At 42.5% G+C, this 143,666-nt stretch overlaps 2 protein-coding genes, 1 long non-coding RNA gene and 1 other non-coding gene across 18 annotated transcripts; 3 read left to right on the top strand and 1 right to left on the bottom strand.

The window, feature by feature from the left end:
• Window positions 1-16,651: 16,651 nt before the first annotated feature.
• LOC141421120 (small Cajal body-specific RNA 16) lies at window positions 16,652-16,800 on the bottom strand. Its single transcript, XR_012445794.1, has one exon.
• A 22,561-nt stretch (window positions 16,801-39,361) lies between these two features.
• Window positions 39,362-52,891, top strand: LOC141420719 (uncharacterized). The gene is made up of 2 exons (XR_012445264.1): window positions 39,362-49,622; window positions 52,523-52,891. It is a non-coding gene; the product is annotated as an uncharacterized lncRNA (long non-coding RNA).
• Window positions 52,892-82,521: 29,630 nt separating this feature from the next.
• Window positions 82,522-91,325, top strand: Ggct (gamma-glutamylcyclotransferase). Of its 2 annotated transcripts, XM_074065236.1 has the most exons (6): window positions 82,522-82,674; window positions 84,128-84,372; window positions 87,708-87,768; window positions 87,846-87,991; window positions 89,320-89,455; window positions 90,734-91,325. In XM_074065236.1, the coding sequence occupies exons 1-6, from the start codon at window positions 82,645-82,647 to the stop codon at window positions 90,881-90,883; spliced, it is 768 nt and encodes a 255-aa protein (XP_073921337.1). In that variant the 5' UTR covers window positions 82,522-82,644; the 3' UTR covers window positions 90,884-91,325. The 2 variants fall into 2 exon arrangements, with proteins under 2 accessions (XP_073921337.1, XP_020042120.2); XM_020186531.2 differs by lacking the exon at window positions 87,708-87,768 and having other exon boundaries at window positions 82,523-82,669.
• A 6,297-nt stretch (window positions 91,326-97,622) lies between these two features.
• On the top strand, window positions 97,623-142,955 carry Nod1 (nucleotide binding oligomerization domain containing 1). 14 transcript variants are annotated; one of them, XM_074065231.1, is made up of 15 exons: window positions 97,623-97,939; window positions 100,787-100,831; window positions 101,333-101,420; window positions 106,872-107,083; window positions 120,087-120,402; window positions 121,373-121,547; window positions 122,936-124,760; window positions 127,512-127,595; window positions 128,735-128,818; window positions 129,546-129,629; window positions 131,868-131,951; window positions 132,742-132,825; window positions 134,523-134,606; window positions 137,924-138,007; window positions 141,934-142,955. In XM_074065231.1, exons 5-15 carry the CDS (start codon window positions 120,202-120,204, stop codon window positions 142,004-142,006), a joined length of 2,862 nt encoding a protein of 953 aa, XP_073921332.1. In that variant the 5' UTR covers window positions 97,623-97,939; window positions 100,787-100,831; window positions 101,333-101,420; window positions 106,872-107,083; window positions 120,087-120,201; the 3' UTR covers window positions 142,007-142,955. The 14 variants fall into 14 exon arrangements, 12 of the variants coding, with proteins under 12 accessions (XP_073921332.1, XP_073921330.1, XP_073921327.1 ...); XR_012445262.1 differs by lacking the exons at window positions 100,787-100,831; window positions 106,872-107,083 and adding an exon at window positions 140,500-140,575; XR_012445263.1 differs by lacking the exons at window positions 100,787-100,831; window positions 106,872-107,083 and adding an exon at window positions 140,500-140,657.
• Window positions 142,956-143,666: the final 711 nt, after the last annotated feature.

Here is a 143,666-nt window from a genome sequence, read left to right as displayed (position 1 = left end):
TACTATACTGATTGCCATACCCCTGTAATGCAAACTCCCAACTTCCAAAACCAAACTTACCTTTCAAGGTAAGCAAACAGACTGAGAGAGGTTACTGATTTGCCCAGTGTCACACAGCCATCGCTTGCCATTGTCAAGACAAAAGCTGAGCAGAGGGAGGAATGAGGGGACTACAGACCCTTCACTCAGGCCTGCACAAGTGTCTAGTGGGTAACTCTTTGACATGAGGGTTGAAAACACCCTCAGAATAGGCCAACACTGCCATTTCTTAACATGTGTCCTATGAAGAGCTGCGAAGTTTTAATGTGACTGCAAAGACCACTGATTACTTCCTAATCTCTACTTTGATCACGTTCACCCACAACTCAGACCACCTGGCTACTTTATCCCATAAATAGCCACAATCTCCTCTGGGAAACAAATTTGTGACATTCCGTCTTATCTCTACACACTTAACCACCTCATAAATAAACTTTCCTTTTACAAAATTTATTTCAGTGGTTGGCATTCTGCACAGCAGGCAAAATGGGCCTCCTTCAATAATGGCAAGCCAGCCAGGTGGCAAGTCCAGACAGACCTTTTGCCCATGGCTCACTAGCCCTTTGCTCTGGTATGGAAAAGTCCAAGCAACTAACTGGACCACTTGTCCCAGAGACCGTACCTGGGACCAGCTCAGTGTAGTTCTTCTTCCTCCCAATAAAATCCCTTTATGTCCCTGAACCCCTAAGGCAAGCTTTTGAGGCAGTAGCCCCTGTACTTATGGAAAGTATAGTTCCATTGCCACACAAAACAGGGACTCAAGAGACAGTTGGGGTCTCACACATTTTGCGTAGGCCAGCCTTGGACTGTGGTCCTCTTACCTATGGCCTCCAATGCATCTGGGACCACAGACATATGCTACCACTTCTAGTTTATTGATTGAGATGGAGTCTCACTAACTTTTTCCCTGAGCTGGCCTTGAACCATGGTCCTCTCAGTCTCTACCTCCTTACTAGCTGGAATTACAAACGTAAACCACCACACCCTGCTGAATAGCTTCATTTAAAGCACACAGGCACTTCTTTCTTTTAACCTTCACACTCCATCAATAAGCTGCAACATATATATATATATATCAGCTCTTACCTTCTGACCTTGCCCACTTACCCAAATGAGTACTACACTCTGAGAATTGAGCAAGAATATCTTTAAAAAGATGCTTATTGTGGGGGGGGGGAGGCATTTGGTAAAATGACTCCTTAGATCACAAAAGTGTTTGCAAAGACAAAAACTTACCTTAAGGAAGGACATCTGGATTGAAGGAGCATCTGATGAAACCCATTCTTTGTTCAAAGCAAAGCTCAAGGAAAACAGACTGTTACAGTGACCCATATTTAGTAAACTAACCAGACTTGCTATCTCTGGGCAACTGATAATATCAAAACAGGGTAGCAGCAAAAATGGTTGAATATCACCAGGTTGCATCTATGACACCTGCACACCAAGCTCTTGGCCAGTGTTTCCCCACTATCTCTTGCTTGCTCTGTATTAGTTAACTCATGAACTCTTTGCTCCTTCATTCTTTTTATATCACCTCAAAATTCTTTTTGTTGAGTGAATTCAAGGACCTGCCCTCATACCTGGGTACAGGGTAATGAGTTGAGGATCTTACTCTCAGCTCTTCTTTGGCCTTCCCCCATGACAAGATGAAATGACCACATTAAAATGGCCCAATAACTAGGTGTGATGGTGCACACCTTTAATCCCAGCATTTGGGAGGCAAAGGTGGAAAGATTTTGAGCCTGAGGTCAGCGAGGGCTACCTAGCAAGAACTTGTCTCAAAAAAACTGCCTCAATATTACAAGATCAACAACAAGATGCCCCAGAGTTTCATAGAAATAATGTAACTTTAAGAGCACCTGCCTAGCAAGCATAAGGCCCTGCATCCAAAGCTCAGTACCACCAAAAAAAAAAAAAAGTACCATTATGTAAGTCCCAGTAGGAAATGAAGTTCAAAGACTGAATTAACTTCCCATTTCAAGATAAAAAGAAACTTCTAGTCCAAAGTCTTTTCCTGTCTCAATACCTTATTCTAGGCCCAAGGATGTCTCAGTATTTCGACTAAGTGGAGATTCATTTGGCACCTGCAGTCTAGGCTGCCCTGCCTGGCAGGTGTAAATCTCAGGGTAGAGAAACTGAACTCAGCTCTGCTATGTGCTCTGTCTAAAGATTTCTGAATTCATAGGGTACCAAAGATAATAACTTTTACCAAATTTAGAAACAAGTTAGTCCCCAGCCCTAGAGCTATTGTATGGCTGCAGTATGACTCAATAACTTACCAGGGAGTGTTGTTACAACATTTGGCAGAGATCTAGTAGTAGCAAAGACAGGAAGGGCCACTGGAGGCTGTCTTGTTTCAGCCTCCCCAGATGCCTCTCAGGCCAGGCCTGGATAGGCAACTCTATTGGCACTCTTGGGTGCTATCTATTTGCCTCATCTGAAGGTGACCTACACACTGTCTGTTCCCTCAAAAAGCTGCGTCTGACACTCTCCTGTCTCCTCACTGCAAGTGAGGCCACTGCAATGGGTGCACCATCCCAGTTGAGCATGGCAAACAGGAAACAGAGAAAGAGTGTGACCAAGAGAAATGAGCAGGAGACAAGATACATCCTTCAAAGCCACACTCCCAGTGACCTATTTCACCTGTTAACATTTTCATCACCTCCCAATAATGCCATCAAATTATCATTTTATCAATGGATTGATCCATTCATGGTGTCAGAGTCTTCATGCTTCAGTCACTTCCAGAAGCCCATCCCTGAACACTGCTTGACTCAGGGACTGAGCCTTTACTACATGAGCCTTTTGGTGGGAAGGACACTTCATATCCAAACCACAAGAAAATGTCTATTTTTCCCTTCTTGCTTATTTTAAATAAATCTCTTCATTCCCGTTTCCTCTTTGGGCCCTAGATTTTTTGCTGCCTTGAAGATGGGCTCTGCCTGTCCCGGGAGCCTCTTGGTTGGAAATGCTCTGGACCTTAAAACCTGCTTATAGGGAAGAGCTTCTCCTTCAGACACTCATTTGTTGTATGTAGGGAATCCCTCAGCAGATCCTGGAACCAAAACTGCTTTCTCACTGCTGAAGATCATGACTCAACTTAGAAGGTCTCATACCTCCCTCTTCCATTTGGTCTTCCAGGTGCTGACTTTTCTCAGCCCTGGGATGCTAGAGGTCTCTCTTTCCTACACATTCTGCAGGTGGCCTGGACTTCTGGGGCTCTAATTCTTTCTGTTATTCACTTTCTCCTTTCTAGAAGTTTCTGACAGTGTAATCTACTCTTTAATTTGGTCATTTTCCTTCTCTGGTAAGTATTTGCTCACTCTGAGTATACCTTTGTTTTTATTTTTCCCTTTGCTTTTTGCTCCATACATTAATTTTTCTGTGTCTTCCTCTTGATTTATTCTTTGGTGTCCCCTATAAGGAGAGATAAGAAATTGGGGAGTTCTGGGTTTGCTTAGCACATCTTGCTTTAACAAGTCTTTTCCAACATCACCCCCTACCGTAAAAGACCCCAACCAGAGTCGAGGCAGCCAAAATGCTAGAAAGTAGTCTCCTGTGTGAGACTGGCTCTTCAAAGTACAGATACCAAGACAGAAGCAAATGGGCAAGGGTCTTGTCAGGGAGGCTCCTGTGTGAAAGAAATAAGTAGGAAGCCAGAAAAAGCAGAAGAACTACCAAACCATGGCACATACCCTAAGGCAAAGCCACTGGGGAGTTTTTAAACTATAGTTTCCAAAACAAGGGTGCTTGGGATCCCAGTGTCTCTGTACACACCCATCAGCAGGGAGCAACTGGAGGGAGGTATGCTGAGGTAAAAGCTCTGTCATGGATTTCATGGAGCTGCAATGGTGGCCTTGGTCAGTGACATTCCCTGTAATAAGAATTCTGTGAGGTGTGTTCCTGTGATGTCACATCTTGCATCAACTCAACATGTAACCCAGGGTGGGTCTTAGGTTTTTCTTTGAGTTCTAGTCAGTGGAACAGACATGACTGTATTTGATTCCACCACTTCCCAGGCGGGCCTATGAGAACTCCTAGGCCTTCTCCTCCATGCTCTCTCCTTCTTTGCTGGCTGGTTGTCTATGCCCATTGCAACGTGATTCTTTGTGTTACAGATGGCAGGGTCTGGGTCCCTGGATGACCACGTGGGCCAGAACACATTGCCCTCCCATTTCTGAGAAGCTCTTTGAACTGCTGACCAGAGCAGAAAGTAAACATCTATTGCATCTAACATTGTTATTAGACCTCAGGGGTCTGTCAGAGCAGTCAGCTTGCCCTAACTACTATACTATCCTGGGCCATGAATGATGAAGATGTGATGAACACAGAAGAAGGGAAGAGAAGGTTTAAAGATAATTGAAATTACAAAGTTCTGTTATACAACACTTTCTAGAAGTTTGGAGTTAGGCAAAACTGATATCTCTCACACAATCTGTTGGGGAGTCATTCTCAGTTAGTGGACTGATCTGTTGGTTCTGATTACACATCTCTGGTCAGAATCTCCCTGGGTTTTTGGTGTTTCTATTAGGAGTTAGGTGTCCAGCCCTTCTGTGCCTTCTCTTTTTCTAGTCATTCCTATAGCTAAAGCCTTCTTGGGCACCCAGCCCTGGTTTTCTTCCACGCCATAGCTCCAGGATCTTGAGTGATCCTTCCCAGATCCTGGTATAGGAGGTAGGAGGGTCTATTTCTAGTCCCAGACCATCCTCTAACTCTCTGTTAAACTAGGTGCTTCCACTCTATCGCCTCAGTCTCCCCATCTGAACAATGAGGGGAGCTGGGCCTGCTGACCTTCTGGCTCCATCCTGCCCTAATTGTGGATTTCTGAATTTGAAACTTAGAGACAAAATTCTTAAGAAATGAAAGGAGAGCAGCTTTCACTCTGTCCAGCAGAGGGGAGCCTCTACCCACAAACCAGCACCTTCTCAAGCTCAGGCTGTGACAGAGCTGGGCACACACCTTCTAAGGCATCAGTGCAGAAAACTTAACTTCTGAGCCAGAGTTCCAAGCAGAAGAGAGCCCACCCAGTAAAGTTCTCCAAGCCCCTTCTCTGCTCTTACCTAAGGCAGTCCAGTCTCCCTGTTCCTCTTCTTCAGGAACAAGGCAAGCTAGTCACTAAATAGTAGTGGTGTAGTGCTTGCCAATTTGGTGGAGAAAAGGAGCTTATTCAAGAAGGAAATCCTTAATTGAAGATAGACAAGAACATATAAATAAGCAAAAATCCTCCCAAAGCGAAGCATTGGATGACAAGTCTCCAGTTGGATGGACCTCAGACTCCCAGTTACAATTTCAATTGTGTCCCCCACTCCCCCAACCCCCACCCCCGCCCAAAATATAAGCTCACTTTAGAGTGTGTTGGGAATGTCCATTGCAGGTGTAATTAATTAAATTAAGAGGCGCTCATACTGGAGTACGTTGGATGAGCAGGAGGAATGTCCTTATAAGAAGAAATTTGGACACCAACAGAAAGAAGATGAGAGCGGAGAGCAGAGTGATGCTGCTGTAAACCAGGTGACTCCCTGATTCCCACAGGAGTGGAAGCCTCCTCCCTGGAGGCTTCTGGAGGATCATGGCCCTGCAACACTTTGATCTTGGACGTGTAGCCTCTAGAAATACCAGACAGTAGGTTTCTGTGGTTAAGCCTCCCATATGTGGCACCTTGTCACAGCAGCCCTGGGATGTAAACACACTTCCCCATCCCTTTCACCTTCTGCGGCAGGGGTTGTTCTTGCTGAATCCCACCTCTGTGGCAGCTTTTGCTTGGATTTCACAGTGTTTACTATTGCTGCTGTTGGTTTTCATTTTTAATTTGTGTGCTTTTGAGACAGGACCATCAGAAGGGGGCAAAAAGGCAAATTCTGGGCCCTTAACCTGTTACCCACTAGAAGAATGCCATCAACAGCTTTGTCAAAAAACACCGAATTAGGCTGTAAGGCCAGAATGTTCCCAAAATTCTCTTGAGCTTTGATTTTCTTTTCCTATGTAGCCCAGGCTGGCCTCAAACTCATTATCCTCTTGCCTCTGCCTCCTGAGTGCTGGGATTGTAGTCATGTGTCAAAACCAGTGAGTTTGGATTTCTTGTTCCCTATTCCCAAGAATAAATTCTGCTAGGAATTTGGAAACACTGTCTCAGAGGTCAGAGAGGACCATGGGTTACCTCATTGTCCATTCAACTATTATTTATTTTATTCATTTATTCACATGTGCATACATTGTTTGGTTCATTTCTCCCCTTTGCCCCTCCCTGCCTCCTCCCTCTCCCCGCACCCTCATTCCCACTTCCAGGCAGAACCTGTTCTGCCCTTATCTCTAGTTTTGTTGAAGAGAAGACATAAGCATATTAAGAAAGACAAAGCGTTTTTGCTAGTTGAGATAAGGGTAGCTATACAGAGAGATTCCTAGCATTGCTTTCATGTACAAATGTGTTATGACCCAAGTTCATTCATCTCTAACTGATCTTTACACTGGTTCCTGATCTCCTTCTCGTGTTGACCTCTGTTGCTTTAAGGTTTCTGTATTAGTTCCTCTGGAGTGGGGACATCAAATGCTTTCATGTTTTGGGTTTCCTACCTATCACCATACCTCCAGTATGTGCTCTCCCCTTGTCATGTGACCTCAGTCCAACCAAATTGCTGTATTTGCCCTAGATCTAAAGTCCGCATATGAGGGAGAACATATGATTTTTGATCTTCTGAGCCTGGCTAACCTCGCTCAGATTGATGTTCTCTAGTTCCATCCATTTACTTACAAATGATAAGATTTCATTCTTCTTCATGGCTTTGTGAAATTCCATTATGTATAAATACAACATTTTCTTAATCCATTGGTCAGTAGTGGGGCATCTTGGCTGTTTCCATAACTTGGCTATTGTGAATAGTGCTGCAATAAACATGGCTGTGCAGGTGCCTCTGGAGTAAGCTGTGTCACATTCATTTGGGTATATCCCCAGGAGTAGGATTGCTGGATCATATGGCAGATCTATGTTTAGATTTTTAAGAAGCCTCCAAATTTTTTTCCAGAGTGGTTGTACTAGCTTGCATTCCCACCAGCAGTGTAAGAGGGTTTCTTTTCCCCCCGAATCCTTGCCAACACCTGTTGATGTTGTTGTTTTTGATGATGGCTATTCTAATGGGTGAGGTGGAATCTTAGTGTGGTTTTGATTTGCATTTCCTTTATGGCTAGAAATGGTGAGCATTTTTTCATGTGTTTTTTGGTCATTTGAATTTCTTCTTTTGAGAAAGTTCTGTTTAGTTCAGTTGCCCATTTCTTTACTGGTTCATTGATTTTGGGAGAGCTTCTTAAGTTCCCTATATATTCTGGTTATCAGTCCTTTGTCTGATGTGTAGCTGGCAAATATTTTCTCCCACTCTGTGGGTGTTCTCTTCAGTTTAGAGACCATTTCTTTTGTTGTGCAGAAGCTTTTTAATTTTATGAAGTCCCATTTGCCCATTCTTTCTCTTAGTTGCTGAGCTGCTGGGGTTCTACTGAGGAAGTCCTTGCTTATACCTATTACTTCCAGAGTATTCCCTGCTCTTTCCTGTACTAATTTCAGAGTTTCAGGTCTAATATTAAGGTCTTTGATCCATTTTGAGTTGATACTAGTACAGGGTACTAGTATCCTGATAAACATGGATCTAGTTCAAGTTTCTTCAGACAGATAACCACTTTTCCTAGCAACATTTGTTGAAGAGGCTGTCTTTTCTCCATCGTATGTTTGTGGCACCTTTGTCAAAAATAAGGTGGGTATAGTTGTGTAGATTCATATCCGGGTCCTCTATTCTGTTCCACTGGTCTTCATATCTGTTTTTGTGCCAGTACCATGCTGTTTTTATTGCTATTGCTTTGTAATATACTTTGAAGTTGGGTATTGTGATACCTCCAGCATTGCTCTTTTTGCTGAGTATTGCCTTGGCTATTCTCAGTCTCTTGTGTTTCCAAATGAACTTTAGGGTAGATTTTTCAATCTCTGTGATGAAAGTCATTGGGATTTTGATGGGAATTGCATTGAACATGTAGATTGCTTTTGGTAGTATAGCCATTTTTACTATGTGGATTCTATCATTCCATGAGCACTGGAAATCTTTCCACCTTCTCTAGTCTTCCTCAATCTCTTTCTTCAGGGGTTTGTAGTTCTCCTTGTAGAGGTCATTCACATCCTTTGTTAAGTTTACTCCTAGTTATTTGATTTTTTTTGAGGCTATTATAAATGGAATTGTTTCCAGATATTCCTTCTCAGTTTGTTTGTTATTGGTGTATAGAAAAGCTAATGATATTTTGTAAGCTGATTTTGTATTCTGTCACCTTGCTATAGCTGTTTATGGTGTCTAGGAGTTTTGGGGTAGAGTTTTTTGGGTCTTTAAAGTATAGGATCATGTCATCTGCAAATAGAGATATTTTGACAGCTTCTTTACCTATTTGTGTTCCTTTTATTTCTTCTTCTTGCCTAATTGCTCTGGCTAGAAATTCCATTACTATGTTGAATAGGAGTGGGGATAGTGGTCACCCTTGTCTTGTTCCTGATTTTAGGGGAAATGGTTTCAGTTTTTCACTGTTAAGTTTGATGTTGGCTGTTGATTTGTCATATATAGCCTTTGCAATGTCAACTATTATTTATTGAGTACTTGTTGTTTTTCAGGCACTAAGCCACACTCTGAGAGTATAATGGTCAGTAAACAGACAATGGCACTACCTTTAGGGGGTTTATATTTCAAAGGAGAGAAGGAAAAATAAAAATGTTTAGTACAACATACTGTCACGTGGTGATAGATACTATGAAGAAAGTGAGTTGAGGTAGGGGAGAGTGAGCAAAAGGACTGCTGTTTGGGTTGCCATGAAACCTCCTCTGAAGAGAAGAGCAGCATGCAGTGAGCCCAGGAGCCTGGTGGATACCCAAGGGAAGCCTCTTCCAGGTAGCAAGATGCCCTGAGGCAAGACAGTGCTTGGCAGGTCCTGAACACAGAAGACCTTAGCCTCTAGGATGTGGTGGATTAGAGGGAAAGTCACAAGAAATGAGGTTGGAGAAAGAAACAGGGGCCAGAACATGTAGGACTTTATAAGTCACAATAAGATCTTTGGGTTTTCCTAAAAGTGTGGCCGGGAATTAGATTGTTTTGAACAGGGATGGTGTGACCTGATTTCCATGTTAGAATGATTGCACTAGCCTATGTGTGAAGGGTGAAAGTGGCCCCAGTGAGTAGCAGTTAGGACGCCAGTGGAGGAGCCCAGTCTCAGCACATAGTGATTTCAATGGAACAGATGGAAAGTAGGCAAGTTAGAGCCAATAGGAACCACTGAGAAACTCTGTGAGAACTACTGGAATCAAGAATGACTACCCCATATAAGACCCAAGCAACAAGGTGAATGGTGGGGCCACTTCTGGAGAAAGGGCGAACCACAGAGAAAGTGCACCAAGAAAGACAAGCTAGTAGCTTGGCTTTGAACCCGTTCAGTTGGCAACCTCTGTTATATATCCAAGTGAAGGTATTGTACAGGCTGATGGGGGTTTGAGTCCGTGGAACACCTCAGGGTCTGAGATACAAATTTGGGATTCATTAGAGCTAAGGGTGTGATTGAAAGTTACTGTGAGAAAAAACTGGGTGTGGTGGTTCCACCAGCAATCCTAGCTACTTGGGAGGCAGAGATCTGGAGGATTGCAGCTGGAGGCCAGCCTAGGCAAAAAGTTTTGAGACTCCATTTCAACAAATATCTGGGTGTGGTGGTGCACACCTGTCATCCCAGCTATGGGGAGGGGGAATACAAATAGGAAGATTGCAGTCCAGACAGCCCAGGCCACAAAGCAAGAACCTATCTTAAAAATAACCAAGGCAAAAAGGGCTGGCTGAGTGTCTCAAGTGGTAGAAAGCCTGCCTGGCAAGCATGAGGCCCTGAGTTCAAATCCCAGTTCCAACAAAGGAAGGGAGGGAGGGAGGGAGGGAGGAAGGAATTATGTGAAAAAAAGTGAAGATGAAAAGAGAAGAGGTCCAAAGAAGGAGACCTGAGACAGCACATTTGACCAGATCAGGGAAAAGAGAAGAATCCAGCACAAGAGGCTGAGGAGTGTCTAGGGGAGGAGAAAACCCAGCAGAGGTGCTTCTCCAGATGCCCAGTGAAGAAAGTGGTTCAGGCGGAAGGGGTGATGATCGCCTTTGCCAATGGTGCTAAGAGACTATGAAAGGTAAGGGCTGGAAATGAGGCAATGGAGTTGGTGACTGTGAAGGCTGTTGATTATATATATTTGAGACAGGGTCTTGCTGTGCAGCCCAAGCTGCCTTGAACTCACTATGTGCCCAAGCTGGCCCTGAATTTGTGATGCTCCTTCATCAGCCTCCTGAGCCTCGTGAGCGTTGAGATTACAGGTGTGCACCACTACGTGAATGCCATTTCTTATCTTGACGATAGTAGTTCCATTGGCATGGTGAGAATTAGAGCCTGATTGGATGCAGTTAAGAGAATGGGGCCTCTTGTCAAGAAGGTTGATTAGTGTGAGTTAAATCAAAAACCTGCTCTTTTATGAGCTCTTTCATGTTTATTGATACAATGGATAGCTCTGCTCTGTTATAGTATTTTATAATTTATTGCTTGTATTATATCAGTTGTGATTTTTTTCCCATGCATTATGTTCTTTTACTTTAAAAAAAAAAAAACCTGTATTTAGGGCAAAGGGTATGTCACAGTGGTACAGCACTTACCTAGCATGCATGAGCCCTATGTTTGATTCCTAACACTGCAAAAAAATAAAAAGAATTTAGGAAGTTTTCTAAATTTTTCTGGCAGTTATTATGTATGTATGTGTGTATTTAATGTTCTTACTACTATTTTCTTTTTTTTTTTTTTTTTTGATGGACCTGGGGCTTGAACTCAGGGTTTCACACTCACTAAGCAAGTGCTCTACTGTTTGAGCTATGCCTTCAGGATTTTACTCAGTAATCCATGAGCTTATTCTGCTTTTCTCTTTTCTGTTCTCTTCTCCGCCCATCTTTTTTTTTTTTTTTTTTGTAAGTTTTTTTTTTTCATTTTTCTTTTATTATTCATATGTGCATACAAGGCTTGGTTCATTTCTCCCCCCTGCCCCCACCCCCTCCCTTACCACCCACTCTGCTCCCTCCCTCTCCCCACCACCCCCTCAGTACCCAGCAGAAACTATTTTGCCCTTATTTTTAATTTTGTTGTAGAGAGAGTATAAGCAATAATAGGAAGGAACAAGGGTTTTTGCTGGTTGAGATAAGGATAGCTATACAGGGCATTGACTCACATTGATTTCCTGTGCGTGGGTGTTACCTTCTAGGTTAATTCTTTTTGATTTAACCTTTTCTCTAGTTCCTGTTCCCCTTTTCCTATTGGCCTCAGTTGCTTTAAGGTATCTGCTTTAGTTTCTCTGCGTTAAGGGCAACAAATGCTAGCTAGTTTTTTAGGTGTCTTACCTATCCTCACCCCTTCCTTGTGTGCTCTTGCTTTTATCATGTTCCGCCCATCTTTAATTGCATCTTTTTAGTCTTCGCTTACTGGACAAAGCTCATTCTCTAATACAGAGACCAGAAAACTTTTCTTCTTTTGCAGAGTTAGATAGTAAATAATTCCAGCTTTGCAGTAATACATCTCTAACACAAATCTACCATTATAGAGCTTAAGGAACTATACACAATATATAAAGAGTGGGTATATGCTATAGTTTGAATCTTAAATGCCCCCCCGAAAGCTATGTGCTAAAGGTTTGGTCTCCAGCCTGTGGTGCTATTGGGAGGTGGTGGAACCTTTAGGAAGTAGAGCCTAGTGGGAAGAAGTTAGGATGCTTGGGATATGTCCTTAAAGGGACCCTGGCCCATCCTCTCTCTCTGTTTGCTTCCTGGCTGTCATGAGGTAAACAGGACTCCTCTGCTAGCTGTTCCTGCCAAGATGTACTGTGCTGCCAAAGGCTCAGAGACAACAGAGTCAACAAACCATGGACTGAAACGTCTGAGACAGCCAAAATAAACTTTTATTCTTTAAAGTTGATCATCTCAAGTATTTTGTGACAGTAATGGAAAGCTAACTAACACTGTATATCTCTGTTCTGATAGACCTTATTTACAAGGTGCACCAGATTTGGCCCACAGTCTGTGGCTTATGACCTCAGTATTAGGGTAGCAGCAGATAAGGAGATAGAAAGGACCAAGCAGGAGGGGTGAATAAAGCCTGAAGGAGAGCTAAATGGCTGCTGACAAAAGAATAGCCTTTAAGTTTTCCAGGGATGGAAAATGGAAATTCCTTGATGATACTCCACAGTTTACCTGCTCAAGAAAAATCTGTGGAAGGGTCTATAGCTGGAAAAGTATATTTGCTATCTCAGGGTGGCCTGGCATTTATCCTGCTAGATTCCAGTGTGTGACTGGCTGAATGTGTCACCCTGAAAACAGGTGTAACAAGTGCTCTCAGCACCACGGTAACCAGATCTTGTCTTTCTGTAAGAGGAAGATCAGGGACTGGGCGTGGTGGTACATGATATAATCTCAGCTGTGTGGGAGGCAGTGATGGGAGGATTGTGGTTAAGGCCAGCCTGGGCAACAAGTTTCCACAACTCCATCACAATCAATAAGCTGGGTGTGGTGGTACACACCTGTCACCATCCCAGCTGCACGGGAAGTTGGCCTCAGGCAAAAAGCAAGATCCTACCTGAAAAGCAGAATAAAGCACAAAAGCAGGCAAGTGGTAGAATACCTGCTCAGCAAGCACAAGGCACTGAATTCAAACCCCAGTGACTGAAAAAACAAAAAAGGAGGATCAGATTAGCCAGAGCATCCCTGCAGGCATTGAGCCATCAATGCACACTGGATCCTGAGAGGAGTGCTTAGAATACAGAGAAACTCAGTGCCTGTTTTTAAGGAGCTCACAGGCTGGAGGAGGAGATGGACATGAACAGCAAACAGTGTGATCCGTGATCAAATGAAAGAGTGCAGAGTGCTGGATGGGAACTGACCCCTGGGCCTCTGAAGAACTGAGCATGGGCTTAATTTTGGAGACTCAGCCAGAGTTGGTCAAGTGGATGAAGTAGGGTGGGCGTTAGAAAGCAGAGGAATTTCAGAGCTATGGCATCTGTGGGAAATAGCAAGTGGTATCAGAGCCTCCCTCCCATGGGCAGGAGACAGATATAAGGAGGCTCTGGGGGACATCTGCTGAGTCACCTGGGGCCATCTTCCACTTCATGGCAATGCCAGTGGCCTTTCCAGCATTCTGCTACTCCGTTCTTTAAAAATCCCCTCTCAACAGCCTGTGATCCTGATGGCCCAATGCTACTATCTGCTGAGTAGCATTTCTGACTACTCCTTCTCGTTGTACCCATTTTCAATGTTCTGCCCTTCTGCTCATGTTGCAACCTCTCTTTTGGTATCTTAAGAACCTTCTGCTTCTCATTCTCATCTCTGTTGCTCTTCACATAGTGGTCTCAACTTTTACAACAAGATAAGTACTCTGCATGTATCTGGGAATGTGGCCTCAAAATCCCAGTGTGTCAGTTCTCCAGGCTGAGGCAGGAGGATTATGAGTTTGAAGCCAGCCTCTGATACATGGTGAGACCCTGTCTCAAAAAAGAAAAAAAAATCCTAGTGTGACAATTCCAGTAGAAAGACCTTTTCCCCATATTCATGTAGCAATCCTATGGGTTGCTAGGCAGGACAGGTCAAGTGTCAGTTGTCTGCTTCTGTGTTGCTTTTTTACCTTAAAGCTTCTCTTCTTTGTGTACTGGAAACCACTGCTGGCTGCAGTGAGCTTTGTAGTCTGTGCACCGGGAATTCTGGCACTTGCTACACCTCCCTCCCCATTTGTGCCCCAGAGGCAGCAAGCTTCCAAGCCTAGGGTGTCTCCCAAATGCATTGGGTAGTAGTGGGAGCAAGACATGCACTGAGCTTTGTACAAGGAGGAAAAGAACTGAGGGTTCAGACCTCTGTCTGCAGATCTCAGCAATCTCAGACCCCAGTTAACCCATGGGAGGGAGGGCACTGGAGGAATTGTGAGATCTGTGGGACATGAGTTCAGAGCCTGGAGTCCTATCTGGTAACAACCCCCATGCAGGCGGGAGGCAGAGGCTGAGCACTCCCTAAACATAGATTTGGAGCTCTGTTCCCAGAGATCCTTAGGCACTCGAGCTGGCTTCTCATCAGAGAGGATAATCAATGGGCCACAATGCCCATCACTGCCTGAGTTTCCCACAGCTTAAAGTTCTCAGTGGGTCCATATCAAGCCTTTCCCCTCTCAATGATCCCTCTTGTGTCTGTCTCCCACCCAGACACTGGCAGGGTATCCCCAGGTTCCCTGAGCTGTGATTGTTCCTTGTTTTCAGGTCCCCAGAGTAGCTCAGTCTCAAACAATAGGCCCCCTCTTGAGATGGCACCTGACTATAATACTCTTCCTTCTCCAATGTTCACCTGTCATGCCAGAATAGTCACTGTCACACCAAATCCCTGCACTGGGTTTAAGACTTTTGGGAATGTGTGTTTATGCTGTGGCTAGGACTGTCAGTTTGTTGCATGGGCCACCTGGATTACCTTACTTGCTTGTCATGTGGCTTCTACTTCCACGCCCAGTGGGGAGACAGGGTTGGAGTGGCAGACTGTTTCGTGCTTTTCTCTGTCACCTTTCTTATTCTCCATGTTTTTCAGGTATCCTGTCACCTCATTCATGACTCCCAATGTCTTCCTCTCTCTCTTCAGAATATTATCTCTCCTTTGTTACTCTGATTCTTCTAGTTCACAGACTCAAATGGAGAAAGCTTCTAATCTACCACCTTGCCCCACCTATCCACAATATCTTGATTACTGTAGCTTTAGAGGATAGTCTTGCCATCTGGTAGTGTCAGTCTCCCACCTTTCTTCTTCTCCTTGTGCTCCTCCTCCTCCTCCTCTTTCTCCTTCTTCTTCAGTTTATGTTGACTATTCTGGATTTTGGCTTTTCATATAAACTTTAGAATTAGTTTATCAATGGCTACAAAATAGTTTCCTGAGATTCTTGCACCTAGTTAGGAAGAATTGACATCTTAATAATATTGAGTCTTCCATGAATATCTACTTATTTATATAAATCCAAACTTAAACATATCAAACAATGAAGGGAATTTATTGCTCACATAATAGATGTTCAAGATAACAGTCTTGAGACATAATTTCATAAGAAGCTCAGGATTTTATGCTATGGACTGGTGATAGTTCTTACAGACAGTGTTAAATGGCATTATTTGCATGTTAGAGTCTTTGTTCTGTGCCTGCCTCAAGGTAGATTCGTGAGGAAGCTGTGATAGAGTCATGTAAAGACATCTTGAGGGCTTTGAGCTTGACCGTGGCTGTGCCAGTGGCAGGCAGGATAGGAAGGGGAGGGCAGACTTAAGACATGTTTAGGAATTAGAAAATGATAACAAAAGAAATTTAGGATGATTTTCTTGTTTTTCCACCTGATAATCTCATAATCATGGAATAAAGAATGCTAGTAATACTGGACTGCTGGTCCTGAGTTCATGCCTGAGCAAAGTCGATGACTGAAGACACCAGACCAGTAGTTAAGAGTAAAGCAAGCACAAAGTTTATTGAAAGGACAGCAAAGCTCCCACATGCTCGGGAGGAGTGTAGAGAAAGATAAGCCATGGAATGGCTGAAGTCTAGGAGATGATATAGGGCTTTGACTGACTTAGGTCCACCTATTCAACCTTGAAATTCAGTTTGTGATTAGATGTCGTCTAGTTGACTTCCTGCTGAACCCAACCACCTAGTCATCCCTATCCTTATCGAACAGGACATTCCAGGAGGGTCCTATCTGCTAGTTCTGGCCATAAGGCCCACCACTTAAACTTTATAGCCACCTTTTGTTACTTATCTTGGTGAGAGGTTTGCTGTTTCACTTTTCTGAGGAGCCTGCTTCTCATGTCTCTTTAGATGTTTGTTTTCAAAGATGCTTGCCCACCTTCCTTATCTAAGATAAAGGCAACCGCATTGACATGAGTCTGCTTCTAGTGTCTCCTGAGATGTTTACTTTTTAAAGATGCCTTCTTGTCTCCCTTATTTAAGATAAAGTCACTTCTGTTTGCTCCCCTCACACTAGAAAATGTGATTGGAGGCACAGTGGGGCACAGTTATCGGAATATTTTAGATGTATTGGATTTGGGATGTTTTGAAGTCAACCTAGAATAAATGTCAAGTAGGAAAATGTATTTAAGGGTGTCTTATCATTAGGTTGAGGGCAGAAAGAAAGACATATCATGCTACAGGGAAAAATTAAAACCAAAACCAGAATTACAGCAGACTAAGCTTTCAATAAAAAATTGAACACTAACTTTTGCAAAGCATATCTATTATTTATTTGTTAAGTCAATCATTAAGTAAACTAGTTATAGTTCTGATTCCTTTGTATGGTTCAATCTCAATTAATTCTTGTTGTGATTTTAATGCTTCAATTTGATTAACCATTCTATGTATGAATTTACATAGATCTCTGGTTACATTATGCTGAAAATTCACAATACCAATCAATATTCACACAGAAAAATCCAAGATGAATAGCATCTTTCTCCAATGATCTTTTAATAAGACTTCCTCCTCTGTTAATAAAGGAGTAAATTTTGCTAGTAAGCAAAGCCAGAAGGCTATTCTTTTTGTCCTGTTTGCAGTATCATGTAGGATCATCAAACTACTGAAAGAACCTCACACCTGTTACTGCAAATTCAAATCCCAGGAAAGACTTCCCTGGAAATTTACTTTAGGTCAAGGTCAGGCTGCCTGGATGAAGGCTAAATTTAAAGACTTCATGAGAATAATTCATTCAACATGGACATTATGCATTAGTTTTCCAATGCTGCTAGCAAATTACAAATTACTACAAGTTAGTTAGAGGGAGCTTTCTCTCACTCTATTACTACTGAATCTAACTGGGGGCAACTGGAGATGCAGAAAGGACAAAAGATAGAAGACAGACATGCAGAAAGTTGGGACCAGGTGTGCTGGGTGCTCGGATGAAGACACACAACAGCCTCATTACTTCTTTTCTTTAATAACTCTTCCTTTACTTTACTTCCTTTCTATTCTTTAAACCCTTACTTTTAAAGTCTTTCTTTAAAACCTTGCTTCTTTTCTGTTCTTTAAAGTCTCTTTCCTTAGACTCTCTCTGTCCATGTTTTCTTTAATCTCTCTTAAAGTCTTGGCCCTCAGATGTGCACTGTCCCATGTTTCCTCTAATCCCTAGCATAACTCAGCAGCAGTAGCAGCTTCACAAGCAGGCCATAGCCACCCAATCAAAATCCCCCATCAAAAACCTCACATCCTCCTTCAGTCTTCAGTGAGTCTTTTATATCCAGTGGTAAACAAAGAGGTGGAACAACAGTTCTCAGGGAGGGGCATGACCTTGTAACAAGAGAAACCTGCATTCTACTTCTCTGAACTTAAACAACTTAGGAAAAGCAGCTGTGCTGCATTTTGCACTCTTCTGTGGCTGGGGCTGTGCCAAACTCAGTCTATAGATCATTGAGCACAACTGGGCTTATATCAAGTTCTCCTAGGCATCTCATAATCTGCTCGCCTTGGTTATCTAGAACAGTTAGTGACTTAGAATAATGAAAACTTACTATCTTATAGGTCTAGAAGTCAAAAGTCTGAAAACCAGTGTCATCTGGACTATGTGCCTTCTGGGGGCTCTAAGGGAGAATCTATTTTCTTAGCTTTTCCAACTTCTAAAGGCTGCTTACATTCCTTGGTTATGGCCCCTGTCTCATAACTCTGACTATTGCTTCTGTCTTCACATATCTTATTCTGACTCTTCTTTCTTCTTTCACTTATAGTAACAGATTACATTGGGCCCCCCAGGATAATCCAGAATACTCTTCCTGTCTCAAGGTCAGTTGGTTAGCAAACTTCATTCTGTCTGTTCCCTCAATTTCCCAGTGCCACATAACACAATTCTTAATGGGTTCTGGGATTAGGATATGAACATCCTTGGAGGTCATGATTCTTCCTATGGTTGTGGACCTACATTAACCATGACAGATTTAATGACACTTCTATCCTTGTCTCAGTGGTTTTTGTCAGGCTGGGCACTTGAAATTGGTGAAATGATCCACATCTGGGATGAAGTAAAGGTTGCTGGATGGTGGAGCTGTAAAGGTATGTAGAACCTGACCTTGCTCAGCCATTTTAGGACATGTACATACTATTTTATAACCAGAGAAAACAGGAGATTGTAGATAAAGAAATGGAAACCAGAGATACAGAAACAAGCTGTGCAATGACTTTAAACCATTGGATATGGCCAGGGGCCCTTTGTTTCCTATTTTCAAAAGTCCATGCAAATGCCTATCACATCCTTAGAAGAAGGACCTTGAGGGAATTGCAATTCTTTGAAATTATGTGTTCCTTAGCTCAGAGATACCCATGAGAAGCAATTAATCATTCAGTACTGAGCTGGATATAAGAGAATAGTTAAAACTTGGGTTTAAATTTAGTCTCATATTTTCTGTCTAGGATATCTTTCCTATCAATAAATTAAAGAGAAATATAACCAAGGAAGAAAACTTTCTTGGTGCTGCATGAATTTCCCTGGAGACAAAAGAAATATCTGCCTCCAAGTTGGTGTGGTGCTGACAGCCCAGAAAATGACTAGGTTAAGTCAAGCTTAACTAAGTGAATGAGTTTTTTTTTTATTCATATGTGCATACAATGCTTGGGTCATTTCTCCCCCTCTGCCCCCACCCCCTCCCTTACCACCTACCCTGCCCCCTCCCTCTCCCCCCAACCCCCTTGATACCCGGCAGAAACTATTTTGCCCTTATCTCTAATTTTGTTGTAGAGAGAGAATAAGCAATAATAGGAAGGAACAAGGGTTTTTGCTGGTTGAGATAAGGATAGCTATACAGGGCATTGACTCACATTGATTTCCTGTGTGTGGGTGTTACCTTCTAGGTTAATTCTTTTTGATCTAACCTTTTCTCTAGTTCCTGGTCCCCTTCTCCTATTGGCCTCAGTTGCTTTTAAGGTATCTGCTTTAGTTTCTCTGCATTGAGGGCAACAAATGCTAGCTAATTTTTAGGTGTCTTACCTATCCTCATATCTCCCTTGTGTGCACTTGCTTTTATCTTGTGATCAAAGTTCAATCCCTTTGTTGTGTTTGCCCTTGATCTAATGTCCGCATATGAGGGAGAACATACGATTTTTGGTCTTTTGGGCCAGGCTGACCTCACTCAGAATGATGTTCTCCAATTCCATCCAATTCCATCCATTTACCAGTGAATGATAACATTTCATTCTTCTTCATGGCTGCATAAAATTCCTTTGTGTATAGATACCACATTTTCTTGATCCATTTGTCAGTAGTGGGGCATCTTGGCTGTTTCCATAACTTGGCTATTGTGAATAGTGCTGCAATAAACATGGGTGTGCAGATGCCTCTGGAGTAACCTGTGTCACAGTCTTTTGGGTATATCCCCAAGAGTGGTATTGCTGGATCAAATGGTAGATCAATGTCTAGCTTTTTAAGTAGCCTCCAAATTTTTTTCCAGAGTGGTTGTACTAGTTTACATTCCCACCAACAGTGTAGGAAGGTTCCTTTTTCCCTGCATCCTCACCAACACCTGTTGTTGGCGGTGTTGCTAATGATGGCTATTCTAACAGGGGCGAGGTGGAATCTTAGTGTGGTTTTAATTTGCATTTCCTTTATTTCTAGAGATGGTGAGCATTTTTTCATGTGTTTTCTGGCCATTTGAATTTCTTCTTTTGAGAAAGTTCTGTTTAGTTCACTTGCCCATTTCTTTATTGGCTTAAGTGAATGAGTTTTATTTGAAGTTGTTTACACAGTGACAGACAACTCTTGGGCACTGCTTCACCAAAGTCCCATCACCCAGAATATGTCAGCATTTCCTTTTTTATTGATAAATAGTATTCAATAGTATATATAATTACATTTTGTTTGTTCATTTATTAAAATAATTGAGGCAGGCTAGGAAATAGGGAAAGAAGCTGTGGGACTTGCAGGCACCATAAGGCTTTTCCCAGTGCATTTCATGTTAGGCCCCTCCTCTCTCAACCCAATGCTATCCTTCACATTTGTAAATTTCTTTTTAATTATAAAATATTAGCAGTTGCAGAGCCCTTTTCAATTGTAAATCCTCTGCCATTGCAAGACAGGAAGCCTTGAGGAAATTCTACCCAGCCCTCTATTACCTCTCATGTAGATGCTTAATTTTCTTTAAAGGAGTCATGGGTACACTGACTCAAGGCTCAATCTCTGCTGGCTCACACCGCTGAGACTGATGAATGAAATTCAGCATTTAAGAGCAGGAAAATGCTGGCTTATCTTTTGACTCTTCTCTGAGGGTTGCATAAGTAGAAGGTCTTTGTTGAGAAGATAACAATTCAGTACACCTAGCAACAAAGCTTGACAATATTCAGCTTCTTATGCCTGGAATGTTCCCTCAGCCTGTGTAAAATAACAATTATGCCTCTTTATGTGTTTCTAGGGTATGCAAAAGTCCTAAAGTATTTGGGCCAACTCTTATTTTCTTTGCTTCCTTATTGAATATCTAATATATACCTAGGTCATTTGTTTACATTGTCTAATACAATACTTGCACTGCCCTTATAAAAGTTACTGTTGTTCTTTTTTTACAGATGAGGGGATAAACCTCAAAGAGATTAATTTATTTGTCCATAAGCAACTTGGGTAATAAATTTGTAGTCTCAAGTATTGCTGTTATGTGAACCCTGACGAACTGAATTTTTGCATTAATTATTATTAGTCAAGAATTACTACCTGTATTTGATACCCACACTTGTGATTTGCAAACAAGCCTTTCTATGTAACAAAGCTTTGTCACCTGTGACTTCCTGCACTACTGTCATCTATTGTTTCTCATTCAAAGGATGTGGAAAAAATCAGCTATCCTCTCTCTGTCTTCCACTTTCCCCATTTCCCTCCTTTTTGTCTTCTGAACTTCCAGAATATATCACAGAAGAAAATAGTAAGGAAACAAATAGTTCCAAATAAAAATTGTTCTCTTAAAGAGCAAAAACCACTATTCAAAATTACTTCAGCATTCAAAGAAGCAGAAAATCTGAATAGCCACTTGTAAATTGTGTCCTCCGGAGAAAATGAATTCTAGAAGAGAAAGGAAGGCACTGTTGTGAAACAAAGGCACTGCAAGCTTCCAGAGTCAACTGGGATCTTACCCTAGCAAAGTTATTAAAGTCAATTTCATCAAATCATTTACACCAGCTCTGAAGGTTTTTCTTGTGTGTGTGCTTGGTTTTTTTGTTTGTTTGTTCATTTTTGTTTTTAGAGAGGCTTGCTATGTACCCTAGGCTTCCTGGAACTCTCTATATAGGCCAGACTTGTTTCAAACTCATAATCTTCCTGCCTCAGCCTCTGTAGTGCTATAATTACAAATGTGTACCATCAGGCCTGGCATATTATTAGGAGTATATTTTTATTAGCACATACTGTTGGCAATAATGGTGCTGATAGGTTTCAGTTCTTACTGCACCCTTAAGCGTCTGTTTTCCAGGGTCACGGTCCTGCCTCTCAGGGTCACAGTCCTGCCTCAAGTCTAGCTTGAATCCTCCTTCTGCCCCAACCTCCAATCAGCATGAACCATAAGATCCTAACCAATCAGATCATGCTGAGTCCCACTGAGGGGTATTTAAGCCCCTGCCCCTCTCTCCCTCTTTCTCTTGGCTCTCTGCTCTTTCCCTCTCCCACCCAGCAATAAAGAATCTCTTGGCCAGATCACTCCTCTCCACGTGGTCATTTTGGGGCCCACATTTCCTTACATTTGGAGGTAGCCATGTCTGTATTTATGGCTATGTCTGTATGTCCGGGATCTTACTAACAGGAGAGAAAAAGATAAGAGACACCATGGCCTCATTGCTGCTCTCAGAGAGGGCCCCACCTGACTGGGGCCTGAATCCTGAACTTGCTACCATGGTGGGCAGGAGGGGCACTTCTGCAGAGAATGCTTAAGGGGGGACAGCCTGGGAGACAGCCCCGCCCCCAACCGGGACCCTGCCCTCTGCAAGGGTACCCACTGGAGGTCTAAGTCGTGTCCCCCCCCCCACCGTCACCAGATGGAAGGTGAAGTGCCACCTCCTATAGATTGAAGATTGATAGGTCCAAGCCTCCTGTTCACACTCCACTTCTTGGCATCAATGTTGAGGAGCCATAATGGCAGGGGGAAAAAAAGGCCATTTTCTTCCTAGACAGTGGAGCCCGTTTCTCTGTTTTACCTTTTTCTCCAGGTCCCCGGTCCAATGACAAAAGTTATCGTTCGGGCAAATCTGGCTAGCCCCTAGAGCGCTAGTTTACCTGGCCTCTGGCCTGCTCTTGGGGAGACCTCCTCTTCTGTCACTCTTTCCCCATTGTACCTGAAACTCCAGTGTCCCTGCTGGGACGGGATTTAATATCTCAATTAAAGTTCAAATTCTCCTCCCCCAGGCAGCTATCTCTGCTGCCCCCTCCTTCAGGAACAAAGAAGATTCCACAGTGTGGACTGATGAGATGAGTGTAGGGTGAGCCAGGACGGCCCTCCCTATTCAAATAAAACTCAAAAACCCCTCACAGTTTCTACACCTAAAACAATATCCCCTCAAGCCTGAGGGATGATGAGGCCTTTTGCCTATCATAAATTCCTTAAAACAACAAGGGCTACTAGTTAGTTGTTCCAGCCCCTATAATAAATTTAAAATTCTTATAAAGTTAATTTTAAAACACGATTTACAAAGTAAACAACTGGAAAGGATATAGATAGGTAATAAGTGCATTTTTGAGAAGTTAAAGGAAAAAGGAATGGGTTTTTTGGATGAGAAAGGATTTTGTAAAGAAGGGTTTGTCCTAAAGATTGTTTCAAATTGGAAAGCTGAAGACAAACCATCAAAGGGTTTAGTATGTTGTATGAAGGTCTGAGTAAGTTTAAAAGTGTATAATAAAAAACTTCGATGTGTGATAAAGTTAAAGTTGAATATAATCTAAGAGTTGCCTAAAAGATTTTGAGTCATGTCAAACTAAATCAAATCCTCTGTCTATGAAATAACAAGGTTATCTTAATATTGTTCTGCTCTGAGTAACATCTGCAAAAAAAGTTACAGAGAAGGATTTTATCAAAGAAATTATTTGTGTTTTCTGCTGATCTTGTCAAGCTTTAAGTACTACTAACTCAGAGTTCATTTACATATTTGCTTATGTGTCTTAAATGACCACCTTGTAACAGTGTTATGTTATACTTTATCTAAATATGGTACGAACATTTAAAAGGTTAAAAGTGTCAATTTATATAAAATAATGAGCTAAAGCTCTCTTTTATCCAAGAGTGTTACATTTAAATCCTGACAGTCCCTGCCTCCCACAGGTCACCTACCTAGGTGTGGCCTTAAAGGGACAGACTCACTCACTGAGTCATAAATGCATCAACCCAATCTTCTGTTTCCCAACCCCCATACCATAAGACAACTTACAGATTTCCTGGCAGTTATAGGATTTTGCAGAATTTAGATCCCTAGGTATGTAGTCCCTGAACAGACACCTTTTTATGCTCCTCCTAATATTCCTATTTGGGTATTAGATAATGTATGGCCACCCATTTCTCTTAGAAAACTTGCCTCCAACAGACTCTGCTCCTCTGGCTGACTACCTGCCTTCTCAGGGAACTTCTCAGAGAGCATGCAAACCAGATCCTGCTCCACCCTATAACAATTTCTGTTAAACCAGGGCATCTTGTTCTCCTAAAGGATCTTCTACCCTCTCCATTGGGACTTCGGTGGACCAGCCCTCATCTGGTCATTCTCATGACACCCACTGCTGTCAAGCTCAATGGGTTCCCCCAATGGCGGCACCTCTCAAGAAACAATTAGAAAATGGAGAAGGGAATTGGAGGAGTCTTGAAATTCTCTACGGAACAACATTTCACAGTGGTTCTCCTGGCCAATGCCCATCCTAATTCCTATGTCCTTGCTCTCCTATTCTAAAGCTTCCTCCCTTGTGTCACACTGCATGTCTGCTCTTGCTAATCAGAAATTTAACCAGTTGTACCTCCAGGGATACCAACCTCTCCAAAACGCGAGGATAGCCGGCTGATACCCACCATGCGGAGGTTGGAGGATTGGCTTGAGACTCTTTACGATCTATGGCTACAAGGGACCTTCATCAACTTCAGGGAAGAGGAAATCTTCATTTTTGGAGCCTGGGTGTACGCCATTATGAGGCTCAGCACCCCAACATTGTTTGCCAACTAACCTTGCCTTCCCCTACGCCGCCCCTTTCCAGCTCGAAGAAGCCAGAGCGAACACAACGCCCCCCTTCCTTAACAAACAAAAAAGGGAGGAATGTTGGCAATAATGGTGCGATAGGTTTCAGTTTTTACTGTACCCTTAAGCTTTTGTTTTCCAGGGTCACGGTCCTGCCTCAAGTCTAGCTTGAATTCTCCTTCTGCCCCAACCTCCAATCAGCATGAACCATAAGATCCTAACCAACCAGATCATGCTAAATCCCACTGAGGGGTATTTAAGCCCCTGCCCCCCTCTCTCCCTCTTTCTCTTGGCTCTCTGCTCTTTCCCTCTCCCACCCGGCAATAAAGAATCTCTTGGCCAGATCACTCCTCTCCACGTGGTCATTTTGGGGCCCACATTATCACCTTCTCCTTTCCCTCTTCCATCCCTAATAATCTCCAATTCACTTTCATGTCCTTTTCCCATAGATTCTACATATGAGAGAAAACATGCAATACTTGTCTTTGTGAGACTGACTTTTTTTCATTTAACATGAAGATCTATAATTCCATCCATTTTTCTGCAGATGACAAATTTATTCTTCTTTATGTCTAAATAAAACTCCATTGCGTGTATATATACAACATTTCCTTTATCTGTTCATCTGTTGATGGGCACCTAAGCTTTCTTCCATAGTTTGGCAATTGTGAATAGGGCTGTGATAAACATGGGCATGCAGATATCTCTATAGTAAGGTGACTTTGAGTCTTCTGGGCATATACCCAGAAATGGTATGGCTAGATCACATGGGAATTCTAATTTTAATTTTTTGAGGAACCTCCATAACAATTTCCCTAGTGGTTGAACTAATTTACATTCCCACCTGCAGTGCATAAGGGTTCCTTTTTCCCACCTCACACCAGCCATTTCATCATCACCAACATTTGTTGTTTTTTTTATTTTCTTGATCATCCATTCTGACTGGGGTGAGATGGAATCTCATTGTAATTTTGAGTTGTATTTCTCTGATGACTGAAGATATTGAACGTTTTCCCCATTTTCCATGTATTTACTGGCCATTTGAATTTTTTCATTGGAAAATTGTTCACTTCATTTGCCCATTTATTGTTTGGATTTTGCTCTCTCATTAGTTAATTTTTTGAGTTCTTTATACATTCTAATTATTCCCTGTTAGATGAATATATGGCATAGATCTTTCCCATTCTATATGCTTTCTTTATTCTGTTGATTTTGTTGTTGTTGTTGCTCAGAAGCTTTTTAATTTGATGCTATTCCATTTGTCAATTCTTGCTCTTATTTCTCGAACTATAAGAGTCCTTTCCAGAAAAGCATTGCCTATGACTACATCTTCAAATATTTTCCCTATGTTTTCCATAGTATTTTAAAAATTTCAGGTCTTACATTCTATTTTGGACTTATTTTTGTACATTGTGAGAGATAGAGATCTAATTTCAGTCTTCCACATGTGGACATCCAGAAGTTTACCCAGCACCATTTCTTAAATAGGTTGTCTTTTTTCCAATGTATGTTTTTGACACCTTTGTCAAAAATCACATGGCTGTATTTCTGCGAAGAATGTAATTGAAATTTTGATGGGTATTGCTTTGCCATGAACATGGGAGGTCTTTCAATCTTCCAATGTCATCTACAATTTCTTTCTTCTATGTTAAATTTATTGTTTTATTATAGAATTCTTTGATATCTTTGATTAAGTTTGTGCCTAGGTATTTTTTTTAAGGCTATTGTGAATGAGATTGTTTTCCATACTTCTTTTTCAGAGAGTTTGGTATTTGTGTATGGAAAAGCCACTGAGTTTTATAAGTTGATTTTGTATCCTGTTACTTTGCTGAGAGTGTTTATTGGATCTAAGAGTCTTCTGGTGGTGTGTTTAGTGTCTTTTAAATATAGCATCATATCATCTGTAAACAGGGATAATGTGATTTCTTCATTTTCTATTCATATCAACCCTTGTGTTTCTTTCTCTTGCCTTATTGCTCTGGCTAAGATTTCAAGGCCCTCCAGAATCTCAGTTCTGCAAGACTGTTCTCAGGAGTCTGAGAGAGCTTTTGACACCCTGGCCTCATTTGGACCATGCATGATTTTTATTTCAATTTAAAATTTTCATAATCTCCATAGACATGACATGACTATAGCCTTTAGTGATGACAAACTGTCACTTCAAGAGCAGGCATCCATCTGTGGTGTCTAAATTAAAATGGGACAATATAGAAGCACAGAATGGGAGGAGATGGCAGCATAGCTGGCCTAAGGCAGGAAAAAGGAGACAAAGAGATCGACAGAGGCAGAGTTTCCCAAGCATGGGTCAACCAGGAGGAGTGGATCCCAAGGTTTCCACCATGCAATGCAGTTTCTAGACTTACCTCCTGCCACACCCTACTACTCCTGCCTAGCACATTAGCACATTCCCCAGACTGCATCCCATCTGGGCCTTTGTACTAGCTGGGCCTTCCCTCTACTCACCAGCTGGCCATTTTCCTCACTCTTCCAGACTCAGCTCTTCTGGGGAATGTACTCCTGCTCCTGCTTGTCCACTGACCCTGTCCCACCCCAATACACTCATCCCTCTCTACTTACCTCAGCTCATTGGAATTTCTTCAGTCAGCCAATCTCCTTGGGACATGCCCTGCTCTTCAGGGACATCATCAGAGGTGGGCTGACCTAGCCCATCTAAGCCTCGGCATGACCTTGGTCAAGACCCTTATCTCTTTGGAGCCTCAGTTTCTCCTTACAAATGAATACAGTATGTTCCTTCTCCCCTCCACAACAGATGATTTAGGTTGGGCATTGACCCTGGCTTATGGCCCTCAGTTACTCTATGACATGCTGTGGCTGTTGGTGGTGATCATGGAATCTGGGTCCCTACTGTGACAGGGGTTGGTAGACCACCTCAATGGGAAGGAAGAAAGGTAGGCAGTTAGAGGAAAACGTTGGAGGAAATGAGGACTAGTGAGTCTATCCCACTAGTTCTCCTTGGTGACACTGCCCAGCTGTGGTTTTCCTCAGTTCTGCCTAGTACTGCACACCAGACCTCACCCACCCACAGCCTTCTGAAATGTTGACTTTGGGGCCTCTGAAAAGGATGGCAAGAGACTGCCCTACAGAGGAACCTCACTAGGCTGATTGGGGCTGCATACTCCACCTGGCTAATTGCCTTGGGACAAGTGGGCCAGTCTGACTAGTCCTCGTGTCCAAGATGACAGAAGTGACATCACATGCCTGCCTCATACCATAAGGTGGACCATTTCCCCCCCCAAAAAAAGGACAGACAAGGGATCGGGGGACTTGTCCCAGGAAAAACAGTCTGACATTTCCTCCAGGTGGGATGGAAGAGCTTCTCATCTCCAGGCAGCTTTGGGCATCCTTTCAGCTCACCTTGTCTCTGCATAGGATGTTTTGGAAGGCCAGCAGGGAGCCAGATGCCCTCTTAGCTACATGCCATCTCATGTGGAGCACTTTGCATCCCCTTCCTGTTGCCCTGAATGGATGACCCGGGGCCAGGCATGCTGGATGTTCCCAGCAGTGTGAATTCCTGTGTGGCTATTTCTGCAGATGTTTGAGTCCATACTTGGCCAATCCCCCACACCATGACATCAGGATCCACAGAGCCCAAGGTTCTCTTGCTCTCTACTTAAAATGTAGGGAGACATATGAAATGTACTCTCTTAGTGACTTTGAAATATACAAATATTATTCTTGACTATGGTAACCTTGCCATACAACAGATCTCCAAGTTGATCCCTCCTGTCTGAAACTTTGTTTCATTTGTTGAACTCCCCTTTCTCTCCCTCTCTTCATCTCCCACCCTCCCCAGGCTATGGAAATCATCAGTCTACTGTCTACTTCAATTTTTTTAGTTTTCATATAAGTGGAATTCAGCAGGATTTGTCTTTCTGAGGTGACAGATATGTTAAGTAAAATGATTTAATCATCCTGCATACATATTTTTAAACTTTGCATTACACACCATAAATGTATACAAATCTGATTTGTCAATTGAAATGACATTAATAAAGGCATAGATAAAATAAAATGCAGGAGCACAGCTGGCCTGTACCACCTACTTGGTGTTGTGTCTGTCTCTGCTGGCCACCTCTTTCATTGGGCCACTTTGTTCCTGAATCTTGGGTGTGTATTTTGGGCTGGCAGGCAGCAACATAGTCTTAGAATACCAGTGTCAATACTCCTAGTCACTTTCTTCCAGCCATGGATCTTGCCACAGGTAACACCACTGAGTTGCCCCTTGGGGAGGGAATTTTTTTTCTGACGATGTACCATGGCAGGAGACTTGCTGCTCTCTGTGTTGTGGGCAGAGGCTGTGGTCACATCATGGAGTTGCCCTGTGGGGAAGGAGTTTTCTTCTGATGATGTATCCTGGGAGGACTCACTGCTGTCTGTCTCCCAATCAGTGCTGATCATGCAGGAGGAGCAGGGGCAGCCAAAGGACCACAATGGGGAATGAATGGGAGCCCTCACCTGCAGACTGCTGAGGGAAATGGCAGGCATAATGACTCCTCTGCCACCCTTCCTCCCTTACTGCTTATGATCTTCAGGCAGCAGATGTTTAGAGGGTAAGAGAGTAAATGGGTGAAGGACAAGCTCACTGGATTTCCTCTTTGGGGGGTGAGTGGGCTTAACTTGGGTGGTGGAGCTGTTCCTGGGTTGCAGCTGGGTTGTCTGGTATGAGATGCATGACCATTCCCACAAGGAATTTTTTATTTGTCAAAGATTCCTAGATCTCTTATAGGTTAAAACTCCAGGCAGACATGATTATTATAATTCTGAGGTTTGCATGGTTTGTGGAGTGTCTTGCTAGAGTGACTCACCAAACATTTCTCACCTTGACTGAGCCACAGATGTCCCATGATGTGCTCTAACAAGGGCCTCTTCCTGGGCTAGATGGCTAGTAATTACCTGATGATGCTCTGCAGTTATGTTATACCTTGCATGCAGGACCTGCTGCTCCATCTGTGAAGAGGTGGATCCATGAAATAGGAGGGAGCCTGTGACGGGCATGCAAAAAGACACCCAGACTCTAGACACCAACCACAGAGCCATCATATACTTCACCCTGGAGGAGTTCTAGGGGCACAAAACAGAAGTATGCCCCAGAAAATGTCTGCCTGGATATAAACTTGGTACTCTACCCCCAAATCGCTGACCTTGATATTGTCTCCCCCATCTACCATGACGTTTTCTGGCTTGAGATCTCTGTGTGTAATGCCCTTCTCATGACAGTAGCACAGGGCACATGTAATCTGTAGGAACAACTTCTGAGCCCCCTCTTCTTACAGGTGGCCCTCCTCCTCCTCCAAGACAGTCCAACAGTCTCCTCCACTAACATACTCTAGGATGAGGGAGATGTTTTCAGTGGTTTCAATGATATGAAACAGTTTGATCACATTTGGGTGGCCCAAACTCCTCACAATGTCTACTTCAGATGTAATTAGGGGGTTTTTCTGTTCTCTCTTTGGCAGAACTTTCTTGGCCACCTGGTCTTCATGAGTATGTGACAGGCCAGCTTTATTTTAGTATAGCTGCCTTGCTTGACCAATGGTCTTGAGGACTTTATAATAATCAGTGAGGTTCTCCTCATCAGAGGAGGTGTCCTTGAGGTCCTGCCACAAAGTTGCCTCCTCACATCTTTCACTAGACATCTTCAGCAGCAACACCAACTAACAATGCTAGATAAACAAAAGAATTAAAAGTGGTTTTAAGAGGGAAGTCAATAACTTAAAAACTTACATTAAAAGCCATAGAGATTTCAAATAACCTAATTTTTATGTACCTTAAAGTCTTAGGGGAAAAAAAAACTAAACTCAAAAGCAGAAGGAAAGAAATAATAAAGATCAGAACTGAAATAAATGAAATGGAAACCTAAAAAATATAAAAGATCAATGAAACAAAGAGTTGGATGTTTGAAAGGATAAACAAAATTGACAAACACTTAACCAAACCAACCAGAGGAAAGAGAAGAAACAATTAATACAATTACAGTCAAAGAGGATATTACAACTGCAATCAAGAGCATTATTAGGGAATATTTTGAAAATTTACACTCCAATAAGTTGGAAAATTTAGAAATAGATACATCTCTGGACACATATGACCTATCAAAATTGAACCAAGAAGATATAAAAAACCTAGACAGGTCAATAATAAGCAGCAAGATTGAAAGAGTAATGAAGTCTTCCAACAAAGAAAAGCCCAAGACTAGATTGAATCCAAGTGACCATGGCTCATTCCTATAATGCTAGTTTCTTAGGAGGCTGAGATCAGGAGGATTATGGTTCCAGGCCATTCTGGGCAAATAGTTCATGAGAACCCCATCTCCAAAATAACCACAGCAAAATGGACTGGAGGTGTGACTCCAGCAGTAGAGCACCTGCTTTGCAAGAGTGAAGCCCTGAGTTCAAACTGAAGTCCCAACCTCCTCACCCCAAGAATCCACTGCTGCATTCCACCAGTCCTTTAAAGAAGAACTAACACCAATACTCCTCAAATCGTTCCATAAAGTAAAAAGGGAAGGAACACTTCCAGACTCATTCTATGAAGTCAGTATTATCCTGATATCAAAACCAGATAAGGATGACAAAATGAAACTGATAGGCTAATTTTCTTGATGAATAGAAATGCATAAATCCTCAATAAAATTGAGAGAAATAAAAGGGATACAAATAGAAAAGGAAGTTATATTATCCCCATTTGCAGATGATATGACCCTATATTTGAAAGACTTTAAAGAGTTCACCAAACAACTCTTAGATCTGATAAACTCTTTTAGTAAAGTAGTAGGATACAAATGAACATACAAAAATCAGTGACCTTTCTATACACCAACAACAAACTCACAAAGGAATCAGGACAATCTCACTCACAATAGCCTCAAAGATTGTCTACCAATAAGCTTAACTAAGGAGGTGAAAGACCTCTACAATGAAAACTTTAAAGCATGGAAGAAAATAATTTTAGAATATACTAGAAGATAGAAAGACCTGTATTTATGGATCAACAGAATTAATATTGTTAAAATACTGACATTAGAAAAGTAACATATGGATTCAATACAATCCCTATAAAAATTTCAATGTCATTCTTCACAGAAATATAAAAATAAATCTTAAAATTCATAAAGAATAATAAAAGCTCTTGAATAGCCAATCAATTCCTGACCAAAAAGATCAAACCTGAAAATATCACAATACCTGACTTCAAGCTATACCATAGAGCCATAGTAACAATAACAGTATGGTATCAGCACAAAAAAACAGATAGGTAAACAAATGGAATAGAAGAGAAGACCCAGAAATAAGCTTACACAGATATAGCCACATGATTGTTGACAAGGGTAGTAAAAATATACATTGGAAAAAAAGTCTCGTTAACAAGTGCTGGGAAAACTAAATATCCATACTTGAGACTGGAGCTAGAGCTCTATCTTCACCCTGTAAGAAAAAATCAATTCAAAATGTTTGAACCTTGCTGGTGGAGTCGTTTATATGGTAGAGCACCTTCCTAGCAAGTGTGTGGCCATGAGTTCAAACCCCAGAACCATCAAAAAAAAAGGACTCTCCAAAAAGAGAGAGGACTCTCTCTCTCTCTCTCTCTTACCTTAAGGTAAGACCTGAAACTTCAAAAGTACTATGGGAAAACACTTGGAGATGTAGTCACAGACAGCACTTTTCTGGATAGGACTCTAATAGCTCAGAGAATAAAAGCACAAATTAACAAATAGAATTGCATCAAATTAAAAAACTTCTGCACAGTGACAGAAACAGTCAAGAGAACAAAGAGAATGGGAGAAAATCTTTGCCCTGTATTCATCCCACAGAGGATTAATAGCTAGAATATATAAATACCTCAAAAAATTAAACAACAAAAGAACAAATAATTCAATCAATGTATGAGCAAGTGGATTAAACAGACACTTGTCAAATGAAGAAGTATAAACAACCAATAAATACATGAAAGATGTTCAACATCTTTAGCAATCAGGGCAATGCAACTCAAAACTACATTGATATTCCATCTCACCCCAGTCAGAATGACTACCATTAAGAAAACAAAAAACAACAAAGGTGAGTGAGGAGGCACAGGATCAAAAAGATGGTAGCATTTCACTAAACTTGTGATGTTTTAACAAAATGTTCTGTTCCCAAGAAACCATGGGGATTGTTACGAAAGTTTATGGGGCTGAGAGGAAGAGAGATCTCATCATAATTTTGCCATAAGATCCTCATCAGAGATCCTGGATCCCAGAAAGCAGTGTGTTGATATATTCAAAGTGATTAAAAAAAAAAACCTGTTAGCCAAAAATCATATAGACTGCAAAAGTGTCCTTCCAATAAAAGTAAGAAATTAAGGCATTTCCAGGGGGTTTCAGACCCTTCATGATGCAATAACAAAATACCTTACACTGGGTAACTTATAAATAACATAAGTTGAGTTCTCAAACTTCTGGATGTTGGCAAGTCAAAAACAAGGTGCCAGGAGATTCAGTGAGTGAAGAAACAAAGGAGTTTGCTCTCTCCCTCTAACATTATATCTTGTGCGTGTCCTCACATGGTGGAAGGGGCAGAGGATTGAACTCAATTCCCTCAAGTTCTTTTCTTCCAGGAGGGCAGAACCTTGTGGCCTAATCACTTCTTAAAATATCCACTTCTTAATACTGTCACATTGGGGTTGAAGTATTAACAGGGGTTTAGAAAGAACACATTTAAACCATGGCACCATATAAATAAGAGTTAGTTATCACTAGACATGCCCTTCATGAGGGGAGTCCTTCAGGTTGAACTGAAGGACATTAGACAGAAGCTCAAAGGTGAATGGAGGCAGAAAGTTTTCTCCTAAAAGTGAATATATGACAATTACAAAAGCCAGTATTAGCTTCGTGTGGTTGTGTATGCCTATAATCCTGGCACTCAGGAGGCTGAAGCAGGGGGAATGGGAGTCTGAGACCACTATAGGCTACATAGAAAAACCTTGTTTCAAAAATAAATAAATAAATACTAGTATTATTTTTGTTTTCTATATGATTTACACTAATATATCAAAAAATTATTAATCTGTGCTACTGGATACTCAATGCACATGTGTGTAACTATGGCATCATGGTACTGAGGTGGTAGGTTGAAATAGGATTTTTACATGTTATTTATTGAAGTTAACACTGCTATAGATTCACATTATAGTGGTATCACTTTTTCATGTTAAATGGAACCCTCTTGGAAACCTTTATAGAACATATACAAAATGGGTGGAAATTAAAATGTTTCAAAGTTTCACTACAAAAATCAAAGAAACGATAAAAGAAGACATATAGGAAATGAAAGAATAAAAATGGCTCTAAGGCATATAAAAACAACCAAATCACAGAAGTCCTTACTTATCAGGGACTGCTTTAAATGAAAATAGATTACACATTTCAATCAAAGAATAGGGAGTGGCAAAATGACTAGAAAACATGTGTCAACTTGCTGTCTACAAGAAATACTCTTCTCTCTCTCTCTCTCTCTCTTTTTGCAGAACTGGGAATTGAACCCAGGGTCTTGACACTTGTTAAGCAGGCATTCTACCACTTGAGCTACTCCTCCAATCCCAAAAGACTCATTTTAGATCAAAGATACAAAAAAGTCCAACATGAAAAGACAGAGACTCCATGCAAGTGTTAGAAGTGTCATTCCCAAACGAGGATCAAAGAAACACTTGGGAGTGACTCAGCAAGACAAAAAGAAAAGTTTTACTTCTGCAGAAGGGTGCAGCCACAGACTATAGTCTGATAGGCAGAACACACTGAGCAGGAAGTCTGCTCAGTTTTTATCCCTCATGTAAGTCTTCCCTTCGCCCTGATGGAAGGGTTTGGGTTCACAATCTTTGCAACTAGCTAATGTTTAAGGGCAAGGTTTTCTGATACAGTGAAATTTTACAATTCAATGAGAGAGAGATTACTCATGGTTTATAGCTCAGTGAGAAAGTGATTTCTCAAGGTCCCCATTCCCCTAATGTAGTTATAGTAGGAGTTGACATACTCAAAGGAATGAAACTTTAAGATGGTAAGCAAGCAGTTTGAGATTAGGACATCTGGTGATAAACAGCTCTTTGTTTGACTACAAGAACCTTGCAGGGTCAGCAACATTTCACAAAGCATGTAGGCAGCAATTCGGGGAGGTTAACTAGCATCTACACAATGATAGCTATACATTAACTCCTTTGACAGAAAAGACCTGACTTTAATTGATTCTCACACAAGTATGAACAAAAGAGGACAGACTGGTTATACTCATTTCAGACAAAACAGACTGAATCAAAAAAGTTTATAAGAGATCAAGAAAGATACTATTAACAAAATGTACAATGTAGGAAGAAGATAAAACATTTTGAAACATTACCTATAGAACTGTCCAAATCAATGAAGCAAAAGAAGGATATAATCAAAGGGAGAATATTTACATTATGGTTGGTGATATCAGTGCCTCACTCTCCACGATGGATAGAATAACCAAATAAAAGATAAAAGAAGGAAAAGAATGGAGTACTTGAACAATATCAGAAACCAAGGAGATTTACCCAAAGACAACAGAATAACTATTCTTCTCAGATGGATGTGAGACTTCTCCAGAGTAGACCATCCTGCAAGTCTTTTTTTTTTTTTTTTTTTTTTGGTGATACTGGTGATATCAGGGCCTTGTGCTCTACCACACCACCGGCCTAATTTAAGTCTTAACAAGTTTTGAAAGGTAGCTACAAAGCACACTATCTGACCACAGTGGGACCATGTGAGAAATCAACAATAGAAGGAAAACTGAAAAATCTATGAAGTGGTAGAAACTAAACAATATACTCTTAAAGTACCAGTGCTTCATGAAAGAAATCCCAAGGGTAATTAGAAAATACTGATAGGAGAAGGAAAAAAGAAAATATAACATAATAATCCTTTTGAGATGCAACTAAGCAGTGCCAAGGAGCAAATTTATAGCTGTATGACCTTACATGAAAATAGAAGACCTCGAATCAACAACCTGACTGAAACTTAAGGAACTAGAAAAACAGAGCAAAGTAAAACTAAACCTAGCAGAAGGAAGAAAAGAATAAAGATTAGAGCAGAGAGAAACAAAAGAGAGAAAACTCAACAAGCCTGAAAGTTGGTTATTTGAAAAGATTACCAGAATTGTCAATTTATTACCTAGATTGACTAAGAAAAGTGAGAAGACTCAATAAAATCAGAAATAAAAACTAGAGTGCATGACTACTAACTTTACAGAAATCAAAAGATGGTAAGAGCGTTCCATGAATTGCTGTACACCAACAAGCTGAAACAGGAGTTTGAAACTTCAGGCCCGAGCTTATGGGTTTCCACATGTCAGGTCTGGCCACTTGCCCCTATGTGCCAAATAAAGAGACATTGGTGAAATACAGGGAAAGGTTTATTACATGGCAAGTGCATGTCATGGGAAGACAGCATTTCAGTTCATCTTTAGGGTACAGACATGCGCTATAGGTTTAAATAGACAAAGAATTGGGGGCAGGGGGAGAAAGGTATGCATAATTATTAAACAGTCCTGGTCACAGGTGTGTTCCAGAGAAGTTGTTATCTCTTTCACCACTGGTTAGAAATAAGAAATAAGTCATTCTTGCCAATGGGTAGTCTGTCCAGCAGTCTCGCTGTTTCTTAGGGGTAGTTTCAGTCCCTTGTCATAAAGATGCTATCAATCTGTCTTATCCTTCCTGGAACCCAAGATGATTACAAAATGGCTACAGAGAGAATGGCTTAAAGCAAAGACACAGATACATAATGAAGGCTGGGGAGCCTCGCATTTATCCTGCCTTCAGTTAATTTGTGGGCCCAAGTAATTAGTTCATGGTTCTCAGCAAAAGCAGTTTTTAAGCACCTGTTACAAAAGTCAGAAAATATGGATGATGTGGACAAAGTCTTAGAAACACCAAACCTCCCAATACGGTCACAAAAAATTGCAAAGTTTGAGTAGATTCAAACCAGTAAGGGTAATTCTGCCTTCAGGACAAAACTCAAATTCTATAACAGCCCATGGGGGCTGAGGGATCTGGCTCTGCCCCCTCTCTATCTTCTTCGAGTTTCAATTTCCCCCTGACTTCCCATTTCAGCCACTCACCTTCCATTCCCTCCCTCAAATAGCCCAGTACCCTAACTCCAGTATCTTGAAACTGTCCTCTCTGCCTGAGAGATCTGTCCTTGGCTGTTGAATTCACTCCTTTCCTCTAATGATTCATATTCCACTTCAAATGCCACCTCCTAGGACAGGCCCTCCTTGTAGTCCCTTCTGTATAGACAACTTGAGGCAGGTTAAAAAGTAGGGAAAGAAAATCATTGGGACTCAGGTGTCATGTGGCCTTTCTTGGTGGTAGTGGCAGAGCTCTTTTCAATTGCAAATCCTTTGCTTAAAACATAAATATTGATCACATGCATAAATAAATAAATATTGATTCCATGCATGCAATTAAAATGCCTAAGAGCTAGCTTAAGTGATTGTGCCGAGCAAATTAAATCTGTCCATCACCCTAGCCCATCCCACAGGGACTGCCCAGATCCTTCTGGGTCTTTCCCAGAAGGTTTAACTGTTTAAGGTCCCATCACCCGAGAGACTACTGATGTTACACCACAACAGGAGCCCTGGGTAAATGTCTTAAGACATTATCCCCATCCTGTGGCATTATGAAATCCCATTTATTTCTGAGATCACCATATGGCAAGAATCATAGTATCCTGTGTGTGTGCATGTGGGTGGCCTGTCCAAACACCAGACCAGGTGGCTTAAACAACAATTTATTGTCTTAGAGTTCTGGAGGCTAGAAGTTTGAGATCAAGATGTCACAGGATTGGTCCCTTTTGACAGATGTGAGAGAGGATCTGTTCCAAGTCTCTCTCCTATCTTCTCATGGTATGCTGGCAATTTTTGGCATCCTTTGGCTAATGAAGCATCACTGTAGTCTCTGCCTCTGCTTTAATCCTGAGGGATATAGGAGCAGTTTTCTACTTAGACAATGTGCCTGAGACCTGCCATCAAGCACTCTGGCACACTAACACTACAGCCAAGTAAGAGCATGACTTTCTTATTGCTAAATTATGGAGGGGAGTCGGCTGTGTGGATGTGACCATGGAGGAAGGACATTCAGAAATACTCAGTGAGGAGATTCCAAATACTGTCTATGGCAAACTACATTTAGAATAAATCATTTAAAACAGCTTCTTATTTTTCAGATGCTGATACTCGAGTCTGAGATGGAAATCTCAGAGTGACCATTTTTGAGTTTTATACTATTACAGGAGAACACTGATCGTTTACTGGGCTGGGTGCTTTGATGTGAATTATTTAATTAGTCCTCAGAGAAGTCCTGTGAGATATATGATATACTCATTTTTACATATAAGAAAACTGAACTCAGAAACTGGCAAAGTAGTGGAATATTCTAGTAGTATACTTAGACATTCTGCCTTGAAATGTTTCCAATTTTTTGTATTGGAAATATGAGCTGCTGAACTTCTCAGGTGCTTGATTTGGGAAGATCCATGTATGGTAAATAGGATCTGCCACATTTGCAGATTACTTTACTCATCTGATCACAATTAGCGTTTGCAAAAACATACAGCAGCTCAAATTTGACAGACCTTTTGCCCTATACTTTTTTCTGTTTTGCCACTAGAGTTAGTTCACAAAGGTACTTGTTCCCAGCCTCTTTCTTGTGAAGCTGAATGCTGAAAAGGCAAATAGTGACTATTGATAAGGAAACAGCAAAGTCAACATAAAACAATAGAGGAACTGCAGAAGACGCCTGCAATTATTTTGCAACCAAGAAAGTTTGGGAGCCATTTTTCCTATGGGCCAGCAATCAACCTTCCACTTGGCTGAGCTGAGCATACGGAAATGAGTGGACTTCCTGCTTTCAAGGTCTTCCAAGGAAGGAGCAGGAGCCATGTTTCTAATGCCGCGACTAAGGTCATAGTCAGGTACACGCACAGTGAGAGGGCTGGGAAAGAGAGCCGTTTCTTCTTTGAGGAGGCCAGCTGAGCATCCTTAGACAGCTGCATCTGTCTGGTCCAGGGTAAGGCTGGGCAGTGCCATGATGGGTGCTAGGCCTCCTACCTGGGCTGGTACTTCTGCCCGGTCCTGTCCCACCCAATAGCCCCAACCCTTCTCGGGTTTGTTTGTAGCTTTTCTTCCTCCCCTCCCTTTCAAGGCGTTTCCCAGGACTAGTAGGGACTCAGGAGTTTCTGCGCAAACAGGTAGGCGCCTGTAATTCCAGCATTCAAGAGGCTCAGGCAGGAGGATCGCGAATTTCAGGCCAGCCTGGGCTACACACGAGACAATCTCAATAAATAAATAAAAATAGAGTCTCGGGGGAGGATATAAGGAAAGGGTGTAGGAGGGTGAATATGGTGGAAATATTAGGTACATGGAAAAGTTAGGTAAGTGGAAAAATGAGACATACTGAAACTATTCCAGGAATGGGGGGAGGGGGGGATAAAGGAGAATGACAGAGGGAGTAAATTCAAGTATAATGTATTGTAAGAACTTTTGTAAATGTCACAATGTACCCCAAGTACAACAATAAAAATTAAAAAAAAAATAAGCACACTAACACACAAAAAGTCTCACGCACACCTCTCTTTGGCAGAACATCCCTGCTCCTCTTATTCCCCCCAACCCAAAAGGGATATGTAATGTACATGGAAGCTAGAAGCAAAACAAAATCATTCCCACGATTCCACTATTCACTTAAAGACCGACGTTCGCGTCTGAGCCTCCTCCAGACCCTGCCTTGCAGCGAAATCCCCGTTCCCTTGTTTTTCTTTCCTTTCACCACGACCTCGGCCTGGAAGTGGCTGGAGGGAGGCAGGTGTAGGCAGCTGGGTCTCTCAGTTCCGTGGCACCTAGACAGCATATGGGGCAGAAATTTACGCAAACTGCTGGTATTTGGGAAGGACCAACCTTGCGGCTACCAGCGAAACACTACAACTCCGAAAGACCGGGAAGACCACGCCCCCTCCCCATCCCAGGTGAGTGGTCGCGCGCATGCGCAGGGACGGCGGCTCAGTCCCGTGGCGTCATCAGGAGGCGCGGGCCTTGTTCTGATGACAGTGCCGCTGAACTGTAGGTGAGGTGCGGATGGCGCGACGCCGGCTGCGTGAGCAGCTGCGTGCGCATCCTGTGCAGGGCGGCTGCTGCAGGGGCGTGAGTCTTCCCGGCGCGGTGGCACTCAAGGCGAGCCGGCGTCCGCTTCGAACCAGTCTGCCAGAGCGCGTTTTCGCCAAGGGGCTCTTCCTGGGCAAAATCGAGCAAGTACGGCGAGCCCGGCGACCCTTCTCACTGGCTCCCGTCTCTCGTCCTTAACAGGCAAGAGGTCCAGTTTTTCGGAGTCCCCAAACCTGTCCGAAAAACACCCATGCTGGGCGGAGTGTCCTAAAACTCCAGATTCCCGAGTCCCACGGGGCCTGCTCTGGGAAAGCGTGGGCCTTTTCGAGCAAGGGGCTCAGGAAAATGCGGTGTGACAGTATCGCAGTTATTTCATTTGTTTTTGCGACAGGGTCTCGCCACGTAGCCCAGGCTGGCCTTGAACTCTCCATCCTCCTGCCTCAGCTCCCTAGTGGAGTGGTGGGATTACAGGAGTGCATCTCCATACCTAGTTCGCAGCTATTTCTTGTTAGGGCAGTTTGGGGAATCCAAATCAAGGCGATTCGAGGTTAGCCTGGGCAAATAGTTTCCGAGACCTCATCTCCAAAATAACGAGAGCTTGAGGTGTGGCCCAAGTGGTACGGTACCTGCTTTGCAAGCATGAAACCCTGAGTTTAAACCTCAGTCCTAGATAAATACATAAATAATTTTAAAATTTAAAAGTAACAACTTAAGGCAACCTGCTATACTGATCTCACACGTTCCCCAGGTTCCAGGCTCAGTGAACGGTGAGTAAGTCCCAGGGAGAGCAGCGACTCTTATTGCAGATACCCACTCAAGGGAGCTTAGATGGATTGATAATAGGTATCTATGTTTAAAATTACAGCAATGGGAACACCCTAAACCCTCATCAATGGAAAGACATTCTGTGGTTCCTTCTTTCTCACACATAAAGATACAGTTCAAAAGAGCATAGGTCACTCTAGTTTGGGACTTGTTAAATTTGATTTAGATCAATATTACATTAGCTTGACTAAGTATAATGGATTTTTTATGTATCCGTTTGCGTTGTGGTGTCAACATATTTGGCCAATCATTTTCTGGATTGTTCTTGAGTGAGATTTACATTTAAGTTGGTGAAGGTTGAATAAAATACATTGCAATCCATAACATGGGCAGAATTTACCCAGTCCATTGAATGCTTGAGTAGAACAAAAGACTGACCTGCAGATTTTGGACTTGCTAGGGGGCCAGTTCCTTAATATAAATCTCTGTCTCTCTGTGTCTCCCTATCTCTCTCTCTCTCTCTCTTTCTCTCTCTTTCCTACGTATATACACACATTTATGTATGTATCTTACTAGTTCTGTTTCTCTAGAGAACCCCAACGAATGCATCAGGTTACATGGACAGAATCACTGAGTTCTTGTGGCCTTGACTGCTGTATATCCTTATGTATGACATAGCCCAAGACCATGTGGGCAGCAAGAGGGGCATGTGAAATTGTTTGAAACACAGTTGTTCCTGCCTGTGTGTTTGAGGGGGGGGAGTTGGGGTGTCAGGAGCTACTGATGGTGTTATATACAGACTAGTTCTGGATTGGCCACACTCACATGACTTTTCCTATTTTTATAGCATGTGGACAGGGATGATAGGCCCCATGGAAGATCAGACTTTAGCAGCTGTTGCCCGACTCAGGTCTGATTTGTGCTGGGCCTCGTGAACCAGGAAGACAATCATTACATTCTCCATTTTTTCAGTCCAAGGTGCCCTCCCCAGAACTGGGGCTGTTCTCACTACCCCCTCCCCCCACAAAAAACCTGATATGTCCCATTGTAGTACCTATAACTTCATCTTTCCTGCAATCTACAACATACCCCAATTTTTTTCCAGAAGGGTCAAATGTGAGAGTAACAAGTCTACTTTTACAACATTTAGAGACCCAGGACACTGGCTATGTGGGCCAATGCAGGAAGATTCAGAAGCATTGCACCCAGTCAAGTGGTTGATGTCTTCGTATCTAGGGCCATCTGAATCCAACAAGAACACCAGAATTAAGTTGGGATGCCCCAGATCCCTTCCTGGTTGGCCTACCACTTGGTAGGTGTACATACCAACCTGGCCTGGTGTTGGTTTCAGGGGAGAGAAGGAAGCATCAGGAATGGCCAAGGGTAGAGTACCAAACTTTCAAGACATTTTTATATAGCTCTCCCCCTTGATCAGTAAATGTCTTGGTTATTACTCATAAGGTGACCCAAGAGGAAATGATCCCTTTCTGAATGGCTGTGACTACTTTTGTCTGCTCAGGCTGGATAGCAAAGTACCAAAGACAGGGTGGCTCAGAAAAAAGACCTTCATTTTTCTCACAGTTCAGGAGGCTGGAAAACTCTCTGGCGACTTTTCCTCTTATGAGGACATCAGTCTTATCAGTTCAGGGCTCACCTTATGCCTCATTTAACCTTAATTACCTACCTGGAGGCCTATCTCAAAATGCTGTCCTTGCAACATATGAATTTGGGAGGACACAATTCAGTCCATAACAGTGACACCATAGGGTATGTGGCCTGGGAGGAGATGAAGGGAACAAAGTTGGAAGTTTTTCTGAGTTGTGTTTTGAGAGGCTGTTCCAATGCTCCATAATACCAAGTGCCTCTATGTTGTGAAAGGTCTGTCAAATACCTTGATGGAGGGCCCTTTGTTGGGTGGCTGCTGCAAAAGGCACACTATATACTATAGTCAGTTTGGAAAGCTGAAAATAAGACATAGTTAAAAGTATGGCCAGAGTTGGTTGGCTGCAATATTCCCAGTGCCCAGGATAGAGCTTTGCCCATCATGGTCATTTAATAAGTGAATGGGTATTGGGTTTCTTTGCCTCTCCTATACATAGCACTTTTTTCTTGAATTCTCGCTAGTTCTTTTGTTTCCATTTCACTTTGCTGGGTTTGTGCCATTCACACTCTCTTTTTCCTTACAATATTTTCAGCAGAGTTATTTCTGCCTTGGGCTAATTTCCATCTTCTGTTTCTTTTTCTGCTTTTTTTTTTCCCCCTGAGCTCATGTCGTACCTCCTGATATCTTACCATTCTTTCCCCTGCTCACTTTATGCTCTTCTTAGAGGTAGTCATTTCATGAGGCTTTTTAAATGCTTGGCAGTTGCTTGGTTACAACTTTTATCTGCTCTGTGGCAGCATTTTCCTGGTGAGTATTCTGTACCTGCCATTTGTTTTTCCTATGCCTTTTTTGTGTTTGTGGAGATCTTGGTGGCTTCCTTTTTGATGACTCATCTTTGAATGACTGAAGTTTTCCTTGGACCGCTAGCTCTTTGCTGGAGCATCCTGTGGAGAGAGTCAGGATAGTGTTCCCAGGTAGTTGGAATTTTCCTTATTGACCCAGGGTTTTAGATGTGAGCCTTGTCAGCCCTTACTCCTCAACTGAAGCACAGCTGGGTACAGTTAGCACCTCAGAAATGTTGGCAAGATTAGTCCATTTTCTGCTGCTATAACAGATGCCCAAGACCAGGTACTTTATAAAGAACAGATACAATTCTGGAACCTGGAAAGCCCAAGATTAAGGGACCAGCTTATGGTTAGTGTTGTATTATCCCATTGCAGAGGCATCATGTGATGAGAAAGTGTGCATGTGTGAGACAAAGTTTGTTCTTATAAAAAACCCACTCCTAGCACAACAGACCCACTCCCACAATAACTGCATTGATCCATCCACAAGGGTGGAGTTCACGTCCTACTCACGTTTCAAAGTCCCCACTTATGGAGAGGCATCAGTCACTGGTCTGACTAACTCCATTTTGTCCCTCTCTGGCTCTGTTTTTGCTTCTGTAACTTTCTACTGCTGAGTCACTCTGTTCTGCAGTTACCTTAGAATCTAGGTATGACAGGACTGATTGATAAACATCTTTATCATAAAGGACTGAAACAAGTGAGAGCAGGAGCAATCATCTCATGGGAACAAGGTTGCTCCCCCAAGTGATGACAGTGATAACTTCACCAGAACCCCTTGAAGAATCTGAACTGAGAGAATAATGATGGATCAAGCTTTCCTTTTTGCTTGTACTTTTCACTTATTCTTAAAGTAACTGGCAATCACAGAGCCACCCCTGGCCATTCTCTGCCAGCTGCACCTGGGCTCTGTACCTAAGTTTGGCCTGGAAACTTTGAAGACCCAGGTAAGAGTCCAAATGGTTGAACATCTTAAGCAATGAAGAATTTAGTGCAGAGGGCCAAAGGAGGAAGTGAGTATCTAGATTCTGTATAGATTTCTATAGCTCAAGGTGGCTCTGTTGTAATCATCTTTGGGCTCCCATTCAGATTCAAATTCAGGACTGGGGTGTAGCTCAGTGGTAAAGTGCTTGTCTGGCATGTGTGATACCTTGGGTTTAATCCACAACACTATAAAATAATAATCTGAGGAAAGAACTAAGTTATATCAGCTGCTAAGTGCTAATATCAACTATTTCATTTTGCTTTTGTAGAACTAGGTATTATAGTGCTGGGCCTGACCTCCCTTAAGAACATTTGGGCAGTTTCACTGACTCAGAGTGAAGATCAAAGGAATCTAATGATAGCAACAGCCAAGTGTGACTCAGTAACCCTGGGTCCTTTACCATGGGGAATAAACATTCAACCTCTTCACCAAACATTTCAATTTAAAATATGATATATCTCTAGAAATGCCTACTTCCTGATATCCCTTTGTATTATATATTGTCCTGCCCTTGAGTTTTCATTTAGCCACTGAAAAGGTTTGATTTCAATTCAAGGAACCCATCCCTATTGCTCCTTGCTTGAGTTCTGGACGATGCTCCAGTAAAATGCTTTCTGAAGCCTGCCTAAAACTAGCTCGGCTGTCTAAGAGGAATTAAGCTGGGGAGAATTTGGAGAGGATTCAATAATTTTGTAAGAGGATTAGGAACTAGACCTAAATGAAGAAAGAGAATACTTGGAGGAAAAAAAGGTGTTTAGCTACACAGAGAAACTAAAACCTGAAGCGATTACCTTTGAGATTTTGTTCAGGAAATGAATATTAACTACCTGCCATGTGTCAAAGATGTGTTTATTGTTAAAGATTTCCAAAAGAGATAAGACACAGGCCTCACCTTAGGAGATCATTGAGCAATGGTGAAAGAGTTTGAATGCTTCAGGGGAATTGTCAAGAACTAAGATCAACAATATATTTAATTGCATTTTTAAATGATTTTTTAAATGAATATTTATTTGGTTGGTGGTGTAGTTTCATGATAAAGCACTTGCTGGGTTCAGTACCCAGTATTAGAAAAATAAAAATTATGCTTATTGAAGACAATTTGGAAAATCAAGAAGAAATTAAAAATCATCTCTCATCCTGCCACTAAAATTAACTCTTTTATTTTTTTCCTAAGTCTCTAAGGTTATAATCATAAACACTGTTTTTGAAGGTTTGTTCTTAGCTAAAGAATAGGAGAAGCTGGGAGGCAGACAGAGGTCACATATTAGCTGCTTTCATAAAAACTAACAATGATTTAATGTGTCCATGTGCCAGGGACTAAAGTAGACTCATTTAATGTTTGCATCCTATGGAGTAGATACCATGATCATTCCCATTTTACAGATGTAGAAACAAGAGACTTTGAGAAGTTAATCTGCTAAGTCTCATAGCTAGAGAGTGGCAGAGGTTGTACCCACTCAGGATGTATCTTATTCCCAAACTGTCAGCCAGCCTAGGGATGAGAACCACCAGCAAACTTTGTCATTGCAGGCAATTCTGAATACTGCCCAGTACCATCACTCAGATTTGGCGTTCAGGAGCCTGTCTGATACCTATGGAGACACAAGAGCTGAGTGAGCTGAATCCTAAACAAACAACAAAGCCCCACCACACTTTGGTCTCTTTGGTAATTCTAATAGAATCAAAGGTGAGAAAGCAATGGAGGGACCACATATGTGCCTCTAATGTAGTGTTGCCACCTAGTGGAAATGATGGTATAGGAACACTGTCCGTCATGACCTGCCAGAGACACTTGTGATGGGCAAGAATATTTGGAGAGAAATTTGCAAGAGTTGGAAGTTTTGCATTAGCAGGTGAGAACGTGAGTTATTGCTTCTTCTGTGACCCCCTACTTCTCTTATTCTCCGATACTATTTTCAGTGGGGGAGGGGATGCTAAGGATTGAATCCAGGGCCTTGCCCATGATAGACACTCTACTTACTTAACCATACCTGTAGTCTTCCTGTGCTTTTTTATTTATTTTTGAAGAGGGGCTTTAATTATGTAGCCCAGGTTTCCTCAGCCTCCTGAGTGTTGGAATTGCAGGTGTATGCCACCTTGCTCTTGTCCTCCTATATTCTTAAATACATGTTATCTTCTATGCTTTATTATAATGAAATTATCTCACATGTTCACATACCTTAAATATGTAGTAGATGACAACTAAATGATACATTTGGTCATTTGGGGGAGTTATTTGCCATCTAAAAATCTACAACACAATACAGAGTAAATGATCAAAAAGTGCTGTCTGTTAGATTTGTGCATTTCACCCTTTACCTGGGATGAGAGGACCTGAATTCTCTCAGGACAAATGACAGAAAAAGTATTTTCCTACCCATATTGACAACTTGACTCAACCCTCTTACTATCCTCTTTCATAGCACAAAAGGAGTGTCATTGTTTTACAGCTGCAGTAATGTGATTTTAAAACATTTAAAATAAAAAGATGTGTGTCAGACAAATGGAAATTCTAACAATAAATATTTCACAAGTTAGCTGGGCATGGTGGTGGTGCACAACTATAATCCTAGCATTGGAGAGGCTGAGGCAGGAAGATGGCAAGTTTGAAGCCAGCCTTGGTTACATAGCAAGTTCTAGGCAAGCCTGGGCTACATAATGAGATCCTGCTGGGGAAAAAAATGATATCGCAGTCTGGATCTTCTGTGAAAGCTAGATAAAAATCCTGTTCAGGGTGTTGGTGGTTTTTGATGAATGCAGTAGGACACAAAGATCAGGTATAGACTTTGAAGAATCTATATCTCTACTGAAGTATTAAGCAAGATTGAGTGTGTCTGAAAATATATCTATTCTTCTGGGGACAGGGCCAGAGATTTCATCAGCTTCTGAAAATGTCTTCTTACCCAAAGAGATGGTTCAAAGCCATTGACAGAAGCCCTTCAGAAGATCCTTCAAATTAGGAAGTTTTTTCTTTGGTAGGTGTTGGTTTTTTAGATAGGTGTGGTTATGCAACCCAAGCTGGCCTGGAACTTGTGATTTTCCTGCCTCAGCCTCCTGAGAGCTGGAATTACAGCTATGTACCACCACACCCAGCTGTAATCGTGGGGTTGTCTAATGTTAATCAATATCACATGCATCATTAATATCTATTACTATTAAAATAATTAGCTTATAACCTGATTTGAAAGGACTAATTTTTTATAATCCTATAAGTAATAATATGGATAAATCACAGGTAAAAGTTGAGCAAAAGAAGTCAGACAAAAGGATTCAGAGTGTGATTCCATTTACATGGAGCTCAAGGGCAAGCACTAATCTATGGTGATAGAAGACAAAATAGTGGTTGCCCTTTGAAGGTGGAGGGGGTTGAAGAGAATTGACTGGAAGGAGCATAAGGGAGCCTCAAATTGGAAATTTCTATGTCTTCCTCAGAATGGTGGTTAACACAGGTGTATACATAAAAATATATTCACCTGAATACTGAAGTTTTTGCACTTTATAATGTATTAATCATGAGGAAACCTCAAAATAACATCTGGAATCCATCAGTGGGTATTAACTTCCACACCCTGGAAGTGTCAAGTGTAGTTTGCTTAGTGTTTGTTTCCTTTTAGCTGGCACTGCCCTGCCCAAAGTCCTCTGCCCAGGGAAGCTACCAGATAATGTTCTGGTTGGAGATGGGTGTCAGGTCCACTGTCCCAGGACTGCCAGGACCTGAGATGAAGCCAGCCACATACCCTCTACTGACAGTCTGGCTGCAAATTTGGGAGTAAGGAGAAAGGGCAAAAAGTAGCACAAGTACTAACTAGGAGCTTGTGACCATTCAGGCCACAAAGACACCCAGGAAAGGAGCATGGGGGTGCGGCTTGCTGCTCTTGACAGCTTTCTGCTCCAGGTCTTGTCCAGATGTAGTCTTATAGCATCTGCTCATACCTACCCTCTGATTTATTTATTTATTTTTTGCAACCAAGTACCTAGCTCAGCCACCTTTTCTAGGTGAAGATAAACTACATATCAGTCAGGAGCTGACGGGAAACAGGTGAACACAAACAAGGTAACTCAGACTGTAATGAAATGATTTAAAGTTTGGAACAGGTTTAGGGCATTGTTCTCCTCCACCTGGACCTCACTCAGGTGTCCCCCTTTCTACAAGTCTGTGTTCCACCCTTTCGGACTCCATCCCAGTCCAGGGCCTCCCTTCTTTTGTTCCTCTGGGGGTGGGCATGTGGGCCATGCCAGAGTTTCTCAGTCCTGGCTGCAATAAACTCACCTGGGGACTTTAAAATGCTTAGTTAACTGGGCTCTGCTCCATAATGTCTGATTTAATATATCTCGGTTGGGGCTGGGAAGTGGTGCTGTTGAAAAGCTCTCAGGTGAGAGCTCAGTGGACTCAGGACAATTCATTCAGACCCTCTGGGGTGTAGGAGGTAGCCTTGGTACTTTTTCAAATCCTCCCCAGGGCAGCTGTAGCAGACAAACTATTTTTCTCAGAACTTATTGTTTTGGTATAAACTTGGGACCCTATTGTCCTCACATATTCCTTTTGCTTTTCAACATGAATTTCAGAAGTAAAATAATTACATTAAAAAAAAAACTGAATATCTTCACCCTAACAACTACTTGAGGTACTGTCAGTATCTCCCACCAGAAGAGAGTTAACAACAGGAAATAAGAGAAGCAACACCTATGTTTTATAATAGCACTATTCACAAGTGCCAGTGTGCCTTCATAGATGAAGAGATAAGAAAACACAGTATAGTGTACAATGAAATGTTATTCATCCTTTAAAAATAAAGAAATCCTGTGCTACCCCTGATGAGTCTTGAGGACATTATGCCAAATGAAATAAGCCAGTCACAAAAAGACAGTTTTTGAATGTTTCCACCTATAGGAGGAACCTATAAAATAGTCAAGTTCATAGAAAAAGAGTAGAAAGATTGGCTGCCAAGGGCTAAGGAAAGGGGGAATGGGGAGCTGCTGTTTAATGGTCATAGAATTTCCATTTTGTAAGATGAAAGAGCTCTGGAGATGTAGGATGATAATGGTTGCATAACAACACAAATGCACTTAGCACTGTTGAACTGACTACATTTTAAAAAATGGTTAAGATGGTAATTTTGTTGAAAATTTAAAAAGGGTTAAGAGCTGGAGGAGAGGCTTAAGTGGTAGAGCACTTGCCTAGCACGTGTGAGGCCCTGGATTCAATCCCCAGTACTACCAAAAATACTTAGCTAGATAAAAAAGGTTAAGAGGCTGGGGGCAGCTCAGTGGTAGAACACATATGCACAGACCCTGGATTCTAGCCCTAGCACCAAAAATTAAAACATTAAAATTTTAAAAGGCAAATTTTATGTGTATTTTGCCAGGACCAAAAAATATTTTAGCAACAATATTTCAAAAGTTCAAATTGTATCTTCCTACACAATTTTGAGTAGGAAACCTCCCACCCCTCTTACTGCATGTCTTTCTTCTGCTGATCTCCTGGAGTTTGCTCTAGATAAGAAGCCAGTTTTCCCTTTCTTTTTAACCAAGACTGGTGAGAAAGTGCAGCTGGGCCTCAGAAAATGCAAAACAACTTTCCAAGTTTCTGTTAATTCTTCGTGTGTTAGTGAGAGTCCATGTTTGAAGGGTGACAAGAGCATCATTGCTCATGGACAGGAAGATCTGGAGTAGGGGCAGGCAGCAGAGGAAGAGCAAAGCACATCGAAAACTCTGAATGCCAAGTTGGAGGGAAGAGGATTTTTTTCCAATTATGTGGGAAGAAGAACATTTTCTTTTTTATGGGTAAGAATTTTTTTCCCCAATGATGCTGCTTTAGGAAAATATTCCTCTTCTCTGACACGGATTCTACTGGACTGTCTCTCGCCTTGTCTATCCATGTGAGCTGTATGTGCAGGCTTCTGCCCAAGAATGACTCTCAGGGAGCTGGAAGATTGCAGGGAAGAGGAGGGGCCGTGACTTCACTTTTTCCTGTGTGAGACAGCTGTAAGTACCCAGTTTTGGGGTGCTGAGGCCCACCTTGGACTCCTTTGTTGGGGTTCCTTTGTGACATGATTCTAGACTAAACTTGCACGTGGGAAGGGATTGCCATGCTTCACTATGCTGTTCAAGGTAGAGGGACAGATATCAGGATAAGACCAGCCTATTAGAGAAGACTTGGCACTTCCCTAACGACTTGTGGAATTGAAGAGAAGGGTTACATTTGAGAAACCCAAAACAAGGCTAAAAGCTGGTTATGCTCATTAGAGAACCCTTATCAAATGTTTGACATTTTTAGTTCCTTTGATTCTAGAAATCATATTTAGCATTCAATTTATTTTTTAATTTTATTTTTGAACTATCATACATTTATAATAACAGCATTTAATTTAAAAGTAACTTTCTCTACTGGAGAAATAAACGAAGACCAAGCAAATAAGATGAAGCCAAAAGCTATTTATTGAGAGTCTGGTGTACCAAGGAAGTCAGACATCATCACTTGCCTTCTGGCAGAGACTCAAAAGCAGGCAGAGTGGGAAAACTATAATGGAAAAAAGGGTGCTGACTGGAAGGTGTCAGAAATTTTAGGTGCGCTAACTAACTAGAAGAAGGGCGTCCTATGCAATTTTTGTTTACCTGGGAATGTATTCATTTAGCTTAACTTTTGAAAGATACTTTTTTTTTTTGAGACAGCATCTCTTTAAATATCCCAGACTGGCCTTGAACTAAACTCTTTTGCCCAGGCTGGCTTCAAACTCAGAATCGTCCTGCCTCAGCCTCCCAAGCACTGGAATTTGAAAGATAGTTTTGCATAACATAAGTTTTTTGGTTGACAATATTTTCCTTAAACACCCTGACAGTATCGTCTCACCACCTCCTGGCCTCCATGGCTCCTGGTGAGGTTTCACCTGTAAACCTGATTTGATTTCTCTTGTGAGTTACACTTGTCTGGCTAGTTTCTAGATTTTGTCTTTCAACATTATTATGTTGATGTGTGTGGTATATGCATCTGTTTGTGTTTGTCTTGGAGTTCATTTAATTTCTTGCATTTACTAAATCCAAAATATTAATGAATAAATTAATGTCTGTCACCAGTTTCAGAAAGCTTTCTGCCATTACTTTTAAGTAATTTTTCCATTCCTTTCCCTCTGCTTCTTATCATATTACATGTATGTTGGTGTGTTCAATGGTGCCACATTTCTCTGAGACTCTGTTGATTTTTCTTCCATCTTTTTTCTCCCTGTTCTTCAACTTGTACAATATTTATCAATTTGCTGACTCTTCCTACTGTGAGTTCAAATCTACTGTTGAGCTTCTCAGTGAAGTTTTCATTTCAGTTCTTGTACTTCTCAGTGTTAAAAGATATTTAGTATTAGTTAGTCCACCTCCACAATCTATGTAAATTCCATAATATCACCTCTTGTACATCTTTTTTCATTTCTTTTTGTTTTTCAATGCTGAATACCAAACTCAGGGCCTTATGCAAGCTAAGCAGGGGTTCTACCATAGAGCAATGTCTCCAGCCCCTCTGATGTCTTGTGAGCTCCATAATGGTTATGATGTTCTAGAGTGTCAGTTTAAATCACAATAATAAAATTCTAAATTGACTTCAAGACCTTTGGCTAATTGAATTATCTAATAAATTACTAGCCATTATTAATATCAGTGATTGACAACAATTAAAGTTATATTGATTTATAGTTAAATATATTTATATATTAATTTATACCTATAACACAATATAGTTATAATCTATTATATAATAATTAAAAGATATATCAGATATTAATTATACAGTTATAATTACTAATTCTAATTAGTATTACTAATATAAATTATTATTGGGTTATTAATAAATAAACTTTGGGTGCCCAGGTGATTTCTTAGTAAATCAAAATTCCAAAAGGTAGAGAATACAAAAATAAATAAGCATGCTTTTAATAGTTATAGTTAGCTTTCTCATATCTGTGACAGAATGCTAGATATAAGCATATCTACTGGGATATCATACTGTGTAAATACCATAACCAAACTGTAGGCCCCCAATCATTAGCTACTGTTGCTGAAATTTACAAAAGCCTCAAAAGAATTATAGGCATGTCAGGGATAAGAGGTATTAAGCTATTCCCCTGGTTAGGTCTGGGCCAACTAGGAAACTGGATACAAAGTGGGTCTCAAATATCTTTTCAAAATTATATTTATAATCATTCTTACTTTTTTTTTCATGTGATGCTGGGAATCCAACCCACACCCTTGCACATGGCAGGCAAGCATGCTATCACTGAGCTGCATTCTAGCCCATGTCCTCTCCCTTCTTGATGTCCTCCATCATCTACTTAAATGTAACTGAGCTGTTATCTCAAACTAGTACCCACATCAACAGACAGCAAAAGTTTCCATGGGCCACCTGAATCTTCTTGGATGTGAGTTTGACCACAAGAAGGGAGTGAGGAATTATGATGAAAGAAATAAGAAGTATCTTAACTAAGATATAAATAGTAAAGAAAGACATCAGCAGCCAATAATAAAGATGAACATATGACCTACCTACCCCACAGCTAAAATCACACAGTTTCCTGGAAGTACACAACTGAAATGGCCTTCCCTGATAATAACACAGTCTTTGTAGGTTCAAACTACTACACTGGTTTTCAGTCTATTGACACACCCAAAGGCAAAACATCTCATTCCACTGAATGAGGTTTTTCCTTTTGTAAATCACTTTGCTTATTTTGCAGACTATATATGACTGATTCCCTCCATATATGAGTAAATGTCAACTATACTTAAGTCTCTGAGGTATTCTTCAACAAAGGTGACACCAACATTAAAAGATGAGAAAGGCAGGGAGGTTAATCTAGAATGGGGTAAATATTTGGATCATGCACAGTTTGTGTTACCTGTAGGATGCACAAGAGATGGAGGCTGGAGCAGAAATGAGGATTACAGAAGTTTTAAAAGTATATTACCTGGGGACACACAATATAAAAAGATGAATCACCAAGAAGCCGTCTGTCTACCACACAATCTGAGAGTTGTCTGAAGAAGAGGAGCCATTGAAGAACACTGATAAGAGCTATCAGAGAAATGGAAGAAAGCCTCCTCATAGGGATGTCACAGCACACGAGAGGAGAGTTTCCAGAAGGAACTGAGCCATAGTATGAAATGCAATGAGGAATGAAAGACTTAACTTTTTCAAATCAAATCTAAAGTGCCATTGATTGATTTGAAGGCATCCCAATTTCAGAAATGAATAAAACATATGTCTTGGGGTTGATCAGCTACATTGGAACATGGCTGGGGATGGAAATTATGAAGTCATTGGTAACCTTGAACTAGCAGGCTGTGGTTAGCACAGGGAGGTATGGAAGTAGGGATGATGTGAAGTCCACTGCAGCAAGAAACTTTTGGTGATAGGAAGATGTAATGAAGTTTCAGATGAGGCAGAACTTAGGGAGATTTTTGTGTGAAGATGACTTCACTATTTGAAGGCTAAGGAGAAGAAACTGATGGAAAGGTAGAGATTAAAGGTATGCATGAGGCAGTGTAAGATAAATTAGTGGAGAAGGCCATAGCAGTGGAGTCATGGCTGAGTTTGAATAGTAACTTTTCTCCTTATTAATTTTGTGACATTGACCATCTCAATTATCCTTTGAAGCCTTGGTCTCATTTCCCCCACCTTGTATTATAGTATTGAGTAAGATTACTCATATAAAATGCTTGGCATAGTAACAAGGATGTAGTAAATGTTCAGTGAATAGGGTCTACTATTACGAGACTAATAGAGCATAATAGATTAGCTGAGTCTAGGTGGGAAAGAATAGGCTCAAACTTGTAAGTGGAGGAATTAGCCTGAAAAAGGAAGAGGAAACCCTCTGTGATAGTTTTAAATAATGTCCACAAATTCTTTGACACCACTTTGTCCCAAAGATACAGCCTAATTACCCTCATCCTGAGTTCAGATGATACTGACTCACTTTCAACTAATAGAATGTGGAAGAAGTGATGTGGCACGTTAAAGAGTAAGTTACAAAAGACATTGCAGCTTATTGCATACTGTTCTCTTTGATCACTCAGTTTGGGGAAAGCCACGTGACATGAGAACATGCAACCAATCTGGTAGGACCCAGATGATGAGGGACTGAGACCTCCTGCTACAGCTATATGAGTGAGCCATCTTGGAAATTAATCCTCAAGCTGTCAAATCACAGTAGGCCCAGCTGATACCTTGTGTGTGACCTCATGAAAGATTCTGAGCCAGAACCACCTAGCTAAATGTCTTCCAAATTCCAGACACATGGGATTGTGATGTAGTAAATGTTTGCTCTTTTTATTTGGGACTAATTTGTTACATAGCAATAGTTCTCTGAGGTGGAAGGAAATCAGAGAAGGACAAGTAAAGATGTGTGATATGAAAAGACAAGGGAGCATGCATAATGGCATTTTCTCTATAAATTTAAATGTGAAGTTTATTACCTGCTCACAGTAAGGTGACTTGGTAAGACTGCAAGGGTTTGGAAAATAGGAAAGGAATTGACAAAGAACACAGATAAGGATTGATGGTCTTCTTTTAAGCCTACCCTTTATGCCACACCCAACCACAGAAATCCAGTCCCTAATAGAACTGGCTCAGATTCCATGTAATGAGCCTTGGTCCCAAGTGTGAAATTCAGAGACAAAACAGCCTGTCCTGAGCCAATCTGGAGGTGGCTGAGGGAATGAAGTTGAAATAAGGACTCTCATGGAGACAAGAGATGATAGGTTCTTATGCCTTCAATTCATAAAATCTATTACCCACTAAGAGTTCTCTCCTTCCTTGTCGACCATTTATGAAATGTGCCTGTCCTTTATCCCCTGATCAAAAGGAAAACCCCCACTACATGCAAGGTAATGCCAAATGTGTCTAAGGATAAACCGACCATTGATTTATATTGTACATGGGAAAATCTTTTTTTGGAGGGAGGGAATCTTAAACTACAAAAAAGAAATTTCCTAAAAATAACATCCTCAGGACTAACAAAAATCATGGAACTCAGATCACTCCAACAAACCCCAAAATACCTTCTTTTCTCTGTTGGCAGCAGACTGAATTTTCTGCGATCAGTGTTGTCGCACTTTCCTTAAACGCCCTTTCCTTACAATTAAAGTTTTTGACTGAGGGCTCCTGGTCTCATTTTTTATTTCTATATAAACTGGAACCAACTTTCCTTCCATGCAATGTCATTCTGGCAACTTGTGAGATGAACACAATAGGCAAGATCCATTGAGCCCAGGACCTCCAGACATGACCTGTGCCAGTGGCTGGGCATCTGCCTGGGTCTTCCCTTCTCTAGAGTGATGGAGACCTGTGTGTTATTTCCTGTGCACCCCACCACCCCCACCATTGTTTCTTCCCACTCTGTAGGTGAAAGTTCCCCTTCTTCCCCTATCTTCTTGCTCCTACATTTTCCTCTTTACTTCCCCACCACATTGCCTCTCCTTCTGACTCTTCCATTTTCCCAAACCAAAGGTCATGAAGTTGGTCCACCTGAATTTCCATGACTCCCCTTCTAATGTGACTAGGGAACTCTTCACATGGTGTAGATACAAGTGACAGTCAGTAGGAAGGTAATGCTGTCTCTGAGAGCCTGGTGAATTTCTGGGTTGTAATGCATAGGAACTTGAAGGTTCTTCTTAAGATACTATCCTTCTGTCTCCTAGCCCCTCCTACCATTCAAGTCATGGCACAGGACTTTGTGTCCATTCCATTTTGGGTATCAAATATCCTGTGCAGTGATGTCTTGATAGCCACACCTCATAAGTTAGGGGCACAAGAGGATTTCTATAGGACCTGCTATCCTGGGTTGAAAATCACAGGCAAGAGGTGATTAATGAGTGATGTGAAAGGGTTTGAGTTCTCTGCATTTGAAAAGGATTGTTTTAGTCCGCTAGCTGAGTGTGGTATGGTTTGTTTTTCTTCTTTCTCCTTCCCCTTTCTTTTTTTCCACTTTGGCTCTTACCTGTTTTACAACCCTTTTAGACAAACCTATTTTTGCATGCTCTATACTTTAAAGAAAGAAATCCCTTGATCTCTTTCTGTGACAATCCAGCCAACTCTTTCTGAAGCTGGGTCATTCTCTTATATGTGGCATTGCCTCTGCACTGGCATTGCCTCTGGAACACCATCTCTATGTCACATTTCTCTACCTTCAGTCTTTTCCTAAAACACCTCCTTTGTTGTTCTAACTTTGTTTATAAGTTGGATTGTGGCTTGAGTCTTGATTGGAACTAGCATAAAAATTGTTATCTGTTAGATTTATTTCAAGCTAGAGAACCTAAGAAGCCAGCCCTGAACTCTTTTATAGGACCTGGCTCTGGGCCAAAACTGGGAACCAACTAATGGAGTTTTCCCTTTAAGGGAGGTACCTAATGTAGAGGGAGGTCTTGCTAAGGCATATTTCCCCTTCTCTGTGTCAGATTTAGGAATATGTAAGGAGAAAACTGGCCAGCTGTTAGAAAATTTTGATAAATTCCAGGATGAATTTTTCCTCCTCCCTAACCTGGCAGGATGTTAACAACAGTTTTGGCTCATTGTTGTACAACAGATGAAAACACTAGAACAATTGCTAAAGCTAAAGAGGTGGCAGAAGGGTTTGTCTTCAGTCATACAGTTCACAATGCATATAAAGTAGAAATGGAGGCTATCCCAGACAAAGACCCTAGATAGAACCACAGGGTCTATGGGTCCATAGCAAACAGATAAAACATTTTCTTACCTATATATAACCAAGTGTACAAAGAAGTGTAATTAAACCAGTAAATTATGACAGTGTTCAAAAGCTGACTCAGAAAAGAGATTAAACATCTGCTGTATTTTTTGTGGTTATTTTTTCTTTTATTATTAGTGTACATTAATTGAACAGAGGGGTTTCATTGTGCTATTTCCATAGGACATATAATATACTTTGATCAAATTCACCCCACTATCACTTTTTCTTATCCCTGCTCTGCCTGTTTTCAAACAACTTTAAAAGGTTTCACTATTCTATTTTCATACATGCATATAAAAGGCTTGGACCATATTCACTCCCTCTTTACCCTCTCCTTTTGGCCTTCCCCCTCCTATAAGTTCTCACTCCCAAACAGTCCCCAATTTACACTCATGACATTGGGGTTTTTTTAAGGTCTAGATTCTGCATATGAGAGAGATCATGTGATATTGTGATATTTATCTGTTTCAGTGTGACCAGCTGTGATCTTAAGCGGACTCACAGAAACTTTTAGAAAAACAGACAAATGTAGATCCTAACTCAGTAGAGGGGAGGGCCCTTCTGGGTGACTAATTCACTTTGTCATCCCCAGACATTAGAAGAAAATTACAAAAATTAGAACCATCAAATTCCTATAGTTAAACTGGTTAATGAGGCCTTTAAGGTATTTAATAGTAGAGACAGGACAGAAGAGGCAAACCATCCAACTAAACTTAAAAGATGTGCAGCTCAATAACCCCCAGATTGAATGGTTTACAGATGCCTTTATGGGAAAAAGGCAAGACATACAGCAGTTATTTGCCATGATACCATAGAATTAAATGCCTTCCCAACTCATACCTCTGCCCCTAAAGTGGAGCTTCTTGCCCTTATTTGTTCCCTGCAATTAAAATTTTAACCTCTATGTAGAGGTTTAATTTTCTAGTATTGTGTAATTTCTAGTAGTGCATTTCCAGTTCTGTTATCTTGAGGGAGAGAAGACTGTTAGTGGCTAAAGGTTAGGTTCTCCAATAAAATATAAAGATACAATCTTAATACTCCTGGAGGCAGTATAACTCCCTCAACAGGCAGCAGTAATTCACTACAAGGGACATCAGCAGGCTGGATCCTTAGTAAGCAAGACATAAGATTACGAAGTTTGTAGCTGACACCCAATTTCCATGGAGGATCCCACACAACTGCATAAACTTACAGCCCTACCCTCAGATCCTACTGATTTCAATGCCCAAATATTGAGGCAAGCTAACATTAGGGAAAGTTCAGAACTTACAGAAAAATACTATGTTTTGTATTAACCATGCTGTGGCTCAGGGACCACCCTCACCTGGCCTGGAAACCACCCATGGCTTTCCCCACTCGTTGATTATTGGATGGGAATCACCTGGTTCCTCTCTTCCTCTAGATTAGTAAGTTTTAAAAGTACCTGGAGGAGAGAAGCACTCTCTTCCTCTGCTTCCAGATTCCCACCATGCTCCCTTTTGTATTTCCCTTCCCTAACTTTTAATAAACTCCACTTATACCCATGTGTTCTGTCATGGATTCTTCCCTGTGGAACACAGAATTTGGAAGTCTTCTGATCACAGATTCCACCCTGGCAACACCAACACTTCTCAGAAGTACTTCCCAGTTTCTCCCAACCCAGAGCATTTCTAATAACACCCTCTTTATCCTTTGGGTTCCCTATCACCTAATTTTCTTCACAACCCAGCTTTTAAGGAGCTTTAACCCCACCCAGGCTCAATTAGCATGTCTTCCCTAGGGCTAGAGATGGACATGTGGGTGAGCTGTGGGTTTCTTCCCAGATGCGAAGACAAAACTTCAGACTGTCTCTCAACTTTTGGGTGCATTGATAACCAACATTTTTGTAGGAGACTGCTTTTTAGGACGTGTTGTCCTTAAATAATCTATAATAAAACCAGGCATCCTGGTACACAGTGGTACAAATGATCTATAGAGATAATTTTTGCAGGGGCTATAGGGACAGTCAAATCTCTTGTTCCCTGGGGCACCTGTACTTACCATAAAGTCAAAAGACTAAAATCCTTAAAAATGATTAAAAAAAAAAAAAAAAAAACAGATGCCCTGAAAGCCCAGTTACTAGGGAGGCAGAGACAAGAGGATCATGGTTCAAGACCAGCCTAGGCAAAAAGTTATCAAAATCAAACCAGGTGTGATCCCAGCTTCTTGGGAGGCAGAGGTATGAGAATTACAGGGGCAAAGTTAGCACAAGACCCTGTCTTTAAAATAAACTAAAAGCAAAAGAACTAGAATGTGGCTTAGTACTTGCCTAGTGAGAGTGAACCCCTAAATTCAATCCCCAATACCACTAAGAAAAAAACAAAAACAACAACAAAAATAGGTGTGCTAGCTTAAAACTCTCATTAAATTCGTTGTCCAATATTGTAATAAAAAATAGGAGAATATTGGGTTTCTTATTGGAAAAATAGGGAGGAGTCTGTCTGCTCTTAAATTCAACCTGTTGTACTTGGATGAACACTTCAGGACAAGTACAGACTATTATTAAAGAGCTATATGATGAAGCCAAAGGGTTATACAAATATAATCAAAAGGCCCTGTGAAAGGCTTACCCCAAATGCTGCCTAATTTTGTCTGGCTTCTACCACTTTTGGGACCATTCATCACCATTACTTTTGATGTTTGGCCCATGCTTGTTTAATATGCTTGTAAAGTTTGTGTTTTGACCTCAGAGAGCTGTGGCAATGTGCCATCTTGAGAGACAGCCTCCTGATTGAGACTGAGGTATGCAGGAGGTCTTGAAAACAAGGAACAATTGCAACTCAGGGTGTCTTGAGAAACTTGTCTATAGTGTATGAAAGGGGATGGCCACAAGAGGCTTGTGAAGAGGGAAAGACTTTGACTTGGGGCAAGCTGAGAAGTTAATGGGAGCTCAGGAAAGGTGTAGTGTTAGTGGCCCTGCCCTACCTGCCTGTGGAAAATATAAAAAACAAAGCAGGCAGCCTTCTCTGACTGAGAGATCAAGTTAATTACAGGCAGCCTGCAAGCAGGTGAGCTTTGAAACTGAGCAACCTTGGGATTTGAAAAATCACAGCCAGGGAGTTTCGGGACTTGTAGTCATACTGTCCCCATGGGTGACTGCCACCAGAGGTGGACATAGGGAGAGGTTTTGATTGAGGCAATCTGAAAAGCAGCAAAAGACCCAGCATTCATGTCCTATCCAGCAACAGCAGCTTCATTGACTTGAGGTCAATTTCGAAAAACAAAGCACAGCCAGGCACTGGTTGTTCATACCTGTAATCCTAGCTACTTGGGAGGCAGAGATCAGGAGGATAACTGTTTGAGGCCATCCCAGGGGAGATAGTATGCGAAAAAAATATTGAAGATACCCAACACAAAAAAGGGCTGGCAGAGTGGCTTAAGTGGTAAAGCACCCACCTAGCAAGCAAAAGGCCCTGAGTTCAAACCCCAGTAGTGCCCAAAGAAACAAAAAACACAAACAACAAGAAACAAAGCACATAGCCTCCACAGGCAGAGAGTTCGGGTTATAGAAGCTGCCTGCAAACTACCTTCAGGCAGGCAAATTTTGAGACTAAGAAGCCCTAGGGACTTAAAGGGTCACAGCTTGGGGTTGCAGGAGTTCCCCCAACTTGCTGGTTACCAGGTAGGCTTTGAGCCTGAGCCAGCCCGAGCACTCAGAAAATTAATGAACATTTGCAGCTCATGATCACAGTGTTGGGAGAGACAGCATGAGAAGTGGTCAAGGAGAGGGAGGTGCTTTGACAAGGATGTGCTGAGAAATTAATGCAGCACCAGCTCAGGCAGTGAAGGGCCTGATGGTTGGTAGCCCCACCTTTTCTGGCTAGAGCAAGGCCCAGTGCCAAGTATCACTGCAGAAATAGCACCAAGCTCATGGCCAGCACAGTGCTCCACATCCAGGAGCTATCTGGTGGCTTTGAGAGCTTGCTGTCAAGAGTAGGTGAGAGCACTGAGCACTGGACCCAGGGATTATACAATATCTCCTAGCCCCATCCTTTCTACAGGGCAATGAACTCCTGGGTAGGGCTTGAAAGAACTAAGACCTGAAGGTTTGAAAGAATGGAGTCCCTCAGATGCAGAGCTCAGTGTACTATTTGTTTCTCCCACCATGAGGCACATTTGGGAGGCATCCTGAGGGTTGCACATTTACTGCCACAGGTGGCACAAATAGGGGGACCTGTGTAGCAAGTGGGAACTTACCTACCATATACACTAAAAAAGCACCATGCATCTAGCAGTAGCTTCCAGTATGCTAAGAAGGTGGAAACAGCAGCAAAGAAGTGGATTACTGACCCTTGACCTTCCCCCTTCAACTGCATACAACATCAACCCATACACAAAGAAACACAAGAGACTCTAGCTACTTTGTCTCTATATCAGTGGTGCCTTGTACACATGGGCAAGTGTTGAGAAACTATACAGCAACCCTCCCAATACACAATCCTGCCTGAACTCTGAGAATACTTTGACTACAGACTACTGGTGATTAAAACTTCCAACCAAGGAATTTGGACTCAGAAGCATAAATCTCAAGGCAGAACACAGGATATGTGGAAAAAAAATGACACCCCAAAGTTTAACAACCACACAGTAACAGATAATAAGGATAGTGAAGAGAAAGACATCCAAGTGAAGAACTCAAAAACATGATTGTAAGTATGATTAAAAAAAGAAGAGGATATGTATTAAAAGATGAGTGAGTTCAAAGAGGATACAAACAAAGAGCTGAGCAAAATTAGGAGACCAGTGCAGGATATGAAAGAGGAATTCAAAAAATGATACAGAATACTGAAAAAGAATCAGACTAAAAGTCAGAAATAAAGCTCAATAAATTTTAAAACTGTAAAATCACTCGAGTAAAGTGGATCAAGTTGAAGACAGAATATCAGGGCTTGAAGGCTGGGATGTGGTTCAAGTGGTAGAGTGCCTGCCTGGCAAGTGCAAGGTCCTGAGTTCAAACTCTAGTACTGAAAACAATTTCAGGGCTTGAAGACAGGGTAGATGTGTTAGCATAGTCAGGTGAAGAAAAGGGGGGGAAGGTAAAGAAGTACAAATGGAAGATGCAAGAACTCTGCAACTCCATGAAAAGACTAGACCTACAAAATCATGGGCTTGAAAAAAGAAAAGGTGTATGCTAAAGGCATACGGACATAGTAAAAAAATAAATAAAATAAAATAGCAGGAAACCCCAAATCTTGATAAAGAGATGCCCATCCAGGTACAGGAGACCCTAAGGACTCCAAACAGATAAGACCAAAATAGAACCTCTCCATGGCATATAATAGTTAAAGCATTAACTACAGAGAACAAGGAAAAATACTGAAAGCTGCAAGAGAGAAGTGTCAAATCATCGATAAAGGCAAATCCATCAGAAAACAGCAAATTACTCAACAGAAATCTTAAAGGAGAGAATAGGATGAGGTATTTCAAATGCTGAAAGTAGCTGCAAACCTAATTGCTCTACCCCTCGAAGTTATTCATAATTGAAGGAGAAATGGAAACCTTCCATGATAAGCAAAAACTAAAGCAATTCATGACAACTAAACCAGTACTGTAGAAAAAACTCAAGGGAATCCTATACATAGAAGAGCAAGATAATGTAGCCATGAAAATATGGAAAGAATTAATCCTACCTGATGAATATATAAGCAAATGAAGAACAGAAAAGAATCAAACACTACAAAAACAACAAAATAGCAGGAATTGCCACATACCTTTCAATATTAACACTGAATGTTATAGTCTCAATTCTCCAATCAAAAGACATAGAATAGTGGGTTGGATCAAAAAGCAAGGCCCAACCATTTGTTGCCTATGAGAAACATATCTCACTGACAAAAATAAACATTGGCTTAGGGTGAAAGGGCAGAAAACAATCTTCCAAGCTAATGGACCCCAAAATCTGTCAGAAGTAGTTATACTCATATATGATAAAATAGACTTCAAGGGCTGGTGGAGTGGCTCAAGTGGTAGAGCATCTGTCTAGCAAGCACTGAAGCCCTGTGTTCAAACCCCAGTACCACCAAAAAAAAAAAAAATAGACTTCAAGCTAAAATTAGAGGTGACTATATTATTAAAGGGAACAATCAATCAAGAGGCAATAACAATTGTTAACACATATGTTCCAAATGTCAGTGCACCCAACTTCATTAAACAAACAGTGCTGGATTTAAAAGCACAGATAAGCACCAACACTATAATAATGGGAGACTTCAATACCACACTCTCACCACTAGATAGTTTATCAAGACAAAAGTCAACAAAGAAACTTCAGAATTAAAAGATACTATAGACCAAATGAACTTAACAGACATCTACAGAGTATTTATTTTATCCAGAAACTGCACAATACACATTTTTCTCAGCAGCCCATGGAACTTTCTCCAAAACAGATCATATCTTAGGACACAAAGCAAGTCTTAGAAAATATAAGAAAAGTGAAATAACTTCCTGTATCTTATCAGACCAAAATGGAATTAAGCTAGAACTTAGTAGCAAAAGAAACTACAGAAAATATTCAAACACATGGAGACTGAACAACACATTGTTGAATGGCAGTGGATCATTGAAGAAATAAGGAAGTACAAATTTCCTAGAATGCAATGAAAATGAAAAATAGCCTATCAGAATCTTTGGGATACAGCAGACAATGCTAAGAGGAAGGTTTATAGCTATGAGCACCTATATGAAAGACAAAGCAAGGACTGGTAGAGTGGCTCAAGTGGTAGAGTGCCTGTCTACCAAGCATGAAGCCCTGAGTACAAACTGCTGCTAAAAAGCAAGAAAGAAGCAAAACAAACAAACAAAAAAGATCTCAAACAAATAGCCTAATGATGCACCTCAGACTCTTAGAAAAACAAGAGCAAGCCAAACCCAAAATTAGCAGACAGAAATAAATAATAAAGATTAGGGCTGAAATTAATGAAATAGAGAACAAAAAACAATAACAAAAAAACTCTACAATGAATCAGTGAAACAAAAAGTTGGTTCTTTGAAAAGATAAATAATATTGATAAACCGTTAGCCAACCTGACTAAAAGGAGGAGGGGAATACCCAAATTAATAAAGGGGATGTTACAACAAATATCAATGAAATCCTGAGGATCATGAAGGAATACTTTGAAAATCTATAGTCAAAGAAACTGGAAAATCTACAAGAATTGGATAAATTTCTAGATGCATTTGACCCCAAAAATTTATAGGCTATAAAACACTTAAATAAAACTATAATAAGTAATGAAATTAAAGCAGTAATAGAGTCTCCCAACAACAACAACAATAAAAAGCCCAGGATCTGATGGATTTGCTGCTGAATTCTGTCAGACATTAAAGAACTAACACCAATACTGCCCAAACTATTGTAGGAAATAGAAAGGGAAGGACCACTACAAAACACATTCTATGATGCCTGTATTACATTCATTCCAAAACTGGACAAGGCATACCCAAAACAAGAATTACAGACCAGTCTCTTTAATGAACATAGGTGTGAATATTCTCAATAAAATACTTGCAAACCAAATTCAAACAACACAGTAAAAGGATCATGCATCATGATCAAGCTGGTTTTATTCCAGGGAGGCAAAAATGACATGATCATCTCGATGCAGAAAATGCCTTTGACAATATTCAACATCTTTTCATGATTAAAAGTTTGAAGAAACTAAGATTAGAAGGAATATACCTCAAATACTAAAGGCTGTATGCAACAAACCTAGCCAACCTTGTCCTAAATGAAGAAAAGACTGAAAACATTTCCTCTGAAAGTCAGGAATGAGATAAGGATGTCCACTCTCCCCACCCTTATTCAATATAGTACTGGAATTCTTAGCCAGAGCAATAAGGAAAGAGAAAGAAATAAAAAGGATTCTAATAGAGAAGGAAGAAGTCAAATTATTCTTATTTGCTAATGATATGATTCTATACTTAAAAGACCCCACCAGAAAAATCCTAGATCTGATAAAACTTTTGGGACAGCAGGATATAAAATCAACATACAAAAATCAGAAACTTTTCTGTATACCAACAATGAACAGGCTGAGAAAGAAATCAGAAAAACAATCTTATTCATGATAACCTCAAAAAATACCTAAATATAAATTTAACCAAGGAGATTAAATTCCTCTACAATGAAAACTGTAAAACCTTGAAAAAAGAAATAGAAGAAGATACCTGAGGATGGAAAGACCTCCCATTTTCATGGACTGATAGAATTAATATTGTGAAAATTGCTATACCACTGAAAGCAAACTACAGATTCAATGCAATTTTCATCAAAATCCCAGTCATTCTTCACAGAAATAGAAAAATCAATCCTAAAATTCATATGGAAAAAGACCCTGAATATCAAAAGCAATACTGAGGAAGAAGAGCGGTAGATATCACAATACCAGACTTCAAATTAAACTACAGAACCATAGTACCAAAAATAGCATAGTACTAGCACAAAAACAGTCATGAAAACCAATGGTACAGAATAGAAGACCCAGACATAAAACCACACAACTATAGCCATCTGATCTTTGACAAAGGAGCCAAAGATACACACTGGAGAAGAGACGGCCTCTTCAACAAATGGTACTGGAAAACTGGCCATCTATAAGCAGAAGACTGAAACTAGATCCCTATCTCTCACCCTGAACAAAAATCAACCCTAATTGCATTAAAAAAAAAAACTTAATGTAAGACCAGAAACATTGAAACTACTATAGGAAGAAATAGGGAAAACTCTGGAAGACGTAGGCATAGGTAATTATTTTCTGAGTAGGACTCCAATTGCCCAGAAAATAAAAGCAAGAATTGACAAACAGGACTGCATCAAATTAAAAAGTTTCTGCACATCAAAAGAAATAATTACCAGAATCAAGAGACAACCCACAGAATGGAAGAAAATGTTCTCCAGCTATTCAACAGATAAAGGATTAGAATCCAGACTATACAAAGAACTCAAAAAACTAAACAGCAGAAAAACAAATAACTCAATCAATAAATGGGCTAATGAACTGAAGAGACAATTCTCAGAAGAAGAAATACAAATGGCTAATAAAACATGAAACAACATTCAACATCTTTAGTCATAAAGGAAATACAAATCAAAACTACACTAAGATTCTGTCTTACCTCCCTCCCTACCCCATCAGATTGGCCATCAACAAGAAAGGAAACAACAATAAATGGTGAGGATGTGGGGAAAAAGAGCCCTTATACACTGTTGGTAGGAATGTAAACTAGTGTAATCACTGTGGAAATCAGTATGGAGGTTCCTCAAAAAAACTAAAAATAGACCCACCTTATAACCCTGTCATACCACTCTTGGGCATATATCAGAAGAAATGTAAATCAATATATACAAGAGAGATGCCTGTATATTTGTGTTTATTGTAGCTCTGTTCACAATAGCCAAACTGTGGAATCAGCTGAGGTTTCCAACAACTGATGAGTGGATAAAGAAAATATGTGTATATAGACACACACACACACACACACACACACACACACACACACACACACACACACACAATCATCATGTTAAGCGAGATAAGCCAAGCTCAAAAGGCCACATGTTGTATGTGCTTACTCATGTCGAACCAAGACCTAAAGTGGTTGTGGTGGTGGTTGTGGTGGTGATGATGATGATGATGGTGATAATGGGACGTGAATGTGTATGGAGGACTATCTGGGGAGAATGAGCAGGAAGGGAGAGGGAGAAAGAAAGGATATCGGGGGTAAAGAGAATGGAAATATGCTGCATAGGGAGACAGCATGATGAAACCCACTAAACTCTGAAAGCAGGAGGAAGAGGGAGAAGGAAATGGGAATACAATGGGGGTGTGTGTGAACTTGTTTGAGTTATACTGTAAGAATGTATGGAATTATCACAATGAAATCCTCTCAGATTGTTAATATATGATAAAATAAAAATGAAAATTTCCCATGTAAAACAAAACAAAAGACCCAAACAAGCAAATAAAATTTTGTCTTCCAGACTCTGCCAGTTTCAGGTTAAGCAGATGTTTGCCCATAATTTTCAACCCATCCAGAGAAGAACCTACACCACTAATTTTGTTCCCATTAGGTCAAGTGTCTAAGGATTTCTATTCCTCTGATAGGTAGTGTGCTAACAGTCCTAAACCAGTCCTAACACAGTTTGAGAAGCTGGACTTCTACCCTTCCCCATAAGAATATGGAGGAATAAATCCAGGAGGAGGGAATGGAACAGAAATAGGGACCCCTAGGGAGACAAGAGACATAGATTTTCATGCATTTAATCCATAAAACCTGTTATCCACAAAGAGTTTCTCTTCCAACTTGTTTACAATGTATGGATAAGTCCCCTTATCACAGATAATAAGTAGTGCTGTCTTTTGGTAGCTCTATATTAGAGCTCCCTCCTCCTCCTCCTCCTCCTCCTCCTCCTCCTCCTCCTCCTCCTCCTCCTCCTCCCCCCCCTCCTCCTCCTCGTGTGCCACAGAGTCAATATAAAAACACAGAAGAGAATAAGTCAGCATTTCCCACTTCCAGGACTAGACTAGTGAGATTTTCTCTATCCTAACCATCACATCGCTCACTTCATGTCTTTTCTCTCTTGAAGTTCTGTTTATTCAACTTGTAATTCATATGCTGTAAATTGATTTTACTGAATCATGACAAACTGATTAAATATCCATTTCTAGCATGAAACACAGATAGGTGTGTTAATCACCTTTCCAAAATATCTGAGATAGTCAACTTATAAAAAGGAAATGTTGATTCCAAGATGGTGGCTAGAGGGAGGAAGCAGAAAGCGAGCCTCCTATAGTGAAATCTTGGAGAGACGCTGGAGACACACTTTGCAGGCATAATCACCGAGAAAAGGCATAACTTTGACTCCTCCACATCTCCAGCCGGCGCAGAGAATCTCCACTTCACATTAAACGGAGAACCGAGGAGGGCCCCCAGGGCCGCCAGTGGCCGGCGCCCATACGGCTTGGGAAGACGTGAACCAGGTGAGCTTCGCGGTACCGTGGTAGCCCCACAGACAAGCCTGGGCCAGAGCAGCATAGCCCCCTGGACAGACTGACCTCCACCCGGGAAAAAAAGAGAAACTGAGTACTAAGCCATAAGAACAGTTAAGACACGCTGGAAAGAGGGTGGGGCGCCCTGAGCGCTGAAGATTGGGGGAAGGGAATCCTTCCCGGGACTGTAAATAAACAAGCCAGGCGGGTGGAGAGGCTCTGGCGGGAGCGGGGCGCGCCCAGCAACCAGGAGCGGGGATGCTTGTGAGAGGAGGGAAGACCCACTTCCCACGTGAACTGTAAATAAACACGCAGGCCTGACAACGCGGGGCAGTGGCACCTTTCCAAGTGCTTGGAAAGGGAAAAGCCTGTGGCAGAGGCCGCCGCACAGGAGAACTCTGAGCAAACAAAGCCTCTGGGACCAGGTGAGTGCTAAGCTCACCCCAGAGATCTGCATAAACAACGCCGCCAGCTACAGGCTGAGAGCAGCAGGCAGGCAAGCCACAGTTGCAGATTCCACTCTCAGAACTGCCTCCAGACGCTTTTTTTTCTTTTTCTCCCTACCTTTGATGAGAGAACAACCGAATTACACCTGCAAGCCGAAAAACTTACTGAAACTGTATTGCATTTGAACTGGGGACACTTGGTGGGGCTTTTTTTTTTTTTTTTCTTCTGTGTGTGTGTGTGAGTGTAGTTTTGTTCTACTTTATGCATCCCCTTTGATGAGACAACTACAGAACAACATCTGAGGCACCAACTCCAGGACTGGAGATTGAGACGGACATCCAAATTATTAAGACTGAAATTGCATTGCATATAAACTTGGAAGTTTTTTGGTTTTTTTTTTTTTTTTTAATTTTCTATTTTCCATTTTATTTTAATTCATTTTTATAAATAGATATTACTTTCATATACTTATTTTTTATTTTTTTATCTTTGATTTTCAATCCTCTCTCTGTCTCTCTATTGTCTGTTCAGCTTACTGTCGATTAGTACACTAACACTCCCTGTTTATACCTTTGAAACTCTCTTGTCTGATACCTTGTTCTGCTTTCTCCCTCTTGTCTGTATATTTGTTTTCCCCTTTTCTTTAACTTCTTGCTTTCCATCTCAGCTCACTCTTCCATTCTCAATATTACCATTGTTATTATTACAAGCTAGAAAATACTTAATTACACACAGTACAGGGACAGTAACAACACCAAGGACAATGACAGGAAGACAGAAAAAACAAGGAAACCAGTTTCCCCACAGCAAAAAATTAGTACAGGAACCAGAGGGGAATGAAGAGAACAGAAACTCAGATCCAGACTCCAACAAAATGAAGATAAACTATGCCAAAGGACCCAATGAAGCCCACAAGAATAATTTAAAAGAAGACATACTACAAGTACTCAATGAGAATTTTATAGAGATGATACTGGATAGGGTCAACCAAAATGTACAGGAGACACTCAAGAAATTCCAAGACAATAAAAATAGAGAATTTGAAAAAGCAAAAGAAGAAATAAAGGAAACCATAGAAGCACTGTATAAACACCAAAGTGAAAGAGAGAACACAATGAATAAATGGATAAATGAACTCAGGACAAAAATAGACAACAATAAAGAAGAAAACAGCCAGGATATGGAAAACCTCAGAAAAAAGAACGAAACAGAACTGCAAAACAAAACGGAAGGCCAATCCAGAAGAATAGAACAAACAGAAGACAGAATCTCAGAACTTGAAGATGAAATGGTAATTAAAGGAAAAACTGAAGAACTATTAATTAAACAACTCAAGACCTGTGAAAAGAAAATGCAAAAACTCACTGACTCCATCAAAAGACCAAACTTGAGAATCATGGGCATCAAAGAAGGAGAAGAGGTGCAAGCGAAGGGAATGCGTAATATATTCAACAAAATAATAACGGAAAATTTCCCCAATCTAGAGAAAGATATTCCCATACAAATGCAAGAGGCCTCCAGGACACCAAACAGACCAGATCAAAATAGAACTACTCCACGACATATCATCATTAAAACAACAAGTTCAGAAACTAAGGAAAGAATATTGAAGGCTGCAAGAGAGAAAAAACAAGTAACATACAAAGGTAAACCCATCAAAATCACAGCAGACTTCTCAACAGAAACATTAAAAGCAAGAAGAGCGTGGGGTGAGATCTTCCGGGCACTGAATGAAAATAACTTCAACCCCAGGATACTCTACCCAGCAAAGCTATCATTCAAAATAGATGGAGCAATAAAAGTCTTCCATGATAAGCAGAAACTAAAACAATATGTGACCACAAAGCCACCATTACAAAAGATTCTGCAAGGGATCCTGCACACAGAAAGTGACACCCAACTTAACCATGAAAAGGCAGGCAGCACCAAACCACAGGATAAGAAAAAGCAAGACAGTAGAGAGTAACATCAAGTTAGGTACACACAATCAAACCTTCAAACAACTAAGATAACTAAATGGCAGGAATCACCACATACCTATCAGTATTAACACTTAATGTTAATGGACTTAATTCACCCATCAAAAGACACCGTTTGACAAAATGGATTAGAAAAGAAGATCCAACAATTTGTTGCTTACAGGAGACTCATCTCACCGACAGAAATAAGCATATACTTAGGATGAAAGGCTGGAAGAAGATTTACCAAGCCAATGGCCCCCGAAAACAAGCAGGAGTAGCAATACTTATCTCTGACAAAGTAGACTTCAAACCTACATTGATCAAACGAGATAAAGAAGGACATTCCATACTAATAAAAGGGGAAATAGACCAAAAGGAAATAATAATCATCAATCTGTACGCACCCAATGTCAACGCACCCAATTTCATCAAACAAACCCTGAAAGACCTAAAAGCATATATAAACACCAACACAGTGGTTGTGGGAGACTTTAACACTCCATTATCATCAATAGATAGGTCATCCAAACAAAAACTCAATAAAGAAATCCAAGATCTAAAATATGCAATAGATCAAGTGGACCTAGTAGATGTCTACAGAACATTTCATCCAACCTCTACACAATATACATTCTTCTCAGCAGCCCATGGAACCTTCTCCAAAATAGATCATATCCTAGGGCACAAAGCAAGCCTCAGCAAATATAAGAAAATAGAAATAATACCGTGCAGACTATCTGACCACAATGCAGTAAAAGTAGAACTCAACAACAAAAGTAAAGACAAAAAACATGCAAACAGCTGGAAACTAAATAACTCATTACTTAATGAAGAATGGATCCTTGATGCAATAAAAGAGGAAATTAAAAAGTTCCTAGAAGTCAATGAAAATGAAAACACAACCTACCAGAACCTATGGGACACAGCTAAGGCAGTCTTGAGAGGAAAGTTTATAGCCATGAGTGCATATATTAAAAAGATTGAAAGATCCCAAATCAATAACCTAATAATACATCTCAAACTCCTAGAAAAACAAGAACAAGCAAATCCCAAAACAAATAGAAGGAGAGAAATAATAAAAATAAGAGCTGAAATCAACAAAACAGAAACCAAAAAAACCATACAAAGAATTAATGAAACAAAAAGTTGGTTCTTTGAAAAAATAAACAAGATCAATAGACCCCTGGCAAACCTGACTAAAATGAGGAGAGAAAAAACCCAAATTAGTAGAATTAGGAATGCAAAAGGGGAGATAACAACAAACACCATGGAAGTCCAGGAAATCATCAGAGACTACTTTGAGAACGTATATTCAAATAAATTTGAAAATCTAAAAGAAATGGACAGATTTCTAGATACATATGATCATCCAAAACTGAACCAAGAGGAAATTAATCACCTGAATAGACCTATAACACAAAATGAAATTGAAGCAGCAATCAAGAGTCTCCCCAAAAAGAAAAGTCCAGGACCTGATGGATTCTCTGCTGAATTCTACCAGACCTTTAAAGAAGAACTGATACCAACCCTCCTTAAACTGTTCCATGAAATAGAAAGGGAAGGAAAACGGCCAAACACATTTTATGAAGCCACTATTACACTTATCCCAAAACCAGGCAAAGACACCTCCAAAAAGGAGAACTATAGGCCAATCTCCTTAATGAACATTGATGCAAAAATCCTCAACAAAATAATGGCAAATCAAATTCAGCAACACATCAAAAAGATTATTCACCACGACCAGGTAGGCTTCATCCCAGGGATGCAGGGGTGGTTCAACATACGAAAATCAATAAACGTAATAAACCACATTAACAGAAGCAAAGACAAAAACCACTTGATCATCTCAATAGATGCAGAAAAAGCCTTTGATAAGATCCAACATCATTTCATGATAAAAGCTCTAAGAAAACTAGGAATAGAAGGAAAGTTCCTCAACATTATAAAAGCTATATATGACAAACCTACAGCCAGCATTATACTTAACGGAGAAAAATTAAAACCATTCCCTCTAAAATCAGGAACCAGACAAGGATGCCCACTATCTCCACTCCTATTCAACATAGTACTGGAATTCCTAGCCAGAGCAATTAGGCAAGAAGAAGGAATAAAAGGAATACAAATAGGTAAAGAAACTGTCAAAATATCCCTATTTGCAGACGACATGATCCTATACCTTAAAGACCCAAAAAACTCTACTCAGAAGCTTCTAGACATCATCAATAGCTATAGCAAGGTAGCAGGATATAAAATCAACATAGAAAAATCATTAGCATTTCTATACACTAACAATGAGCAAACTGAAAAAGAATGTATGAGAACAATTCCATTTACAATAGCCTCAAACAAAATCAAATACCTAGGTGTAAACCTAACAAAAGATGTGAAAGACCCCTACAAGGAAAACTATACACTTCTGAAGAAAGAGATTGAGGAAGACTATAGAAAGTGGAGAGATCTCCCATGCTCATGGATTGGTAGAATCAACATAGTAAAAATGTCTATACTCCCCAAAGTAATCTACATGTTTAATGCAATTCCCATCAAAATTCCAATGACATTCATTAAAGAGATTGAAAAATCTACTGTGAAATTTATATGGAAACACAAGAGGCCACGAATAGCCAAGGCAATACTCAGTCAAAAGAACAATGCAGGAGGTATCACAATACCTGACTTCAAACTATATTACAAAGCAATAACAATAAAAACAGCATGGTACTGGCACAAAAACAGACATGAAGACCAGTGGAACAGAATAGAGGATCCAGATATGAAGCCACACAACTATGAGCAACTTATCTTTGACAAAGGAGCTAAAAATATACGATGGAGAAATAGCAGCCTCTTCAACAAAAACTGCTGGGAAAATTGGTTAGCAGTCTGCAAAAAACTGAAACTAGATCCATGTATATCACCCTATACCAAGATTAACTCAAAATGGATCAAGGATCTTAATATCAGACCCCAAACTCTAAAGTTGATACAGGAAAGAGTAGGAAATACTCTGGAGTTAGTAGGTATAGGTAAGAACTTTCTCAATGAAACCCCAGCAGCACAGCAACTAAGAGATAGCATAGATAAATGGGACCTCATAAAACTAAAAAGCTTCTGTTCATCAAAAGAAATGGTCTCTAAACTGAAGAGAACACCCACAGAGTGGGAGAAAATATTTGCCAATTATACATCAGACAAAGGACTGATAACCAGAATATACAGGGAACTTAAAAAACTAAATTCTCCCAAAACTAATGAACCAATAAAGAAATGGGCATGTGAACTAAACAGAACTTTCTCAAAAGAAGAAATTCAAATGGCCAGAAAACACATGAAAAAATGCTCACCATCTCTAGCAATAAAGGAAATGCAAATTAAAACCACACTAAGATTCCACCTCACCCCTGTTAGAATAGCCATCATCAGCAACACCACCAACAACAGGTGTTGGCGAGGATGCGGGGAAAAAGGAACCCTCTTACACTGTTGGTGGGAATGTAGACTAGTACAACCACTCTGGAAAAAAATTTGGAGGCTACTTAAAAAGCTGGACATCGATCTACCATTTGATCCAGCAATACCACTCTTGGGGATATACCCAAAAGACTGTTACTCCAGAGGCACCTGCACATCCATGTTTATTGCGGCACTATTCACAATAGCCAAGTTATGGAAACAGCCAAGATGCCCCAGCACTGACGAATGGATTAAGAAAATGTGGTATCTATACACAATGGAATTTTATGCAGCCATGAAGAAGAATGAAATGTTATCATTCGCTGGTAAATGGATGGAATTGGAGAACATCATTCTGAGTGAGGTTAGCCTGACCCAAAAGACCAAAAATCGTATGTTCTCCCTCGTATGTGGACATTAGATCAAGGGCAAACACAGCAAGGGGATTGGACTATGAGCACATGATAAAAGCGAGAGCACACAAGGGAGGGGTGAGGATAGGTAAGACACCTAAAAAACTAGCTAGCATTTGTTGCCCTTAATGCAGAGAAACTAAAGCAGATACCTTAAAGCAACTGAGGCCAATAGGAAAAGGGGACCAGGAACTAGAGAAAAGGTTAGATCAAAAAGAATTAACCTAGAAGGTAACACCCACGCACAGGAAATCAATGTGAGTCAATGCCCTGTATAGCTATCCTTATCTCAACCAGCAAAACCCCTTGTTCCTTCCTATTATTGCTTATACTCTCTCTACAACAAAATTAGAGATAAGGGCAAAATAGTTTCTGCTGGGTATTGAGGGGGGGGAGCGGGAGGGGGTGGAGTGGGTGGTAAGGGAGGGGGTGAGGGCAGGGGGGAGAAATGAACCAATCCTTGTATGCACATATGAATAATAAAAGAAAAATGGAAAAAAAAATAAAATAAAATAAAAAGGAAATGTTAAAAAAAATAAAAATAAAAACACAGAAAGTCCCATCAGTTTAATAACAATAAAAAACACAAAAAATGGAAAACTGAGGGGGCAAGGGAAAAGGACCCTAGGCCAGGGGCACAGGGCCCCTGCTCATGGCACCAGGCCTGGCTGCAGGATTCCTGATATTGCTGTTGCTATGAGGTTGGGGGCAGTGATTGTCCTGTGGGAGCCGCCGTTCACATGGTTCAGGGATCCTTCTTCTTGGGTGCGCTCAGCTTTTGCACGCCCCGGTTGAAGTGCTTTTTGAACATAGGTCTCTGAGAAGAGTTAATTATTGATTAGATATTGTTGAATAGCCAGCAATATGAAATCGAAACACATTATTTAAGCAGAGAACCACAAACATATTTCTCACTGTCCATAAATGTTTGCTGAGACCTAAACTAGATCTCATTTCAAAGTTATTTTTTAATGGGACATTAAGAAAGCTTTCGACTTTTATCCAGTTATTATACATAAATTTCTTTCTAGAAAGAGTGAGGTCGATGTTGAGATTTTCATTTAAGTAAATTACATTCTTTTTTTAAAAGTCACTACTGCTCGTGTTAGCAAGAGACACATGCAGCAAAATTTTTCTTTTCCATTTTAATTTCAACTGAATTTAAAATGTTACAAATACCGTGAATGTATAAGCCAAGGAAATGAATTTGTTGACTATGATGCAGTTTGTCAGACGTTCACAGTGGTTAGTCTTGGGATTAGTATGTCTGAACCTAACAATGCTATGGTAAATGACATAAGAGACTGCTGAATTGTTTTTCCAGGACCTTCTGAGAGTGACTGTAAACGTTGTCAGCAGGACTTAGAGCATATGCATTGTCCCAGAACACATGCTTAGCTCTCTCCTAAACCAGGCTGGGAAAATCCTGGTTCTTATATTCACGGACCTCTCAAAGGGCAAAGAGGGAGCATCCACGTAGGCACCAATGTATTCACAACTGTGGCTTATCAGGATGGGATTGTGTTACTCCATAGAGCAAGGCCACTGATCTGGCCTAATTATCTGATTGATGCAGGCAGAGGCAGAACAACTTGGAAATGTGTTGTCAGTGTCTGTTTTCTCTTAGGGCAACTTATTTAGTCATCACCCTCATTTAATCCACCTCACATTAAATCTCTAGCTATTGCTCCAAAATTTCACAGATAGGATTTTTTTCTAAATTTTAATAATACATGTATTTGAATAGCACATATATGTTTGCTTTTTGGTGCTTGGGGCTGAACCTAGGGCCTTGTTCATGCTAGGCAAGAACTCTACCACTGAACTATTTCCCCAACCCCAGTATATATGTTTTAAAATAATAAACACAGGCAAGAATGCATGCTCGAGCCTGGAGTGGTGTCTCATGCCTGCTATCCCACCCAGAGCATAAAGTTAGCAAAACCCCAACTCAATCAACAAGCCAGGCATGGTGGTTCACTTCTGTAACCCAGACTTACATGGGAGGCTGTAGGTTGAAGGATCATGATCCAGGTTGGCTCCAGATAAAAATGTGAGCTCCTACCTGAAAAAATAACTAATACACAAAAGGGCTGGGGTTGTGACTCAAGAAGTAAAGTACCTGGCTAGCAAGTGCAAGGCTCTGAGTTCAACCCCAAATATTGCCCCCCTCAAAAAAAAAACTTAAAAATATAGGATTTTAAAACTGAATGCTTTGGTTGAACTTGCTCCCATACCTGCCATACCTCTTCAACTCTATTTCCCTTCCTTTCTTATAGGCAAGCTCAGCTAACAGTTTAATGAAGGGTTTTCTAAAGTGTATAGTTATGCTCTAAGCACTAAAGAATAAACTTCATTGAAACTACTTATGAAGATCACTCTCGAAACAATAATACGATTGTTCATCAACCATCCTGAGAAATATTCTAATATATTCTCTCCCACCTCCAACATTGCTCATTTCCTGTGTTCTGACATGCTTCCTGCCATGTGCCAGGCCAACAGCTGGAAGGAGATGTAATATAACTACTACTATGTCTGATAAAATGCGTGTCAGATGTGCTAAAGCATTAGAATAACTTTTTAAGTCTTAAATTAGAGCTAAAGGATAAGTCAGTAAATTAAGGAAAACTAGAACAGTATAAAGTAGGAGAGATTTTGACCCTGGTTTGATTTATCAGTGAGTAGATATTATTCATCTAGGATGTGGTAAGTGTTTTAAGTGCATAGAAATGTTAGGTGTGGTTCCTGCCTCCAAAGGGTTTACCATCTACTGGGAAGTTAGCAGGGCAGATAGAATGGAATCAGATAACACAGGTTTTGCACAAGTGCTCAAATTTGCTAAAGTAATGAGCCCAAACCAGCCTCCACAGGTTTTTACAAAAAGGAGGGATGTGATACAAATTGAATGGGCAATATGTCTTCTGTCCTTTTATTCCCATTCCATAACTACTGCCCTGGCTTTGGCTTGATGGCCCTGCCCACTGCAGTGAACCTGTATCCAGCACTTGGCCACTCTCCCCAGCCATCCTGAACATAGCTTCAGGAAAGACTAGCTTTCCAAAGGTACAGTAAGGATCCCTTCTGTTTAAAAAAAAATAACTCTCCTTTGACTGCCAAACAGTCTGAACTTCTCAATGCAGAATTCAAGTTCCTCATAAATTATACTCATGCCCTTCTAGACCTGTCTCCAATCTTCTAATATGAACCCTGTGCTCTAGTGAATCCAAACCAACCTCTATGTCTGCCTCATGTCATTCCCTATGTACCCCCTTCCCATCTCTAGGGCCAGGGGAGTCAGAGATTCCAGCTTTGAAGCTGTTGCAGGAATCCAGCTGTGAGATAACAGCCTGGAGAAGATGGGGAGTTTGGGATTGAAGAGGAGGATGGAGACAGGGAGCAGTAGACCTCTGAATGATTGCTTGTGGGTTGGGAAAAGAGAAGTGAGTCAGAGGAAACTCATTCTAGGTTTTAGGCAGCAAATGGAATTCTTTCTCAATAGCTGCTTTGTCCACATCCTTGTAGTTACCAGAAATTAATGCTTACTTCATACTGTCTGTATACCCTAAATAGTGATTGCTATATCTTTTAGATCATTTATATTTTTTATTTTATTTTTGTTGTTGTTTGAGACAATCTTGATATGTATCCCAGGCTGGTCTATAACTTATAGTCAGTCCTCTTGTCTTGTTTTTCCAAGTGCTGGGATTACAGTTGTGTACAATATGTATATATATATATATATATATATATATATACATATTTGTTTTAAATAATGCAGGCCTACCAGCTCCCTTTACTTTGGGAGCTAGAGGTGTTTAAGCTCCACTCTGAAACCCTGTTGTGGCACTACTTGCATTGCTTTCCACCTAAACTATATATGTTGAATGAACACCTGACAGTTCATGAGCAGTGTTGTTTGGAGAATAAAACTTAGGCTATCTGTGGATCTGAGGGAGGAACTCCCACTGGCTTCTGATAATAGCTGGAACATGGCAGAACTTTTTGGTACACACAAAATCACGTGTCTAATCCTTCAGGAAGTCTGCTCTGCTCTACCATAGAAAGTACCCCATTTGAGTCTTTTTCTTTCAGCTTCACTCCCACTGCCCCAGTCTCACCATTCATCTAGTCAAAACTCATGTAGCTCAGGAGTAGAGCACTTGCCTAGCATGCTTTGTCCACTTTTGCAGTACCTTCTTTGTCTCTAAGTTATCATTTTTATTCCCTTAGAATCAATTCTGCATTCAGCATCCAGAATTATTCTATTGAAATGTAACTCAGATCATATGCCTACTTAAAACACCCCAAGAACTTGCTTTTTTTTTTTTTTCCCAAGACAGTGTATTGCTATGCAACCTAGGCTGACCTGGAACTCATGATTTTTCTGCCTCAGGCTCCTACAATGGTATTCAAAGTGGAAGAGCAAGTTGATCTGCTGAGATGTAAAAACAATTAAAATTCTATTTTTACTTATTTAATCTCAAATATTAGAATTTGCTTTCCAATATTTTACTTCATTTAGAAGTAAATTATGGAGTAATATTGGAATTTTGCTATATCGTAACTATACAGCCCTCTGTCGGTCAAACTTCCTCTATCACGTAGGAGGTGTGAGATGGAGGAGAGCTCTGTAGGGAGAGCTGATCGTGGCACTGGCTCTTATCCATTCACCTTCTGTGTCTTGAGATTTATTGTCAGTCACCCATTCTTGGTTAAATAGGCTTACAGAGAATTAATTAATTATCAGAAAATGGAAACATGATTTAGAAGATATCTGCAAAGAACTGGACCAGAGCTCTTAATAAATTTGCAAGCATAAGCAAAGGAAAAAGAAAGGACAGAGATGACATTTTTCAGATTTTTGGTACAAGCTCATTACATTCATTGTGGTATAAATATAAAAATGATCTAGTAAGATGTGACAAGGTCAGTCAGAGACATGGAAAATTTACAAGAGAACTATCTGCAATATGGACATCCATCAATTATTATTTATAATTAACTTTGACCTATATGTATATTTGCCTGGAGATTGTGAAATGATCACAAGTAGCCAGACATTAAAATAGTTTACTAAACAATGTCTATTTTGTGGTCGCTATATGTATAATGTATTTTACTTATTAATGTTCTGATAATATATGAGTGTGTGTGCATGCTCAAAAATTTTAATAATAGAAAAATTGAAGACCACTGGATTAAAAGATGACATTTGGAAGAAATCTGACCTCATTATGGTTATTATCAAGTGACTAAAGGCTAGAATCATTATTTCATAATATCCCATCAGATAAATACTGTACATGAAAGTGGGTTAGTATTAACTTCTTACATCACAGGGCACTACAACTGTGGAAAATGGGAGGATAGACTGTGTGGTGGAACCTCTGCTCCCTCACTAACTTCAGCCTGGGGCAAGTTACCTTATGGCACCTAAGCTTCCTCAGCCATAGCAGGACAATATTAGTACTTTCTGCGAAGGGCCACTTTCAGGATTAAGCAAGTTCACACATATAAGAGTTTAGACCAGTGTCTTGCATTTAATGAGTGCTCAGGGAATGTTAACAAATATTAACCTGGCTTTGGTTACATTTTAAAAAAAATACTCAAAAAATAAAACTAACCTTACCATCTACTGCCTTACCTTTAACTTTACCCTTGCTGCCAATACACATTGGCATGCTGCAATCTATATGGATGGCTAAATGAATGGAGGGAGGGAAGGCTTTCAATGTTTAAGGAAACATCAGTGCTTAACTTAAGATCTTTTTTTATTTGCAGAATAGTGTTGACAAAAATCAATTTCCATAAAATGAAGCAATTAGCAAGAAAAATAGGGAGAGAAAATAAATATCTTTTAAAATAATTAAATTGCTGGGCTTGGTGGTACACATCTATAATATCAGCACTCAGGAGGCTAAGGCAGGAGACTTGTGAGTTTGAGGCCAGTCTGGGCTACATAGCAGGATCTCATCTCAAAAAAATTAAATAATAAATACAAATACATATTAGGTGTTTAAAATGCGTTTTAAAAGCAGGATATTTTATTTTTTTTCAGTTTCTTTTATTATTATTATTAATATGTGCATACAATGCTTGGGTTATTTCTCCCCCCTGCCCCCACCCCCTGCCCCCACCCCCTCCCTTCCCACCCACTCCGCCCCCTCTCTCTCCCCACACCCCCTCGATACCCGGCAGAAAATATTTTGCCCTTATCTCTAATTTTGTTGAAGAGAGAGTATAAGCAATAATAGGAAGGAACAACGGGTTTTGCTAGTTGAGATAAGGATAGCTATACACATTAATTTCCTGTGCATGTGTGTTACCTTCTAGGTTAATTCTTTTTGATCTAACCTTTTCTCTAGTTCCTGGTCCCCTTCTCCTATTGGCCTCAGTTGCTTTTAAGGTATCTGCTTTAGTTTCTCTGCGTTGAGGGCAACAAATGCTAGCTAATTTTTTAGGTATCTTACCTATACTCATATCTCCCTTGTGTGCACTCGCTTTTATCTTGTGATCAAAGTTCAATCCCCTTGTTGTGTTTGCCCTTGATCTAATGTCCACATATGAGGGAGAACATAGGATTTTTGGTCTTTCGGGCCAGGCTAACCTCACTCAGAATGATGTTCTCCAATTCCATCCATTTACCAGCGAATGATAACATTTCGTTCTTCTTCATGGCTGCATAAAATTCCATTGTGTATAGATACCACATTTTCTTGATCCATTCATCAGTAGTGAGGCATCTTGGCTGTTTTCATAACTTGGCTATTGTGAATAGTGCTGCAGTAAACATGGGTGTGCAGGTGCCTCTGGAGTAACCTGTGTCACATTCTTTTGGGTATATCCCCAAGAGTGGTATTGTTGGATCAAATGGTAGATCAATGTTTAGCTTTTTAATGTTTAGCCTCCAAATTTTTTTCCAGAGTGGTTTTACTAGTTTACATTCCCACCAACAGTGTAAAAGGGTTCCTTTTTCCCTGCAACCTCGCCAACACCTGTTGTTAGTGGTGTTGCTGATGATGGCTATTCTAACAGGGGTGAGGTGGAATCTTAGTGTGTTTTTAATTTGCATTTCCTTTATTGCTAGAGATGGTGAGCATTTTTTATGTGTTTTTTTGGCCATTTGAATTTCTTCTTTTGAGAAAGTTCTGTTTAGTTCATTTGCCCATTTCTTTATTGGTTCATTAATTTTGGGAAAATTTTGTCTTTTAAGTTCCCTATATATTCAGGTTATCAGTCCTTTGTCTGATGTATAGCTGGCAAATATTTTCTCCCACTCTGTGGGTGTTCTCTTCAGTTTAGAGACCATTTCTTATGTTGAGCAGAAGCTTTTTAGTTTTATGTAGTCCCATTTATCTATGCTGTCTCTTAGTTGCTGTGCTGCTGGGGTTTCGTTGAGAAAGTTCTTACCTATACCTACTAACTCCAGAGTATTTCCTACTCTTTCCTGTATCAACTTTAGAGTTTGTGGTCTGATATTAAGATCCTTGATCCATTTTGAGTTAATATTGGTATAGGGTGATGTACATGGATCTAGTTTCAGTTTTTTGCAAACAGGACATTTTAAATGACAATGCTCTGAAGCATTGACCTTGAGAATATGTCATGAAATAAAGCATGACTTGCCAAGACAAGCAACTTGCTCCTTGAAGTGTCCAAGCATGTTTCAGGTTCTGCCTTGCTGTTTGGGAATGGGAGGAGGGATGAATCTTCTTGTTATCAGGTTATATAACAATATTATTGCTTATTATGGGATCACCATATGCCAGGTGCTTGCCACAGAGAATCTTTTTTCCTACTTTCAGCATGAATATGTCAAACATATAGAAAAGAATAACTAGAATAATATAATGAACATCTGCATATATGTCACTTCATTTAACATTTAAGCATTTTGTGTTTTGTTTTTCTGAATTATTTTAAAAGATACAAACTTTCACTTCAAATAAATACCATTATCCTGCCTAATAACAACTACTATCTATAATATCTACTACCCAGTCCAAGTTCAAATTTTTTCAACTGTCCCTAAAATACCTCCATATCTGGCTTACTAAATCAGAACCAACCAAGAACAAACTACTGTGTTGCTTATTATGTCTTAAGTTTCTCTTAAGCTAGAATAGCCATCTCAGTCTTGTTTTTTATTATTGTTTTGAAACAGGGTCTTGCTACATAGCCCAGGCTGGCCTCAAACTTGCAATCCTCTTGCTTCCACCTCCTGAGTTATTGGGTTACATTGCATGTACCACCATGCTTGGCTGTTTTGGCTTGTGTGTTGTGATGGGGGGAGGGTCTCCTTAATTTTTTGCCCTGGCTGGACTTGAACCAAGATCTGTCTGTCTCCTCCTCCCTAGTGGCTGGGATTACAGGCATGACCACCACACCTGGGCTACTTTCATTTTTAATGACACAGAGCCATTTGTTCAATAGGATGTCCATTTGTTCTGGGTTTCTCTTGGTGTCATTTTATTCTTCCATAGTTGTAACTTCTGATACAAGAGTATAGATTAAAGGCTTGATTACTTTGAGGTTAGAGACTTTTGGAAACAGTATTTCATAACTGATGTTAGAGTTTTATTTGCCTCTTGTTGGGAGACACACTGTAAAGCTGGTCCACTTTTATTGGTGATCTGATTGATCTAGGAGAAGGTAGGAAGGGCCAGATTTCCCTCATGGTGGTTGTTTTTCCGATGCCCAGTAGTAATCCTGGGGAATAATTCGGCACCCTACGAATATTCTGTTCCCTCCAGCCTTTTCACTAAAACGTTTCATGGATGATCCTGGCATGAATCTGTTGTTTCACCGGGGGCTGCAAAATGGTGACCTTCTAATTCTATTATTTCTTTTATTTAGCTGGCATACTTTTATACAGAGAACTTCTTCCTCATCAGCTGGTGCCATTTGATTCCCCTGGAATACAGCTGCTTTTAGAAAGGCAGAAGGAATGGGATATTATTCAATCACCTCTTTCCAGAGTAAGAGTGGCTGTAATGGTCACCAACAATCAAGTGTCAAGTAAGGTTTGCTTTCACTTTTTCTCTTTTAATTTGCTTTACTTTGGGGTGGGTGGGGGGAAGAAGTACTGGTGATTGAACTCAGGGCCTCCAGCTTGCTAGGCAAGTTCCCTACCACTTGAGCCATACCCCAGTCCAAGTTTTATATATTTAATATTTCTGATAAGTTTATAGTTTGCAGTGGCTATTTTATATTTTGGCAGTACAGGGGTTGAACTCAGGACCTTGAGCTTGCCACCTCTCTACCACTTGAGACACACACACAGCCTTTTTTTGCTTTGGTTATTTTGCCCTGGCTGGCTGGGCCTGTGACCCAGATCTTTCTACCTATGCCTGTTGTTGGGAGACACACTGTAAAGCTGGCCCACTTTACATAGCTGCATAGCTATAGCTGGTATTAAAGGCATGTACCACCATGCCACGCTTGCTCTTCAATACAGGTGCTCGCTAACTTTTTTTTTTGGTGGTGGTAGGAGCAGGGAAGCTGGCTTGGCCTCCAATCATGATCTGTTTTGCTCTACCTCCGAAGCAGCTGGGATTACAGGTGTACACCACAGCACACAGCTATAGTGACTATATTCAGTGCTCAAGTTCTAATTCTGATTTTGGCCAGCAAGGCCATTCCTTGGAAAGAATCTCATTTTTCTTGGGATTCTTTCCAACTTTCTGATGTTCCATAAAGCCCTTACTCACTCCCAACTTCTGACCTGGCATAGAGCTTTCTCCAAAGAGCCCTGGTACCTTTTAGTGGGGAGTGGTATTTAGAAGTCATTTTATTTCAGAATTAACAGTATGAAGTCGGCATGGTGTTCACACCTCTAATCTCAGCACTGGGGAGGTGGATTGAGAGTTGGAGGCTTAGTCGGGCTATCTAGTGAGACCCTGTAAAAAAACAAAATTCAAGCCCGTTTTTAAAGGAGGAAACGGAGACCAGGGGTTGCTGGAAATAAGGTGGGAGCTTGAACCAGGCCTCAGGTTCCCCATTCCTAGAGCAAAGCTCTTCCCCCGGCGTCCTTAGCAAAGCTGTCAGATTGATGGTGGGGGCGGGGCTCCTCTAGGCCAGGACCCGGAGAGCTCCAGGATGAGGGAACGTGACCTAGAACGCTTTTCCGCCTCAGACCTGACCACAGTGCCCCAGAGCTCAGCAACAGCCGCAGAACCACACGTGCGCAAACCGTAGGCGAGAAAGCAGCCGTGGGCCACGACGCTCAGCCGAGACCCATTGGCTGTAACACCCGCCAATCTTGAGCAGGGCCCGAACGTCAGAGGAGCGAGTCCAATGAGGAATCGGTCCCGGGTCACCTCAGGATAGAATATTGCGGAGTCCTAGCAGAGGGGCGGAGAGGAGGCGATGGGAACTGGCCAATCAGAGAGGGTAGTTCACATTAGCGGGCCGACAGCCAATCAGAAAAGCGCTCGTCCCAACACGCCCGGCCCACGCGACGGGTCTTTTTTCTAGCCCACCACCGCGGTGCTGAGTCCAGCGGCCAGGTGTCGTTGGCTGCGGCGCTCTGCCCTTGTGCACGCCTCCGCGTCCCCGGCAGTGCAGGCGTTTGTTGGGACATGGCGAACTCCGGCTGCGAGGACGGCACGGGCGAGGAGGAGGAGACTTTTCTATACTTTGCCTATGGCAGCAATCTGCTCACGGAGAGGATCCATCTCCGTAACCCCTCGGCCGCGTTCTGCTGCGTGGCCCGCCTGCAGGTCAGTGTCCCCGCCGGTGCCCTGCAGCGGCGTGCCCAGCGAGAGAGACATGGCTCCCCGAAGTTGCTGCCTTGGGGAATGGTGGGCCAGGGACGCGGTTCTTCCCGAGGACGACAGCTAGGGTGACCTAGGTCCCACCTCCCGGGACCGGCCCTCGCCCCCACTGTCCTCACTGCCTCCATGGCCTGTGTGGGAGTCCTGCTGAGCTGAGTATCCTCTCCCCGAGGCCCTCAGCTGTCCCCCCCACCCCCCGCGGGGGACTCCACCTGCTCCCTTCTGTGCACCTCAGCTCCTCTGCCTTGTCCACTGACTCAGGTGCACGCGCGAAGCCCTCCCTACCCGAATCAGGGGAGTCCGTGCATGCTGTTCTGTACACAGTAGCATTGTTATAGGACTTGTCCCATGATGCCGCAAAAATCCATTTACCTGTCTTTCCCTCCTGATCTAAGGTGTCCTGACAGCTGGAATCTGGGCTTCATAAGACCCACTGTGTTCAGTTAAATCAGTGGCTGGATGAACTTAACCAGCTTTTGTACATTCCTCTTCAGTACAGCACATTCATCCACTTAGTACATGTTCTTCTGGCTCTTAACGCTGGGGGTACAAAGGTGATTGAGTAAGCTTGAGGATCTCTCAGTATATAGAAGACATGTCCAAACAAATAATGTACAAAACATACGTGATCTATGCTAACCTTATCAGAGTTCTTAGTTGCAACAACAGAAACGGGCTGATTTAGGCAAAAAAAAAAAAAAAAAAAAGTGTTGAAAGGCTGTTGGAGAGCTCATGGAATGACCAGAAAGGCAGAAGTACAAAGCTGACAAAACAGGCAGGCATAAAGGGAGTATAGCGTCACAGGACAGAACCAGCCTAGTGAGCCACTGCTGAACTTCGTAAACATAGACGCTGTATCAGGCATTCCCACACCATTTGTGCTGCATCCCTGAAGCTCCTAAAAAGCCTGACGATGTGTCATCCACCACCAGGGTAAAGTCCTTGATGACTCTGAACACTAGCTTCTAATTCAAAGCTATGAATTGGTGTTCTGGTCAGTTAAGTCTTGGCCATGTACCACAACCTGACTGGAAGCAAATCTGAGAAGAACCAGCCTCTGACCTTTGAAACTTCAAAAATGGGAGTTGGGCTCTCTACCCTCAAACTTGTACAATAGGGAATGCCTGAAAATGTAGGAAGTAAGTTCAAGGGCTCATATCAGAGTAGGAGGAAAGAGATATCAAACAGATATTATTCAGTTACGGGTATGGTCAGTCTTACAAATGAAACATGCAAGGTGCCCTAAAATGCATGACCAGAGGACCTGACCAGGATGCTCAGGAAAGCCTTGTGTAAAAATGTGACTTTTAAGCTGAGACCTGAGTGAGGTGGGGAGTAAACAGAGCTGAAGGAACAGTATGTGCTAAGGACCAGAGGAAAGAGGAAGCTGGATTTTCTAGCCAGTGTGGCTGGAGTGTAGGAGAGGCAGGAAAAGAACCACATATTAATGGGACATATTAAGGGAAATGTGGCATGAGGACTGGAGAGATAGGAAAGGGTCACATATTAACCAGACCACAGATCCTCAAGAGCTATGAGAAGACCTGCTGCAGAATGGAAACAAATGAAAATGCAGAATGAGCCTACATTTTTGAAGACTCATTCTGGTTGCTAAGGAAAATGGGTTTGAAGTGGGGCTAGCAGTTCATGCTGACAATAATGACTGGCACCTTGAACTAGGGTGGTGGCAGGAGAAGGTGGATGGATTTGAGAGATAGGAGATAGCATTGATAAACCTGGCGATTGAGTGTGAACAGAGGAGATATGAGGGATGACTCAAGTTTTTACACAATCAGGTAGATGATGGCGATATTTAGAGAGAGAAGAAATAAGTTTGCAAGGGAAAAATTGTAAGTTCACTTTGAACATACTGGGTATGAAATGCTTGCTACTTATTGTGTGCTAGCACCTGTTCTAAGTGTTTTTGAGGCTCAGAACAGATATGGGTTGATTTTTAAGATGATCAGAGCATTAGATAGTATTTGGTTATTTATTTTAGTGGTACTGGGATTTGACCTCAGGGCCTTACGCTTGCTAGGCAAGCACTCTACCACTTGAGCCACTCCATCAGCCCAGCATTCGGTAGTATTTAAAGCTGCAGAAGGGATGAGATCATTCTAGGCAAATTACTGAATGAGTAGGGAAAAGGGCCTAGACTGAGCCCTGAGAAACACCAACATTTAAAGATCTAGAATTGGAAAGGAATGAGATTAAAGAAGAGCCTGAAACTCAGAAGAGAGTCATTAAGGCTCTTGTATCATAAGATCTTGAATCAATAAGGTTACTTGTATCATAAGCTGCTGAGAAGTGGAGCAAGATGGAAAATGAGAATTGTCTGTTGGATTTATCAACAGATAGCCAGTCCCTGGTGCGGGTTGCAACATTGATCAGATTGACTGATGTCCTGCTAGGGAGGCTTGGAGCTAGAAGAACACCCACTATGCAAGTTGAAGGTCCTGGTTGCTTGAACCAACCTTTTTCCTCAAATGTCTGATGAGGTTTTTGAGAAAACCTCAAATAAAGGGATAAAGTACAAACCTGGAAAGGATCTTAGCATTAAAAGTTTCCAGCCTTTTAAATTTTACTGTTAAGGAAACCAGACGTTGGAGAACTGGAAAGAAATCTTCCTAACCCAAACAAGTAAATAAGGATTTTTAGTCTTCCCTGGGAGTCTCATCCCCTGATTGCCCATCTCTGTGGAATATGCTAAACTAGAAACACGGCTCCACTGCTCATTACTTGTGAGGCCTTAGGTAAATTGCTTATGTTTCTACACTGCAGTTTTTCTTGTTGTAAAATGAATATAATAAAAGTTGCTGCAGGATTAAAGGAGATAGTCTACATAATGCTAATAGCACAACGTATAGCACCCAGTAATTTTTCAGTGAATGTTAGCTGCTCTGGTGGTTATTGTAGATAAGTTAGTGAGTATTAGTGGAGTGTTCATAAGTATACAAATCACCTCAAATGCTAGCTTCCTTAGAGAAAATACGGCACTACATACTGGTAGGATACATATTATAACCCCCGTGGAACCATCACCCAGCTTATCACTAAGTAAAAATATATGTACCTGTAAGTACATTGGGAAGTACTTTGCAGAAATGAAAGCAGTTACATTAAAGTATTAAAGTTTTGGGATCTTTTTCCTTAAGGCTCTTTTTTTAAATGTTAAGATGCCTGTATGTATTCAGTATATGTTTCATTTTTAAAGGAAAATATGAAAAAATACAGTTCTTGAGATTTGGATCCTTGTCTGTTTATCTTTGTATTTTCCACAGCTTCTTACACATAGAAGGAACGCAAAAGTTTATTGAATGGTTTAATTGCATGGAGTTCAAGGTAAATCCTTTTCATTTTGAGGAGGGAAATTCGGGTTCAAGGGAATATTGATCATATCACTTTGGTTTCCTTTGTAGGATTTTAAGCTTGACTTTGGCAATTTCCAAGGCAAAACAAGTGAAAGGTGGCATGGAGGTATAGCTACCATTTTTCAAAGTCCTGGCGATGAAGTATGGGGAGTAGTATGGAAAATGAACAAAAGCAATTTAAATTCTCTGGATGAGTAGGTGGCTTCTAATTATAAGTTAAAAAATAATTCAGAAAGTGGATTATATGGAGAGATGTATACTTGTGTGTTGTACTGCAGACGTTCTTTATATTTCAGAATCAACACTGAAGTATTAGTAATGTGAATTAACTAAAAAATCTAAAAGGTCACACTTTCAGATTGAGATTTGGGTGGATGTTTGTAATCTCTTATGTAAAAAGATAGTGGTCCTTTTTTTTTTTGTTGCTGTCTTTTATAGAAATTAGGCAAGAGCATGAGACCCTATCTGAAAAATAACTAAAGTAGTAAAGGGCTGGGGGCACGACTGATGTGAGCCCCCTTGCCTAGCAAGCTCAAGGTCTGAAGTTCAAACCCAGTACCTCCTCACCACACAAAAGATTGCAGTTGCATCAATCAATAAGTAATTCAATCAATGAATAAGTCATTCAGTTAATAAGTAATAATTTGTAGAAGTATTTAACAACATATTAGGAATGCTTTGATACTTTTTATAACGAACTTTCTGAATTGTGTGACAGAGCATTTAATACAAAGAAAATTGGCAGAAAGAGTAGCCTTGAAAAAACATTTTATCTGAATTGCTTGATACTTTGCCTCATTTAAATGGGAAAAAGGAGTCTTCTTGTTTTTCTCTGATGGATATTCTCTCTATGTCAGAAAATGTAGTTCAGTTTTTTTTGTAGCCTAAAGAACGTTTCAGGAGTGTACAGATAGAAATGAGTACATTGAAGCATGTTTTCAGAAAGGACAAATTTAGAGAGATCTGTTAGAAGGGTACCAAGCATAGTCATTCACTAGTATCCACAGCAGATTGGTTCTAGAACCCCTGAGTATCCTGAAATCTGCAGACACTCAAGTCTCTTATATAAAGTGGTGTAGTATTCGCATATAACCTATGTATAGCCTCCTGTATAGTGTAAACCATCTCTAGGTTAATTTAATACCTAATACAGTGTAAATGCTATGTAAATCGTTGTTATACTCTGTTTAAGGGAATAATGACAAGGAAAAATATTTGTATGTATTTAGTTCAGACCCAATTTACTTTTGAATATTTTTCATACAAGATTGGTTGAATATCTGTGGATACAGAACCTCTGGATACAGATCTGACTGTAATATTAAGTCTCAGGCTTCCTAATTGAAATGCTAAATGTCCTTTTCATGTTGTGAGAGTTATGTGTTCACTACGCAGGGAGCAAATGTGTCCATGTATATAGTTAAATTGCTAATTCTATACTTCAACTTGATTACAGCACTTTACCTAGTAAACCAAATTGTCTAGGTCACTTATAGTTAAAACTTGGCTGTTCTGGTTTCAGGCAAGAAGGGGTTAAACGTGGAATATATGTTGTAATAGAAATTAAAGTTTCAACTCAAGAAGGGAAAGAAATAAACTGTCGCAGTTACCTGATGACAAATTATGAAAGTGCTCCTCCATCATCACAGTATAAAAAGGTAAAATTGCTTAGACTTTTTTCACTGAGATTGAACTAAAGAATATCTTTGTGCATTTTAGTTTCCACACAAACATCATTTTAATTGAAAATGTTTTTAAATAAAAAAATGGAAGTTATTTACCTACATGGCAAATTAAAAAATGTTGTCAGGACTGGGGATATAGTTCAGTGGTGGAACACTTTCCTAGCCTGAGTGAGGTCCTGAGTTCAATCCCCAGCACCAGAAAAAAAACACTGTTCAGGTTCATGTGCAATAATGGACTACATTTCTAAAATCTTTTATAAATTTATGTAATTCAGAATTCTAGACAAATAAGTTCTTTGTTAAAGTGAAGATATATGAGTGTATTTTTAATAAATTTAGTTTATGCATATACTTTTAGAATTTTCTTCTTCATAAAACATTGTTTCATGACCAACAAGATTCATTTTTATGGGGAATATATATTTCCTACTTTCAAAATGCTTTTCATCCCTCAGCGAAGAAGAAAAGTCACTAGGCCTTTCAGAGTCAGGTAAGCCACTCTTGCAAGCATAAGCCTGGAATGTGGATGGAGACCTGCCCCACATCCCTTTTTAGAAACCAGAGCTTAGGCACTGCAGGTAGGTCCAATCAGGACATGGAACCATAGAGAGTAACAAAGTTCCTGGAATGGAGCAGTTAGCCTGGTACAGATTTGACAGTTCCCTGAACACAGTTGCCAAGGTCAGGAAGTCAATGGAACTGAGACCAAAGCTGCTTCCTTAAGTGCTACATTGTTTATGAAGAATGGTGGTTTTTCTTGAAAGGTCATGTCAATTCTATTTTGTTTTATTATAAAAATGTTTAATCATGTTAAGATTGCTATTCTGTGAAGATGCTTTTTTTTTTTTTTTTTTGTGGTACTGGGGCTTGAGCTCAGGGCCTACACCTTGAGCCATTCCACCAGCCCTTTTTTGTGAGGGTTCCCCCCAACCCCCCTGAAATACAGTCCCGTGAACTATTTGTCCAGGCTGGCTTCAAACCGCCATCCTCCTGATCTCTGCCTCCTGAGTAGCTAGGATTACAGGGGTGAGCCACCAGTGTCTGGCTCATGAAGATTTTTTGAAAGCACCTGTGCATTCATGTTAAAGTATGAGGAATGGCTGAATCTGTTCTGCTGTAGAATTATCTATTCAGTAGTCATCCAAAACCTAATATCTCAGATTCTGACAATGCAAATAAAGCTGTAGTATACTAATTAAGTTCCTGACTAACAGGGTTTTTTGTTTGTTTGTTTGTTTTTAACATTTTTAGGTTATTTGCTTGGGTGCAAAAGAAAATGGTTTGCCACTGGAGTATCAAGAGAAGTTAAAAGCAATAGAACCAAATGACTATAAAGGAAAGGTCTCAGAGGAAATAGAAGAAATCATCAAAAAGGGGGAAGCAAAACTCTCTAGAACATAACAATATATCTAAGGACATTCCTTTTATAATACTGATACAAAGTATTTTTAATGTTTGAGAACAGAACTCTGGGATATCTCCATGTTTCATCGAATTTTTTAACAGTGCTGTGAAGAGGTATCTCACTTGTGTGATTCCTCATTTTCAGACTATAAAAAGAGTTAGACAATTAAAAGGGGGCTCTAAGGTCTTGGAATGCAAGAATGATGAATGTGGAGTCTCCTTCTGTGGATACCTACAGCTATTTTCTTAAGTTGATCTTCACTGTCTCTTGCTTTGTGGCAGAGGATAAACTTGCAACCAGCCTGATGATAGTGCTGGGGAATTTGGTGAATTGCTCTGCTCCGTCTGGGTGGTTTTTCCTTTTTCTTTTTTAAAATCAGGTTAATAACAGCAAGCAAACTGCAGAGACAGTTGATAATAAAATTTTGAAAATTGGAAAGATGGTGTACTGTTGTTAGAGGAATAAATGTATATGTAGTTTCACCTGTTTTCCCCAATAATGTTCTCCATTTCATTATGTTGTTACACTCAGTCATCACATGTACTGGAGCTGGTATTGACCATGTGGAGTCCATACCAAAGGGGTATTGCAAACTCTGGAGCCAAACAGCTGGGATCAGTGGTCAGTGCCACCCTTTCTAACTGTGAGACTCCAGCTTATTTTATTCTCTGTGTTTCAGTGCCCTCACCTATACAGTAAGGGTAATCAAAACACCTGTAGTTTAGGATTGTTTTGAGGATTACGTGAGTAAATATATGTAATAAGTTTAGGACAGAGCCTGGTACTTAACAAGTACTAGCAATCATTATTGTTTTTATTTGAAGAATTCAGGGCCATCCTTGGAACATGGTTTCAAAGAAGAGTCAGAATTGTGAACAGAATAATGTTTGGGATAGGAGAGCTGCACTTTGATCCTTAGCTTATCAAGGAATATGACTTTATATTTCTTTACTGAACAAACAGAGAAAAGAAGAGTCATAAATAAAGCAGTACTGGATCTCAGAAAATCTCTCATGCCCCTGTGGTATATGGTGAGCTGTAAGTGAACTGGTTGCAGGAGCATGAGGTGAAAATGTTTTGTTCTCTTGGGAGAAAGGCCTGAGGAGCTCACAGGCTTTTGCTGCCCTCCCATAGTGAAGCTGAGCCACAGCACAGGCCACACCATGTTTCACAGACATCACACCCTGCTGTTTCCCTGTGTACGCCCTGTTCTCCAGTTTAACAAAGAACATTTGTCAGTGACAAAGCAGTAAGTGATGGTAGTGTAGTAGTCAAGGCTCACTACAAAGTGTTGAATATTACTCTGATGATCTTGCTCACTTACCTAAAACAACAACTTTCATTAACGAATTCAAATGTTAACAAAACCTTTATGTCTGGCCTTTTAACAAAGATCTGGGAATCCTGAGGTACACTGTTTTTCCATTTGTCTTCAAGGTAGCACTACCAAGTATCATGTAACATGTTTCCTATTCTATCAGTGATTTGGGCCCTCTAACAGCAATGCAGCTAGATCAGGCATAAGCTACAACAACCATAGCTCTTGAAAAGCATTTTTGGGATTACAGGAGAATCTTCTAAATATACCAGCCCCTCCCCCACAAAAACTAAGAAAGGAGATTGATGAATGGTGAGCTGAAAGAGCAGGTAGTACTGGAAAGAAATGACCCTGGTCTCCTGGGATACAGATGCCAATAGAAGCCTTGGGATTAAACTATGAATCTAGTTCAGTACTCCTGCCACAGGACAGCTACAGCGAACCTGAGAACTCTGTGAAGCCAGGAACTTTGGAGAGGACTAGCCTGGTCCCCACTGTAGCCCCAGTTGCTCCCAGGAGTGAAAGCAGAAAAACAAATTTGATTCCCATGGTTTTAAGATATTAAAATTATTAAAAGACAAATTTAGCTAAGAATGGTAGCATTCACCTGTAGTCCCAGCACTTGGAGGCTGGGTTGGGAAGATGGCTTCCATGAGTTTAAGACCAGCCTGGACAGCATAGTGAGACCTCATCTAAAATCAAACAACAACAAACAAGCAAAACAGTTCAAAATAAGGATGTCTGGAGACTTTAACCTCTGGGAAGATGGAATAAATATGCTTTCCTGTATTCTGCTAATTAAGTACAACTGAAATCTCTGAACATTACATATATAAAAAACAAGAAGACAGAGAAGGCAGAGACCTAGCTAGGGGCCTCAGGACCCAATGCACAGCACAGTGCTGAGTCCTCTAGGTTCCCTTTGCCTCGTGCGTCTGAGACTTGTCTGAAGAAAAGAGTACCCTGAACTCACTGAGCTCAAAAGGACCAGGAAAGGGACAACCTAGCAAGACAGATTTTAGGAAAAAATACTACTCCAGTTATGCCATAAAAAACAAAGTGGACCCACCTCCACCCATGCCAGCAGAGGCCAAGAGAGCCTAGATTTCACATGCACCAGGCTATAATCAGGCACCCAGCCTCACTCTTACCCCAGGGTAGAATCAGGAAAGGCCAGACAGGAGCCTCCTGGCAACAAACCTCAGTGTGTCAATGGAAACCGCTAGGGGAGCCTGGACTTAAACCTCTCTGGCATTACAGAGCCCTTACCTTCCCTATGACAGTGGCTTCAGAGTAAGCCTGTAAAACAAGATTCAAGTAAGATCCAGAGACTCAAACCACTCCAGAACATCCAAATTTCAATGGAAGATCACTTATCCTCCAACCAGGAAGATCCCAAACTAGATGGAAAAGATAATCCATAGATGCCAAAGCTGAGATAATGGGTATGTGAGAATTCTGACTACAAGGAACTTATTTCAACTATAATTATATAAGCAGTGAAAGTAAAATGATGGGAAAAGACATATGATGCAAACTTTAATCAAAGGATGTCTATGTTAACATCAGATAAAGTGGGTTTCAGAGCAAAGAAAACTTAACAGAAAAGGGCCCAATTACCAAAACCAAGAAAAGACAAAACAACAAAACCAACCTTACCAAGGACAAAAAGTGGTACAAACTCAGGTTACAGATCTAGGAAACTTGTTTTGGGGCCAGTGGAATTTAGGTTTATCCCTTTCTGCCAACAAACTACATGGAATCAGTGTACCTTTCACTTGAAAAGAAGAGTTCGTGCATCCAGAATATGATGGCAAGTCACCTTGTACAACTTGACTCTAGAAATTGCAAGAGCACAACAAAGTTGGATCTTGAATACCATATTCCACAGCTGCCTGTCTTAGAAAAATCAGGTTCATTTCTGAATGCTCTGGATTATTTTATAAAGATGAAGCCCTGGAGAAAGATTTGAGTAATGAGAAAAGGAAATTAATTCTAATGTTGTTTCCATATGTGAAGATCTTAAGGAAGGGAGCAGCAATAGAAGTATCTTACATGGATGATAGATGGGTGCTTCGAAAAAGCCACTGGTATTGAGAACTTTCTAATACAGAGGAGCAGCTCCTGAAACAGGCTTACAGTGATTGCAAACACTGCACAGATAAAATGTGTACTTAAAATAAGCTGAGAATTTATACTTCTTGTAATGAAAGAATGACCTTTATGCTCTGAAAGCTAGTTCTTTATAGTATAATGATATATAACTATATGTAATTATGTCACATTTATTATTATATATATACACACACACATATATGGTCATGGTAGTGCACACCTGTTATCCTACTACTCAGAAGGTGCCAGAGACAGGAGAGAATCAAAGTCTGAGGCAGGCTGGGGCAAAAGCACTAGACCTTATATGAAAAACAAAAAACAAAAAAATTAGGGGTGTGGCTTAAGTGGTAAGAGCACTTGCCTGCAAGCTCAAGGCCAAGCCCTGAGTTCTATCCCCAGTACAACAAGGAAAAAATAAAAATTATATCTTAAACAAGGGAAAATGCCTTGAATTTTTTCCCTACATTTAAAAAGGACTTTTAAACTGGCCATTAATATGAAGTATGTAACTTTGCTTTTGAGAGCCAAATATTTGACATATTTTATAAAAATGTAAATAAAATATTAATTTCACAACCATTCTTAAACCTCTAAAAGAGGACTCAGTTAATTTGATGATATTTAACAATATTGTACTTTTTTCTTTTAGATTGTTTTGTTTAAATAGCAGATAGTTTTGGAGATAGTTTTAAAATATTTTTTGGTCATCAGTGTAAAAGAACATTAAAATATTAAAGGTAATTTGTACAGTTTCTCAATATATAACTTACTATTTAATATCTGTTTATTTTCACTGCTAGTAATTATATATAATTAATAAAAACTTAGTGTAAAATTATTTTCTTATGGTAAAACTACTAAAATAAAAGCCAGAAATTGCTAACTAAAACAAAACAAAACCAAACAAACAAAAGTAAACCTCCAGACTAATACCTTTCACGAATATTGTAATAAAATTCCACACCATGAAATACTGCTTGGCAATGTAAAGGAAAGAATTTTTGATTCATGCAATGGCCTGGATGAATCTTTGTAGAAATAGATTGAATGGAAAGGAAAAAAAAAAGACAACCTATCCCAAAGTGTTATCTAATGGATGATTCCATATATTCAACATCTTTGAAATAACAAAATTATAGAAATGGTAGCAGAGTGGTTAAAGAGCCCGTGAGGTGTGTAGAAGGCCCCAGGAGGGATCTTTGTAGTGGTGGAACTACTCTGTATGTTGACTGTGTTAATTTCATGTTCTGGTTATGGCATTGTAATACAGCTTTGAAAGATATTACCACTGGGGAAAATTAGGTTAAGGGTACATGAATCTCTGCATTATTCCTTCCACTGCATGTGGATTTATAATTGTCTCAAAATAAAAACTCTAAAGATAAACACAAAGCAATTGTCTGAAAAAACTGTTTGTTTTTGTTTTTAGCGGCACCAGGGTTTGAACTCACGGCTCAAGCTTGCTAGGCAGGTGCTCTTACCACTTGAGCCACTCCACCAGCCCTTTTTTTTTTTTTTTAAATGGTGTACTCAATAAAGAACAGGAGACTATTAAATATGAACAGTGGGATTGGGGATGTAGCTTGCTGGTAGGGCACGTGCTTGCCATGCATGAGGCCTTGGGGTGAATCCCCAGATTTTGTTTTTGTTGTTGCTGTTTGTTTTTTTGTTTTGTTTTGTTTTGTTTTTGTATTTTGTATTTTAAAGCCAGGCACCTGTGGCTCATGCCTGTAATCCTAGTTACTCAGAAGCCAGAGATCTAAAGGATCAAGTTTCAAGGCCATCCCAGGTGAAAGCTCACAAGACTTCATCTCAACAGAAAAAGTTGGGAATGGTAGGCCTGCACCTGTCATCCCAGTGACAGTGGGAAGCTTAAAAAAGGAGGATCACCTTCCAGTCAGACCACAACAAAAAGCAAGAGACCCTACTCCAAAATAACCAAAGAGGGCTGAAGGTGTGGCTCAAAGCAGTATAACACCTGCCTAGCAATTAGGAAGACCTGAATTCAAACCCCAGTACTGCCAAAAAAAATGTGAATAAGAAAACTTGAAATAGAGCTTAAAAACACCTTAAAAATAAGTATATTACTACTAAAATTAAGAACTTAGATGTGTTCATTTTCTATTGCTATTGCTATAAATGAGTTACAACAAATTTACAAATTTTGTAGGATTCTAGAGGTCAGAATTCCACAGTGGGTCTCATGGGCTAAAACTAACTGTTGTCAGGACTGCATTTGTTGTCTCATAGTCTTTTTCTTCATTTGCAAAGCCAGAGGTATGGTCCAAAGCCCTCTCAGGTGCCATCTTGCTTTTTCTTTCTCTTCTGCCTCCTTCCACTTATTCAGACTCTTATAAATACACTGGGGCCACCCCAATAACCAGGATAATGTTCCTGTCTTAAGCTTAGCTGATTAGCAACCTTCATTCCATCTGCAACTTTAGTTCCCCTTTGCCATGTTCATGGGTTCCAGGTTTAGCTCATTTGGAAGGCACTATTCTGCCTACCTCAGGTGGTTAAAAACCAGATTCAAACATCTACAAAATAATTCTTGCATTGACAGACACAAGGAAAGCTTACTGAGAATGTTACTCAGAATACAACTGGAGAAATGGAATATGGAAAACATAAATGACAGGTTAAGGGACATAAAAAATTCAGAATCCTAAGGCTGGCATGAGCACACTGCCTTGCAAGGCCTTGGATTCGATCCCCAGCACCACTCAAAAAAAAAAAGTTCAGACTCCTAGAAGAAAGTTGTCTTAATGGGTTTTTTTCTATCAGAGATTCCTGTGAGGGTTAACGGGAAGAATTGGGTTCCTAGTCCTCACTTTGGTGCCCACACAAGTACTGCAGTCCTTTCTGTTTGCAGTTTCACTTTTGGGTTAGGAAAAGTACTTTCCTTTTCCCGGAAGGCATTTGATGAGAATTTTCAAATTCGTGAACATCTGTGATCATGTGATTGCATGTACTTCTTTTGTGCGAAAAAGTGACAATTACTTTTTAGATTTGTTGGGGGAAATTTATGAGCATGTTAAAATCCCTTTACAAGTCGTTTATAGTAAACGAGAAGGATAGAAAATGTATACGGCCAAGAATTTCAGGGCGGACAGGGCGACAAGCTGAGACTTTAGGACGTTTAGAACGCGTGCGCCCAGTTGCACAGCTTGATTACTTCTAGCTACGTTTCGTGGGGAGCCCTGTCCCATTTCGGCGACTTTTCCCGGTGGTGTCCAGGCATTGGCTCTGGTTGCCGGTGCTGGGTGGCACTTTTAGGGGGCGGGCCCTAGCTCGCAGAGACCTTGTCCTAGCTGCCACGGCGGGATCCCCAGGGCCACTGCTCGGCTCACACAGGCCTGCCCGCTCGCCGCTGCGCGGTGGGGTTGGCCACTAGTGCACTGGGTTTTGCGGGGGACCAGCCGCTGGGCCTTGTCCGCCCGGGCTCCGCCCCGGCCTCCCTCTCCCAGGAGCCCGCCAGGGTCCCGGCGCCGCCAGAGGGCGCGGCCGCCGCTGCCACCCCGCCAGTTCCCGTTTGGCCCGGCGTCGCGCAGCTGCGATCGTGGGGCTCCTGCCACCGGGCTCCTCCAGCCCCTGCGAATTCTGCCAACCTGGAGGCCAAGTAAGTCCAGGGGATCGTGCGGGGCGGACTTTTCCGGGGGGCCTGGGTGCCACAGCCACGCGGGATCTGCGTGCGTTGGAATGCAAGGTGTGGAGGAAGAGCTGGGGTGTAACTGGATGAAGCCCGGAGTGTGGGGAAGGCTGTGAAGTTCAGAGGCGTGCGCTCCAGCGTCAGCGGATCTGGGGCACTTCCATGTCCAAATGCCCAGACCATACCCTAGATCAAGATCAGATCTCTAGGGGGGAGTCCAACCTCCGTGTCCTTTGAAAGCTCCGTGTCTTTTGATTCCAGTGTGCACAGGTTAGGAGCCAGAGACTCGAGGGTCCAAAAGAAGGTGGCCCAGCAGGTGGGGCCTTCCTGAGTCCATCTTACAAGACAGGCTGGCTGTTTCCAGTGACCTGTGTGGTCCTGAGGTCAGGGTGAGGACTTCCTCTGGGTTTCATGGGCTACAAAATAAGGAAATTAGACAATGCTTGGCAGGGTCACATAAAAAAAACCAACCAACCAAAAAAAAAAAAAAAACCCTCATATCCGTAAGTCTTTTGACATATTGTGAAAAAAACAAAGAAAGTGACACACTTTTGATTCCGCAGTCTGTGAAATGCCTGGATTACTGGTATTTGAAATAAGTCTTGGGAAGCCAGGAAACCTTTGACAATTTTCACACCCTCTGCTTCAAGGGCAAAGCCAGAGGCATGCTTGTCAGAGAACCCATCTGTCCTGAAAAGCTCCCTGTTTAAGATTTACTGCACACACTCGGAGGAGTAACTCTATTTCAGATGTCAGAGAGAAGTCAATTCCCTGTTCTCACCTGAGAGCCGGTGCCAGGGGTGATAGCTGTAATCCATGCATGCAGAGCCATCAGTCAGATCCTCAATATGCTGGGCAGATGAAAAAGGCAGATTTAAAACCCACAGCAGAGAGGTAGAAGAGGGGTCTTTCAGAGGTTTTATCTTGGGGAATGGAGAAATAAGTTCAAGCTTTGGAGCCCATAAAACCTGGCTCCAAATTCTGATTCTGTCACTTCTGTGATGTGTGGCCTTGGGCAAGTCACTTGACCTCTCTGAACCCCTGTTTTCTTTCAGAACTAAACTGGTAACTCTACTGAGGTTAACATAATATATGGAACACTTGTCAGACCAGTGGCACATGGCAGGTGCTCTGTCATTGGTAGACACAGTAGGGACAATGTGTGCCTTACATTTGTTCATTTAGAACAGCCACTAATATGCAATGAGTTTATCCAGAAAATGTCTCTTCCAAGCCCCATTCTCCTACTCTGTACCCCAGCTGCTTTACTTGTGGTCGTGGGGGGTGCTCCAGGCTCCTTTCCATTCTAGCCTTTGAAGTCTGTCAAAGGCCACTTTGAGGTCACTCACCCTCTACCACAGCCACCAACATGCTTACTAATAGTTGTAGAATGCAGTGTCACTCCATGTGACAGGACTGAATTTCTTGACAAAATAAGCTGTACTTAATCTTGAGACTTCCCCCACCCCACTCCACATATATAAACACATGGCCTCCAAGAAAGCTGCGCTGTCAACAGGGACTTGGATTCCATGTGGACACACATGGCTTTCCTGCCGGGAGCAGCCTCCCACCACACACCCCATGTTCCTGTTTTGTTCCTGACTTTTAGCCTAGAGGCAATGACTGTTTCTTCAATGACGAAGGACAGTCAGGAATCTGGAGATAGAGAGTCCACATCATACAACTGCAGATTCCCACGTCCCAGCTCACACTTTCTCCTGGCCACCCACTCTACGTGTCAGGACAGTCACTTTGATAGTCACAGCCGCAGCACTGTTTAGACACCAGAAATAATAGCAGAAAAGCCATGGAGGTATGAAGTATAAGTTTTATCATAGCTTATGTGTGATCACTGATATTTGCTTAATCTAGAATTTCAATTGTCTCTTATCTGCAGAAAAGTTTCAGTATGTGTTTAAAATCTAAGACATAAACCTGGGATGTGAGTAGTAAGTTACCAGTTTCTTCTACATTTCTTCTTTTAGACAAGATGAAATAAGAAAAGCTAACATTTGCACCTGTGCTGAATTTTTGCCATAGAGAGCTGTGGGTAATTTTGCAAGTTTTGGGAATCTTGCTTTCTTAAAGTTTCTGGGGAAAGTCAGTCGCATGTTCTACATGGGCCTCCTTCCAGCCACCTGAAAGATCCTGACATGTTTCTAGGAAAAGTCTTTGGTGCGTCAAATGTTCAATGAAGGCAAGTGTTTCTTCTAAGCTTGATTCTGTGGTAAGAGGCCAGTGGTTGCTGCCATTTTAGTTAATTGACAGATTTTACCCAGAGCTAGGAAGTTGGTCAAAGTAAGACTTCTGACTTGGATTCTTATTTAAACTTGAGTTTCATCTGGAACTGCCACACATCAATCTGTGGTCAGAAATTACTACAAAGATTGGCCATAGCAAGCTTGCCTTCCCCTCACTTTCCTCCCAGGCTCCAGACACAGGGAGCCAGAGGGTGCTTCACCTGGAGGGGTCTTTCCTGGCTCTTAGATGGGACAGAGTTTCCCCCCCAAGGAATCACTTCTTTAGAGCCAAAAAGGCAATTTTGTACTATGTTTCATTAAAATCAATAGGTGATTCGCTAGAAAAGTGCCATTTTGGAATTTATTTTGTTGAGAAGTCATTTTCTTCTGAGTTATAGAAAATGTTATAGAAGGACTAATAAATGGATCAAGATGTAGGGTCCACGTATTGGCTAGGTGACACAGATTAGCACCAAATTTTAGTAGATTAATGTTTTAATAAAACATGAAAATTCCCCTCAGTAGATGTTTGTTTTAGAATTTTGATGTCTCTTGCCTTTCTGTTGTCTTGTAGCTGCCACAAAGGTTACAACAGAAGAATTGGGAAGATTGTTGCTTGGTGGGTATTTTCAGAGCCCCAGGTGACTAGGTAGGGCAGTGGTAGAACTGTGAGCAGACCATAATTTACTTGGGAGAATACTTATGTTGTTCTAATTTCTGAAAGGTTAAAGGATTAATAACCCAAAACCTTCTGTGTTTCATTGTAGCACATTCCCAGATTGCTTTCTGTACCTCCAGCCCAAACCTTCTGGAAGGAACTGGGCAGGAAGAGACCACAGGCCCCTTCATTAAGAGAGCCATTCCTGATTCCCTTTAACCAGGCCTGTTTTACTAGGGACTTGAAATTAGACATGCTGACGATTTCCAGTGGAACTACGAGACCTATCACAAATACCAGACAGGCAGGATTTACACGGAAGAAACCTTGGATTGTTGAGTCAGATCAGGGATCACGCCTCTACTTTGTTCCTTAACTAACTGTGTGAACTCGGCCAAGATCTTTAACCTCTCCAACTCTGTATTCTCCTTTATAATAGTTACTATGCTTCCTTCCTTACAGGGTGTTCTTAGTACTTGATGTGTTAATCTAAGTGAAGTGCTTAGCATCTCTCCCCACCCCAAGCTTCCAGAAACTGGAGACTGTTATGGTAAGAATAGTTATGATTACTACTTTGGCTCCAGCACTGGTCTTGCTGTCTCCTCCTTGCGTGACTTTGGATAAACTACTTAACCCTCCTGAGGCCGATCTGTAAAATGGAAATCACTACCCATCTAGAGGGGATGGTTTGAGCTTAATTTGAAGAAATGGCAATGTGTCTGATTTGGTAGACTCTAGAAAATAACAACATACACTTACATAAACTTAGTGTGTGCCACACCAGTCTAAGGGATTTAGGGTCTTGTTTGTTTATTGTTGTTTGTTTGTTCATTTAATCTTCCCCAAAACCCTCTGCAGCAATTATTATTTCCCCCATTTTACAGATGAGACAGCCAAGGCTCTATGAGGTTAAACAGCTGCAGCAGGACTTGAAGGGGAGCCCCTGTGCTTTGCCTCTAACCCCTCTGCTCACCCCACCCACCTCTCCAGGCCCCCGTCCTGCAATTAACAGCAGGTATCCCAATGCTTTGTGCATAGCCATATTTTTGGACACAGGGCCCTAGATTCCAAAGAACTGGCAGCTTGTGAAATGAAAGCGGTAGCTTCTTCCTGCCTTAGATGACTTTTAAACCTCAACTGTTGCTTAGATTGTTTGACCTAGTATCAACTGAAAAAAAAAAACAGGACACCCCTGTCTGGCATTGGTCAATGCTGTTTGGGTGGATTATGATGTTTGTTTTGTGATAAGGGTCACCCAGGTGTTCTGAGGCCATTGCCCGGGTACAGTAAAATATGCCCTCACTGTACAGGTGTGGGGTTTTGGGGAGCACAGAAACCAGGCCTGGAAGTTCCAGTGGTGGGACTTGGGTGACAATGGCAGTATTTAGAACATTATTCCATCAAAATATAGACCTAAGTACACCCTGTTTTTTTTTTTTCTTTTTTTTTTTTTATTTTATTTTTTTTTCATTTTTCTTTTATTATTCATATGTGCATACAAGGCTTGGTTTATTTCTCCCCCCTGCCCCCACCCCCTCCCTTACCACCCACTCCACCCCCTCCCGCTCCCCCCCTCAATACCCAGCAGAAACTATTTTGCCCTTATCTCTAATTTTGTTGTAGAGAGAGTATAAGCAATAATAGGAAGGAACAAGGGGTTTTGCTGGTTGAGATAAGGATAGCTATACAGGGCATTGACTCACATTGATTTCCTGTGCGTGGGTGTTACCTTCTAGGTTAATTCTTTTTAATCTAACCTTTTCTCTAGTTCCTGGTCCCCTTTTCCTATTGGCCTCAGTTGCTTTAAGGTATCTGCTTTAGTTTCTCTGCATTAAGGGCAACAAATGCTAGCTAGTTTTTTAGGTGTCTTACCTATCCTCACCCCTCCCTTGTGTGCTCTCGCTTTTATCATGTGCTCATAGTCCAATCCCCTTGTTGTGTTTGCCCTTGATCTAATGTCCACATATGAGGGAGAACATACGATTTTTGGTCTTTTGAGCCAGGCTAACCTCACTCAGAATGATGTTCTCCAATTCCATCCATTTACCAGCGAATGATAACATTTCGTTCTTCTTCATGGCTGCATAAAATTCCATTGTGTATAGATACCACATTTTCTTAATCCATTCGTCAGTGCTGGGGCATCTTGGCTGTTTCCATAACTTGGCTATTGTGAATAGTGCCGCAATAAACATGGATGTGCAGGTGCCTCTGGAGTAACAGTCTTTTGGGTATATCCCCAAGAGTGGTATTGCTGGATCAAATGGTAGATCGATGTCCAGCTTTTTAAGTAGCCTCCAAATTTTTTTCCAGAGTGGTTGTACTAGTCTACATTCCCACCAACAGAGTACACCCTGTTTTTGAAATTTTTTGCACATGTTCCCTCCCTTTTCACTTCAGTGGCTGGTTCCTTTTCTTGAGATCTCGCCATCTTCCCAGAGGCCTATGTTAGGGAACCTCCAGAGCCCAGAAAAGCAAATTCTCAGTTGAGTGAGTTATGGATGCTTTCACATTTCTGATAAAGAGGTAGCAATTCACGAGGAAGTAAGTGGCTGACTGGCACCCAGCCAGTAAGCTGGGAAGGAAAAGTTCTCTGTTAACTCTGGTTCCTCCTGGCTCTTTGGAGCTTTGATCCTTCAACACATCACTTCAGAGAATATCATCAGAAGGTCTTGCTGGGATCAGGCATCTACTAAGTACTTGGGATGGAGCAATGAATGAAACAGACACAGCCTCACACAGGCCAAATGGAGTTTGCAGGGTATTGGAGGCTGCCTCTGTAGCAAACTGCCAGAGACTGTGACTTAAGCACCAAGTGTTTATTTCTCACAGTTCTGGAGGCTAGGAGTTTGAGATTCAGGTGTCAGCCTGGTTGGGTTGGTGGATGTTCTCTTCCTGGCCTACAGATGACTGCTGTATTGCTGTGTCCTCATGTGGCAGCCAGGGACAGGAAGACATCTCTCTCATATCTCTTTTTATAAGGACACTCGTCTCCTCGTGAGGGCCTCACCCTCAGAACCTCATCTAAACTGAACCACTTTGCACAGGCCTCACCTCCAAACACTACCATGTTGGGGATCAAGACCTCAATATGTGAATTCTGAGGGGACACAGACATTCAGTCCACAGTGAGATGGGTCTGTAAACTACAAGAAAATACGTAGTTATAAAAGTGGTAAGTGCTTGAAGCAGAAGTAATAGCATATCATGAGACAGAAGACCAGAGCCGTGCTGGGATTGGAGAAGTCTGGGGATGCCTCTCCAGGAACGAGTCTTTTCAAGTAGGACTTGGGAAGGTACAAAAGGTGCAAAATCATGCCAGATGAAGGGAACAGCATGTTTGAAGACCAGAGGTGGGAAGGACCTGGGTGTGTGAGTAGTAAGAGGCAGGCCTGAGCCAGAGGGTACAGAGAGGATCTAGAGAATAAGCCAAGCTCAGGCCGAGCAAAGCATCCTGGGCTATAAAGATGCAGGATTCTACTTAAACATGCTGTAGGAAACTACTGAAGATTCCACCTCACCATCTTTTCCCTATCAATCAAGATAAGAATAACAACCCTGTTTTAGTCTGCTTGCTTTGTGGTAGCCCAATAACTGACACTGGGTAATTTATAAGGAAATCTATTTCTGAGCTGGAGATGTGGCTCAAGTGATAAAGCACCTGTTCTGCAAGTGTGAAACTGAGTTCAAACCCCAGTCCCATTAAAAAAAAAAGATATTTATTTCTTACAGTTCTGGAGGCTGGGATTTTCAAGGTCAAAGAGCCAGTTTGGTGAGGGACTGCCTGCTGGTGGCAAGTCTCTGCAGAAAGAAAGGAGAGGGGGCTCATGAGAGTCTGCTGAACTTGTTTTTATAACAGATCCACTCTTCTGATAACTAACCCACTCTCTTGATAACCCCATTGTGTTAGTTTTCCATCGCTGTGACAAAATAGCTGAGAGATATGCACATATGAATAAAATAAAAATTTTAAAAAATAGTTGAGAGATCAACTTAAAAAGAAGAAAGGTTTATTTTGGCTCATTGTTTTAAAGGTTTTAGTTCATGATTGCTTGGCCCTGTTGCCTTTGGACCTGTAGTGAGGCAGAACATCATGGCAGGGAGCATGTGGTGGAAGAAACTGCTTGCCTCATAGTGGCTGGAGGCAATAAGACAGGAATTGTCCCAATTTCCCCTTCCAGGGCATGTCCCCAAAGACCTAACTTCCTTCCACTAGGCCCCATCTCCAAAAATGTTCCACCATCTCCAAATAGTGCTACAGGCTGGCAACTAAGACTTTAGCATGTGGCTTCTAGGGGACCATTTAAGATCCAAACCATCATGCCCACTGATCTCTGAGTCCTTTGATTCCTGAATGGATCAATTAATTATGAGGACAGAGCTCCCGTGACTCAATCTCTTCTCAAAGGTCCCATCTCCAAATACCATGAACACAGGCCTTTGGAGATTAAGTTTCCAATATATACCTCCTGGAGGACAAATATCCAAACCATAGTAACCCTTGCTTAGTAAGGTTTAGAAGCTCTGTGTTAAAGTGTGACCTGATTCTGGAGGTTGACATAATGGTTTTCAGAATCAGGCAAAAGAAGGCAGGACCAGGATTTGGAGCCAGGTATGTCCACAGCACCCATTCTAGAGCGTTCTGGGATGATGGGTAAGAATGAGTGGGGTCCTGCTAGGCATCCTAGCATCTTTCATCAGGAGGCTCAATGGACGGTCTTTGGGGGATTCTAGTCCATGAATAAAAGATCCCCGAAGAGTGGAGGGAGGTTGGGGGACAGGAGGCCATAGTTGCAGGCTCATAATGCTGGGAACTCCATGACTAAGGGAAGAGGCATAGTTGGCAGTTTTTTGTGCATTTCTTCTGCCCCCTCTGGCAGTAGCCCAAAAGTCTCAAAAGGGAAGCTTCCTAGCCCCATTCACCTTTGAAAATCTGAATGCATCTGCTGGGGGAATTTGCATATGCTTGGGAGATGAAGGTCTTTGTTTTTGTCTTTTTGGTGCTAGGGATTGAATCAGGGGCTTCCACATGCCCGGCACACACTTCATCACTGAGCTATACCTCCAGCACCCTGTGTTTGGAAAAAAGAAATTCTTTATTTGTAGCTTTCAGGCCACTGTACACTCTGAGGCCTGAAGACTTCCAGACATTTGCACGCACCTCCTCCTGCTCCTCCTTCATGTGTCATGGCTGGTTGGGCAGGTCTTCTCCATAAATTAGGACTTCACTCAGGAAAGCACCAAGAGCAGCCTATCCCAGGCTGTGCTGGCTCTGGGGAGAACAGTTAAGGCTTTGTGCTCTGTCAACTTCTCAACGGACCCTCAGAGTCCGTGCATAGAAATGCCACTGTACTCTCCGGTTCAGCTCTGTGACAGATTTGTGTCCTGGATGCTGCTGGTTATGTACACGTGTTCAGATGTGGCAAGACAAGTCTTCAGCTAAGCTCTTTGGCCAGCAATCAGCAAAGTATTTATTTGCTCACGGCGAAGTTCCAGCTCAAGCTTCTGTGGTGACTAATATATTTTGTTCTTGTGAAACGCCACTCATTTGAGAGGTCCCAGGTACTTTCTGTGGCAGTCCTAAATGCCATATTCAGATGTCCCCCAACTTCCAGATCTGCTCTTTGTACAACTTTTTTCTGCACGAGCACTTTGTGCAAAGTTCCAGAACATGAGTTCTGATTCAATGCTCTGTTGTAGGCGGTTGGCTTTCCTTATTAAGATGTTTCTATTCACTGGCTCCTCAGAGGTGAGCTCCAAGCATGATGTTTTGGGAACTTCCTTTTTCAAAGCCCAGATCAAATTTTAAAATTGACATTTTCAATCAGCTGTTGCTTCTGAGCCTTATAAGACATAGTCACCAAATGATTGTACAAATAACACTTTAGAAATTGAGAGCTGGGCTGTGGTTAACCTTTTGAAGGCAGCAGCTAATCTGAGAGAATTAGAGCAATAGGTAATGCTGGTGATGTAATAACTTATCCACTAATAAACTCAGTAGCTACCATTCTCAGAGTCTGCATTGTGGAAAAGCACATACTCATCAGTGACAGGATGAAGCACCTGCTGTGTGCAGCGCACTGGGCCATTCACTCCACGGCTTTTATCTCACCATGACTCACCAGATGGACACCATCCCTTTTAGCTAAATGCTATGCCTCAAACCTGGCTGGACAGAAATCCTGGCTCTTGACCGCCATCTTGTAGATCAAGGCAAGTACTCACTGTGTGGCCAGTGCTGTTCTAAACACCAGATATGTATTAACTTTAACTCATTGCATCCTCAGCAATCCTGTGAGGTAGGTGCTGTGGTTTATCTGTCTCACAGAAAAGAAACTAGAGGAACAGAGGTGTCGTTTGTCCAAGTCACATAGCTAGTGATTCGAATCAGGTAGCCTTGCCACTCTCAGTTGCTGTGAAAGAGAATTTAGAAAGAGAGAAATGGGTTAAAGTGCCATGGGAACTCCAGCAGGGAGAGATGGGCATAGGGGAGGGACAGAGAGAGGTGGGCCCCTGACCTTCTCCCATTCTGACAGGTATCAGACCCCTCTGGGAGATGGGGAAGACTCCCAGCCACAAAGGAGGCTACTCTAGCCAGAAGTAAACAAAAGAAGCAGTTGCTTCAGTGCCCAGAGGCCTGGGTTTTCCATTTGGCTGATTCAGACAAGTCTCTGCCCTGTTGAAGGGCCTCAGTTTCCTTATATCTAAAATGGATGTGTTGGAGAACATTCCACTCCACTCCAAAAGCCCAGAGTCCCAGCACAGGGGGAGCTGGTCCTCCATGCACACTCTAAACAGGGCTTCTCGACCAGAGGAAGGAGATGTTTGGTTCTGATGAATGTGGGGGCCGACCCATGGCTTCCCAGAAGGCCTGGGTAGCTGTGAAAGGATGCCTGCATTGCATCACAGCCCCACCCTGAGTGCTTACGTGTCTGCATTCCTTTCTTTGTGGGTAGGGTGGCAGTGTCTGCATGTCTGGGGTTCAAATTATATGTTGCTTTCGCCTGACAGGAGAGAGGAAGGAGGGAAAAGGGAGGGCGAAGGAGGGGAAGGAAGAGGGCAGAGAGAGAAAGAGGAGATATGAAGAGGGACAGAATGACTTCTACTTGCCTTGAAATGCTGAGAGATTAAGTGCTTTCAGATACTTAAAGTACAGAGTGCCAATGAAAGCTGCCTCTCCAGAGGGAGGCTTACCAGTCTGGCTTGTTAATTCCTTAAGAAACTGACAACAAAATAAGAAAAGGAGACAGACAAAACCAAAAACGTGGTGTTTTGTAGATCGTGCAGTAGAGAAAGTGACCCAACTGATTTGACTGGGGCAGAATGCGTGTTCTGTGCACGGTTCTGTCAGCATTGGATGAAGACAGACTTGGCCACAGGGGGACTGCTGGACAACTTGAAGAGTGGTGACGCCATGTTGTTCGTGTCACTTTATCCCTGAATGTTCACGTGGTCCATGCCAACCAACAGAAACCGTAGAGTTCTCTTCAGCACTTGTAAAACTTCTCTGAGGCAGAGGCTGTGGATCAAATTCAGCAGAATGAATCTTAGTCAAGACACAAGTAGCTTCCTAACGCAGAATTCAGATATGATCTTCAGCACTTGGGATATATGTGTTCAAATTATGCCAGGGGTTACAGTCAAGATGATGGAGCCAGAATGTTCTAATTGGCATTTTGCCATCTGGACAATACCAACTCTGAGGTGGTCAGACACCTACATAAAGCAGGCAGAGATGATGGTTCTGATTTATTTTACTTCAATAAATAAAATCCAATCATTTGTTTCTATTGTCTAGGACTATGAAGGGCAGAATAGTTTGGAACCACATATTGTACATGGCAAGTTCTGGCTTTTCTACAGATGTTATTGTGTGTTTGTCTTTAGTGATAAGGTGTATATGTATGTGGGGGTTTTTGGTTTTGTTCTTTTATTTTTTAGAGAGGGTCTTGCTCTGTTACCCAGTCTGACCTTGAACTCATGATCCCACCTACAAACCCATCAGATTTACCTCAAGTGTTGAGTGCCTTTCTTATCTACAGTGTTTGTGCCAGTCAAATTATTGGGCAAGGTTGTGCTGTGGTGACAGATAATTCAAAAGTCTCAGCACATGAGTCTCAAACAAGCATGGTTAGTCTCTTACTCACATTCAAGTTCATCATGAGTTGACAAGAAGCTCCACTCATCGTACTTATTTTGTGGCCTTGTCTGATGGAGCAGCACTGTCTTTCATGGTGCTGGCCATGGTTCCAGAAGGAACAGACAGGAGCATGCTGACACTCTGCAGTGATGCCCACTGCTGTGGCCCACTGACTCACTCCACTTCTCCTCCCAGTTCCTGAGTCAGAGCAAGAGAGTGGGAGGGAAACCGAGGCCCTGGGAGAGACATCTGAGCTATTTAGTGAACAGCACACTTTTACCAGTGTGCTGATATTTGAGAAAGGTGTGGGAAAGTCTGTGAAAACTGTGCTGAGATCAGAGAAGTCCTGTCTCTGAAGCCACACTTTTCTGTGCATATAAAATCACTGGGCTTTTCCTGTGGTGGCCAGGGTTCCTGGACAGCAGGGCGTTTGGGAGCTCACTACCCAAGAAAAGAGCTTGAGGAGGGAGAGGCAGGACAGGGGCAAGGGTGGATGGAGTGGCCGGATTCCAAAGCCTTGCCTTTGTTTACTTTTCTTTTTGTTCTCAACCTCTGTGCAGAAAGTGTCCACAGCAGAAATGCTTGCAGAACGGCCTGACTATATAGATAGAGCTCACTGTTAAAAAAAAAAAAAAAAAAAGCCAGAAATGTCTGGGTCATAACCCTAAATTAGCATTTGCTACATTATTAAAGAATGTTTTTCCGGAATAGGACTCAGATCCGTTTGGAATCATATCTGCTGGTTTTGCAACACCAGTTTGCAAAAAGCTGGATCATTTATTTTGAAATACATATAGTTGAAAAAGAATGATTCCCAACAAGAAAAGAGTGACATCATAAGGCCAATGGGGATGACGGGAAATGACTTCCTTGGGGTTTCTCTTCTCCACACAGCCCCCTTCAGCTGGATAGAGGCCAGATTCTGTCTGCTGGTCCTGGGGGGTCAGAAGTCATGGTCACACTCTAGGCGGGGCGACCTCTGCCTACAGACTTTGCTGGATGGTTTTGCACAGAACAAAGCTCCTGCTAACAGGGCTGTGTTTGCTAATGTTTTCCAGGCTGCAGGGAACAAGGGCACACTGAGATTATCTGTTCATGGGGTTATTATAAGGACACACAGAATAAAGGGGTGCCAAGCCTGAGTTAGCTGTAGAGACCGTTTGGCCACTACTCATGTGCTGTGAGCTACTGGGATTCAGTGTCCCTTTGAGTGCTCAAATTCAAACTCCGAGAGAGAGAGAGAGAGAGAGAGAGAGACAGGCTGTAACACATCTCCCCTTCACCTTCCAGTACAGAGGGCTCCTGTGGGGCAGACAGCTTTGTGATCATGGTGACTGGAGCCCAGGGAAGCCCTCAGGAGAGCTCCAGACTCTCGGGACTCAGTCTGCATTTCTCATTCCATCTCCCAGGCTCACTGCATGTGGAATTCCTGATTTGAGGTCTGTGTGTCTTGCCTAGTTATAACCCTGTGAGAGCAGAATATTACTCAATCTCCTTCTGCCTCAGTTTCCTCATTTGTAAAGTGGTAGTAACAATGACCTGTGCCATCAGGTATGAACTCAGCTTCAGAGGGCTCCAGAGATGGTACATCTAACCACTAGTTTATCCTGCCTCTTGCAGTGTAGGTAAAGCATGAGGTCAACATGGGTCCCCAACCAAAGTGCTCAGCAATTATCAGGGCTGGTCGTGAGCAAGTGCTTCATGGATTTCTGTAGAAGGAATGTATAAGGCTGGGACTGCTCCCCAACTGCTCCCCTCCCCTGCCCGCCACCTGGCAGCCATTCTTCAGGTCACATTGAGGCAGACCATGACTGGGTAATGACAGCTGCTAGAGGGTGCTGAGCTAGGAGGTACCAGTATCCACACAAATGCATCCAGGTGAAAGTTAAATGTTAAAAGTAGTGTTGCATGGGGTTGATAGGTGAGTTATTTTTTTTCTCTATTCTTTTTTCTTTTCATTTCACAAATTTTCTACCATGACCAGGTATTGTGTTTTTACTTACCAGAAAAGTTATTATAAATAGAAAGGAATCTGGAGAACATCTTTCTAAAATGCTTTTTATTTTGGCATCTCAATTAAGAGGATGCACATCTTCTTCAGGGTGCCCTGGGGTAGTGGAGAAAGAAAATAACCCTCCTCAGAAGTAAGGTTGAAAGCGTGCCTGTGGTTTCACTGCTCCCCCTCCTCCCCCTGCCCCTTGATTAGGGGACAAAACAGGAAGTCAGTCTCCTCCTAAGAGTTTCTCTCCCTTCTAGGATCATTTCTCTGATGGGTCCCAGTGACCTTATCTGGGGTGGTGATGCTGCCTGACAGTGAACAGGTCAGTGGCAAAGCCTCACTTGCCTCCCCCTGGTTATTGGCAGATGTAGACCACCCTCCATTACAGGGTTCACCCCATTCACAAAAATTGTTTTTAGACAATTTGGAATATGCATCCCAAAAATCAAAGTGATAAGAAAACACCTGTAACCACATCACTCAATAATCACAATGCGAATTTCCTTCTTTTTTTTTAGTGTCAGTATTTGTTTATATGACCATATGTCTGACTCATGATTGCCATCCATATGTGATGAAATTTCACATATTCCTTAAATAACTTTTCAAGACATTTATGAACAAGAGCAAAGATTTATGGTATAATATGTTAAAAACATACACAGCAACATGATTCACTTTTTTCTCTTCTAATATGTGCATGTAAGGCTACATATTTCTGTGACTTTGTTTCCCACAAATTTTGATGTGCTATCTTTTAATTGTCACACAGTTCAAAATATTTCCTCATTTCCATTTTATTTTTTTCCTTGACCTGTAAATTTGGGGATTTTCTCGGTGTCCTTTTATTACTAATTTTAAACTTAATTCTATCATGGTCAGAAAACATAGTCTGAATGATTTCAGTCCTTTGAAGTTTGTTAAGAACTTGCAATACAGTTGGTTTTGAAAACCCTTCCTGTGCACTCAACACGCCAGGCATTCTGCAGCTGTTGATGCCCCTAATGTAACCTTGTTAATTGTGAACAACCTCTAAATTCTTCCTGGGTTTCTTTGTTTGGTCTTCCTGTTCTTTCAGTTATTCTGAAAAATATATTACAGTCCTTGACTATGATTCTGGATTTGGCTGCTTCTTTTATTTTTGTCAATTTTTGCATTGTATACTTGGAAATATATTAGTAGGTACATACAAATGAAAATTTTTGTATCATCCTGAAGAACTGCTTGTTTTTATCATTATGAAATTCTTAAATTCTACTTTAATTTTAACATGGTTATGACAGGTTTCCTTTAGTTTACATATAGTATATCCTTCCTCTTGCTAATAATAAGTGAATAAATAAATGAATTAAACTCTCTTATTTTATTTAAGATATGTCTGCTTAACTAGCATAAGTTTTTTGTCTACTAAGTCAGCCAAGCAATTGGTGTATTTACACCATTCATGTTCAATTTAATTACTAATATATTTGGGTTTACCTATTGTCTGTTTTGTTTTTTATCTTGCCTATTTTATATTTTTTTCTCTCTGGTGTCTATTGGAAAGAAGCATATTTATTATCCATTTCCTGTTTCTATTGTCTTCCATTGCTCTTTTCAGCAATCTTAGAAATTAAAACTTGGAATCTTTGAATTATTATCATCTAATAAAAAATAATACTTTTAGTGAAGCATGGTAGCACACCTATAATCCCAGCACTTGGAAAAAGAGTCAGGAGGATCTCAAGTTTGAGGCCAGTCTGGGCTACATAGTGAGACCCTGTCTCAAAAATAAATGAACTTGACTGAAGTATAATTTCATTTAACACTCACATATTTTAAGTGTACAGGGTGAGGGCCTTTGACATATTTTGACCAGTATATGTATTATGGACACTTTCTACAGTGTCTGCAGGCAATGGTTCCAGGATCCTTCAAGGATAACACAAAGTGAGGATGCTGACATCCCTTATACAAATGGCAGTGTATTTGCATATAACCTATGACATCTTCCTATATACTTTAAATCACCTCTAGATCCGTTGTATACCCAATCGAATGTAAATGCTGTACTGTGTTGTTTGGGGAATAATGACAAGAAATCTATACATGTTCAGTCTGTTCAGTCAGGCATAATTTTTTCCCTGGATGTTGCTGATTCACAGTTGGTTGATTCTGAGGATGTGGAACCCACAGATAAGGAGAGTTGGCTGTATTTAAATACATACGCACATACATATGACAGACATACACACCAGACACTCATAGTACTCCACTCAAGAACAGAATATTTCTATGCTTGCACAAATTTCCCTTGTTTCTCTTTGCAGTCAATGTTCCCACCAACTCCCATCAACTTTAGGAAATCACCAATCTGATTTTTTGAATCATATGCATAGAATCCTATATTATGTTCTCCTATTTTGAGTCTAGTTTCTCTCAGCCTAACATGTGTGACATTCATGCTGTATTGTAATTTCATTTGAATTTACTGTTGACTAGTACCCTCTTGTATGGCTATACCATACTTTTTTGATCCATTCACCTACAGCTGTGCTCTGGGGAACTACAAGGTGCTTTTTCATAGGAGCAAAACAAGCCAACAGGATAGTACATACCTGTAAACCCAGCACTCAGGAGACCGAGGTAGGAGGATCAGAGTTTGAGGCCAGTTTGAGCTACACAGCAAGACCCTACCTCGACAAAGGCCCTGCAGTGAAAAACCTCAAACCTGTCAGAACCTCCAATTCTTTTCAAAGACCTATTTCTAGAAGAAGTTCCTAAAGAGACTCTTCTCAGGCTATTGGTATGTCCTGCTGAGATAGGTAGGGATCATCGCAAAGGGACAAAAGGCAAATTAAATCTGGGCCCTTAACCTGTTACCTGTTCATTAAAATCACAATATGTGTTTTCTTCTGCCTGCATCCTTGTGCTGTCTTAATGGCTTTGTCATAAAATACCAGATGAGGCCATAAAGCCAGAATATTTACAGACTGGGAGCCTTTTGGACAGCCACAGCAGATGGCCACACAGATGACCTGTAGAAGATCACAAATCGCTTAAGATTAAGAAGTAAGCAAAGGCAAAGGGGGGATTTTTACTGAGGAAAAACCTCATCCCAAAAAGCCCTGAGAATTTTGTCAGAGCAAAATCACAGCACTCGCTCTTAGTTGATTTAAAAATAATGAATTCTGGAGGTCAAACAGCCATGCAATTTATTTTAAGTTCCCACTAACTTTGGTGTAGATAACGTCTCTGCTGTGTGGGCTATGATAACAGTTGCCTAAGTTACTTTGTAGGGACTTGAAAGCCACTTTTGCTAAAACACTGAATGTTCACTGGAGCCTACAGGTGTCTGATGGGTGACTAAAATGGAATAAAAGGCTTGGCATTTCTGTCTTCATCTCACATCTGTCCCCTTTGCTTCTGAACCTTGAGGTCAGATTCTACTGCACTCTGTATATAGACATGTTGATCATTTTAAAATGTGTGTCAAGACTTACATAGCATTAACTTGGCCTATTGCCTGTTGAAGCTGCTATAGTCCATTTAGTCTTACCATTAGGGCTAGAAGCCAGGATGCCAGGTCACTTATGCAAGATGATGTCGCCAGCTCTAAGAGCGACTTGGCATTTCTTGGGTTAAGTCACACGCAAACCTCAAGGCCAGGATGTTTGTGCAGAAGAAGAAAAACATCTTTTGAAACTGTATCCACAGACAATGAAAAAGTACAAAACATTAGTTAGTCCTCCCCAGAAAAATCAATAAAAGCCAGCTGTTCCCTTTGTTGAGAGAGCAGCCTAACCAAGTTGGTCAGCTGAAGTTCCAATAGAGAAGCCTTGCCTGTCCTGTTTTTGTAATGGTTTCTTGGTCTCATTTCTACTGTTTCTATGACATAAGATCCTGCTGTCTGGCTTCACTGTCAAATGGCTTTCCAGGAGGGCTCCACCAGGTCACCTTCCTATCGGAGGTGTATGAGAGTCTCTGTCTTACTTTACTTTCAAGAGCATGTTTGTACCTTTCTAATGTTTGCAAGTATATAAAACTGCAAAGTTGTGTCTAATATGTGGCTACTGAAATGTAGTTAATCCAATGGAGATGTGATGTAAAAGAAAGATACTATATTTCAAAGCCTTGTTATAAAAAAAACTGAATGCAAAATATTTCCTTCATAGAGTTTACACTGATGACACACTGAAGTAATATTTTGAACATATTGAGCAAAATGAAATATCTCATTAAAAATTAGTTTCTCTTGTTTAAAGAAACCCTTTACACTGTTGATGGGAATGTAAATTAGCCCAGCCACTATAGAAATCAGCATGGAGCTTCTTCAAAAAACTAAAAATGGAATGACCATATGAAACAGTCACATTACTCCTGGATACCTAAAAGAATCCAAGTCAGCATACAATAAACCCATGTTAATTGCTGCACCATTCACAATAGCCAAGTTACAGATCAGCCTACATGCCTACCAATGGATAAATAGATAAAACAAATGTGGCATATGTACACGATGGAATATTATTCTGCCATAAAGAACTAAATTATGTCCTTTGCAGGAAAATGGATGGAATTGGAGAACATGTTAAGTGAAATGAGTCAGACTCAGAAAGACAAATATCACATATTTTCTCCTTTACATGAAAGTGTAAAGGAGACTATTTGGGAAGAGGAGGGGGATCAGCTAGAGGGGGAGTGGAACAAGAGAGGGTAATGGGAGCTGAATTTGTACATTACATACATGTATGAAAATGTCATAATGAAAACATTATTTTGTATAATTAGTATAAACTAGTAAAACCATCTTAAAAAATTATTTCACCTGTTTGCTTTAACTCTTATTAATGTGGCCACTAGCAAACTTAAAATCACCATGAGATTTATGTATTATCTTAACTAAACTGTGCTATTCTATTGTCTTATAAAATTATTCTCTTCAAGCCTGGCGTGGTGGTTCACACCTATGAGACCCCATCTCAAAAAATTTTCACACCTATGAGACCCCATCTCAAAAAATTACTCTTTTCTTGTCTGTCTACTTCTTTTCTCCTTTCAGTGATTGCCCTTTTCTCATCCCACTTCATTTGTCAGAGCAACTCTCCTGAATCTTCTCTTTGAGCTCTGTTATTTTGTCAGATGGAACCTAGGTACCAGTTTCCACAAGGAGCCTGGAGTGGTGAATTGGCCCTGGGAGTTAAACCTTTCTGAAGGCAGATCAGAAAGCCAAAAAGAGCCAGGCATGGTGGCACAGTGCACCTAGCTACTGGGCACATTGAAGTGGGAGGATCATGAGCCCAGCAGTTCAAGACCAACCTTCTTCTCAAAAAAAAAAAAAAAAGACAGGAAGAAGGGGAGATGGGAATGTCCATTTAGCACTGCCTCCTGGCTCCCTCAGGGACTCCCTCCCCACCAATAGGCTCTACCCCACCTGCCTTTGCCTCAGACATGATTTTAGACAGTGGGCTTACCATGCCCTATCTTTTCTGCTTTGTTATCCCATTTGGCATTCCATCTCATATTCTGTAGGACATCTTGTTTTCTGGCCACCTCCATGGACTTGATTTTTTTTCCTCTTGGTCATTTCATTGTTTCCCGGAGTTGCCTCACCAGGATCACCCTCTAACTTCTGTTCTTACTGTGCCACATCATCAGCCTGGAAGAACCTCAGTCCACACAGCAGGCCCAGTTCCCAGAAGCCTGTCCTGCCCACCCTTGGTCTTCCTTTCTTCTTCCCCTTCCTTTTCCCCTTTCCCTGTCCCACAGGACCCACCTCTGCCAGGTGAAGACAGTATGGCTCTCCACTCAGAGCCAGGAGGCCCCTGGCTGCCTGGTGTTTCTAGTAACAGATGCTCATGAAATTTGGATCTCTCTGCAGTGTTCTAAGGCATGGATTTGGTCTGCCCTTGGACTCTGTTTACCAGGGCAGTGTTCAGCTTCTTTGTTTGCCCTTCTGACAGCCACCCCTTGAGTTCCTGCTGAATTGAGTTAGCTGCACACCTAATTAAATCCCAAACCAGGTCTCTGGAAAGCACATGTCACCATTGGGCTGACATGTAGTGTACTGCTTTGTTTAGGTAGCCAGAAATCAGGAGAAAGTTTCCTTAAATTTCCGCCTTTGATGGCAAGAGGTGGAGATGTGTGTGCTGGTCATATAGGAAAAATCTGGGAAGACAGATGACTGTTTTGTGGGAATCAGGAACATGGAACAGACAGAAGCAGTGAGTATATGGAAGCTTCATGGAGGACCGATGAGGCTGAGGAGAGGAGGAATGAAGAAAGTTGTGTAACCCCATTCCCGGCTTCCCAAAGAGGAAAGCAAAGCGTGGCTTTCAAACATGCTGAGTCACTAAGGGAGAGAGTGTCTTCCTCCCCAGCTTTGTCAGACTTCTGATTATCTTACAAAAAAGGGCTCCCAACGTGCTATTCTGTCTCCATGTCTCTCAAATGCCTACAGGGAAAACTCTGAGCCTTTCCAAGCAGCCTTACCAGCTGGAAGATGGGTGCACTGTTTTATTGCTGGTGAACTCACTTTTGTGTAACTCTTCATTGCAAATGACATATATTTTTCTATTTCCAGTGATGACATAAAATTTCCCTTGAAATTGATCTATCAGAGTTTTAAAAACTCCATTTAAAGGAAAAAGCTTTTAAAAGTACAGGTGAGACTCAGTCATAGCAACAACAAAACAAATGACGTGGCACCCAAATGAGTGACACTTAGAAGACACTGTCCTTAAAGATGAAGTTACGGGACAACAAGGGGATTGGACTTTCAGCACATGATAAAAGCGAGAGCACACAAGGGAGGGGTGAGGATAGGTAAGACACCTAAAAAACTAGCTAGCATTTGTTGCCCTTAACGCAGAGAAACTAAAGCAGATACCTTAAAGCAACTGAGGCCAATAGGAAAAGGGGACCAGGAACTAGAGAAAAGGTTAGATTAAAAAGAATTAACCTAGAAGGTAACACCCACGCACAGGAAATCAATGTGAGTCAATGCCCTGTATAGCTATCCTTATCTCAACCAGCAAAACCCCTTGTCCCTTCCTATTATTGCTTATACTCTCTCTACAACAAGATTAGAAATAAGGGCAAAATAGTTTCTGCTGGGTATTGGGGGGGGAGGGAGGGGGTGGAGTGGGTGGTAAGGGAGGGGGTGGGGGCAGGGGGGAGAAATGACCCAAACCTTGTATGCACATATGAATAATAAAAGAAAAATGAAAAAAAAAAAAGATGAAGTTACGGGGAGAACTCCAAGATTTTGGGGTTCTGGATCAGGATAGTTCTGAAACTATCCTGTCACTATTTTCGCTCATTCATTTCCCAGTCAGTCCCATAGCATTTAAAAAAAATAAAAATAAAAAAACATTTCTTTTAAAAATTTTCAGATTCCATAAAGAAATTAAAGATTTGAGGGGACAGTGTTGTACTAAAATATGTTGACTTCCTTCAAAGAATGACACCAGAAACTCAAAAAGGCATTACTAACCACTAATTTAAGTTTAATGTTGTCAATTGATGTGCCTTAAGGGAATCACTTTTCTAAACCTGTGACCCCTTTAAAGTGGGTCACAAAGTAAGGCACAGTGGAAAGGGCTGTGCTCACAACTAATAGATTTACACGAACTCCTGAGATAAGGGCCTCTCGGCCTCTGTTGCTGAGAACATTATCATTTGCTTAATCACTCAGTTTGTGAAAGTTTTTGGGTGGGGTCCAGCTGAAACTCTCCATAGAGATTTAGCAATTTGGTAAGTAAAAGAAGAGAAAATGAGGGGCTGGCAGAGTGGCTCATGTGGCAGAGCACCTGCCTAGCAAGTGTAATGTCCTGAGTTCAAGCCCCAGTACCACCAAAAAAGAAAGAAAGAAAGAAAATGGAGTGTGTTAGAGCAGAAGTTCACATATAAGTTGCTGGAAAAACATGTTTGGGAACCATCGGACTCAAGGGTTCACAGGAGTGGGTTCATGAGCGTAACAATCCTGACAGTGTTTGGAGGGCTGTGGTTTTTTGAGCTCAACAACAATAACAACAACAAAAATTTGTAAACATTCGCTCTGAAATGCTTGGATTTTCCTACTTAGACAAAGGGTGATGTGGCTGCTTCAAGATCTTTCTACTTCCAAGATTATGATTCCTTCTACACTCAGGATGATGAAAGAAGTATCTGAAGAATCGTAGCATGTTCCTCTTCTTACAAGAAAGCAAACTGGGGCAATTTGGAGATCAGGAGTTTCAACTCAGGGCCTTGTATTGGCTAGGCAGGCACTCTACTACTTGAACCACACTCCCGTCTCTGAACTGAAGTTATTTTTTTATAATAAAAATTAATTAATTAGTTTGGGTCTCTGCTCCCCCAGATAAGTTCAGCACATGTATGAAATTTTCAAGGGTTCTGGGGAGAGACCCTGACAACTCCAGGCCAAGTTCCCTCTGTCCCTCTCTCTATGGGTAGCCATTACTTCTTCCTTTCTCATGGTGCTTGTATGGAATGGCTACTTTCCCCACTTTCCCTGCTACTTTCCCTGCTGTAGCAGGAAGGGACACCCCCCCACACACACACCGATGACATGGCTGGGGGGCAGCAATGACTAAGACATTGATTGCTCATTTGTGTCCCAGGTTCCTTGGTTCTGGCTACCACAGGAAACTTAGTGCTGGCTGTCTCTCTCCTCAGGCCATTTTATGCTCAGACCCCCTATCCCATCATCCCCACCATTCTCTCCCAGTTCTGGGCTCGCTTGCTCCTAGGATGCAGAGATCTCCAATCCAACCAAGTCTCCTTGTTGTACATCTCTGTAATTCTTCTCCAGTCTAGCTTTGGGGCACACTTTTGCTTTTTAAAAAAAATAATAATAATTAGGAAGTTTCGGTAAACAAGAGTTGGTTACCTCTGGTCATCTATCCTAGCAATGCAAAAACCCACAAGCAGAAGGAATCAAATCATGATTTTTTTATTGTTGTTTAATGCATCTCAGATAAAAGTCAGGCAAGCTCTTGCTCTAGGGAGAGAAACTCCAGGACCCATATGAGATGGGGGGCAAGGAGGGATCCCTCCCTGGGTTTGTTTGTTGATAATGTCATTTATCTCTTCAGGGGCTGCACTGAGAGGCTGGGGCCCTGAAGGTGGCTCTGAATCCTGATTGCCTGCCTGCACCACACATGCAATCAAAGATGAATTTGGGGAAAGTAGCCACTCGCTACTTTAACCATGGAAAAGCAGGGCCATCATGAGATGCAAGTCGTCACAGCAGATTCTCAATCCCACATTAAACTGCTGAAGATCCACCGGGAACTTCTGGTCACTCGCATCCGTAACACACAGTGTCTGCTGGACAACTTGCTGGAGAATGGCTACCTGTCCTCTGAAGATGTGGAGATCGTGTGTGCCTGTCCCACCCAGCCTGACAAGGTGCAGGGATGAGCGATGGGGCTGATGCAAGCAGACTCAGATGGCCAGATGCAGCTTCACACTGACCTGAGTGAAGGGTTAGGGAGTTTAGGAGATTGGCAGAATCTCCCACTGGGATCGTGATAGAATATGATGCCCCAGTTACTGGCTCTGCATGACCGAGCAGTTCTCCTCTGTGCATGTGGCTATAGCAAGCTCTTCCACCTCAGCTGTCATTGCTGTCCCGAGCCATTCAGTGCCTTCACTCCCCAAGGGCTCTTCACAACAGGCTAAGTCTCGGGATGGACTTCATCTTGGGTTTGGGTACAAGTACATCCCAAGGTGAATGAAGAATTTCCCATGCTTCCTCTCAGCTTGGTGTTATCGTTTGAGAAATAAAATCAATACCCATCACTCCTTGTTTATAGGAACAACAGCACCTGTTTGTGAGGGGTGCTGCGGGGGCTCAGAGAGACTGGAACACTTTCAGGGGAAAGCCCAGTAGCACTGCTGTGCTGTGGTCTCCTTTCTTGTTTTTCTCCCCTGCATTTTTAATAAAAAGGCTATTTTAACATATAATGCATAGGAGGGTCTACTATCTCTTACTGGGTGGTCCAGCTGCCCCCCTCGTCACTCCTCAGGGGTGGCTTCCTTCTCTGCACACCCAGTCCTGGATGGCAACAGTGCTAGGTCAAGACATAAAGCAGACAGAATTCCATGGCTGGATGCGGCTCTAGTTGTGAGTTTGACCTTTTTATCCCTAGGCTCTTGAGGCCTCCTAGTTTCTTAAGAGTAGCGTGGTTTTATTTTCACTGAGGAAGTCCATTTACAGATTCTAGGCCGTCAACACATCAGCTCTCACACAATCTGGGCAGATGGTCAGGCTATCGGCTATAGTAAGAGCCCTGTGCTGAACACCCCCCTGGGAGGTCTTTCTAGTAGGAAAATGCCCCTTATACCAGTTCATGCCCTTATGCTTATACCCACACAGGTCCGAAAACTTCTGGATCTGGTACAGAGCAAGGGCGAGGAGGTGTCCGAGTTCTTCCTCTTCGTGCTCCAGCAACTCGCAGACGCCTATGTGGACCTTAGGCCATGGCTGGTGGAAATCAGCTTCTCCCCTTCCCAGATCATTCAGAGCAAAACTGTTGTCAACACTGACCCAGGTATGAGTCAGCCACAGGCTGAGGGCATGGGATGGGAGCAGGCATTGACTACAAAGGGGCTGCAGACAATTTTGGAGAATGATGGAGATGTTCTAGAACTGAACTGCAGTGGTATATGCACAACTTTGTAAACTTATTAAAATTGTCAACTAGTGTATAACACAATGAGTGAACTTTATGGTATATAAATTACGCTTCAATAAAGCTGTAAATAAAATAGAATTCACTTGACAAATTTTAAGCAATCAAATTGGACTAAGTTGATGGGAATCAAGAAATGTGTGTGGGCATCCAGTTCTTGCTTGTTGAATTATAAGTAAAATTCAAAACTATTTTAAAGGAATGTGTGGAGCACACTTTTGTTTGGGAAACAAACTCCTCCCTTGTGGTATCTGCCCCATTTTTCGGTTTGTTTGGGGGGGGGGTGTGGGTGTGTGTATTTTTGGTATTGGGGGTTTGAACTCAGGGTCTACACCTTGAACCTTACTCCCCCAACCCTTTTTTGTGAAGGTTTTTTTTCAAGATAGAGTCTCATGAATTATTTCTCCAGGCTGGCTTCAAATTGCAATCCTCCTGATCTCTGCCTCCTAAGTAGCTAGGATTACAGATGTGAGCCACCGGTGCTCAGCTTGCCTGTCCTATTTTTGTCACTCAGGTTTGTTGACAGCATGTCACCCAAAGGAACATATTAAGGTATTTCTGCCCCTTGTAGGAAGCTAAGGGTTCACCCTGGGGCTTACCAGTGACCCAAGATACTCAGCTTGGCCCCCAGGGCTGGTATGCTGTTTCATCTTAGTGTATTTAGTTGAGGAGTTTGAGGACAGGCACAGCTACTTTGTAAACCAGATTAATGTCCATCCTTGCATCTTATCACCAAAAGTTTTGGCACCCAGTTTTGTGAAACTGTTATTTCAAGAGCAGTATTATAAGCAAAAGAAAGGTTAGGGCAATTTCTTCAATGGGACTGGCTCTGCTGTTTGAACAGGACATTGGGGTGGGGTGGAGCAGCAGGGCAGGCTGGCCTGGACCTCAGGTGTAAGGGGCTTCAGTCTTTAGCTAGAGTTCAGTGACAACATTGTGCAGGGGAACAAGGGAGGCCTGTCTCAGACATGACCCTATTGAAGCCTGCCACCCTCCAGCTGGCTTCACCAGACATCCAGCAGAGAAATGGATCCAGCGATCCTCAGATTCTGAAACGCTGGCTCTTTGAGGCTCCAGAGGCACTGTTTGAGGAGTGACTGCACTTGGCCTCAGGGTCAGGGGGCGGGTTTGATTTGCTTGTGTTCTTGCCTTTCTTCCTCAAAGCTTCTGAGTTTCTTTCTGCCTCTCTCTCTCTTTCTGCCTCCACCTCTCATCTGGTCGCTGTGTCCGGATGCTCCTCCCACCAGTGAGCAGGTACACCCAGAAGCTTCGACAACAACTGGGCTGTGACTCCAAGTTCATGCTGTGCTACGCCCAGAAGGAGGAGCTGCTGCTGGAGGAGACATACATGGACACCCTCATGGAGCTTATGGGCTTCAACAACGAGAGTCTGGGCAGCCTGAGCGGCCTGGCCTGCCTGCTGGACCACAGCTCAGGCGTCCTCAACGAGCACGGTGAGACCGTCTTCGTGTTCGGCGACGCGGGCGTGGGCAAGTCTATGCTGCTGCAGCGGCTGCAGAGCCTCTGGGCCTCGGGCCGGCTGGCCGTGGAGGTCAAGTTCTTCTTCCACTTCCGCTGCCGCATGTTCAGCTGCTTCAAGGACAGCGACACGCTGTGTCTGCAGGACCTGATCTTCAAGCACTTCTGCTACCCGGAGCAGGACCCTGATGAGGTCTTCGCCTTCCTACTGCGCTTTCCTCAGGCGGTCCTTTTCACCTTCGACGGCCTGGACGAGCTGCACTCGGACTTCGACCTGAGCCGCGTGCCAGACAGCTGCTGCCCCTGGGAGCCCGCCCACCCCCTGGTCCTGCTGGCCAACCTGCTCAGTGGCAGGCTGCTCAAGGGCGCCAACAAGCTGCTCACGGCCCGCACGGGCGTCGAGGTCCCGCGCCAGCTCCTGCGGAAGAAGGTGCTGCTCCGTGGCTTCTCCCCCAGCCACCTGCGCACCTATGCGCAAAGGATGTTCCCGGAGCGCGCCGCGCAGGACCGCCTGCTGGAGCAGCTGGACGCCAACCCCAACCTCTGCAGCCTGTGCGCTGTGCCCCTCTTCTGCTGGATCATCTTCCGCTGCTTCCAGCACTTCCTCACGGCCTTCGAAGGCTCGGCGCAGTTGCCCGATTGCGCCGTGACCTTGACCGACGTCTTCCTGCTGGTCACTGAGGTCCACCTGAACAGGACGCAGCCCCGCAGCCTGGTGCAGCGTAACACGCGCAGCCCGGCCGAGACCTTCCGCGCTGGCTGGCGCACGCTGCGCGCACTGGGTCAAATGGCGCATCGTGGCATGGCGCGAAGCCTCTTCGTGTTCAGCCAGGAGGAGGTGCAGGCTTCGGAGCTCCAGGAAGGGGACCTGCAGCTGGGTTTCCTGCGGGCCCTATCTGAGATGGGCCCCGAAGGGGGACAGCAGTCCTATGAGTTTTTCCATCTCACCCTTCAGGCCTTCTTCACAGCTTTCTTTCTCGTGGTGGACGACAAGATGGGCACCCGGGAGCTGCTCAGGTTCTTTCAGGAGTGGGTGCCTCCCGGGGAGGCAGCAACCCCATCCTGCTATCCTCCTTTTCTCCCCTTCCAGTGCCTGGGGGGTGGCAACCCGGTGCGCCCTGAACCCTTCACCAAGAAAGATCACTTTCAGTTCACCAACCTTTTCTTGTGTGGACTGCTGGCCAAAGCCAGACAGAAACTCCTGCGGCATCTGGTGCCAGCTGCCGCCTTGAGGAGGAAACGCAAGGTCCTCTGGGCCCACCTGTTTGCCAGCCTGCGCTCCTACCTGAAGAGCCTGCCCCGGCTTCAGTCTGAGGGCTTCAGCCAGGTGCACGCCATGCCCACCTTCCTCTGGATGCTGCGCTGCATCTATGAGACGCAGAGCCAGAAGGTGGGGCGCCGGGCAGCACGCGGCATCTGTGCCAACTACCTCAAGCTGGCTTTCTGCAACGCCTGCTCGGCGGACTGCAGCGCCCTATCCTTCGTCCTGCACCACTTGCGCAAGCAGCTGGCCCTCGATCTGGACAACAACAACCTCAACGACTATGGTGTGCGCGAGCTGCAGCCCTGCTTCAGTCGCCTAACCATCATCAGGTGAGGCTGCCAGGCACCACAGAAGCAGCAGGTGCCAGGTGCACCAGGCTCGGGGCCCCAGGACAGGCGACATGGATCAGGATCCCCAGGAGTTTGCCCTTATGCTAGGACTCATGACAGCTGGTGTGGGAATGCCTGGCATCTTCTGTATCTCAGGGTGGTAGAGGGCAAGGAGCAAATCCTGGATAAGCCCCAGCTAGGTGGCCTTGGACCAACTGCTTAACCTCTCCGAGCCTCGTGTCCTCATCTAGAGAAAGGAGATGCCTCGATCCTAGCAATGCCAGTAATATCAACCAGTGTTTATTAGGAGCAGTGAAGTGCATTACAAATCTTATCTTACAAGGTAGGAACTTACCCTATAAGGCAGGGACTGCTATTGTCTCCATTTTGGCAAGTGAGGAAGCAGAGGTACAGAGAAGTTAATGGCTTGCTCCAGGTCACACGCTGAGACCTGGTGGAGCCAGAATGCAGGAAGAACCTACTTTAAAAATAGTCTAAGGCTCTATGACAGCCGGTGAAAGGTTTCTGGCCCATGGAGAAACCTTTTATCAATGGCATTCCTTCCATTGATCCAACAGCAGCCCTGGGTGGTTGGAAGACAGAAAGTCCTGCTTTCTCCTGTTAGCATTTCCTTCAGGAAGTGAACCTATCAGTATTTACAGAACTTGTGTCCTCCTCATCTGGGCTCACGCATTTCTGAAAGGCAGTGGGGATTTGCCTTATACCAGTGCCTGAGTAGAGGCTGAGTGGGGCCTGGGGTGCAGGGAGCTGAAGGCTGCCCTGGCCTGCCCTGGGAAGTGAAAGCCTGGAGCATGGCCTCTGTGCTATTGCAGCCTCAGCTGATCACACCAATGCCACCTGTGCCCATCATAAAAAAGTGAAACTGCAGCATCGTGGCATGCTGACCGCTCCTGCTGTCCCCAGGCAAAGTTTCCTCCATACCAGCAAAACAAAAAGCAGCTCACAGGAAAACAGGAGGAGGATGGGCAACCGTGGGGAAGCACTCTGAATTTCCTGAAGGTGTCAGTTAAGATTAATTTCAGTTGAAATTTAGAGAAACTAAAATCTTGGTAGCTTCAATAAATCACAAACTTATCTCTCTCTCTTGTGCAAAGTCTAGAGATAGGCAGCTAAGGGCTGGTGTGGTATCTCCATGACCATTAAGAGCCCAGGATCTCTTCTGCCATGCTGTTCTGCCATCCTCACTATTTGGCTTCTACCTCTTGATCCAAGATGACTGTCCACGTGCCAGCCATCTAGTCAGTAGTCTAGTTGTCAGGAAGAAGGAAGGGCAAAGAAGGGCACAGCCTATGTTTTTAAAGAAGACTTGTAAGCTGCTTCTTAGATTTCATGGGGCAGAATTTAACTGTATGTGCCAAACTAAAAATAAGTGTGTGTGTGTGAGGGGAAGGGTTCTGTCACTAAGAAAGCATAGAGGTTGAAAGTGACTAACAACCTCTGCCTGAGACGGCCAGGCAGTGTATGTGCTCCAGCACCAGTGTCCAGTGAGTCTGACCTGATCCTAAAAGTATGACCTAAAAGTCAAGCTGATGCTTCTTCAACCTTTTACTTATTACAGAAGTTTAGCCTGTGGCTCTTGTGTGTAAATAAAGTTTGATTGGGCTTGTGTTGGCAAATCAAGTTTGATTGCGGTACGGCCACGTCCATTAGTTTACTTATTGGCTGATTCCCATGACAGAGTTGAGTGGTTGTGCTAGTCCTGCACGCCTGCAGAACCTAAATCATTTGCTAGCTGGACTTTGCAGAATGTTTCCTGCCCTTGGGCTTGTTACCCCGCAGATCCCTGACCCTCACCTCATCCTTGAGCCTCAGTCTGTCTTCAGCCTCACCTACATGATAGGGCCAAAGATTGAGGTCAGGGTCATTTGTTATAGAGCTTACTTGATATTAAAAAAAGAAAGAAAGAAAATGAAAGGGAAAAAAAGAGGCCAGAGGCGTGGGTCAAATGGAGTGGTGTTTCTTTAGCACGTGGGGTAAGGGAAGCATTTCACATTTTGGCCATGTCAAGCTCTCCTATTAGTGCAGAGATTCCCCAAACAAATTTCAGTGTGTGTCTGGCCCTTGACCTGCAGACAGCCATTGTCCTGAGGCCCTGTTTTCCTGCACCTCCCCCAAGCCTGGCCTACACAGAAGATATTTGCATTATGGAGGAGTTGGACGGTGTTGCTGCCAAGACCTGCCTCTTCCAGTCAAGACTCTGGCTTCTGTTTTCACTTTCCCACCCACTGCTGCCCCACAGGAGCAGTCTCTCTGGACAGCAGTACACTTGGCCTCTTCTTGGGGCAAGTCCGGTCAGCCCAAGTGACTCCACACCATCGATCCTGCTCATGAAACAACAGGATGTTCCTTCCTCCGGTGGCAATGACCACTAAAGCCAGCTCCTCACGTTTACAACACCCCCACCCACCCACACACACTGTGCAATGAGAACCATGAAGAGGATCTGGCTCATATATAGGCCACACCTATGGAACACTGGGGGTGGCTCGCCTCACTTGTCCTTCAGGGTCCTTGTGAACCTTATGTCTTGGGGCTGGGCTGTGGCCGGGGTGGGGTGGTGGGGTGACTTGGTCCCAAGACACACAGGCTTTTCAGGGGCTATTTGGCTGACACCTGTAGCTTTCTCACTGGGATGTTTATAGCCTGAAGGCTTCCGGATCCTGGGAAGCACTCACTCCTTCCTATAGTGCACTGCCCTGATTTGCTGTTTTCTTTGCTGTTCTATTTCAGACTCAGTGTCAACCAGATCACTGACACTGGTGTGAAGGTGCTGTGTGAAGAGCTGACCAAGTATAAGATTGTGACATTTTTGGGGTATGTCTTTCCAAGAACCCTGGGCCACCTATATAGTGATAGTGCTGGCAGCAGGAAACCACTATTCTAGCAGCCGATAGCTGATGTAAATGGCTGGCCAAGGCCAGAGGAAGACTTGGATTCTGTTCTTTGCTCAGCCAGTAACCCACTATTTGAGCCAGTCATGAAATCTCATGGAGCCTCAGCCTCCTCACTTGTAAAATTGTGATCCTAACCTTGGGTAACTAGTCATTTTACAACTGGCAGGTGTAAGAAAGAAGATATGAGCGTAGTTTTTTGAGGCTCAAATGCTACCTTTGAATTAGACTTTATGGGTCCACATCCTTCATGCTGATCCTTTGGACCAAGACATGAGTCTGGATTCGGTGTCTACGCCAAACAGTGACATACCACAGGGTCTATGCCAGCACTCACTCTCAAATACCTTAATGTTTCTGCAGGAAAATATGGGAATGTTCAAACCAAGTAGGGATAAGGACCAGCTATGAACAGCTCCACATCAGTCACCAAGGACAATTATGAAGAACTTTGGGTTTGGAGTTTGAGATAAGGGATCTGTGCTCTGTGGCCACTCCTGACCCTGGGAGCTGGGCAGTTGCTTGGCACCTTGGGCATCAGCTGCCTCCATGATAAGATAAGGCCACTGAAGCAGATGGTCCTGGGCTTCTGTCCACTCCACAGTGCCGTGTAGCAGTGCAGCCCTGGAAACCTCAGCTTAGCTGTGTCCCTCAACTTTTTCTGCCTTTCTTGTTGAATTGGAATTGAGTGGTAAAATGACTAAAAGATAAACAGAGAAGGTTTAATATTCAGGAAGAGGCTTTTCCCCTCAGGAGGTGGATCTTAATGTTCATTAGATAAATGCCCCTCACCCGCATTTATGGAGCCCTTTCCTGCCAGGACTGTGCATTGTGTCCTAGGCTCTTCATGACGACCCTGGGAAGCGCCGGTTGTCACCCTGTAGAACAGAGAGAGAGAGCAAAGCACAGAGAACAGTGGGGCAGTCCAAATTCTGGTCTCCACATGTCTCCTCTCAACCCAGATGGTGGTGTCAATAGGCAGCATATCTTGCTTAGTGAGGAAGGGGACATTCATAGGACATCGGGACTGACATGGTCTCCTGACTGTGCTTTCTCTCCAAGCTTGTACAACAACCAGATCACAGACATTGGAGCCAGGTATGTCGCCCGAATCCTGGATGAATGCAGACGCCTCACACACCTTAAGTAAGTAGGCAGGGCTAGGGGCACAGGCTCTTTAGTAACTCCTTTTCTCCTTCAGTTCCCTGGGACTCCTCTATTATTAAAAGAATCAATGTTACTGTCAAGAACTGGCACCCTAATGGGTTCTGCCTGCCCCACACCATACTGGTCAAATTAAGGAGACCTGTGTGGAAGGTGAGCTTGTCCTGTGGAGGATTTAGCACCTGGTGAGGCTTGGATTTTGGAAGGGCCACCACCTGTTCTTGGTGGGGGGGTGGGAGGGTAGCACTTTGATTTCTTTAATTACTGATCAGTAAGAAAGGTTATAATGATTGCTCTTTCTAGAATGTCAGAGAAAAAGATCTTTCTTCCATGAGGGAGATTGGTCTTTGGCCCTATCAGACATATTCTGCAAAGGGTGGCAGAACACCTGGTCCTGCTCAAGCAATGGAAATGCCCACTGTGACCATCTGCAATCAAAGTGGTCACTCCCCAGCCTGCTGATGAGGTCACTTAAGCCCAAGGAGGGCTCAGGTGTCCAAACTTCTGCAGAGACTGTGGGCTGTCTCCTGGGGAGGAGCCCTGACAGGCCATCCTGGGGCTGCAGGTCCCTTCCTTAAAAGGAGGCCTAGGGCTTGGGTGCTGTGTGTCCCAGCAGCAAGAAGGGCTGGGAGGGGTCTGTACTGGGGAGGAGGGATCCCATGGTGGGGTCTCACATAGCTGAAGACTGAGTGTATATGACTCTCTGCAGACTGGGAAAAAACAAAATCACGAGTGAAGGTGGGAAGTGTCTGGCCCAGGCTGTGAAGAACAGCACATCGATCTCTGACGTGGGGTGAGTACAGGGGGCATCCAGTGGGGCGCATGCGTCCTGCTGTGTGTGCACGGGCGTAGAGGTGTGGTGGGTGCTTTGACCATCAACGTGCTGGGGCTGGCTAAGACAGCAGAGACACCCTGTGGCTTCTGCATGGGCTCTGGTGTGGGAAGTCCAAGGAGTATGACAACTGTGACAGTACAGACTTTAAGCTATGCAGAAGTCAGTCGTCACCAGCAACAACTGAAGGCAGCTGTCCTAACTCCGTGGTCCTTACTACCAGCTGACGGGCTTCATTTTAGGAAAATGATATGTTCTCCATAGGCTTCATTTTTTTTCCCGTTTTTTTATTGTGGTAAAATACCCATAATATGAAATTATTATCTTAACTATTTTTAATTGTACAATTCAGAGTATTGAGTGTATATTCATAGTATTATGTAAGCCTAACCACCATCCATCTCCAAACCTCTTTTCATCTTGCAAAACTGAAACTTTGCACCTGTTGAACACTCACTCCCCATCCGCCCTCCCCTAGCCCCTGGCAACCACTCTTTTATCTTCCATCTCTATGAATGTGACTCCTCTAGGTGCCTCATTTAAGTGGATCATACAGTGTTTGTCTTTTCACAATGGCTTATTTCACATAATATCCTCAAGTTTCATTCATACTGTCACATGTCAGAGTTTCCTTCTTTTTTAAAGCAGACTTATACTCCACTGTATGTACTCAGTTTGCTTATCCATTCATCTGTTGATGGACACTTGAGTCTTGGGTTGTGTTCATGTTTTGGCTATTGTGAATAATGATCCTACAAACATGGGTAGACAAACATCTCTCTGAGATCCTGCTTTCTCTTCTATTGAATATGTAGCCAGAAGTGGGATTGCCTGGCCATATGTTAATTCTATTCTTAATCTCTTGGGGGTCTGCCATACCTGTTTTCTACCATGGCTGCACCATTTTACTGTCCCACCAATGGTGCACAAGTGTTCCAGTTTCTCCACGTCCTCACCAACACTTGTTATGTTGTATTTTGCTAATAGTAGACATAGTAGTGGGAGGTGGTATCTTATTGTAGTTAAAAAGCTTCTGAAATCTTTTTATATAATTATAATTTTATTGGATTATAAAAAAGGGCACAGATAATTTTATTTAGAAAGTATGGAAAATAAGAAAAATTGTCTTCTCAGAAATCATTGTTGACCACACTGGAGGTCATGCTTGCTTCCTCTCTCTTCCTCCTGTCCTAACTTTTTGTAATATAGTAGAGGTCACCCTTCATGTACAGGACTGTGTCCTCCATTTTTCACTTATGCTCCTGTCATGAGTGTTTTGCCACTTTATTAAAAATTTGATACCATTCAATTTTTAATGCAAAGCACTGGGGTCTCCTGGGCCATACCTGGAGGCTGTGTGGGCCACTTAGTGGGTGTGAGTGCCTGGCTGACACCACCCAGTCCTGTTGAGCAGTTGCTTTTCTCTGTATGACAAAGGCCCTTTGTGTTATTGGGAACAGTTGACACTTTTCTCAGGCCGGGCACTAAGTGCTTCACATCTGTTAGCTCCGAGGGTCCTCACAACCACTCTGTGAGGGATGCCAGGCTGCTCAGTAGGAGATGGCAGAGCCTTGATGGGAGTTCCACGTCTCACCATACAATCGTGTCAGCCAGACCCTGTCAGACAAACTGCCCTGGGGTAGAGAAATGGCTTTTGTGGTTCTAGCTCTCCACTGAGACTGCAGCAGGGGACGGGCCAGCATGGCAACGTCCTGTCCACACACAAGGAGCATTGCTGGTGCCTCACACAGTCGTCCGCTGTGTCTGAAGGGTCCCCTCCACCCATGTCTGGAGTGGAATGGGGTGGAGTCCAGCGCCTACACATGGCCTTCCTTTGAGGCCAGTTGTGGGGCCTTTGTACTCTGCAGGTGACATGAGGGACAGTTTCAACTGATAACCCTCCAAAGGCGGGGTGTGTGTGTGTGTGTGTGTGTATGTGTGTGTGTTGACTCTGCCCCTAATTGTGCAATTTGCTGATCCACATCTGTGCCCAGAGTTTCTGGTGCTCTTTCTTCTTTCCCTTGGAATTGTAAATCCAGGACAGCTCAGTAAAGGGCCAGCATGAGGTGTTGAACTCCAGGCCTCAGCTCCAGCAGCTGCCTTTTGTGCCTGAATCAAGCCAGGGCCACTGGCAGAAAGGAGGAGAGAACAGGACTGTTTTGGGGGAGCTGACTTCCACTGTTTTGTCTCTGCCCTCAGGATGTGGGGCAATCAAATTGGGGATGAAGGAGCCAAAGCGTTCGCAGAGGCACTGAGGGACCACCCCAGCCTGTCCTACCTGAGGTAATGCTGCCTTCTGAGACCTGCGGGTGCCAAGGGCCCATCTGTCGCTTGGTGAGGAAGCCCACGGGAGGGGGTGTGGGCTCCCTAGTGTGGGGGATTTGCCCATGTGATTACTCTTTCTTGTTCTAAGAGCATGTTCCTAAGGATTCAGCTCAGTGAGTTTTGCTCACATACACACCAGTATAAACACCCACCACTCATTCAAGAGGGGGCATTTGCAGCCCCTCAGCCATTTCCATGTGCCTCTTGGGAGGAATCCCTAAGCCCAGATGAAACTGAAAGGGATGCTGGCCAGCAGATTCCTGCCCCTTCCTCCTTTTCAGGATGGTGGGACAGAGGGACAGGTGCTCTTTTCTGGTCCTCCTCAGCCTCTGCCTAGTCCCAGCATCTTGGGGCCTCCCAAGGTCACTAAAAGGAGTCTGAGGCAGTGGGGGCACTAGCAGAAGAAACATCTCCACATCTTCTTGATGGGGTCCCTTGGAACCATCAGATGAAGCAAAACTCCCAGGCCTCTTTGGCTCCAGTCCGTTACATGAAAACTGAGTTCTGCATCCGTTTCTGCCCAGCCTCTGTGGGAGCAGTCTTGCACCTTTCCCCACACTCTGAGCCAGGGTTCTGCAGCAATGAAGCCTGGCCAGCTTCTGACAGGGCTGAGCACTTCTGCTTCCTGCAGAAGTTGGCCTGCCAGATGCTACATCCAGATGGAAACTTGCCAGCTCACTGGGTGTTGAGGCTAGAGCCAGATGTGGCTTTGTGTCTAATAATCCAGCCCAAGTGTTTTCCCTCCTAGCCTTGCATTCAACGGTATCTCCACAGAAGGAGGGAAGAGCCTGGCACAGGCCCTGCAACAGAACTCATCTCTCACGATATTCTGGTAAGGGCCACAGTCATTTCCAAGGGTTGGGTCTGGCCCATTAGACCTGGGGCTTCACAGAGCTGGGAATCGTAACCAAAAAGGTGCCTTTCGGTGGGGAAAGCTTGTTAAATTCCCCCCTAGTGTAGAAAACAGTCATTTTCAGAAACACAGACAGGTACAGGAAGTGGGCCCCAAAAATGTGGGTTTGAGGTCTTATCTTTCTTTGCCACCCTAGGCTCAGAAGAAGCAGAAAGCTCAAGTGGCCATTTTAGCTGCCAGGGTCCCCTGCAGAGCCCAGCTTTCATGCACCTGACTCCCAATGTTCTCCCTTCTTCCCTGGCACTGCTTCCCTCCATGTAGCCGCCTCCCCGTTCCCAGGTCTCCGCATCAGGATTTGGCCTTCATTGCCCCCAAAACAATAGTCATCTTTATGAGACTTCTGGTGCTAGATCTGTTGGCCAGAAAATGTATTTTTAATTCATTCCTTTCAAAAAAAAACTTTAACATTTTGAAAAATAACATATGCTCTTTAAAAAAAAATGTAAGACTAAAAAGTGAGACACAAATCTGAAAAGTGGGAAATGAAAGTACCTCTCTTATGTTTTCCAAATATCATCTTTTTCTTTCTAGCCTTTTTCTATGTATATTCAAATATATACAAAATAGAATAGCACTTAGCAGCCAGCCTTAAAAATACCTTAACTTGGGTCCAGAGGCTCTGAGGCTGTACAATGCCCACTCAGAGGATGTTCACTCTTTCATCAGTTCTTTCCATTGGCAGATATTTAAAATTAGTCAAATTTTACATTATGATAGGTAATACCTGTCATACCACACACTGCAAGGTATAAATCTTTGTGGCACCTTTTTTTCACAGTGCTAGAATTTGCACACAGTATGTGTAAGACAGAATCTTGCCAAGTTGCCCAGGCTAGCCTCTAACTTGTGACCCTACTGCCTCCACCTCCCAAGTACCTAAGAATATAGGTGTGTACCAGCACACCTAGTTTTGTTGTACATCTTGCATGCTGCAGAGTAAATTTCTGGGGGTCTGATTGTTGCCTTAAAGTGAAACACATTTAAAATTTAGATAGGACATGAACAAACTTCCCTTTGAGGAATGTTTTTTTTTTTAAATGGCATTCTTTCTGTTCTGGTATTCTTATCGTTCTCTCATCTGCTAGAACTAGAGGTCCAACCCTACTTACATCTGGGAGCTCTTTGCCTTATCCAGACCACTGCTGGTTTCAGAGCAATCAAGATTTTCCTGAACTCTCAGTCTCTGAACTTCAGTCCTTCATAATTGGCCTGAGAGCACAGTACTGAACACATTTTGCTGTGCAGGGGACAGACAGGCTTTCCAGGTCTCCATCCTGACTTGATGGCACACTGTCAGCAGTGTTCAAGGGGCCTCAGAGCTTGAGACCTGAGATGCAGGCACTATCCCCTTTTTTCTGGGGTCCTGTCTTCTGTGAAATTTGAGGGCCCACCTAAGGTAGGGCGCATGGAGTCCTCTGCATGCAGTAGAGCACTATATGTACCAGAAGTGAGTCCTGTCTGTGTACGTCTGTGGGGTGGCAAGTCTGTCCAGGAGTCTGGCCCTCAGCAAGTGATGAGCTACAGGGCTAGAGAGACCTGGGTTGGAGCCCCACTTCTGTGAAGTCCTTACACTGTCTAGTCAGCTCTCCCAAGTCAATACTTCCTCTCTTTTCTAGGCTGACCAAAAATGAACTCAACGATGAAGTGGCAGAGAGCTTTGCAGAAATGTTGAAAGTCAACCAGACACTAAAGCATTTATGGTAACTCAGAGAGCCTTAGAAATTCAGACTGTGATCCTTCTCATAAATAGTTTTGAGATAAAATGTATAGACCACAAAGTTCACCCTTTTAAAAAGATGTAAATAGAGTTCAGAGTTATGTATGTATTCGCAAAGTTGCACAACTGTTGCTATCTAGTTCTAGAACATTTTCACTGCCCCCAACAAAAAACCCCCTGCATACCTTAGGCAGCCACTCTCTGTCCTCTTCCCCAGTCCCTGGCAACCACTACTGTGCTTTCTGTCTGTATGGTGGGCATGGTATATAAGTGGAACTTTACCATGTGGGAGCTTCTGTTCTATATTCTTCTACTACTGCAAGTTTCCAAGGTTAATATATATTGTAGCTTCTATCAGCACTTCATTGCCTTTTGTGACCAAATGATAGTCTATTGTATGATTATTTCTACTTTTTGACTATTATGAATAATGCTACCGTGAACATTCATGTACTTATTTCTGTGTGACTGCATGTTGTCATTTCACTTGAGCATACTTAAAAATAGAATTGCTAGGTCATATGACAATTCTATGTATAACTTTGGGGAACCAGCAAACTGCTTTCCAAAATGACCACACTGTATTCTCACCAGCAATGTTTGAGGATGCTAATTTCTCCATTTCCTCGTCAACATGTGTTATTATGGTCAGTCTTTTTGAGTCTAGCCATGCCAACGGATATGAAATAATATCATACTGGGCTTTTGGTTTGCATTTCCCTGCTGACTAACGACATTGAGCACTTTCTCACGCACTGTTGGCTACCTGCACATCTTCTTTGAAGAAATGTCTCCACCCCTTTGTCCATTTCTAAATTGGGTTATTCGTCTTTTTTCTTGCATTGTAGGAGTCTCTTTCCTGAGTACTAGGCTTTTATCAGATGTAGGACTTGCAAATGTTTTGTCTCTTCTGTGGGGTTTTCTCTTCATTCACCTTTGATGCACAGAAGTTTTAGTTTGCTTTTTCTTTGGTTGCTTGTGCTTTGGAAGACTTACCATGGCCTAATCCAAAGTCACAAAGATTGTCACCTAAGTTTTCTGTTAAGTTTTATAGTTTTCCCCCTCAAACCAGGTCTGCAGTCTATTTAGAATTAACTTTGTGTATAATGTAAGGTGGGGAAAAGACTTCCCTATCTAACGGCCTTGACAGGCTTGTCAAAAATGTATGTCTAGACTCTATTCTAGCCTGTTGATCTGTGTGTCTTATGTCACAGCTGCACTATCTTAATTGCTGTAGCTTTGTAGCCTGTTTTGAAATCAGGAAGTGAAAGTCCTCCAATTTTGTTTTTCTGGGTCCATTCTGGGTCCCTTGCATCTCCACATGAATTTAGAATCACCTTGTCGTTTTCTGCAAACTCAAATTGTGTGACTTCTACATCCATTTTTCTTCCTTTTCAGTTAAGCTTGCAGGATTCTGTTATGTCCTTCTCCCAGGCACCAGGCCACCCCCTTGGGGAGCAGAGCCTAAGAGGCCTGGAGGGGCTTTGGCTGCTTGATGTGCACGGTTAAGGCAGCCCTGGCAGGCATATGTGCCCATTCTGCCAAGTTTTTAGGCACATTAGGCATGCTTCTCCTTCCTGGCCTCTTGCCAGGTCTTGTTTAAAGGCAGCCTCTCTTGCTTCCAACAAAGTGTAAGAGGTAGGAGTAGTGACCATGAAGATGGTCACTAGAAAACAACAGAGTTTAACTGGATGTAGCACTCTGTGCCCATTTCTGGGTTCTGTATTTGTTCTTGCCACAAAAATATTCAAGTTCTACTTGTGGCCATGCTCATTGGAAGGTTCTCATCTCTGCCTCTGAGGCCACAGGGGTGCTGCAGGGGGTGTGGGTTCTGCCCAGCCACACAGAGTCCCATGTGCTTGGACAGCAAACATGAGAACTGGGCACTGTGCCCTGTGTCCACTCTCCTGCTGAAACCTTAGCCGGTGTGCAGCACACTCTTACTGCTATTTCCATTTTATAGATGGGAAAATGAGGCACAGATAACTTTATTACTTCAAGGTTCTGTAGCTGAAAAGTGGGAGATGGGGTTATAAAAGGAGCTTTTAGCCTCTTTAGGGTTTTGTGAGAGGTTGTATATATATGTGTATATATATATATATATATATATATTTTTTTTTTTTTTTGAGACAAGGTCTTGCTATGTAGCCCAGGCTGACCTCAGACACATTAGCCTTCTGCCTTAGCCTCCTGAGTGCTAGGATTATAGGTCTGGGCCACCAAGCCAGCTTTAAGGGGAGGGGGCTCATGCTGAACTGCATCCTCATCAGTCACGACGCATTACTGTCACCTTCCTGGCAGCACTCCTGCCTGGGCTGGTACCCAGCATTTCTGAGGGTGGGGTTCGCAGTAACCTGTTCTCTACATGACCAGGAGTGAGGAGCAAACCTGGGACACAGCCTTTTTCAAGTTTATTTCCTGGGTGGTTGGAAGTATCTCTGCCCAGGCCAGTGTTTCAGTCAGGGCTAAGCCACATAGAATCCTTGTTTCATTGGATAATTGCTACTCAGTTGCACACAGACTCCAAGAGATCTGTTATCAATGCTTCCCACTGGACCTGAGTGGGAGGAGCAGAGCTGTTCTCTGCCTTCCTGTGGCTGTTGGGGGAATGAGGGTCTTAAAAGCCTTTGGGTCTCCCAAAGGAAAGATGACCAGATGACAGTTACCTAGCTTTAAAAGCTGCCCTGCCTTTGCCTGGCTCCCTGGAAGGAGATATTCAGAGCCTGTTTCCCTGGCGAACTGTTTCTTAGAATTTGTTGTTCAGATCAGGGTTCTCCAAACCTTTTGGGTTGGGAAGCCTGCAGTGAAAAAGGTTACACACATCTGCACATGTATTTATACTGTCTACATATGAATCTAGATATATTATGCTCGCTATAAAATTTTAAGACTTTTTTTTTGTGGGATTGGGGTTTAAACTCAGGGCTTCCCACTTGCAAAGCAGGCACTCTACCATTTGAGCTATACTTCCAGTTCATTTTGCTCTGTTTATTTTTGGAGATGAGGGGGTCTCTTGAACCAACTACCCAGTGTGGCCTCAAATTGTGGTCCTCCCTCCTGATTTCAACCTTATAAATAGCTAGGATTAGAGGTATGAGCCATGGACGCCCTGCTCAAATTTTAAGCATTTAAAGGCTATCTATTATTTTTATGTATCTGGCTGAGGCACAGCCTGCAAAGAGTCAGGAGACCGTCCCTTTTCCCCAATTCCATCTCTGATCCCAGCAGACCCTACAGCTATCTGTGAAGGAGGCAGATTCCAGCCAGCGTGTATTGGACACAGATGTGCTCATCTTTCAGGCTGATCCAGAATCAGATCACAGCCAAGGGGACTGCCCAGTTGGCGGAGGCCCTGCAGAAGAACAGCAGCCTCACGGAGCTTTGGTAAGGCCAGCCGCCAGCCAGTCACTGTAACAATGACAGTGACTGCTGACTCAGCACATTGACTTTGTGTCAGGCACCCCACAGGGCAGTTCCATATGTCCCTCCAACATGTAGTGTAGACTGGTAGTGTTGTCTCTACTTTGCAGATGTGGAAACGGAAGTCCACACCAGAGAAGTAAAACTTGCCCAAGGTCATCCGCAAAAGCGGAAGTAGAACTCAGCCTGGCCTGCCTAGCTCTTGGTCTGTGCTCTCCTGCCCTGGGCCACTGGCCTCTTCTGCCCTGGTGAAACTAGCCTGAGATGGGGTCCTACTGTAGCAAATTCCTCCCCAGACCATGACCTGAGAGGCAGCTGTGCTGGCCAGGCATCACCCTCCCACTGCTCTGGGTGTCCTGGGATTCAGAGGTTGTTCTCAGGCTGAATTTGGGCTGATTTGTGCTTTCTCTGTTCTTTTTTCTGCTTTGAGAACTCGCTTGTGCTAATGGAAGGAAACCACAACCCTTGTTTGACAATGGCATGGAGCCCATTCCACTCCTTTCTTGCCTCCTAAATGCCTCTCCTCCCCACCAGCAGCCTGTTATTAATTTAGCTGCCTGGCTGAGGCGGACCTGGGGGTTCTGGTAGAGGGGCTGTAGAATGTGCAGAGTGTTCCCTCCCCCCCCCCCGTGCCCCTGCTTTCTGCCAGGCACAGTGAGGGGATGGGAAACACAGCAGTTAACCTGACAGAAGGGGCCCTGACTTAACAGCGCTGACCTGCCTGAACTGAGAATGGAAATCCCATGTATAGACTCATACGTACTCTGGGAATGTGACTTTGAATGTCCCCCATCCCGTCCTGGCAAGACAACCCTTCTAGTGTAAGGCCAGACCCAGAGCAGAAGCCAGTAGGGACTAGAGCAGGTTTCTGTTGAGGACACAGACTACAGGAGTTTCTGTACCCACTGTGACTTCTCTGGGGTTCATGGAGCAGCCTCACCATGAACTCAAGCCCTCAACTCAGGGATACTTACTCACCATGAACCATTTTCTCCCTTCATGACTGGGGAGAAGAATTTCACAGCCCAAAAAACCCAGCAAGGTACAGTTTTTGGCATTGGCTCCTGACCCAGTGTTGTTTCCTTTGCTTTGGAATTTGTTGGTGGATCATAAGATTTGTCTTCTGGTGGGCTGCAGCCAGCAGGATTTTGAAATGAAATTTGAAAGGTCAGAATGCCAAGTTACAACACATGTAGTAAGGAAAAGTATTGTCTCACCGACTTTACTACTGGCTTGTGTGTAGGTGAGTGTGTGTGTGTGTGTGTTGTATGCTGGTTCACAGTGTAAAATGTAACTATTATTTGGGATTATAGTATAAAAATTTTTTTTGTGAAAAACACTATTATAGAGAACAGAGCACAGATCCAGCAAGAAAACACAGTGGGGCCAGGTTTGGGGGCTCCCAGCTACTCTGGAGGCAGAGATTGGGAGAATCGCAGTTCCAGGCCAGTCTATGCAAAAAGTCGGCAAGATTGCACCTCAACCAATACGCTCAGTGTGGTTTGGGCCTGTGGTCTTAGCAACACAGGAGGCCATAAGTGGGAGGATTGTGGTCTGAGGCCAGCCCCAGGCAAAAACATAAGAACCTACTTGAAAAATAACTAAAGCACAAAGGACTGGAGGTGTGGCTTAAGTAGTAGAGTACTTGCCTGGCAAGCGCAAGGCCCTGAGTTCAAACCCAAACCCAGTACAATGAGAGAGAGAGAGAGAGAGAGAACAGAGTGGCATTTGTGTTGTGAAGCTGCTCCTCGGCCTGGAAGACATTAGAAAGCGGATTGTGTGGTTTTCATCTGTCTCTGGCCCCCCTCGCCCACAACCCTACCCTCAGACTGCCCCACTTCCTGATGTCCTGATGTGCTTGCGTTTATAGGCAGAGTAAGCAGGAGACCGGCAGGCTCCAGACCAGGTGCAGCCACAGTTGGCCTCTACTCTTCTCCCAAGTTGGTCAGGATAGTCAGCAGGATCTGCAGCTCTGTAAATGTTGTCAGGCTTGAAGATACACGCTTTCTTCCCCTTGAGGAGGGACTACTTCACAGGGCCAGGCATCTTTTCCTTCAGGGTACACTGGCCAAAGCCAGCAGCAGGCACCTGGGTCAGAGTGGAGAGAGGAACTGAAGAGTGATTCAGAGTGGAGCAGGATGGCAGGTTAGGTGCTGGTCTCAGAGGTGTCTTCATATCAACTCCTGGCTTGTCCCAGTGCTCTCAAAGGTATCCCTCTATGAGTGATTTCATGGCATTGGATCTACAAGGTCCTGGCCTTGTTGGTCCTGTCCAGCGGCTATGGGGTTATGGTCCACTGGCAGGAAAGTTGGGTTCAGGATCTTTGCTTGAGGCCATCTCTGACACAGATGGATTGTCTATTGGATTCATTTGCTACTGACATTTATTCCTACCTCAGTTCTCCAAAAAGAGCCGAAAGTCTGAGGTCACTTTGTGAATTCTGTCTTCAAATACAGCTTTCTGTGAGAAGGTTGCCAGACTCTGAGCTCATTCTGGGTGGTGGCTGCATTGTGGACCCGCTGCATCCCCGAGGTCTGGCACTTTGTCTTTATCCCTTCATTAAGTAACATGATGCTTGAATGTGAGGCCCTGGGCCAACACTGAGAATCCAGTGGTGAGCAAAATGGCCCCTTGGGTTCACCGTCTAGAGAAGTAGATGCACAGTAAAAGAGAAACAGCCATTCCTGTAATGTTTAATCATAACTGTGCCATACATGGGAAAGCCAGGAGGGACTCAGACCCAGAGGTAGTTTCAAGGAAGGTGTCCCTGAGGAAGTGGCATTAAAACCAAGCCACAAAGGATGAGTAGGAGTCAGTCATCTGGGACGGGGATAAAGGACTACAGTCCGTGTAATAACATAAGCAAAGCTCAGAGTAGGAGGGTACACATTGCCCACCAAAAACTGCATAGAGCTGTTCTTGGGTCTGCCAGTGTGGAAGAAGGAACGGGGAGGCTGAGGTAGGCAGAGACTAGATCATAAAAATACGTGTAGGTCCTATCACGTATTTTGGTCTTTGTCCTAAAAGGAATGGGAAGTCATTGAAGAGTTTGAAGCAGAAAACGGGTATGGTTAGATTTATAAGGTAGGAGACCACTCTTGGCTCTCCTAGGAAATTGTATTTGAGGTGCCAAGCAGAGATAAAAAGGGAGCAGTCAGTAAGCCACTGCCAAGATTCAGAGAAGATATGATGGGCATTCAGACCAGTGTGGTGGGGCTGAAGCTGTAGAGAGGATCCCGGAGGCATTCCAGGGCTGACTAGGAAATGAAACAGAGCTTGGTGATAGAAAGACTATGAGGATAGCAGCAGGGTGTCAAGGAGTACTGAGGACTCTACCTGGCACAACCAGATGAAGAGAGGGAACGTTCACTGAGTGGGGGAACCTAGGGAAGTGTGGTTACTTTGGGGTGCTGGGAGACATCTAGAGGAGAGGTCCAGTGGGAAACTGACTCCACTGGCTGTGGCAGAGATGAGAGGCCCAGGACACAGGGCTTGGCCCCAAGCCTGGAGGAAACCCAGTATTGAGCAGTCACAGGGAAGAGGACATGGGGAAGGAGGCTTTAAGGGGAGAACCCCAGTGCACAGTGCCAAGCCAAGGGAAGGAAGTGCTTCAAAAAGGAGGGAAAAGTCAGGAGAGCCAGATGCCTGGGAAGGTCCCAAAGAAAGACAAGCCCTGAAAAATGTCATTAAACTCAGGCTTATGGAGGCTATCAGTGACCTTAGTGGGAGTGGTAGAAAGGACTAACATGACCATCAAAGCAGTATTTGGGGAGGGTGCCTTCCTTCACTTTAGGGTGTGTGATGCACAAGAGTGTTAGAGACTCTTACTGGGAAGGAGGGTCACTTATCTGGAACAATTTGTGTACAACTTGTGTTTCTCCTTTTGGCAGTCTAAATGGAAACTTGATAAAGCCAGAAGAGGCCAAAGTGTTTGAAGATGAGAAGCGACTCATCTGTTTCTGAGAAGATGTTTCTGTGGCGGGTCTTGCCTCTGGGCACAAGCAGTGGATGGTGCCCTGTGCAGTCAGCATGGGCCAAGGGACACTGTGCAGGCTGAGCTGAGGGGACAACAGGAGCCTGCTTCTCCAGGGTTCCATGAAAAGCAGCTGCCTCTCTGAGCAGATGTGGGAACTTCACAGGAGTTAAGTGTCATGTGAGCTGTTGTACTCATTGCAAAATAGGACTACATCTTGACCTCATTGAATATCTTAGTTTATCCAAAGCTGGAGGAGTAAGAGGCATATGGAGGAGACAGCCTCAGCTCACACAGTGCCTGCCTGAGGCCTGTGGAAGGTATTGGTCACAGCTGTTTTCAGGCAAGTGTTGGAACTTGGCAAAGAGCCATGGAAGCTAGTCGCTCAGTGAACAGGAAGTGTTAGGCCTGATTGTCCCCTTCTGATCTTCCCATGTGCTGAGGTAGTGGCCATGGGGATTTGACTCCTCAAAGGTCCTGTGAGGACCTGGCATCAGGACTCACCACAAAGATCAGACAGCGCCCTCTTAGCAGGTCAAAGAGAAAGGACGGTGCTTTCCTACTGCCTGGAATTCCACCCCAGGCTTTTACCTGTCTTGGCTGACCTCTGAAGGCTCCATTCCCTGGGCTGACCTGCTTGCCCCAGGAAGCATTGGCTCCTGTCCACTCCAGGAACGAGGCCTCTGGCTTGCCTTGGTGACCCAGGCATCCAAAGGGAAGCTTCTCTCTCCCTTACCTCTGAGAAGGGAAGTCCCTTCCTCCCCGAGGTGACTGGTCAGAGCCAGGATTCAGGGAGCCTGCTGAGAACTTGGCCAGTGAGCGTGACAGTCAGACACCCACCACCATGGCGGAACATGGGGGGCAGTGTTCAGTGGTGGTGATGTTACCAGATAACACCCTTTTGCCATCTTATTGTTAATAAAATACTGAAAACACTCACTATTTCTAAAGTCCTTTTTCAAAGGACTTGGCTAATAAGCACACTGTGAACCTTGGACTCCACCCTGACTTGCTGCACAGGGAATCCCAGGGCACTGTGCCATGCAGAGACCTGGTAAATGGAGGCCACAGACATCATCAACTTGGGCCTGATTCCACACAGGGGTTTTCTTATGTATCAGGGCTGGCTGGGATCAGGACACATGACATGTTGGGATAGAGGGGCCCCATTTCACACCCTCACCACTGTGCATGGAAGGTCCTCCAAGCCAGGTCCACTATCTTCCTTGGCTGTTCACTGCTGGGTGGAGGACTAGGTGGGCCTGTGACAAGATAGAGGCAGCAGGTGACAAGGCAGGGGGCCCTCCAACAGCCCTTTTGAGTTCCCTGAGTTCAAGCCTGGCTTTGCACAGTTGTCTGTTATGGAGTGTGCAATTCAGGAAGTTATTGGGGAAATCTAGGGGTCGGCCACTCCACGGTGGCAGTTCCCACAAAGGCACTGCTGTGGTGATAGCACCCGCTCCTCCAACCCTAGACCTGGGCATTCACGTAATAATCACCCTCTGAGGCAGCAGCTCTGTCCCCAATGCATGCTGGCAGCAAATCTGCCTACAAAGCACAAGAGAATAGCATGGCTGAAGCTAAACTCTTGAGATAGTCTGAAATTTACTCAGAAGCTACCAAAAATTATTGCTCTTAGAAATTTTCAAA

Source organism: Castor canadensis, chromosome 2, assembly GCF_047511655.1.
Source record: "Castor canadensis chromosome 2, mCasCan1.hap1v2, whole genome shotgun sequence".
NCBI lineage: Eukaryota > Metazoa > Chordata > Mammalia > Rodentia > Castoridae > Castor > Castor canadensis.
This window is presented reverse-complemented; position numbering and strand designations above follow the sequence as displayed.

Excerpts from the sequence above, each read along its gene's own strand:
- Ggct (XM_074065236.1), top strand. The coding sequence starts at position 82,645 with ATGGTCACCAACAATCAAGTGTCAAGTAAG. Across the intron at positions 84,373-87,707 it reads GCTGCGTGGCCCGCCTGCAG|CTTCTTACACATAGAAGGAA; the intron begins GTCAGTGTCCCC and ends TATTTTCCACAG. Across the intron at positions 87,992-89,319 it reads AATTTAAATTCTCTGGATGA|GCAAGAAGGGGTTAAACGTG; the intron begins GTAGGTGGCTTC and ends TTCTGGTTTCAG.
- Nod1 (XM_074065225.1), top strand. The coding sequence starts at position 120,202 with ATGGAAAAGCAGGGCCATCATGAGATGCAAGTCGTCACAGCAGATTCT. Across the intron at positions 128,819-129,545 it reads AGACGCCTCACACACCTTAA|ACTGGGAAAAAACAAAATCA; the intron begins GTAAGTAGGCAG and ends GACTCTCTGCAG. Across the intron at positions 134,607-137,923 it reads CAGACACTAAAGCATTTATG|GCTGATCCAGAATCAGATCA; the intron begins GTAACTCAGAGA and ends CTCATCTTTCAG.